The 144,179-nt window shown below is 46.1% G+C and overlaps 1 protein-coding gene across 1 annotated transcript; it reads right to left on the reverse strand.

Annotated features, from left to right (window-relative positions):
* Positions 1-25,004: 25,004 nt before the first annotated feature.
* On the reverse strand, positions 25,005-119,562 carry SLC30A2 (solute carrier family 30 member 2). The gene is made up of 8 exons (XM_069622803.1): positions 119,078-119,562; positions 111,943-112,157; positions 90,815-90,961; positions 81,467-81,620; positions 65,854-66,037; positions 64,549-64,654; positions 28,726-28,860; positions 25,005-25,489 (listed from the first exon to the last, which is right to left on the reverse strand). Exons 1-8 carry the CDS (start codon positions 119,119-119,121, stop codon positions 25,344-25,346), a joined length of 1,131 nt encoding a protein of 376 aa, XP_069478904.1. The 5' UTR covers positions 119,122-119,562; the 3' UTR covers positions 25,005-25,343.
* Between the last annotated feature and the right edge of the window lie 24,617 nt (positions 119,563-144,179).

The raw sequence follows: 144,179 nt of genomic DNA on the forward strand, positions 1-144,179 counted from the left end.
GTTAAGGAGATTTCGCCCTAGGCGAAGGGCTGGCTCCTGAGTGGAAATCGGTGCAGGAGGTCATAGACGCAGAGTACACCGGGCATCTCAGGTACTTGCCCCCGCACTGCTTGAACAACGGGGCAAGGAGTGCCTTTTTAACCCCGTTGTGATCTGTTTATTTTTATAAGCATTGAAATGGTTTCATTGCGGTGCCATGAAACTATTCAAACGCTTACTACAACAAATCGGATGGAGCACGGGGTGGCAGGTCTTTTGTTCCACTCCTGCTGGGTGCAGGCAGACTGAAGTGTTAGCAGGTATCTTACAAAATTAGCAAGTGCTGCTCACTTCAAAATAGGAAGCCCTCTTATGCATCACCTCAGCCTTCATTGTGGGGACAGTGGACATGCCATGCTCATTCTTTTGGCTATTTATAGCTTTGACATTTCGCATCTGGCTTGATTTCCATTTACTTTCCTGACTAGATTTTTCTTTCTGAATCTTTTTTCCAGCCATCACACCAGTCAACCGTCCCTTTTTCTTTGCGTCTTTAATCGGTCTCCCACCTCCCCCATGAATGTGCTGCTGTCTTTCGGTCTTCCCTCGCGTTCTCTCTTAAGCGGTAATTTGGCACCACTCGCTCCCAGCTTAAATGTCCATGGCTGTTTTAAACCAGAGGCCACTGATTCAAACTTCAAAAGTTAGCTCTCCATGTTAATGCACCTGATGAGGAATGATGCGAGCAACCAGAAAGCCCAGCTGCCTAACATTCTGCCACAGAGGAATGGAAGAGAGGCACATATGGAAAGGATCGGAGGCAAGGAGGGTAGATAAAGGCATGAAGAGGAAGGAAAAGAAAGTCGGGGAGTGTGCTAGAGATAGATACGTGGAGAGTGTCAGAGGGATGGTGTGGTTGTAGAGAGAGAACGCGTGGGTAACTGGATTTAGGAAGGGGTGAGCAAAGAGAGAATGATGGACGCATCAGGGATTCATGTGTGGAGAGAAAGGAGGAGGGATGGAGACTCAGGGAGTGTGAATCGTAGAGATGGAAGGAGCAATAGAAAACAAAATTAAGCATTTGCGGGTGGAGAGAGGGAGTGACAAATCTGAAAAGGGAGAGTTGGTGCAGAGTAGGCAGTGGAGGGATGTGGGAAAGATTAGTGAGAAGTGAAGGGTAAGTAATTGTGGCCTTCATTGTGCAGGTACTATGCCCTCAAACATGTACACACAGACACAAACCCGGAGAAAAAAAAAAGATGTACAACTGATGAAAATAATCCATACCTCTGCAGAGGCCACAAGGATCCAGGAAGGGATGTGCCACCCACCATCTGGTGTAGCAGAAACACAGGCCCTTGGAAACTCAAGCTCTCTCTGACCAGGCTGAGAAAACGCCAATCATTGTGTTGACCCCAGCTCCCGAACGACAGCCAAAGATTCTCGCCAGTCTCTCAGGGACAGGGTCAGTGCCTTTCCAGCTTTTCAGTTAAAATTGGCCCTGAGCATCTGGAGGCCCCCTGAGTAGCTGCCCCATGTTGACATACTTATGATGCAGCAACACGCTCCTTTAATTACTTTACAGGTTGCCTTTGCTGGTGCCTCCCAGGGCATTATGTAAATGGTCGTCTTCAGTTTTCCAAAAATGAAAAAGAATGATTTAGAAAGACCACTGTGAGAAAACTCAGAGAGGTCTTTCTAAATCTTAACTGTCATGCCCCTGCCGCACACGTGTGCGTGCAGGGGCTGATGGGCAGGGGAAGACGGGATAAAGATAAATGTTTTCGTGCTTGTGAGCATGATAGGGGACAGTGTTTGTAGTGGGGAGGGGGCTGGGGAAAAGGTACACGTCTGAGTGTGAGTATTGGTGTGGGAGGCAGTGTTGGGGCAGAGGTTGAAGGGTGGTTTGGGGGTAAAACCCCCAATTTCAAAGTGCGGGGGGTGATGTATTTTGGATATTAAAGGATACATCAAATCGGGCAAAGGAAAATCGGTCTTTTTTGTGTGTGGCCCTTTATATTCGAGATTGTCACATAGAACCGCCTTCAAGCCATCATCTCCCTCATGCCTCTTGCAGTATCCAGCAACCCTCTCATCACCGTATTGCATTTGTACTCCAGTTTCCTCTGCAATAGCACCCTGCTGTCAAAGAGTGATTAATAGCTTTTCAATGCAGAGGGGTGCGTAAGAGCAGGTGAGTGAGTAGAGCGGGTGCGTGAGTAGAGCGGGTGCGGGTGTAGAGCGTGCGAGGGCATAAAGCGGACGAGGGCCTTGAGCAGATGAGTGCCTAGAGTGGACGAGTGCATAGAGCAGACGAGTGCATAGAGCAGACGAGTGCATAGAGCAGACGAGTGCATAGAGCAGACGAGTGCGTAGAGCAGAAGAGTGCGTAGAGCAGATGAGTGCATAGGGCGGATGAGTGCGTAGAGCGGACGGAATGGGTGAAGTATATGGATGGAACGGTTGACGTATGAGGATGGAACGGATGAAGTATGTGGAAGTATGTAGAAGGTACTGGTGTAATATGTGAAAGGCACGGGGAAGTATGTAGATGATACGGGTGAAATACGTGGATGGAGTGCATAAAACAACTTCGGAATACACGGAACGGATCGGAGTACATGGAACAAATTCGAATGCACGGAACGGATTCAAGTGCATGAAACGGATTGGAGTGCGTGAAACGGATTGGAGTGCGTGGAGCAGACTGGAGTTCGTGGAGTGGACTGGAATGCGTGGAGCAGACTGGAATGCGTGGAGCAGACTGGAGTGCATGGAGCAGACTGGAGTGCATGGAGCAGACTGGAGTGCATGGAGCAGATTGGAGTACATGGAGCAGACTGGAGTGCATGGAGCGGACAGGAGTGCATGGAACGCATTGGAGCGGATAGAATTGCGCGACTTACATGGAATGGTTTGGAGAGCATGTAACCCATCATATCACATCACAACGCTTACTCTCTTCTTTACACCACCATTCAACTATGACACCATTCGGTATAGCTGTTCTCATACCAATATCTGCCTCATACTCCCCATCACTCTAACTAAACACTGCTGGTTACACACCCCCCAGCCAGGCGTTCTCCTCAGGCCTAAGGCAGCCACAATCGGTCTGGTTAAATCCTGCCAGAACGAACACATACTCTTGATCCCTCAACCACCATACCTACCACTAAGAAGCAGCTATTACACGAATGCCACGCTAGCTGCACACATATCCGGTGCTCACACGCATCTTTGACTCTCTCTACTGACTTGAACTTCAGTTCCCAAGGGTGTTCAACCTACCAGCGCCTTCAGACCATACCAATGGTACATAAGGCGCTATAAAAATGCAAAGTAACATAACATATTTAGGGCCTTATTTACAAAGCCATTTTCAATGGGATTGCATCATTGTAAAATGCTTCTGTAGATCAGGCCCTTAATGTTTCAGCTCCCCGCTGGCGCCCTGTCCACGATAATTTGCAACCATAAACCCCCCTCGCTGCATTCAGGCAAATGGTATGTGGCATTGGGAATGCCCCTCATTTTATAGCATCATATTACATTTGTTTCTGATCTTTTTTGTGTCGGCTAACTGTTTGTCTGCTTGTTCGGTCCTTAACTGCCTCTCCCCCCCCTCTGGCTTGTGTCATTGTGCTAGGCACAGCCAACAGGAGGGAGTGTTTGGGGGGCTTGCTTGTAGGCATGCAGTAGTTCCTGCTATTTGTGGAACCTGCGTAATTCTTTAGGCAGTGAGCTGTGAAATGTGGTTTAACATCCAACCCCTGAAATTGTTCTAGCATGCCTATTACAATATCCCGCAACCTATTCGTGTTGGTACGTTCACAAGGGAAAATGAAGCTGGGGCTTTGACCCAGGCCAGGACTTCTGTTATGGAGTTGGGGAGGGGGAACATCTGCAAGATGTTTATTACCTTGGAGGTCTTAATTTGGCTCTACAAGGGCCTGTTACCCCTTCTGCTACTGTCCGGGGCGATTCGTCTCTCTGATATCCTGGAGAGGAGTGTCAGGGTAAGGCAGTGACTACAGGCATCAAGAGGGGTAGATAGCGAGGCCATTGGCATCGATGAGGTAGATGAGCTGAAACCCAAAGGTTATAATGCTGTCATTTGCCAGGAGGATTCAGAGCAACCCAGGAGTGCACTATCAGGAGGGATCAATGGAGGCTCCTTAGATGTAATACATGCATCACCACCGCCTCTAAATAAAGAGGTGGGTATAGATCCTCCTAACTCCCCTTGCCCCCAAAGTTCTCTCAGAGTGCCCTGCTAACATAGGTTATGAGGGGCTGTGAAAGGACTTACCCAGCTAACTGGCAACTTGCCAACAATTGCATCTTAGCTAACTTAAATCAGTTCTGTAATTTAAATGAGTTCCATCAGTGGCTTGAATCTCTGGAGCAAGGAGTGATCAAAATTCAGCAGGGAACAGAGGATAAATACAGTCAAACGGTCCTGGAAGAAGATAGCAGTATCAAGACGGTTAGGGAAGAAAGTGTCCGATGGCCGGGTAACCCCACTGCCTCATTGTTCATGCCAGCACCAGTGACAGTTGTAGCAGAATCCTTTGGGGGTTCTATAGTGTCTCATCAATCTCCGTTTAGATCTGCAAATATGTCACACGGACCACCTGGACCCTCTACTATAAGGGATATTCGCTTGTTTAAAACGCAGATGCCTACTATTGCTGATGGTTTGTTTTGGATAAAAGAAACCTAATTATCACTAATGTGGAGAAACCTTTAAGAATTGAGCCAAGATTGGCTTTGACAAATAAATAAGGTGCTAGGTTGGCTACATCAGAAAGTAGGGCATGGAACTAGAAGCCTGCAGGAAATGAAAATCCTTCAAAGGGTAAAAATGGATGGATGGATGGGGCAACCTTAATAGAGACTGCCTAGTAGTGGGTTGTAGTACTGCCTAGTAGTGGGTGCTAGTATTGTAAAAGTGGGTAGTAGTACAGCCTAGTAGTGGGTTGTGGGGGAAGCAACCTTCCTTTTTTTGTAAGTTTATGCAAGAATCTGATGAAAGTTTCTTCAAACATGAATATTTTGCTTGATCGTTAAGGGGTTTAGTTATGTGGCAGAGCTTTGAACCCGCTTGCTGCGCCACATCATTGGGGTTGAAGTTAAAGGTTGGTTAGGCAATGAGTTCATTTCAGAGGCCACCATGGAATACCATTTACATTTTAATGAAGATCTGATATCACAGAACAGTATTTGTTTGCATATGTGGTGTGAATGAGGGGTGGGGGAATAAAGCTAGCTGGTTCAGGCAAACATGTGTCCACTCGTCGCCTGTGTGGGGACTCCCTGTTAAGCCACACCATGACCGCCCTCATTTAACAATGTCATTGAGCTCCCCAAACAGATAACTAGGATTATAGGTTAGGCTCTCATTTAATTGAGAACAAAAAACATATTTTCATTCTGAGCCACGGGGTCAACTTCCGAGGGTGCATTACAAAATTGAGTACTGTGCCCTTTGGGGGTGCAAGTAAGGCTTCAACCAGGTGTCTTTTTAGGGGATGAAATTTACAAAACCAACTTTAGTCAAATCACCAGAACCTGCGCTGGTAACCACCAGGTGCGCATGGTCAGCTGTTCTCAGAGACAATTGCAAGAATTTGAGGAATCAGAAAAGCAGTTCCCAGAGCCTTTTAGCTGATGCAAAGCAACGATTGAGAATACTTAGCAAGAAAAGAAATGAGTTTCAAAAGTTTACATTAAAGAAATAAGGTGTTACATTCCAGCAGCTTATAAACACATTTAGTAAAGAGGCAATGTAATTAGTATTTGGTGGCAGATATCATTTGTACGCCACAATTTAGCTTCGGAGGCAATCGAGGAGGCGGTGTTCGACCTCAGAATCAAAAGAGATGGGTAAACATCTTCCATGCATCTGTATGTAATTATGGAGAAGAATGCACCTCCCCCCCAATTTGAAATAAATAGGGGGGGATTTAATAACAAAACACAGAAAACATGTTTTGAAAGATGGTAACGCAGGAACGGTCAACAGAATCAAGGCTACACAAATCAATGTATGCCGGAAAAAATGACAACCCATCACAGGGGCTACTAGAGGAGGATTACAATTTTTAATCTTTTCAACCGATCACAGACTATGGTTCTGTGCTCTCTTCTAGTCTGGAGTATCATTCTTACACAAACGATTAACATTTCTGAAGCAGACAGGAGATTCTGAATTCCTGAGTCGTTCTGCCTTAAACTGTTCTTTACAACAGAATTGGACAACATAGAGTCCAATGTAGCTACTGCACCAGGGCTTCGAATGACATCAGGTTCATCCATTGCAAATCCAAACGAAGCGTGCCACAGGAAGTCCGTCTTAGAGAAGGGGACCCTCGGACATCCAGAGGCCTTCCAGTACTCGCTATCTCTATTCCAACCTTTGAGAGATTTCACTGCATGAATGAGAAAATGACAGAAAACCGTCATCATGAAATTCCTGCTCCTCAAGAACCAATATGATGAAATGGTATTTCACCTCAGGGAGAATGAGGAACACTACAAGGTGTTAAATCGAGGCACACTGACGGAAATTATACCTTTGACCGAAGGGGACAAGACTAGAGGCAAACCCTAAGAAACAAGCTATGTATGCACTTCCCAATATTCCTAAAGATGCCAACAATCCTGCAGACCGCCCAGTTGTGTCTTGGTTCAGCTAATTTCTAGAGCCACTATTAAAATATCAGTTCTCTTTTACTTGAAATTGCTACCGTTGAGACAAGCAGCCATGTTTCTTCAAAGTAAAAAAGAGGGTATTAACTTGGGATGGATGAGCAAACATCGGAATCATTTGATATAACCTCTCCATACAGGACTATGCCCCTCATGGCCCACCAATAGACGGAGATTGAAGGAATAACTATGGCTCTCAATACAAGACCTGTTCCATATATTGCTCCTACAACATTTATCCTCTACCTAATGACCTTTTCCATGCACAAGAACAACTTTCTGTAAAAGGACTCTTCAATGCCCAGATAGAAGTCATGGCAACAGACAAAATCCTTCGAGCCTAGTCTTGACAATATTTGTTATGCCAGATGGTCACATTTTTACAATAATCCATTCCCTAGAGAAATCAATTTCTGAGACAGGTATATTGAGAGTATCGTTATTTGGAATTGATAGGTTAACTGGTCTTGTACCGCGTGCGGATGCCACTTGCACGGTCTCTAGGTACTCTGGCAGATCGGAAATGGAAGGATGGTGGGAGAGGGGTAATGTTAGTGGGATATAGAGGGCAAAGTTCAGAGCTTTGATGTGCTCTTGGTAGCTTCACTTCGGAGAAACGGTCACTGTGTGCTGGTTTGTGGTCTTTGGATGGTACTTATCTTGTGGTTGGTATGGGCGTGTGTAGAGTTTGGGTCGTAGTTTTATTAAGTGAAGTCCCTAGTTCGATATGATCTAGTGTTTTCTTGCGTTAGAGGTATGGTGTATATAGTTTGTGTTGCAGGGTAAGCTGAGTAATTGAGGATTGTTAGTAGTTCATGGGTAGCTGTGCCACGTACATCTAGGTTTTGAACTTTGACTGCTCCGAAGTGCACTACCTTCCGGGTATTGCCATTTCCAAGATGCATCAGAGCGCAACCCCCTGTCCATCCTCTTATTAATTCCAGATTCAGTACATTGGCTTCCACTGTCTCAAGTCTAGGCTCTGTACGCTGCCCGCCCTCCACCACATTCAAAGTTAGCCCATCGATCTAGCCATAGCCCATCTATACTCTGCGCATCATCCATCCTTGAGTATATTCAGGTTGCTGTACCGGCCAACCATGATATAATCAGCGTTCTGCTACACATAGGCCACTGGCCCTTTCAGAGCAAAGAAGATTGGGTTGTTAAGATAATATTAGCCCTTTCATTTGGACTTGGTCCATTTTGGGTTTGTCACTGGTTTTTGGGGGGCTCCTTCCGTGCATCTTACTTGTTAAAGTGATCCTCAGTTGCATGTGTTTCCATTGGGAGGGAGTGCCAGAGTTTCACTGCTACACAGGAGAATGCCGATCCTCTCCTTTTTGTTTCGAGTATTGTTTTGGTTTGAAGTGGATATCGCTACTGAATCTAAGTGTACATGCTTATTTGTAGACAGTGATTTTCTCCTTTATGAATTCTGCATCTTGGCCGTGAATTGTTATGCAGAGTGTTTTGAAGGCGATTCGTTTTTTGACTGGGAGCCACTGTAGCATCCTCAGCGTTGGTGTGATGTGGTCTCTTCGGGAGAGTTAAAGGAGAAGTCTTACAGCTACATTATGTATTCAATGTGGTTTACTCAATGGATATTATGGCATTCCGAGGTAGATGCCGTTGGCGTAGTATATTCTTGACATGATGATGGCGAGTGTTCTGTGTGTGGAGAAAGGGTCAACTTCCAACACAGATGGAAGAAGCATTTCTTAATTATCGCATTGACTTGTGGTTCAAGTGTTAGCTCGTTGTCCATTAGGATTCAAAGATTGTTTTACCACTTTGGTTGGTTCTGGTGGGGTTCCCAATTCAGTGGCGTAAAGGAATCATGTAGCAAGACACAGACAACAGATTAAAAGTTCAAACAAAAATGATTTATTAACTCAAATATCAGGAAGGTTAAAGGCCTAACTTGCCCTATACAGAGGTGGGATTTCCCTACCTATAGAAACTCAGGATAGCCCGAGTCAGTAAGTTCAACTTAAAAATTCATCTATGTCCAAAACCTATTATTCCCCTCACAACTGAAGCTAAACATTGTGTAGGGATGTCAGCAATACAATAAATAGTGTTCCAAATAAGGTTCCAAGCCTCTTCCAGCTCCTGGCTTACTTTTCAGCTCCCCTTTCCCAAGTTCAAGACAGTTCCACAAAGTCTCTGGGTTCCCTTTCCCAAGTTCAAGACAGTCAACTTATATTTGTTCTTCAATCTTTCAATGCTCAACTATGCTCCTTCTGGCTTCTTAACAGTTCAGTCAGACTGCTTTCTCCCGTTTCTCTTCAGCAACCTCTTTGGCTTTCAAAAATAGGGTTTCCCTGGTCTAGGCCAAGTTTTTGGACCACTTGATCCACCCATTACAGGTCACCCAACCAGGAACCCTAAGCTCTTTCGCCCACATACATTCTTCTGTATCTGTACCTGTTTGATGGTTTACACTCACTTGGCTTTTCCTCGCCAGCCTCCTGGCTTTGCTACTCTGTGTTCTTTCCTTTGTCAGCCTCCTGGCTTTGCTACTCTGTGTTCTTTCCTTTGCCAGCCTCTTGGCTTTGCCCCACTGTGTTCTTTCCTTTGTCAGCCTCTTGGCTTTGCCCCACTGTGTTCTGGCATGCAGCTCACTTTGCGGTGTTGTTCCTTCACCACCTTGATTTCATACTTTGTCACCATGTTTCCTACTTGCTTTGCTCTGTATTTCACATGGTTCGTTCTTGGCTTTCAATATGCAGTATATGTATGTCACACAAGCTTATCATCTGCTCATAACTTTGCCAACAGTCTTAATTTAGTTTGGTATTCAATAACTTCAGTCTTTTACTCTCGCACTTACACTTCATATTTGCTTTATTTGCATTCCTTTTTTAATTATTACTCTCAACATGTTGCCTTGGGTTAATTTCATCTTGCGCATACTTTTTCATTCACTCAGCATCTAATTTGGCTATCGCAGAGACCCCAGGAGCGCACTTGTTCAAGCATTCTTCCCTTTTTACTCACCGGTTCATGGGGCATCCTCTGGGTGGCTGTTCTCTCAGCTCCTGCTCCACCAATGCTCCTTCTTCCGACTGCGAGCTCCACTCGCACTTCTCCTTTTCTCCATACACTATCGGCAGCTCAATTTACTCCCCGCATATGCGGTCAGTGACTTTGTTCCTTGCTTCTGTGTCCAGAGCTCCGGCAGCAGCCTTACGACCAATGAGGTTCCCCCCTTCTGTGGCCTTCTCGCGGCCCACTCCACCCTTGGCTCCACAGCTTTTTGGGGTTGTCTGCTGGCATCCCATCTCTCATGCAGTACCCACCTCGGTTGCCTCCTGGGATGCAGGATTTTCCCTCCTCACCCGCAATTGGCCTCAGCCCTTTCCTACTGGTCGCTCTTTCCCCACTTGTTAGCTCCACCTTTTATACACCTGCAGCCACTTGACAGGTTGCAGGTGAGAGTCCATAATTTCAATTGCTTGGTCGTATTCAGTGGAGCACTCGGGGCATGCCTGACATTTACAGCAGTCTGTAGGCCTCTTCCTCGTCTCAGTACTAGAGTGGTGAAATGACATGTTAGTGTTCACTACTCCTAGTTGCCTCTTCCTCGGCCCAGTACTATAGTAGTTTTAATGAGGGGGGGAAATGGATAGCAACAGCCCATAAAGGTAGCTGGAGGTTGGCCCTGATAAGGTAAAGGGGATACCATGTCTCACCTGTGGATATCCTCTCCCCATCCAGGTGATCCTCCCTCGCATCTCCACCCCCAGGGTCAGGATCCAAAGGTGATGGTCTTTCCCTGGCCACCTGAGGAGAGTATCCAAGGGGAGTAGGTGTAAGGACATCCTCATGTTTCTCACAATCAGCCATGGTATGTTATGGTTGTTAGCCTGGTCATTGGGTGTAATCATGATTTCAGTTTTGTCAGGATTGAGTTTAAGGTTGTTGGTGCTCATCCATTGGTTTAGTTCTTTGAGACCGTCGGTTAGCGCGGGGTTCTCCTCTTCACTGGCACAGATTTTGTAGAATATTTGGGTGTAGTCTGCATAGTTGTAGCAGGGGAGGCCATGCTTTTGATGAGGCTGATTAGGGGTATAATAGATGTTGAACAATAGCTGGGACAGCGATGAGCTGTGTTACCAATCCCTACGTCTTCTAGTGTTTTAATGAGGGGGTCATGGTGGACTGTGTCGAAGGCTGCAGAGAGATCGAGTAGTAACAATGCTGAGTTTGTGTTGGAGTCTGCGTTACTCTTTAGATCATACCATAGTATTGTAGTCTCTGTTTCGCTCATAGTTCTGAAGCTTACTTGTGCCTGATCTAGCAGCTGGTTGTTTTCAACCTATTCCAAAATGTGTTTGTATACATGGGTTTCTAGTAGCTTTGCCCGGTATGGAATATTTGACAGTCTGTGGTTGGGTAGGTCTTCCATGTTACCCAATGCATCTTTAAGGAGTTGTTTGATATAGCCGATTTGAATGCTTGTGTCACTGTTCCAATTGCTAATGAGAGGTTGAATAGGTTTAGTAGAAATTCTGCCTGCGTTCTCTGTGCTAGCATCAATTTTTAAATGTAACGGGGGGGGGGTCTGGGGACTGCTGGGGAACCTGCCCTGTTGCTTTTGTTCATCAGACTGTTGAATTTATCTCTTGAGATTTGAGGTAGGATGTTCAGTCTGGTATGTGAATCCGGCGTGGGTTGGTTGAGGTGGGCAGGAGGGAAGTTTAGTCTACGTTATATGACTTGCTGTAGGTTGTTGATTTTGCTCTTAATGTGGTCGGTGTGGTCATCACACAGTTTTTGTGTGGCGAACCAGTGCATTGTTGCACCCGGTCAGGTTTCTCATCTCTTTTATGACATTGAAAAATATTTGTTGAGTGTTGCCTTCTTTTGCAATCCATTCAATGTAGTGTTTCTTTTTGGATTTGAGGGTTTCTGCTTTGTATAATCTAATATGTCCTTGAGATGTGGTTCTTTTGTCTTGGTCAGAGTTTTTCCTCCATTGTTCTAGTATCCCCATTTATTTTGCAATGGGATTGGGTGTGGACCATCTTGCCACAGTTTTCTTTCATGATGGGTTGTAAGGTTTTTCTGGTGCAATGTTATTTGTTGTTTTCTGATCCAGTTTAGGAATGCGTCTGTTCTTTTTTCTAGGCCAGTTCTGTCTAGGGTGTCTAGTTTGTGGCTCCCAGTTTCACTTTGAGGTCCACACTGTTGTTGGTTCTCCAGTTTGTTTTCCAGATTGAAGGATGTTGTTTGGTGTTCTCAATGGTGTTAAGATCACAAAGGGTTTAATGAGGTGGTTGCTCCAGAGTATAGGGATTGGGGAAGGGCTGTTGTGATCATATTTGTGTTGGTGAAGTTTGCCAGCCAGAGAGTGGCCTGCTCTGTGCATTGCTCCTTTCACCATTTGTTGTCCTTGCATTGTCACCAATTGGTTGGTCAGTGTTTGGGTAAGTTTATGTTCTCTTCTTCCAACCAGATGTTGAAGTCACCCAGAACGATCAAGTGGTCATGTTGGTGACCGCTTCTACGAGAGTGTCTACGAAGGTTGCATTGTAGGTTGGTGGCCTATAGACTAGTAGAAATGTTAGATTTGTTTGGGGGTCTGAGGCTAGGTGTATGAGGAGTGAATCGCAGTTTTGAATGTTTAATGGTTGGGTTGCGGTTATTTTTATATGGTCCTTGTATGCTCCAGCAAGTCCTCATCTTTTTATTACTCTGTTGGTCTGCTGAAGTTAGAAAATGTCAGGGAGGCAGCTGTGCACTATGACTTTGTAGTTGTGTTAGCCAGGTCTGAGTGAGGAATAGGATGCCTATCTCTCCGATGCATTGTAGATCATAGTTTTCTTGTGTACCTAGACATCGATCTAGCATTGATTAAGTTTCAGTGTATCACTTTGTTTATTGTGGTCTATTCAGTCTTTGGTTGTGTCTTTTGGTGGTCTTGCTGATGGCTTTCATTATCATCAATGGATTGCATGTTTTGTTCTGTGGAGGCTGCTTGTTAATTATGATATGGCATTTATAACGTGCCTATACACAAGTGTTTAAAGGCACGACGAAGCAGGGAGTGGGAACAGAGACAATCCTACTAGGCCGAGTGTCATTCAGATCGCGCAAGTGCGGGGGAAGACGAAAAGTGTGGAGTGGGAGGTGGGAAAGGGACAATGCAGTACATGGGGAAAAAGAATAGATAACAGTAAGAGAAGAAGGGTCAGCTAGTGGCAAGCGTAAGTGCAAACATCATGAGGTGTCAAGTGCTGGTGGGAGACTGTAGGGATACAGAAAACAGTCCCAAGTGCAGGGGTTGAAGGGAGGCAGTGCTGGTGTGTGACTGGTGGGGGAGGGGACCCGAGCCCGAGATCAGAGGATGGCCAGGTAACCAGTACAGTATCGGCCATAATTTCAGCAGGATAGAGGAGGAGAGCAAGCAGAAGCAAAGAGGAAGGTTTTGAGGTGCTACTGGAGATGGTTCAGGGAGGCAGTTTCAGAGGGAGGCCCCAGCCGAGGAAAGAGATATACCACCAGCTCGTTGCTTAGAGAAGTGACTGACCCTGACAGAGTTGGAGGCAGATGAGTAAAGAGCTCGAGAGGGAAGATATTTAGGGAGAGAGAGTTCAAGGTATTGAGGCCCCAAGTCCCAGAAGGGCATGTGGACAATGCAGAGGGTTTTGAACTTAATCCTCTCAGCCACTGGGAGCCAGTGCAGTGATTTCACTCCTGGAGAGACACGATCCCTGGGCTTGAGGCCAAGGACAAGTCTCGCAGTCCTGTTCTGGATGAGTTGCGGAGAGTAGAAGTAGGCAGATTAAGAAGCAGGCTGTGGCAGTAGTCCAGCCTGGAGAGAACCAGAGCTCTGGATACCATGAGCTTCTGGGGGAATGAAGAATACCTCTAAGGAGGTGCAGATGGTAATGAAAATTCCCAGAGACGTCAGAGATGTGAGGAGAGAAGGAGAGTGTGGAGTCAAAGATGACCCTGAGGTTTTTAGCCTCACAGGTGGGAACAGGAGGGCGGCCAAGAGAGGCTGGCCAGAGAGAGACAGGAAATGAGGGAGTGGGTGTGCCAATGAGGAGAATCTAAGTTCACGGGCATTAAGGCAGAGGTCATTGGTGGCACACCACTCCTGTATAGCAGTCAGCGATGAAGGACAGAGAGGAGGTTGCCGAGGCTAGCATGAAAATGAGCTGAGTGTCATCCACGTAGCACTGAAAGTTGTGGCATAGAGCAGCAATGCGGTGGGCGAGAAGTGCCTGGTATTGGTCTAACAGTCAAGGAGAGAGGTTACACCCCTGGGGGACACCACAGGTAGATAAAAAGGTAGCGGAAAGGAAGGACCCAAGTTGGACCTGGCAGGGTCGGTCAGAAAGGAAAGAAGTCAGCCAAGCCAGGGCCTGACCAGTGATACCCAGGTTATCACGGAGACAGTTGAGCAGGATGGCATGGTTGACGGCGTCAAAGGCAGAAGAGAGATATAGCAAGATGAGGACACAGGGGGTGTTAGAGTCAAGGTTGGAGAGCAGGTCTTCACAGATGTTCACGAGAGCAGTTTCCATGCTTCTGGCAGCTCTGAAGCCAGACTGATGGTCATGGAGGCAGCCAACAGTTTCAGTGTGGAGATTGCGCTGGGAGATGGCCAGCTTTTCTAGGAGTCTGCCCGGGAGTGATGGTGATAGTTAGCAGAAGGGGTCGGCAGAGGGTTTCTTAAGAAGAGGATGCACAAGGAAGTGCTTAAGGGGGGGATAGGAAGACTCCAGTGGCAAAGGAGTGGTTGCAGAAGTCAGCCAGGGCAGGAGCCAGGGACTCTATGTGGTCCTTAATGGTTTTGGAGTAACAGGGATGCATCTGTTTGGACAAGACTTTCATAGATCGGAATTGTCTAGAAACCTCATCGGCAGAGAACAGGGGAAAGGCAGAGAAGGAGGGAGGAGGGGTGGTTGCAGAAGGGCCAGAGGAAGAGTAGGGAGTAGAGGGCGGGAGGGAGGTGAGGGGAGAGGAGGAAAGTGAGGACAAGGTGAGAGCAGGGCTAAGTCGAGGGTACACCTGGGGGGACAGAGTCCACTCACTTTTTTCAGAGGGTGGACTCAGTCCCCCCAGCTAATGAGAAACATTGAATGTTCTCTTTGAATTTATGCATTAAAGCCGGCCATAGTGCTCACACCACAGTCATTAGGTTTGTAGGCTGGCCACTTCAACACTGCACTATATAACCTGATGAAAAACAAACTAAGGTAAAATGTCCTATTGCGGTACTGCAAGTCCCACGGAAAACATTTGTATTGGTTCTTGGGAGTTTAAAACATGCACACCTTTTAAGGTTTTCAAAAACACTATAAGAAGAAAATATCCTCTCTGGGTTTTGTGTGCGTTATTTTTATGAAAGGCAAATGCCATTCGTCCTGTGCAATTTGGGTGGTTATGAGCCAATTTAATGAAAATGTGCATACTTCACCTTGATATGCGAATGTATGCTGACATTACATCCCATATGCTAATGTATGCTGACATCACATCCCATTGCATTTGTTGAGAAGTCCCCACTTTAATTTTTAGGACTTGACCCCTGGGTGAGAGTCAGCCAAAGAGGGATCAGGGGGTGAGAAAGTGGTGGCAAAAGCCTCGACTGACACACGCTTCTTGGGCCGGATGAACGAGAAGGTGGGTGGCAGCGAGGGAGGTGGCTTGGTCTGGTGGGTAGAGAGGGTGAGATGGGAGGAGAGGAGAAAGTGATCACTCCAGTAGAGAATTAAGTAGTTCGGTTAGGTTCTGTATTTTCTCCTTCTAATGTCACAGTTGATGGTGCCTTTGGTCGTGCCAGTTGTTTATAATGTATGGTTTAGAGGTGTTGTTTTGTTTGTGCATTTCACAACTTCCCCTTTGGAGTCCTGCTATCCTGATGATGCTTTTAATGTTCTTGATTGTCGGTTGCTGCCCTAATGGGTTGAGATGTAGGTTGTTGGATTGAGCGATTTTGGTCTGGTTCTTGTGGATGAGTTGATTTCAGTTTTGGATGTGCAGTCCCCTGTAGTGTTTATATTGCTGGTGTAGTAGCCCACAATTTTTCCATTTTCGCTGTACTGTTTTGAGTTTATTATAAGTGAGCCTTTCCCAGTGCGGCCTTTCCCTTTGTCGCAGTTTCTTCCTGCAGGTTTTCCGTCAGTCTGTAGTTGTGTTGGGTTCACAGTTACAAAGACCTTCCTGTGAATCTGTTCGGTCTTCTATTGTGGGAACATGTGGGTTGGCAGATTCTGTGGTAGTTGCAAGAGTCTTCCTGCGTTTGCTCCTTCCTTAAATGGACTAGTGGTGTTATAATAGTGTGTATTGCAACGTGGCCAAGACTCTTGCATTTGTTAGTGGTTTGGATTATCTCATTTGCATCCTGTGGGTTATTGGTTTGTCGGCTATTGTATTTGAATGGCTTTTAGCATTTGTGGGTGACTCATTTGGTTAGTTGTTTTCTGGCCGCCAGGTCCTGTGTGCCAGTCTTTTCTTTTGAAGTCCTTGGGTGGTTATCATTGTTTATAGTTCTGATTCACAGAGGCATCAGCCTTTCTGTGATGGCATGTCATTTTGAGTTCCTGTGTGGTTGTCTCCCTGTGGGCTCTGTTTTGTCGGAGGTCCTTTTTTTGAAAGGGGGTCATTTTCCTTTTGGTATCCCGTGTGTCTAGCTTTCCTCCTAGGCCCCTTGGTTGTGTCCGGTTTTGTATTCACAACAGCAGTAGCGTATCTGCGGAGTGAGTTGTTGGATTCCCTTGCTCGTTCCTGTATGGTTGCATCTCCTGGTGGCGGAATGAGGGTTGTATCTGTTTCACAGAGAGGTTAGGCTTCCTGTGGTGTCCAGATTCTTGTTGTTGACTTAGGTCAGAGGAGGCAGAGTTTGGTGTGGTGAAGATCCTTCTGTAGCCTTTATATTGATATTCTTATACGGTGGGATTATCCCTGGGTTAGCCGGTGTTGGGGGGATTGTCAGTGTTCACCTGGGTATGACAGTTTCTGCATATTAGTATTAAGATCACCTGGTTTCAGCCCTTCGACAATTACAAATTGAGCGTGCAGCAGTGTGCCACCCAATGTGTACATCAGATCATGCAAATCAAAGTATCACATGAATTAGGCGGTGCTTATATTGTGAGAGTTCACCAGGCTTCAACAGTGGCTGTGTTGCAAGTTACCTCAGGCAAGCAGAGAGGTTACACCTACATTCCAAGTGTACACTGTCGGGGTGGGGGGGTGGTATGGCAGGATTCAAAGCATACACTGTGTTGAATGAAACACTTAGATTCAAGCATATACTGTGTGGAGCATTACACCTAGAGTCAAAGCATGCACTGTTGTGGAGAAGACACCTAGGTTGAATGTAAACACTGTTGTGGGGAAGACGCCTAGATTCAAAGCATAAACTGTTGGGAGTATACCTAGATTCAAAGAATGCACTGTTGTGGAGAAATACACCTAAATTCAAAGCATACACTGTGTTGGCAGTACACCTACATTCAAAGCATACACTGCATTGGAGGTACACCTAGCTTCAAAGCATTCACTGTTGTGGAGAAATACACCTAGATTCAAAGCATACACTGTATTGGGTGTCCACCTAGATTCAAAGCATACACTGTTGTGGAGAAATACACCTAGATTCAAAGCACACGCTGTTGTGGAGAAATACACCTAGATTCAAAGCACACGCTGGTGGAGAAATACACCTAGATTCAAAGCACACGCTGTTGTGGAGAAATACACCTAGATTCAAACCATACACTGTATTGGGAGTCCACCTAGATTCAAAGCATACACTGTTGTGGAGAAATTACCTAGATTTAAAGCATACACTGTTGTGGAGAAACACACCTAGATCCAAAGCATACAATGTGTTGGGAGTACTCCTGGATCCAGAGCATACATTGTTGTGAAGAAATACACCTAGATTCAAAGTATACACTGTTGAGAATACACCTATAATTATATACATTTTATTTGTTAGGAGTACACCTATATCCAGATCAGAGCATATAATACTACGGAGAAATACACAGCGATTCAAAGGATATATTGTTACACCTTCATTCAAAGCATACACTGCTGAAGTGATGGCAGTAGCATAAAAGTGTCAGCACAGTTAATGGCTGTTTGCTCTGCAGGTACCACCTTACACGAGTTGTCGCTATAAAATGGTCCTTCATGCATCTTTGGGGTAAGAGGGTGGAACAGGGTAGAATGGACACAAGAGCTGCCTACAGAGGAGCTGCCCTTTGCCGGCTTCCCTGTGAAAGGCCGGAAATTTGAGTTCCTAGGTCACGTGTGAAGACACACAGACCAATGGGGTGCATGGAGGCAGGGAACAGGAAGCAAATGACAAAAAGACAACATTCCAGACGGGGAAAGGGACTTTTGGGACCCTGGTCAAAATCTATCAACCTGCTTAATGGGATGTGAACTTGAAGTCCACCATGTCACAGTGATAAGCATTTGGCATTTTTAGACATGTTCCTGAAAAACAGCAAATGTTAAACACACAGGAAAGAATTCTCCATTATGCCACCCCACACCAAGGAACATCATGGCGGTGGACCCTTATAACAATGTGTGGATTAGAGGCAACTATTCATGTACAAATGTCAGGTTACTTGGTCAAAATACTTGCACAGCTTATGGCACGTGGCTACCAAACACGCCGCCTTTGCCACTAACTCAAAAGAGGATGCCTTCAGGAAATGCCTTCAGGAAAAATGAACACCTTTGCAATCATCTTGTGCGCTCACTTAAAAGAACTCGGTGAAGGTACACTTGCTGATGAAATATGGGGGCTCCCATACTTTTAGGACATTGGGCTTGTGGGGAGAGTCTCTGCGGCGATGACAAAAACAGTGGTATTCAGGTATAATGGCTAACGGGGAAAATGTCAGTGCACTTGCCAATTGCCAAAGAGTATTATTCTTTGATCAAACGTGCCTGAAAGAAACTAAAAGTAGACAGTTGGAGTCGCTCTACACTAGCAATTAGGTGAGCATGGGATGTCATTTTTTGGAACACTGACACATGATTAAGATTTGTCATGGATGGTATGCATATCTTGAATATGAGGATTCCTAGCAGACCTCTTGCTAAACGACAATTTAAATGGATCCTTAGACGATGCACCCGTATAAATAGCCTCAGAGCTAATGGATTGGCACTAGTTGCTAATCCAAGATTATTGCGTTCATCAGGTTTTGTAAGCAGCATTATTAGTTCACTACACTCTGAGACACCGGACATGCACAACACAAATGGCCCACTTTCCATTTAGTTCCCCCTTCTAGAATGATACTTAAGAAAAGAGATAGGAATTTGCTGTCAAGTTGGACCTTGGTTGCCTTATGAGTTTATAGTGACAGTTTACTGCAGCCATATAGACGGGTTAAAGTGAGAACATCTACTGCCAACCCCTTAAATGCTGTTATACTGCTATTATAAAAGCACAGTGATCGGGGAATTATTCCATTGACACCAGTTGCTGATGCAGTTTTCAAAGTTTTTTTTTCACAATTTCAGCTTTTTGAACGAGTTCTAACCGTTTCATATAACAGGACAGCCAGTTTCACCCAAGAGACCCATTTTGTAATGTGTTCTAGAAGAGCAGCTGTGAAAGGCCAGATGACATATTGCAAGGAAGTTGGCTGCTCAATGTTAAGAGTAAAACGCATTTGTAAATGCCGCTCGTGGAGGCAAGTTCGGTTTTTTTGCAGAGGTTACTTCCCTGAGGGGGACCTAGACAGAAGCCCAATACAAGTTTATAAATGCATAGCCCTTTTATTTCCACCAGGATTCATTTTCAGACTTCATTTGGACTTTTTACCTAAAATGAATGCTAAAAATCCAAGCTTAGTAGGGTCACCTTAGTTTACAAAATAAGAATGCAAAGGTGATAAAAGGGTGCATCAAAAGTGTGCTAGTTTGTTATATAGTACAGCATTGTGTTTCTCCTCTTTTCTTTTCTCTTTCATGTTAAATTGATAAGTTACATATTTAGGGCAAAGGGAATCTGTAATTAATCTCATTGGTTTAGGGATCCCGGAAGACAAGCTTGTTCGGGTGAACAAAGTGAATTACTTGTTCTTATTCTCAGCTCAGCTCCGTGTTATAGTATGTTTGTAGGTTTAGTTAATTTGATTTTCTCCTTTGTTTTGCTTCTGGCACCATTTTTTGCTTATTTTCTTTCTATTTCAGTATTTAGTTTTGGTTCGAACAGGTACTATACTTTGACTATGGAAGGACCAAGTAATCAGATTGATTCTGTGCAGATTGTGTCTTGGAACATAAATGGCTTAAACAACCCTATAAAAAGGAAAAAAAGACACTTGGCAAATGTAGAGGCTCCTAAATTTGAGAAAGAGTGGGCTGGACAGATTTTTAATTCCACACATTCTTCAAGCTCAAGAGGAGGTGCGACATTGATTAAAAATAATTTCCAGGGTAGTATTGTTGGCTCTAAGGAAGATAAAGGGGGGTTGTTGGTTGACAGTTACACAGCCCAAGAGTTGGAGTTCACAATATGTAACATCTATGCTCCCAATATTAACAGTGGTGATTTTTTTAGTGGATTGGGCGGTTGCTTATTGGACATGGGTGGGAATAACTTGTTGGTGGAAGGGGACTTTAACCTGGTGGACGACGCAGTCGTGGATATAAACAGTCAGATGGTTAGATATGGCAGGAAAAAGGATAGAGGCCCTTTGAAGTTGTTAATGCAAGATTTTGGTTTGACAGATGTTTGGAGATTAGAACACCCTACAGGGAGGGAATATATTTTCCATTAGGGTGCCCAGCCAGAATACCTATTCATGTATAGACAACGTGTTGACATCAGGAACAGTGACAAAATATTATGAGCAGTGAGATTCAGGGCACTGTTGTCTCAGATCATGCACCCATTCAATTCGAACCTTCGCTCAGTTACTCATAGGGCGAGACAAGAGTTTGGAGATGAAATACCACAATTTTGAAAGAGGATGAATTGAGGAATATCCTAGTGGATGAGGCAGAGGATTACCTTAGAACTAACTTGAATGGGAAAGTGGGGATTGATCCTGTTTGGAAAGCTTTTAAAAGTGTGATGTGTGCTGTGGCTATGAAAGTGTCTGGAATTAGAAAAAGGAAGAGAGAGTAAGTGAAAGAACTTAATATCTCAATTAAGAATCTGGAAAAAGAACCAATGGGCTCTTCTGATAAAAGAAAAACTGAAGTTGATGAAATTAAAATAGGATCTAAAAAAAAAATTAGTGAAAAGGCAGAGTTTGCAATCTTCAGGTCGAAATGCAGATACTATAAAGGGGGAGAGAAATGTGGGAGGTTATTGGCTCACAGGCTGAGAATAAGAGAAGTGAATAGAACAATTGCTGCAATTAGAAGAGATCAAGGGGTGACTAGGGACCCGAATGAAATAAACAATTTTACATTCATTTTTACAGTACATCCACTAATGTAGGCCCAGATCAAATGGACCAGTTCTTAAACAACTTTGCATATTAAAAAAATGATAGAGGGAGAGAAGAGTTTTTCTAGATTCAGTAATATCTTTAGAAGAGGTCAAAAAAGCCATCTGGAGCTTGAGCCTGGGAAAATATCCAGGGCCAGATGATCTACCAACTGAGTTTTATCGTGCAATGCCAGAAAATGTTCTGATTCTTATGAGAGAAGTTTGCTTCAACATGGTCGCCCAGAACTAGAACCAGGAAGCCATAGACAATCAATTCAGACAGCAAAGTATTATCCAGAATTATCCAAAATCTTGGCCAACAACCCGGAGAAGGTACTCCCAAGGTTAATACATATCAACCAGGAGGGTTTCATTAAGGGTAGAGTTTCAGCTTTCAACATGCAGAAGTTGTTACTTACCTTGGAAGAGTGGCAAAAATTGTGAGTCAGTGGCCTTGTCCCTCGATGCTAAAAAGGCTTTTGATCGAGTGAGATAGCATTTCTTATTGAAAACTATGGCAAGGATGAATTTTGTATCTGAATACCCGAGTTGGATTAAATAACCTACTACAGAGATTAATACAAACGGGAAAATATCCAGAAAATTTGAACTGCAACGTGGGATGTGACAAGGTTGCCCTTTGTCCCCATTACTCTTTGTGATTTCGATGGAACCACTGGCGGAGACAATAAGAATAGATATAAGATTGTGGGAATTGACTACAATGGGGTTTGTCAAAAACTCTGGCTATATGCCGATCTGATGCTGGTTGTTCAGGATCTCTCATCGTGAATCTTGGAACTGATGTTGCTTGAGGAATTATGCCTGATATCAAATTATAAGATTAATTTGCCCAAATCAGAGACTCTACCCTGTACTCATTCAACAAACAATATGCTGATAAGGAACTTTGGCTTCAGATGGTGTCCATTTAAGATGAAATACTTGGGCACATGGATAACAAAGAATATGAGGGAAATGACGAGTCTAAATATGGACCTGACAATACAAAAAATGATATTGGAAAGAGCGATGGGAGCCGCTCAATCTGTCATTAGGAGGCAAAGTAAATGCTATAAAGATGTTTGAAAATAACCTATGTCCCGATTATGGTTCCCTTCCCGGTGAAGAAATCAATGTGGAGGAAGGTGGATAGCATACTCCAATTCTTTCTATGGAATAAAATTCCAACGTTACCATCAAGCATTCATGCTGCGACCTGTTATGCCATTCATAGGTGGAATAGAAGATGATTGGGCAACTGCGGAGGCAAGTGGTGCAGGACCATTGTACACTTGGGTGGTCCCATCAACTTCCAATATAGATCATGGAACTCGTTCTGCCTTTACAGAATTTCTGAGATCTACCCGGAGGGTTTATGAAGTTACATCGAAATTAAATCCAGGTAAACCCAACACTTCTTCAAGATGAAACCAGTAATTAAGATTAATAAAACCATATTCTGGATAAGCTGGTTCATTGCAGGTATCAGGAAAATCTAAGACTAATTTGAAGGAGCAAGGTGGAAATCATTCTGAGAGTTGAAAATAGAATACAAATTGGTTGACTGCACGTAGGGGGAATACAGGAGTCTGAAAAGGGCAGTGAACATGCCAACATTAGACAATTCAGAGTTAATCAATACTCTGAAGAAATTGGGCAATAATGAACACATGGCATCTAAGATGTACAACCTGTTAAGCGGATTCTCACAAAGGAATAAAAGAATCCTGGATACATGGTCGTAGTGCCGGAAGGATGAAACGGATGTGAAGACCTTTGTGGAAACATCAATGGAATGTCTGAACATACGAGAGAGGGCACAGTAAATTAAGATCCTGCACAGAGTGGTTTGGACACCGGTGCAAATGCATAAGCAAGGTTTAATGATGACAGGCATGGTCTTGATCGTGGAACGGTGGAAGACATGTTCTGGGAGTGTCACAAGTTGAGAGATTATTGGAGTGGAGTGGCTGGTATGATGAACAGAGTGTTGAAGCAGAATGTGGATTATGACTTTGAGGCATCGATCATGGGGGAAACCACATTATTGGAGGATTTGAACCAACATCAAATAACTTGCGTTTTAAAAGGGGCTTTGGGGGCAAAAAGATAATTTTGTGAAATTGGAAGTCAACAAGTTTTTTGTCATGGAACACTTGGATGGAAGAAAAGTACACTACTTACAACATTGAAAAGGTGGGATTATCAATGCAAAGGAAAGTCGCAGTTCCAAAGAATTTGGGGGCCTTCTTGAGTTTGGACCTGATATTTACATGTTTCCCAATGAGAAGTTTGACACTAAGATAAGTAATTCTTTCTGTTACTCCATATTTGTATAACTTGGTCGTGTAGGTTTACATGTAAAGTGAGTATTGATATTTGAATATCGTGAATTTGAACATGGAATTCTATTATACCTGTGGGTTCTTTTTTTTTTCTTCCATATTCCTTTGATGTTGGATATGGATTTATGTCGCAATTGGTTGATGGGGGTGGGTCTAAACACATAGTGCTTTACATTTTGGGGGTTTTGGGTACATATGTGCAAGTTGTTGATTTTCTACCCGTTTGTTGGAATTTTTGAATAAAATGGTTTTTAAAAAAAAGAGAAATCTAAACCATAGCAGTCTACGGAGACAGCAATGGTATTGTTTGCACAAAGTGTGCTGCTCTGCAGATCAGGGAGTCTAGGCCTGCGATTAAACATGCAAAATCAGAGCATCCGATAGCTTGCATGGTTCAGCCTTATGGTAACAAATGCAGAAACTTACTAGATAGCTTGTATAGCCAGGTTTCTCAAAGTAGGAGTCAATTTCACTACTTTAACGTATCCAGCAATGCTGCCAGCCATTCCAAAGGCACAGTGGAGATCCAGGTACTTCAAGGGTATGTTTTTTTGTCTGCTTTTGTGTACCTATGTCTCTCGCTCTGCTCTACTAGCCGAGAAGTTTATGCTTTCAAGATCTCTACACTTTATATACAGCAGAGTGTGTCATTTGGTCTCAAGCTTTAGAGAAGTCATCCATCTAGACTGGAGGATTAAATTGCACACAAGAAGAATAAGTTGCTCCCCTGCACAGTGTGCCCTTCCCCTACCCATCAGAGTAGCTGGGCACCGCCATTGCGGTTTTGATTGTTGGAGATATATATAAAGCAACCAGTACAGGAACGCGAGTTATACTAATTATCCAGGTTCATGTTTAAGGAGCCAGTTTAATACTAGGCTTGACACTCTATACCGTCTTTTGTCCTGAAGAAGGCAGGGCTGTTGAACAATATAGACGAACAGCCTGCAGAAGGTTTACCTCCTTAAATGGATTACCATCTGCCAAAGGCCTATTTACATTTAAATGAATTAGTATCAACTTGTGACCCACAAGAGGTGTTCATATTTGAAGAAGGTTTCAATGATGTGTGTCTGTATTGACTGCATTTCTAGGTAAGAATTGCAAGGGTTACATGTGTCCCATTTATAACTGACATGCGCCAAAACAAAAACATTTGTAGAAAGTTTGGCAAGTTTTCAGTGAATCTCTAAAAAGTCCAGAGATTTGTTAATGCATTTTTTAAGAAATATTTGCAAAGTAGGATTCTAATTTTGGCTCGTGCTAGCCGACACTTGGTTGAGCCTCGGGACGTCTTTTGACATTTTCTAAAGATCGAGGACCCTTAGACATTTTTGGTACATGAGTTCTCCCAGCTCCTCCTAGGGATTTCAAGGGGGACCCGCCTACCCAGGTTTCAGAATGTAGCATGTGCCTACATGGTATCGGGGATCCCATCGATTTGTGGTGTACTCTTATGTGAAGGTGTGTCTGGGAGCACAAAGCACACAATCCTTTTTGCGTATGAGGAGCAGACACAGAGGAAGGATTTAAGACTTTATGTCCACAATTTATTTATTTTCACGACATAAAAATTCAGCATCCTGCTCCAATCTGACCGTCAGGCAGTGAAAAGGTTAGTCAGGACACATCCCTCCAACCCCCGCCACCGCAAGCAGGTTCAGCAATGGCTTGAGCGGGCTATTTGGGGGAAGTGGATTTTTTTCCGGGGGAAGGAGGAGAGTAAAGCCACCCATAGGATGTAACTGCATGCTTCGGCTGACAGTCTAAACGCCAGCATGAATTCAACAAAATTCAGTCCGAAGGCCTCCCACACTTCTTGGGCCCCACAAATGTCCATAGAAAGGGAGCACCGAGAATCCTCAGTCCGAGGGGTCCCGGCATTCCGAGCAGTCCATCATATCATCGGAGTAGTTCTCGATCTGGATCGTTGTGGTGTGGAAGTTAAATTTCCCCTGCAACTGGCTGCTGGCCTCCTTCAGCAGCACCTGGGCATCGGCATTCTCCGCTAGATCAGGAGAGAAGACAGAGGAGAGTCAGAGGAAACGCAGCGTTATAGACTGCACACAGGGAGTGGGAGCAGATGAGTGACGTAGCACTAGCATACACTGGGGGAGGAGGAGTCAAATGAAAAGCATGCGCAGGTGAAGGAGTCCTGTGTGCACAGAACTCTAGTGTACCAAGAGGCTAGAAGGAGTCAAAGGATGAAGGAATGCCCAGAAGTAGAAGAGGGTATAGAGCTGTCTCACAAAGGCATGAAAAGGAGTCAAAGTTGAAAGCCATTCAATATACATGGGTGCATTCCCTTTAAAAAGCTGCAATTCCAACAAGTAAAAACAGAGGAACCTGTGAACACCCCACCTTCCCAGTTCATTGTCCTTCCGCCCACACCCTTTTTCCTCCATTGCTTCCTTCCCCACTATTCAAGCCGGTAAGATAGCTCAGCAGGTTGAGCGCCGGCTGCTGAAATCTGTGTGCGATCTGCAGGTGGCAGACACGAATTCCAGCAAGGCCAACTCAGCCGTTCATCCTTCCGAAGTTCAGGACTACCAACTTCGATTGGGTGATCTTGTATGTAAATATGTTCTCTGCATAGTGCTTTGGAGAAAGCGCTATATCAATAAATTATCAACAAGCCAGCTGCGCCGTTGGCCCATCATTGCACACCCATTCACTCCACCACACCCACTCTGGTCTTTTACATGCTCTATCCTGCCTCCTAGTACACCTACTGCAATAGCTACGGACCACTCCACCTACTGCGGCCAATCCTCCTGCACCCCGCTGAGCCCCCTGCCTTGTGACCTTCACCACAGCCTAGTTCACAAATATGGATTGTGGTATACTTGAAAACTCCAGTAATGGCACAAAAACCAACACCATAAAATCCCTCGAATACTGGACAGGGCATCGGTGCCTTCACACGAAAGGTTCATTTCAACTCGTCCATCTGCTAAAATTGACTCCCATTAGATTTTAGACTCAATGTGCACTTGTTCGTTTTTGCTACTACATTAGTGGTCCATAGCAGTCCACCCCAAGCCCTTCATTCCCTCTGCAATGATGTTCGCAAATGAGCAAGTCAGCAGATATTGGCGGTCACAAAAACTAACACCCTCCATCCCCCCTTGCATGCACATTGCAATGAATTGTACCTTGTAGAAGACTCTGCTTTAAGTTGGCCAACAAAACAGCCAAGGCCTTCTTCACCTAGTACCCCACCTACCAGTTACTTTCAACCGACCACAGCCATCCACTGTCTGAATAGGAACTGATCAAAAAATTAGCAAAAAAAAAATTTGCTCCAATAACTTTTTCCATTTGCATTTTTCACGCCTGCCATGTAAAACGGTCTTCCATCAAGATCGTTAGCTCTTCGAGCAGTAGTCAATACTGCTGATCACGGCACGCTTTCTATTTACTCCTCCACGGGTCTTTCTGGTTCTCCTCCCATTGCTCTAATCATTCATTCACGTTTCTTGTCCTTTTTCTTTTCATTATGGTGTTCCTCAGGGTTCTGTCCTTGGCCCGCATTTTCCCACACTTTACAATTCATCACCAACTTCCTGAATATTACACTTTGGGTTTCATGCTCATCTGTATGCCAGTGATCCAGATGTTGGTGTCATTTCACTCTTTAATGATTCTATCCTCAGTGTCTTCCTAATCTGCCATTAAATCGTAGATGTGTCCTTTACTCTCAATCCAAAAACAAAATCCAGAATTCTTTTTTCAACTACTTTTCCTAGGGTTTCTCCCTCTATACCATTTTTTCCACTTCCGCTATTTTTTTTTTCACACCAGGCTCGCAATTCTTTAAAAAAAAATGTAATTCTTTTTCACTGCAGGATCAGATCTCAGCTGTAGTCAAATCTTTTATTATTCCGATATTGAAAAGAAGAAAACGACATAATTTGCTACATTTTTTCCACTACTAAAACTTTGCTGCAAACTCTGGTCTTATCTGGTCTACTAGTGCTGTGCCCTGTATGCTGGTCTCCCAATCTAGGATCGCCTCCCTTTAAGTGCCAGACTCTTGCTTCCTCTCCTCATGTTCGGTCACCTTGGTATCCCTGTGCTTTAGTCTCGCCATCATTCTTCTAGAAATCTCCGCTCTGCATCGCTTTCCGTCTCTCGTCCTCGTTCCTCCTGTCATTTTTCCCTCTATTCACCGTCTTGCTCCCAAGCTCTGTAGCCATTTAGCTCTCGATTATTGTGCAGGTTATTCTCTTGCTCAGTTTAAAAGAAAATCTGAAAAATTGTTTACTACAATCTGTCTTTCCTGGAACATCCTGTGGCCCAAAACCTTGATCTTGCTGGCTTTCCAACTCCATGTACTCAATTTTATTGTACCGTGATGGTCGTTACTGTAAGGAGCTTTGGATAAAGTCACTATATAAGCATTACTAAAATACAGTTAAAAACATGTACATGGTGTATTTGGGGTAAGAACAAACAAAAACCCAAAAACAGAAATTCAACCAGATTTTTTTGATGCATCCTTGTGATCAGGCTTGCTCCATAGGTGGCGGGACACAGTATTGGAACAGAAGAGAACCCTCACTACGGATTGAGTGTTCCAATCTCATGCCCCCATTACAGATATGCCATGTTGCAACACTATATATAATATTTTATGATCAGAAGGGAAGCAATATTAGTTAAGTATTCCGACACAAAGCACAAGGTAAGGGAACAAATAAACAAAGGAATTGACAATGAAAATAGAAAATGGAAGCCGTCCTACTAGGCCTTGTGGCATTCAGAGCGTGCAAGTGAAATGAAACAAAAAGGAAAAAAGGGGAAGATGGGGTTGGGTTAAGTGCTGATGGGGTCCCCTGGGGGAGGAAGTGCCAGATGTGCCCTTTTGGGAGGCAGCAGGTAAGTGCATGGTGAAGAGGGAGGTTTACCACCCAACAGGTAAGTGCGGTGCCGAGCGGAAGCAAAGCGCACAACATGCGAGTGTGGGCCCAGGCGGCAGGGTAAGGGGGAGGTTTCTGGGGGCGATTAGGCAGAAGGCCAGGACCCAATTGGACTCTTGAAGGACCGGTCTGCCAATATGACTGGCAAAGGGAATGGTTAGCATGGGAGGGAAAGAGGAGAAGAGAAAGGTCTCGAGTGGTTTGCAGAACTGGAGGTTGGTCTGGATTGCTGAATTGCTTGCTTGAAACAGAAAAAAAAGAAAAAAAGCTCATGACCCACAGGATCAATAACCCCTTATCCAACAGCTTGCGGGGTACTCACTGATTGCGATGTGCACGGATAGCACAGGCTGTGAAACAGTCAGAGCCCAGATGTGGAGGCTGTGCAGCGCCTTCACCCCCTGGACCTGCAGCAGACACTCCTTCACAGCATTGAAGTCCACCCCTTTTGGGGTTCCTGAAAGACAAGCAATACAAGGTTAGGGGTGTTCAGGAAAGCGCATGTAGGGAGCGGGAGCTAATTTGTAGAAGGAGAGAAGAAAACATTAGGGACGAGAAAGTGGCGGAGGGGTCGTAAGGGCCACAATGTGGCGTGTTTTCCATATGAACACTCACTCGCGATTCTCAATAATGGTTTCATTTCTGTCATTTCAACTGAACCTTTAATGAAATGAAGGTATTTTCTGGTTTTCATTTGTGAACTTTACACTGAATTGAAAGCGAACAAAGCAGTTCTCCTCGTGCATTCACGTTTTCGTCTTTTATTCTAGTATGCATGTAAATCACGCGTGACTTGCTTTCACATATTCTCAAATCCGTTACCATGTTGTTTCCTATTCCATTTGCAATCTGTGCTCATTCTCCTGCCTAGCCCATTATTTTAGGTCCTACACGTTTCCCTCTCCTTCCGCCCCTCTTCCTGGCCCTGCGTCTTGCTTTCCCATTTTCTATCCCTTCGCTCAGTTTCTCTTGCAAGTCTCTCATATTTTGCCCTTTACTTCATTCTAACCACCACCCCTTGCCTCTTCAACACCAACTCTCCCTCAGCTTGCCTCTTCTCAGTCACTTTATCCTCCACGTTTTTTGGCCACTCGATCCTCTTCTGCCACTCTAGCCTCCTTAATCCAGACTCTTCACTCTATCCTCTGTCTTTTATTCTCCTCAACACTTGCTTCGTCTTGCCTCTGGGTCACTCTATCCCTCTTCCTTCACTCTAGCTTCCATCCTGCCTCGTGTCCACCCCTCTTCCATCTTTGTCACTCTCCTCCCTCTCCTCGTTCACTCCAGCCTCTTCTCTGTCACTATCCTCCATTAAGGTTTTAGCCATCACTCGACCCTCTAACTTGCCTCCAATCCTTCAGTCTTCTTTCTACGCCATCACTCCATCTTGCCTCTTTTCTGTCCTCTTCATTAAGGTTTTTTCCCTCACTCCATTTTCCCTAGTCTTGCCACTTCACCACTCTCTCCTCCCCATTCTTGCCTCTCCTCTTTCACTGTAGCCTTCATGCCTCTTCGCCATCCCTCTATCCTCCCCTCTTCTCAGTCACTCCATCTTCACCCTATCCTCCCCTAGTCTTGCAGTCTCTAGGTACAGCGGCATGTATGTACATGCATACAAATTAGTATGTGTTATACATAAATGAGACTATTGACTACCCCACGCATAGTCCAAACAGGCTAGGCTTGGCGGTATATGTTATCTACTTGTGATTGATGCCTTCCAGATTGGTACCACATTAACAATTTTCAAAAATTCATTTTTTGCAACAGTTAACAAATGCTGCATGCTATTGAGACAATACATAGAACCATATCGCTTACACACCCTCAGGAGTGAACACTAAAAATCATCAACCATAAATGAGTCCATATCAATTTATTATTAAGACACATTTAGAAAAGCTAAAAAAGAGAGGAAGCAGAACATACATATATATATGACACAAATCAATGCTGCATGATCGAAATCCTAAAAACAAAGTCAAAAAAACAATCTGAAAGGCATCAATCACAAAATAAGTAGATAACATATACCACCAAGCCTAGCCTGTTTGGACTATGAGTGGGGTAGTCAATAGTCTCATTTTTGTATAACGCTTTCAGCTTTGTTCTCCCGTTCCGAGACTTTGACCCCCCCCCCCGTAAACAAAAATTGAGGGAGATTACCCGTTTAGAGGTAAGCTACAAATTAGTATGTGCCAAATAGACCTCCCTCGTTTATATTTTGGCAATGTACGTGGAGCGGAGAAGATTGGTTGCGCCTTGGAGGGGCCCGCATGGACTCCCTAGAGGCCACACAGACAGGTGCAAGGAGATTCGCAGACCTGGAGGGAAATGTTATGGGTCTGAGTAGGAGGGCTAAAAGAGCCTAACCGCAGGCAGGTACACGTGGATTCGAGATCAAGAGCGAGGCCCCAGTATTGAATCCAACCACCTTCGGGGAATTCCAGCGCTCTGCACCACCCACCTATAGTGAGAAAATATACCCCAAACTCACGGTCTAAGATATGCTCCGTGTGTAAGAAGGCAAAGGTGCACAAGTGACAGAGGGTGGGTAGGAAGAGCTGGGGCCAGAGGTCCGCTTCTCTATACAGAGAAATGAACAGGTACCAAATGGCATTGGACCAAAGCAGTAGGTATGTAATTTAACCTACATACAGGATCACAAGCATGTTTTGAAAAGGTTTAAATATGCAAAGAAAACAGACTTCACACCAAGAGGTAACGGATCATTGGGAAAAAAAAGACGGAATCCCCCATCAGCCAAGAATACAGTACCTGTGCTTTCCTGGTCAAGCCCCATTGCTCTCAAACCAAAACTGGAGAACTTCAAGACATGTTCCTCAGCTGGTGTACGAGATCTCCATCCTTTACCAACTGGTTGAGGTCCTTCCGCCTATGGTGTCAGTTTCCCATAGACGGAATCTGGGTATTTTTTTTGCTTTTTTGTTGTTTCCTGTATATAGTGTGATTATGCTTTTATCTGTGCTTTTTTTAACTCTTCTTTCTGCGAGATAATTTATGTTGTTTAAATTGTCATTTGGCAGAGGTCTGTTGGAGAGGGCTTGTCCTTGCACCCATTTTACTTCTCTCGTTCGCTCGAGGCCATACTTGGTTTGTTGCTTGCCTTTGCAGCTCTTCTGCCAACAGTCTCAGTCTGGTGGGAAATGCTCCAATGATGCAAGCGCATCTCTGGCATCAAAATGCCAGGGTGTTAACTCTAAGCCTAAACCTTCCACAAGGGCACAAGAGGGCAAATGTCCAACTCCTCATGAATTGCCAGGTTCCATAGACTGGACGGCATGGAGGAACTACGGGTACTTGCTCACTGACTCAGATGGGAGCAAAGCCTTGGACCTGGGTTCTTCGGAGGTCTTCAGGCCAGTAAGGAACTCCATGGAGATGGCCAATGGGGTGTGGGAAGCAGGATTCCTCTTGGGCTGAGGATTGTATCTTCTGGGAGCAGAACTCACCCTAATGCACCCTTCCCAACCTGGGCAGGAGTTACCATGTCCACTTAAGAGGGCGGCAATAGAGGAATTTTAAGTCCAGGAGGGCTGAGGAGTCTGCCTTTCCTAAAAGTCCCTTTCCAAGTGTATTTGAATGCCTATTTGGGGTTTTTGTGTTGTGCTAACTGCCGCTTTGTGGCTCCTTCAAACTACGCATTGGCCTTTGTGAAGAGCAACATGAGGCTAAAGCAAAACACGCGGGGAAATATATAGGACGAAAACCAATATAACAACCCCAGCAGAATGCCCCATAAACCAAAATAGATAGAATATACAAGTTGAAGAGGGAAAAAAAATGTTTAAAAAGGAAAGGCTCTTAAAAATACAAAATGTGCTACATGATTGCAGTGGGAAAGAACATTAAAAAGGAAAGTAAACGGATGGAGCAGGGGCAGGTGCAGATTGGGGGGGGTCGATGTGGGCCGGCAGTCCAGGACCTATAGTGGAGTGCTGCAGGTCCCCCATTCTGGACAGGGCTGCCACAGGATGGTACTGCAAACGTGGGCCACGCGACCACACTTCTTGTCCATAGTAGCAGACAGATGTCATTCCAAACGCATCCCTCCGCAAAGCGGGAAGTCAATAGGATTAATTTAATTGGACTCTAGGGGGTGGACAAGCAACAGCATCTTCTCGGGTACAGAACGCCAGGAGCAGGGGTCGATTTTCCTTTCCTGGCCTCGGATGGTGGCGATTCCAACAATGAATGATGGGCCGTTCACTCAGCACAGCAGGGCCATTTCTTGCCATGCCAGCAATTTCGGATAATTTCTAGTCAAAAGTAATTTTTGGGCATTGTCCAAAAAGGCATCCTCATACAGGCACGCTTCCATTTATAGTATGGCTATTGTGACAGGAAAGATTGCATCATACAGGGGATTTTGGGAAAGTGAGAGAAGGCAAGTGAGAGGGAGTATACGGCAGCCATGATGGAGACCGCACTTTCATTTGAAACGTTCCTTCGGTTGGAAATGTGCCGACAAGGGAGAGACAGTCTACGGCAGACTTCCGGCGGTATTCAGGCCCCAGTCAGGTTAAGATTGAAGAGAAACGACTAACTGAAATACGTTTGCGTTTCTTTTTGAAGGCCGCTAGAGCTACCAGCCAGGTCTGCTCGATGAGGATATGTCAAACCCCTATGCATTGCGCAGTAACGTGGGAGGGACGGCACCCACTTCAAAATAGATTCAGTAGCTGTTACTGGCACGCCCAGCATTGTGTTGCCCTGGCCTCCGCGCACACAGGCCAGGGTGGACCAAGGCTGGGGGCACCAAGCCGACATGCTGGGTGCAACCAGGAGACCTGCCTTGACAGTGGGCACCCTGCCAGCCCATGAGCACAGGCTCTTCCATGGGTTGGGGGCACACAGGCCAACACTACAGACAGCGCAAGCATGGCCCAGGAGGGGCAACAACGCCAAACAAACAGCATTGCCCAGCAGGGGCTCTGCTGGGGCACATGAGTAGAGTTGCCCGGCTGGGGCTTACAAGCATGAGTGACAACCATTGCAGGCCCTCACCCAGCGACGCAGCGCCAGCATGGACCTGGTAATGACACCACACCGGAGTCAGTTAGTTCCAAGACTGACAAGCGGGTAACCACTCATTACTTATTACTTCAGTCACATTGTCACTGACACGTGACCTCAGCACGATCCCTGGGAGATACCATGCTCCCAGAAGGGGTGACACCACAAGCATGACCGACTTCACTTCAATACCAGCACTTACATCTCCTTATGTAGGGATCAAGTCGATAAAGGTTACTCCAGTGGTATTTCAAAATCATTTCATAACCTCTCTCTCGCTTTACAACTGTCCTCTCAATCTAATAAACCTGGTACTTCAGCTGCCACGACACCTACAATTTTGACTTTTGGTCGCACGAGCAAACTAAATCTCTTAATCAGCTAAAAGTGGTGTAGGGGGCGATCATGGACGTCGTCCATGATGCGGCATTAATAAAAAGGAAGCTCAAGAAGCACAGAGTGCTTCGAAGGGGGACAAAGATCAACCAGTTCGCAATCAAGGTGTGGAAACTCTGCTAAGTCCAATGAATATTCTGACTCAGCCAGAAACAGCAAATAGTTTGGAAGAGGGGTTAACTACTACGGCGCAAACCTTGCTCAAAGAAGGGCTGCAAGATCTTGAACGGGAGGCACAATGTACAATGGTACATGTGATTGGACTTCTTCAGAATCTACAGAATGAACAAGCACGTTCAGCAATTTGAGATTCCCCTTTCGGCTTCTCCGAAGTTATATCTGGATTCTTCATCCAGTTCCTTGGATTCTTTTTCTGATTCTATTGAGCATTCTACTCAACTACTCAAAGGAATTGTCCAACCAATGTGCCCAATCTCCGCTCAACTCAATGGAATTGTTCATCTAATGATCATAATTCTCAAATGTCGATTCCAACTCTCAATTTTGCTCTCAGGACTCCAGTTAATGCAAACCTTTTATGAGCAAGCCTACAGAATATCTAAACTCAACGTTCTTTTATTGAAGGCTTTATCACAGCTAGCAAGCAATATGTTAAATCTGGGGCCAAAAGCCAGCCAAAAAAGAACCGGATTGGTCAAGAGAGATATTACGTTGGATGGAAAGGTGGCTGACCCGCCTAAGTGATCAATTGATACTGGTAAAAGATTTGGGATCTCCGGATGCCATTCAATTGGATGTTGTTCAATTAGAACAATCTGCGTTGGCGGTTTCTCATAGTGAAGAGATATCAAATGAGGAGCAATCTCCTCAGGTTTCTTTTGGCCCGATTGACGAGGGAATTTTGACAGAGGATGTGGACCAAGCCAACCATCTTTTTTTTTTTAATTAAAGGAAAAGAAAAAAGGAAAAAAAAAATCACAGCAGAAAGGAACGAAGAAGGGGAGAAAGGCAAAGAACCAAAAGTCGGTTTCTAAGCAAAGTAACTGCAGATCTCACCAATTACTACATGCACTATGGAGTAGCCTCTGCAATTTCAAGCAAAGAAGAAAATGGAAAAAAGATTAGACCCACAGAGACTCGACTAATAAGGTTGTATCAAGAGGCAGGTCTGAGGCGGAGGCAATTTTGAGCTCGAACGATGAAAAGAACTGGAGTATCTAATGGAGTTGTCTCGGTATCCTTTGGTTCCGGTTGACACTTCGGCTGTCCTAGAGACATTTGACACTATAGTTAAAGTACCGAAAGATCCACCAGGTCTACCAGTCAGTTTGAAGACTTCCATTACAGAGAAAACAGAGAATGAGCCCCCTTCGGATGTTGACATTACATTTTTAACACTAGAGCATAAGAGAATCGGTTTGATTGGAGCGGAGCGGACTCGTGAATGTAATCCTGAGCCTCAGTCCTCATTCAAACAAGCATGTAAAGATACCTATAGTGTTTATTATTAGAAAGATTGCCAGTATCTGATGAGGCTACCCTCATAAATAATTCAAATGTGCTCAATCTAATTAATACTATCCTTCCTTTGCGTTGCATTTCTAGCAAGCGATATTGAGCAGGTAGATTTTGTTCAGAGTTTCAATTAGACCAAGTCTTTCTACATGTAGATTACAAGACGCCCAACTTTCTCTTGGAAGGGGCCCACTTGTGTTTGCCAATCGGCTAGGACATAAAGGAAGATGAGAGAAGGTGTCTCCAGAGGGTCTGATAGCTTTGGTTGAGGATGTCTGGACTCTTATTGCTCTCTAAAGGTGACAAGATTATTTGAATATGGGGAGGGTAGAAGGGTGCTGGAGTGTCTAGATAGTCCAATGATGCTAGAAGAGAAGATTCCAGGTCATGGTTACGCCAGAAAGGAGTGCGTAATTAACTAAATGGGGAAGGTTATCAGAGCAGGGGGAACAGTTGCATCATGGAACATTAAAAGATTTGTCAATTTATTTTTGCAAGCAATAGCTGCGATACTCCAAGACTATGGCCCCTGTCCGGCTGAGGCCACTGAGGAACCCCACTCCCTCTGCTTTCTATCACAACCACCTCTGGATCACCCATGAGGTGTTTCAGCCTGGAGGTAAGCTTGTGCGCTCCATTTTCCTCCTTTGCTGCTGGGTCTCCCCCATTTCCCCCTTAATGACGTTCCAGTTTGCCCACAGTTTTTGTGCCTCCTGCTTAGGGAGGACCCCACCACATTGCCACATTGTGCAGGTCTTTGTCAAACTACAAGTTTCTGTAGCAGCATGTTGCAAACTCCACCCTGCAGCGCTTACAGTTCTTAACCAATGCTAGCTTTCTTTTGAACTGCTCTCACCCAAGACCGTGCTGCGAGTTCACTCCCCCAAGTCTCCTTGTTGGATCCGTCTCCTCACTGTGTTTCCTGGCGTGCACTGAATTCCCTTCAAGCTCTACCTTGCCTTTCTATAATTATCTGTTCTTTTATAATGCGCTATATAGCAGAGAGGTTTCTTTGCACGAGACCGGGATTCAAACCTGTGTTGCTAGGAGTTGTCTTGCTTCCAGGACAAACGCGTTGCCCCTGAGCTATTCTCCCAGCTATCTAACTTTGCCTACTTCTTCTACTTACCATATATATCCTCTCACTCAACCTCAGCCTGTTCATTACTGAGGCATGCAAATCCGTTTGTGTCCGTTTTTCCAAAATTGCTTGCTTTTGTAATCTATGAGGCTTCTCCTCCCCCATTGACAGTCGCACTGCATCTACCTGCTGTATTTCAATTTTTATGACTTCCACCTTAATTTTGAAAGTTAAAATTGGAGGTTTTTAACTTTATTGGCTGTTTCTCAAATGTTATGCCCAATTTTTACCTGCATGGGAAAACTTGCATTCCTATGAATACTGATGTGCCCGATTGCTCGGCCTCTTTATTGCTACTTTGAATGTATATCCCCTTGAGGTTGGACCTACTTCTCATTTGATCATCTTACCCCGATTTACTACTAGGCCACCTCATAAGATCCTTGTGCACCCCACCCCCCCCCCCCCATTTCCCTCCTCTCCTCCCCTGCAATCGTGGTTCTCTCCATCTCTCTTATCTATTGTAATTGTTATGCTATCACCTACCCTACCTCGCTTTCAAAGCCTGGAGGGAAACATTTTTAAAAAAAGCACTCCTGCTCTCCAACCCAGGCCTGCCCATCGCAGACACCTACGTCAATGCACTCTCCAGGCAGACTATCACTGACATCGACTTTGTCATTCCCTCTCCGGACCTATGGATTCCCCATATGGTCACTAACCTTTCCCCTTTCCCGTGCTCAACCATGAATGGTGGATCTAGATGGGAAGGCACACTTGCCTTCCACTAGGTGCATCATAAAAGGAGTAGTTCACTCAAAATCAAACGTGTTTAAAATGAGTGCCCATGATAATATATATACACATTATGCTTTCAAAAAATTATGCTCAAAGTCCTGACTAAGCGGTATCCATTTTGAGAAATGAACAAGCCTCCTGCGTTCATGGTCTGCTCTTGTGGCAGTAATCAAGCTCCCTGCTGGGAGCTTTTGCTTATTGCTGCCAGAAAGCAGAGAATGTAGTTATGCTAGAGCCAGCTGGCGTTGTTTCCCAATTGCAGTTACTATTGCTTGAAGTTTTCAGGGAGCCCAGGAAACTTCAAGAGTCACAGCAATTTGCTGGTACTTTTGTTTCGCCTCACGTCGATTGAGGCGGGAGGTGTAGTATTTATAACTGCTATTGCTTTAGTTTTAAATTTCCTGGGATCCCCATCCCAGGAGAGCCCAGGATACTTAAAGCGAAAGTCACAGCAATTATGAATACTAAGCCTCACAACGATTTCTGCGGGAAGCATAGTATTTATAATTACTGGTACTTTTGTTTCTTGGGCTCCCCTGGCACGGGGAGCCCAGGAAAATTAAAACTAAAGTAGAGGCAATTATGAATACTCCACAGCAATTCTATATTCATGAACTCAGAGAATCAGAGTTAATGAATATATTATTGCGGCTTGCAGAGAAATTAAAAACAGAATTGAAGGGGTGGGGGCAGCACTCACCAGGAAAACGGGGACAAGAAAGGCAGGCAGGTGTTGTAGCCTCCAGCTGGAGCCTAACAGCATTCTCTGCTCTCTGACAGCAATAAGCAAAAGCTCCCAGGAGGGGGCTTTTGCTCAATTACTGCTGCGAGAGCAACGTTAACCTTAACACAGAAGGTTTGTTAATTGCACAAAATGGATGCCTCCTAGTGATTAAAAATCCTGACTTTTAGGCTCATTTGACGAATATTTTACATAGGAACTTTTTGTAAAAATATTATTTATCATGGGGAAACTAACATTTTTGGGCAAACTACCCCTTTAATGTCTATCAGAATGGCACCATCATGACCAGGGCTCCAGCCCAACTTCCTCCTTGACAGGTGTCTTACCTTCTCCCGTCCCTCCTACATCCGTCAGCCCCATGGCCCCTTCTCCACCTCCGATGGCAGTAAACACTCCCCCCGACATTGGTCGCCTGCTTGAAGACTTTTCCCTCGATGTTCTCGCACTCACTGAGACATGTTTCAGTGTCAGCTCTGTCACTGCTCTTGACACTCTTCTACTAAATGGCTACAAGATACTCTCCAAACCCAGGCCCAAACGGGCTGGAGGCAGAGTGGCCTTGATCTTCCCTGAATGGGTCCCTGCTACCATCATATCCATTCAATCCTACTCCTCTTTCAAATTTGTCATCTTTCGTCTTGGCATCGCTACCTTCTCACTTACTCTCGCAACTGGCCGCAACCCTCTCAATCTCTGAATGGGCCTACCCCACCTCTTCTCTCACGACTCTACCGCCAAGCTTCTCTTCCTCAGATTTCAATATTCATCTTGATTCCTGTGATGCGGCCACTGTACTCTTTGAACTCAGACTCCATTTCCCTCACCATTCTTTCCTCTGGCCCGACCCACTCAGCCGGTCACACCTTGGATGCACTCATCTCAACTGACATCCCAGTCTCTAACCCTCTCACCACACCTCTCTCCTGGTCTGACCACTCCCTCCCCTCCCCTCCTCTTGAGCTCTTAGGCCCCTGGCTGAACCTACACCTGCACTGCCAGTCTCCTTGTTCATTGGACCGATGAAGCGAGTGTAAGCTACAGTCTTTGACTCTCCAATTTAGCCCTCGCTAACCTTCACCTTTCCATCTCCAACATCCTTGATACCCTTACCCCTATCATGAGGATCCATATGAAGCCTGCCTCCAAATGCAACAGCTGGTACGATTCTGGCATAGCCGATCTGAAATGTAAAGTGCAGAGCTGCTGAACGGAAGTGGCAGGTATCAAACACATCCACTGACAAACTGGCCTGTCGCATTCTCCAAAGGCATTATGGTCTTTCCACCCACTCCAAGAAAAGGGCCCATATCCAAGCCCGACCTCTGGTGCCACCAACAACACTGCTTAACTTTCGAAATCTGTAAGGAACTCGCCAATCCTACTGCAGTCTCCACCGCTCCTCTTCCTTCCCAGGCCCACTGCACTGGCCTACCACTTTGCTACAAAAAGCCAGGACATCCTGTCCTCACTCTCCTCTACCTGCTCTCAAGCCTCCCTTGTCCCACTTTGCTCCCCCATACTCTCCTACTCGCCCATTGCAGCAGAAGTTTCTAAAGCTATCCGCTCTATGAAAGTCTCCTCAAAACAGGTGCTCCCTGCTCCTCCAGAATTATCAGCACATCTCCACTCTCGCTCCTGCCTTGTCTGATTTCTGTAACCATTCCTCTGCCATTGGTTCCTTTCCACTTTCCCACAAAAACTCTTGTGCACCCTCTCTTAAAAAAAGCTGTCCGCAGACCCCTCCAGCTCGGCTAACTACCGCCCTATTTCCACTACCCTCTTTCCTGGGAAAACTCTTGGAGAAGTTGTAATCTCTCAACTAACCCAACACACTGAAGCCAGACTGGTTGTCATGGAGGCAACCAATAGATCCAGTACTTCCAGAGTCACGGAAACTGCTCTCCTGAACACCTGTGAATTCCTGCTCTCAATCCTTGATGCTAACTCCACCTCTGTTCTAATTCTCTTGAACGCTCCTCTGCCTTTGACACAGTAAATCATGACACCCTTGGTATCAATGACCTTGCACTTGACTGGTTGACCTTCCTTTCTAATCGACCTTCCCGAGTAAACCTGTGCCCCTTCCTCTCCTCCACCTCTCGCTCTACCTGTGGTGTCCCTCTGGGCTCTATCCTATCATTGTGGCTCAAGTTTACCGTGCCCCTTTGGCCCACTTGATTTCATCCTTCTCTCCTCATTTCCAGTGTTATGCTGACGACACTCGTCCTCCCCATTCGCTTCGCACTTAGAGGCCCTTCACTACCCCCCCCTGCTCCCCCCCTAAGCACTTGTCTGACCCCTAGTTGGGGCATCCCCCTAAGCAGTAGACTGGCTCATGGGCTGGGCCCATTCACTGCCCTACACCCCTCCCACCCCCACTTCACCACTCCTCCATCCCTAGCACTTCCTCCTGCACTAGCACGATCTGAATGTTGCAAGGCCTAGTAGGACAGTACTGTTTTTTTTATCCCATGACTCTTCTCACCCCCCCCCGTTGCCTTGTGGCACCTAGAAACACTTTTTGATGTACAGTGCACCTTATAAATGCTCAATAAATAAAATAGAGACCTGGCTCAGGTCAAAGGCGCTTATTGATGCGTTTACATCTGTACTTTCTCCAGCTCATAAGGGTCGGAAGGGAAGACTCGTCTGGATTAATGGCATGAGAAATCGCACTGGGTTTACCCTTCAAGCATTGATGTTTCCGAATCCCTTTATTCAGGTAGCTTAGCTTATATGGCTGGGAAATAGTCAAATTTGGGTTTCCGCTCTAGTTAACGTATATTGGAACCCCTTTGCCATTGAAGATCATGGATATTTGTCTTCAAAGCGTAGAGATCTCTTACATTTTTATGCGAGTGGATTTTAACATTGCCTAAGCAGAATTGGATGTAGATTTACCAGGACAGATGGTTGGGGTCGGGGGGGGGCGAACTCAAGCAAGGATTAGGGGTCCTGAGCTGATCTCCTTGACAGAACCTAGAGATTTAGAGTGAACGGTCACATAGGAGATGTGCTAGCTAAAGCTACGTGGAGGAGAAATCATCAAGTTGCAAGTAATGATTCTTTTTGTTTCACGTAGCATATTTTCATACATTCTGGATAGGTCTGTCTTTTATCCCTGTGAGGGAACAGGCAGTTTAATGAACCAGCTGGTCAAGACATTCGCCTAGGTTGGAAAATTGATGTTGGCAGAAATCAAATGAAACTGGATGTTCCAGCAGTGGAGAAACGATATGGAAATTTGGCATGCACGCATAATAGGATAGGACCTAAAGGAATCTGGCAAGAAGGGAGGTATTCTGAAATTTTGCAGACCTTTGCAATGAAACAATCCTACTCCACTTGTATTGAATTTTGACATAAGCACATTTATGACCCAATTATTGTAGCAAAGAAAAAGTTCTTGAAGGTGCAAATAAAGAGACTTCTCATGGAAAAAATAGTTGTTCACTGAAACCACCAAGAGGATGAGAAAGACTATAAAAACGGGTTGAGCTTTGATCAAGCTAGGATAACAACAGATGCCGAGAGCATTCCTGCCACCTTGGCCTCTAAAAACCCATGAGAAATCTGGAGGTTGATTTTGCAGGGCGGCACCCTGCAGATGGCCCTGCAGGTAAATGAATTGTGGGTTGAAAGCGCCAGTGGTCTCTGAAGTTTGAGAGATATTTTAGAGTTATGAAAAAATGTATTTCAAGGGCCCCAGGTCTAGACCGTCATTCGAATGCTATGTTGACAGCTCATTCGATGCAATGGACAAAATGTGCTGGTGCAAATATTCAACCAGGTGCTTATGGCAAGAGATCGCTTCATCATGGAAGTCGGCAATTATTATCCTGATTTTTAAAGAGAGTTAGGACGACCCCGAGAATCTATTTTCCGATTGCCTTCTTGGACACTCCCGGCAAGATATTTGCATCATTGCTGTTGTCTAAATTGATTGACATATCAGGCAACTAGTAGCTCAATCTCCGACATTATTCAATAACGGTTCGTTAAAGTCATTGGAACAGTTTTATATCAAAATCTATTTAAGGAAAGAGTAGTTTCCATGAAAGCTCCTTCATAGATTGCGTTTATTGATTTTCAGTTAGCCTTCGATAGTGTGGACAGGCGGATACTATGGGAGAAACTTTCATTTTGGGGCTCCCAGAGATAAATCGAAGGTTTATAGTCAAACTTCTATAAGAATGTGCTTGAACTACCAAGTGGAGCAGTGTGATGCACTTATCAGGGATTGGCACGAGGATCCCCACTTGCTCCTGCACTTATCTATTGCCGATCTCCGTATTGATTTGGTGGAGGTTTGGGCATTCCCCCAGTGTTTGGGTAAGCATCCGGTGCAATGGCATCCGCCACCTCCTCGCAGACTCTAAAACAACATCAAAACCCTTCTCCTTTGGGACTTTAATCTAGGGTTTAACGACCAAAATAACCTGAATGCACTTTCCCTAGAAATTTCACTCCATGAACAAGGCTTCAACAAATGCATCCTCATCCACGCACTCCAAAGGCTGCTTACTCGATTGGCTGGCTGACTTGAACTGCAACACCATTACCACCAATGGAGAGATCACATTTCGTTTACACTTCCTAGCGTCTTCAGCCCTGCCACAATGGCCCCCCTCCACGCCCCTCCCACTAGGAACACACAAAGAAATAAGCAAAAGAAATCAGAAGTATCCTGCCACGGCTGAACGAGCTAACCCAGACATCCACTCACCCAAAGGAAAGCCAAACCCTGGCTATAACACAACTCATGGTTCTCGCCTGATCTAAAAACCCTCAGTCTCCAGAAACTGCAGGCAAACGCTAAATGGCAACACAACCCGACTGTAGAGAAAAAAAAACAACACTACTCCATCTCGGCTAATATCCATTACAAAAAAGCTATCTTTCTTGAGAAAAATGCCTACAACACAAGGATAGAGAAACCCAAATCCAGCTCTAGAGAGCTCTTCACCATCATGCCAGAGCTAGAAACGCCCACTTCCCTGCCATCTAACTGCATACCGAACAGCGCATGGTGTGCCAACATCCAAAAGGCCCCACTACACAAAAATGCCAAGCTTCAGAAAAAGATTACAAGCAAAAAAAGATTCATTGACTAATGAAGCACCTATTGCCGCCCATACTAGGCTCACAACAGCAGGTATGACATCTTTTCATCGCTGGATGTTTTTTCGCTGGTTTTTTTGCCATTCATTATTTTTTGAAAAAAAAACCCATCTAATTTTTTAGGGGGGGGGGGTTAGTAAATTATATATATATATATATATATATATATATATATATATATATATATATATATATATATATATATATATATATATATATATATATATATATATATATATACACACACACATATACACACACGCACACGCACACACACATATACATAGTGTTGGCGTTTGATAGTATTGGCGTTTGGAATGAATACAAATTAAAGAAAATGGGGGATTGAGAGGGAACCCATTTTTCACAATTTGATGTTTTTTTTATAAAAGAAAAAAAAATGTGGTAACAAACCCACAAAAAAACATCCCGCGATGAAATAACCTGGAAGCCAACAACAATGCTCAATTCCCCTTTGTTAGACTTTAAGCCCATCTCTGAGCTGGCGACAACCAATACCACAAAAGGTCTCAAACCTTCCTGCTGCCAGGGCAACATCTGCCCAAAAATGTCATTTTGGACTGTGCAGAACCACTGGCCCCCTTTCATCACCTCGTTCATCAACTCGTCCTCTGCCTCCTGCGACTTACCCTCCAGCCTAAAAGTTGGCTGGGTATTACCTCTACTAATAAAAAAATAAAAAAAGAACACAGTGGACCCCAATATACCTACCACTACCGCCCTTTCACAACTGTCCCCTTCTTACCATAAATATTGGATCGGGCATCCTACTTGCAGATCCACGTTTTCCTGGAACTGCACAATCTGCTAGGCATGCGCTAGTCGAGCTTGCACCCAGGTTATGGCACTGAATCTGCCATTTTAGACTTGAAGAATCAATTGGACAAGATCAAAGACGCTGGCAAATCAGCCCTCCTCCTGCTGCTCGATTTGTCTGCAGCCTCTGACTTGGTAGGCCACCAAATCCTTTGCCGACACCTGACCTCAGCTGCTCATTTCTCGTCCAACGCCGTCGCCTGGAAATCATTCTCTCAGAGAGAACCAAGAGAGTCTTCTCTCTGAGCACAGCTGCACCACCAGCTCGGTCCACAAGGATCACACATCTCCCAAACATTACAACATTTTTACTAAGTCACTATTTGACTCACTATACAAAGGCATCTCATACAAACACTACGCAAACGATACACAAATCTTACTCGCCCTAACGGGCAACTATGTCACTGACTCCTTGATCATATGCGCAGTGTACCACACCATCCAGGTCTGGATGGCCTTACACCAACTCTGTCTCAATAACGGTTACTAACGCTCTGCAGCCAGGCCCCCGCAGCCTCAGCCTCAGTGACTCAGCACCTTGAGACGAACCTGCTCGCTCGAGCGGCAGATGGCGTGCAAGTTCTGCAGCCGTACAGATTTTCCTAGCGAGGGCCTCATGTGAAAATAAGAGAAAAAAAGAAAAAATCCAACAGGCTGACAATATAGAGACACTGACCTCCATTGAGAGGACTAAATAGAGATCAGCCCCCGTGGCTAGTGGATCTCCAAAACAGTGCTTGTGGAATTAGTTTACCCACAGCACAGACATCATACTGTACAGCTTCCCATCTTGATGAAGGCCGTGTGCAAGATGAGGCACATCAAGCCCTCCTAAAACGGCTGAAACACCTTGGTGTAGACGCACTACCCCCTACCACAATGCACTGACACTGTTTTATACAAAGATTTTTTTTTGTCTTTTACATTTCTATGTGATGTTATAATGTTAAATTGTCTATGTGTATACTACAATATGCAAATTCCTTGACAAACCACGAGTGAGGTTGGTTTTGTCTTACACAGACAAATTGGCTGTTGTGCCAAAAAAATGTTGGCTCTGTGTGATGTAAATATTTTTGTCTGTATTTCCAGTTAAGCACCGTTTGATGTCTTATCTCTTAAATGTCCATTTTATGTTGACTTATACAACTTTAGATATATAAAAAGCGAGATTGGTTTCACAAACAGAGTATGAAAAAGTGACTTTCTTTATTTATGCAGAGGGTAACAAGGAGTAGGAGTATACTCTGAGCAAAATTTACCTTTGACCTATTCAACTGTAATTTTTGTTTCCTAAGCAACCCTCCTGGGTAGAATAGGCTCCAACAACCTGGAGCCCAATTGTTGAAATCAATAATAAGACAGAAATGATTAACAATCTTGGCCCCTCTGACAAATCCTTTATCATTGAGGGCATCAGCATACAAGTTGTCAATAATGTCAAAACCGTCGGACAAGTCATACGCGATCGCATTCTCTGCAGCCCACATGTCAAAACTAATTAAAGCATGCAGACGATTCCTGACCACATAAACTGCCTTACCATTATCAGAGCCCTCTTAGGATCGACTACTGCGATGCAATTTTTGCAGGAACTTTGTCATGCAACATCCGGAAGCTTCAAACCATTCTGAATAATGCCTCATGAGGAGCCCCTCAACATTCCAAAGTGCCAAAACATCTCTGCAGCGGTACATTGGCTTCTCATCCGGGAGTGCATTACCTTTAAAACCCTTGCCAACACACAAATGCCCATCAAACTCTGCTCCTAGATAAACATCTAAAAAATAATCTAAATCTCAATCCCCTAGGCCCACCCGCACTGCTTACTCACACCACCTGAGCATCCCTAGATTTAAATAAACTAAATGGGGAGGGTCCAGCTTCCCTGTACTTGCTGCTAAGTGCTGGAATGATCTACCCCTGCAACTAAGAGCTGAATAATCCTGCTGGGTATTCAAGAAACAGCTCAAAACCCTACTATTCTCCCGGAGTCTGCCTTGAGCATTACCTGCACGGACACTTATGTGCCTGCTAAATGACTGCACTGCTAATATGTAAAGCCTTTAAGTCATACTAGGTGTATTGTGCAACCAGCGCCTCGATGCCCCAGGTTTAGAGTGCTTTATAAATGAATAAATAAGATCTTCTGCTTTTAGATCAGACATGTATAGGATTGCAGAGGCAACTGGATGCTTTAAAACAGCATGTCATATGGGCTTGAGGTTAAAACTGCGAAATCCAACTAGCTAGAGTAAACCCTAGAAAAAGGAGTAAACGGGGGCAACAAGTTGTATTTGGTTGATAAGCTGATTGTATTGGTTAATGAGTATCAGTTCTTGGGGTTCCGTTTTAATACAATAAGAGATTTGCCCAATATTCGTAACCTAAAGTTAAAGATGGAGACCGTGGCAACACAAGGTTCCATTTTCAATCGAAGATTTGGGCGATTCTCTATATGTCCGGTATTGCTCTTTCATAAACAAAAAGGTTGCCCAGTCCTCACATACGGGGTTAAGACTTTAGTTGTGCAACCAGAGACAAATAGGCAGTATCCGTAGGAACGCATTTTGGCTGTACCCAAGAGTACACCTATGCCCATACTTAGATTTGAGCTGGGTCTATAGTCCCTTTCTGTTATGGCACATTGGATGAGGCGCTCCCTGATCAGGAAACGTTTCATGAAAGCCCCCCAGATCGTTGCTTCTCCCGGTTAAGCACGCGTTGAAACCGACTACTCATAGCACCCCAATGGGCTGGAAGCATAAGTGTATCGAGCTCCTGGCCAATGCGAGATTCAGCTAGATTTGATTTTTTTAAAACCCTTGAAGGCCAAGGAGAAGTTCTGGATTGGCGACTGGCTCTCCACTCAATCCATGTGCAAGAAATAAAATATGTTTGCCAATTCCAAGGATCTGATCTAGTCTATCACATAGGAACACGTTTAAGAATTAGACTGAATCTCATCCCGACAAGAGAAGTATTGGGAGTTCGGAGAATGCTGGGAAAATCTGATTTAAAAGGTAGGTTCTGCAATTCAGTCCTGGAAACGCTTCGGCGCGTGTGGACAGAGGGTGCACGTTTCAATGAGTTGTGATGTACGTATTTTAATCATTGCCCAGTATACAGGTCTATCGATTAACAATGGCTGGAGCGTCTATTTAGTGGACGATATGTAAACATATCTATTGCGGCTGGGAATTTTGTAAAATGTCATTTGTAAAGTTAAGATGCTATATTTAACCTTGCTATTTATTGTGTATGATGGTTTTATGTTTTTAGATAGGTAAAGGTTCATTTATTTGAACTATATACTTTAAATAAATAAAAAAAAAGAGGGGATTTCCCTAAAGAGGGCAGCCCCCTTACAGTCCCAACTGTCTTTAATTCAAGCCTACTGGATTTTCCCAGAAAGGTGCCAACTGTTGGTGAAAGATCGGAGAGCCTGTAAAACGCTGAAACACAATTATCAATCTTACTTTTGTGTTAATTGAGCTGCAGTTATAGAGTTTTGTTTGGGCAGTAGCTTTTTAGTCATTTACTTCCAATACATTTATGTGCAAAATTTTTTTTATAGTGAGATGTTTAAAGTACAAAAAAATGAAGCTCAATCCACTTTGAAAATGGGCGCCATTTTCTTAAAAATGCGTTCACTGCAGCAAAAGGCTGTTCCCGCCAATAGTAACCAAAAATTCATATGTTCTTAGAAAAAGTCATTCACCTTGACCAACGACTGCAATCTCAGAGCAGGGCGGGCAGCTAGAAAGCAATGGTAGCACCCATTAGGCAAAATGGAAATAGCCAAGGGGACATGGCTGGCGGAAATCCTGCCTTACAGCGGCCTCTTTGTGCCACATCAGCCAGCAAGAGGGGGCCAGGGGAGGTACGAAACCTACTGCACGACCATCCGCCAGGTTTTCAAATGTCACCATTATCCATTTGTTTTCTCTATATAAACCGTGCATAATTGTTGCATGCAGGTTCCACCGAACCCATTCGGCAGCTGTAAAGTCATAACTCCCTGCTATGGCATCACCGCAGTGAAATTTGAAATCCTTATTTCACTGCGGGGACATCACACACAGGATCACATATCTGCTGCTGTCTTCACTGGTCCAAAAGCCCCACAGGTCCCTCTTCATGGTGTTCCTTCCAGAACTTTACAGCAGCCCACAGCCTGCTTGCGACCTCCTCACCCACACAAACAGGAGGGGATAGTCCCTTAAGAGGAAAGGACCCTGCCTTCCTCTAAAACACCAGAATGAGTGAATAGACACCCATATACAACCTAAAACTTGACATGGCTGACCATCAACCAAGGGGAAATGTTCCACTCTGGGTTCAGAGTCACAGACAAATCTAGCTGTGCTCTAGTTTTCCATCAGATGACGCGACGCCAAAACGCCCTCAGTGGAATGTTTTGCCCAGTCGATTGTCGCGCATGTAGAATTCTTTATATAATGTATGTTAGATTAGGGTTATAATCTCTTCACAATCAGTGCTGATGAAGGTGGGGGAATTTACTACGTCTAAATGCTTACACTGTTGATAGGCTGTATGAATTTGTTATTGATACATTATATAAATAGTTTTAACTAAGCCTGGTCATTATTTGCCCATTATTCTTTTTATAAAGTCATTGCTTTGTTCTACCAAGAAACATGTGTTGCAAACTGTATCTATGGCCGATAACAAGCTGCATTTATGAGCAAAACAACTATTGGCATACGTTATCCTAGACAAGGCCCTACAAAGAAAGCAAATAGATTTTGTGTACGTTTTTTTCCGACCAAGTCGCAAAGAGCTTTTCTGAGTCACGTCTGAAGGACTGGTCTCCATAGCCAGGTGCGCCTAATGGCTCCAGGCTTAGGTAGCAGATCATAAAAGTAACTCTTGGAAAACACATTTTGACAATTTTAGATGTTGCTTAAGACCATGCACAAGGTCTCCTCGGATGTTCTACCTAGTGAAGTACACTTGCCCTCTGGTACAAGTACCGTGCTTGTGCTTAAGAACATAGTTAAACCAAGCTGCCGAACGTGTAAAAAACTAAAACCGGCCACATGAGACGGGTGGATGTATTTCAGGCAAAACGCGCCGAAAGCCCACCAGAATCAGGGCGCACACAAAGTCTACAGACAGAACATTAAACACAGGATAATGCAAACAGGAGGTGGACTGGGATCCAAAAGAGTGGAGAGGCCTACATGGAAATCGCTAGAGTTCCCTGTAGGCCAGTCCACCTCTGAATGCAAGGAAGAGAAACGCGTAGGATAAGATGATTATGCAAACGTTTAGGGAATTGGGGGTAAATCAAGTTCCTGCTGGAGAGGCAAAGGCAGGGCATTCTGTGCTTTCGAGGCCAGGGTCTTCCATTGTGCAACACGTGCCTGGAATTAGGACCCGCGAGCAGCCAGGTACCAGTGGATCTTACTGCCAGATTGTGTTGTGTGCCATTGTGCTTTTTCAGGTTAAAGAAAAGCCTCGATGCCCATCCCACCCTCTCCCGCCCCCATAGATATTGCTCTCCCGATCCTCGGCGTTACTTTGACATTTTATACAAAAGATATTGAAGGTAAGTTCCCTCTTCTGGTGTCTCACCTCTGAAACCTGCCTGCATTCTCTCCAATGCCCCCCCCTGCAGACACATGGCTCTGGCATAGGCAACCCCAAGATACGCAAAACGTGGGTGCAGGCAAGAGGAGACTACCTGGCCGATTCATGGAATTAATGTGCGCTGACATTTTCAGCGCAAGCGTGCAAATCGCAGTGCCAGTTTGAAAATCGGAATCGCAGTGCCAGTTTGAAAATCGCAGCGAAACCCGCGCACAGCGATTCATGGAAGTCTGTGCGCGTGGAAATCCATGGACGTGCGCTGAAATCCTCTTCGGCGCACGCTGGCGCACACGCCTTCAAACAGCGTGCGCTAAGCGCACAGCGAAAGCGCACATAGCGCGGCGCACACAACAAAAGTAGGCGTAACACGGGGTGTGACACGCGGAATGGGGAACAATGCCTGAAAATGTGGGCGTCATGGGGAAGTACAGGAGGCAAGGGCGCGGTACGCCCACACGCTCGCCTACAACAGGTATTCATGGAATCAAATAGTGCAAACCAGCACACGGGCAAAGACGCGCACAGGCCTAAACACGTCCGCCACACGAAGGCAGGCGGTAGCGTCCCTGTGCATGAAAAAAATGTGCGCTAACAAAAAGCTGGTACATACAGCTATGATGAATGTCCCATACTGTGTCCCTCTAGGACAAATGACGTGCAAAGGGGTACGCGACAAACACGGACACCCGCTGTGTGAAAAATAGCGTGTGCTTGTATTTCGGGGGTGCACAGGAAGTTTCACACGTGATAGGCCTTGGCCGAGCAGGGTACTTGTATAACTGGGGTTTGCGTGAAGTCTCACACGCAATTGGATCCGGGTACGTGTATTTCGGGGGTGCGCGGGAAATTTCACATGCGAAAGGGCCTGTGCGAATGGGGTACATGTGTATTTCTGGGGTACACGTGGAGTTTCACACGCGATAGGCCCTGTGCGAGTGGGGTACGTGTATTCCTGAGGTTCGTGGGAAGTCTCACATGCGATTTCAGCAGGGTACGTGTATTTCGGGGGTGCCGGGGAGTCCTACACGTGAATTGGCAGTGTGGGTCCTCCCAGGTGTTCCCTCTACACCCTCCACGGCCCCTGCAGGCAGCCCACACCAGAGGGGACTACCGTGCACCCCTGGTCATGTCCCGCAGGCAGCCCATCCACCATGGGCCTGCCCCCAGCCAAGCTACATGTTAGCTTGCACTACTGATCACCAACGCATGACCCCCTGCACCCCCACCCCCCAGCAGTACAGGGCACCTGCCAGCAGGCCCCCATACATGTCCCCCTGCACCCCCACCCCCCAGCAGTACAGGGCACCTGCCAGCAGGCCCCCATACATGTCCCCCAGCACCCCCACCCCCCAGCAGTGCAGGGCACCTGCCAGCAGGTCCCCACACATGTCCCCCAGCACCCCCACCCCTAGCAGTGCAGGGCAACTGCCAGCAGGCCCCCACTCATGTCCCACTCCTGTCCCCCAGCACCCCCAGCAGTCAGGGGCTCCTGCCAGCAGGCCCCCACTCATGTCCCACTCCTGTCCCCAGCACCCCCACCCCCCAGCAGTCAGGGGCACCTGCCAGCAGGCCCCTACACGTCCCCCAGCACCCCCACCCCACCAGCAGTGCAGGGCACCTGCCAGCAGGCCCCCACACATGTCCCCCAGCAGTGCAGGGCACCTGCCAGCAGGCCCCACTCATGTCCCACTCATGTCCCCCAGCACCCCCAGCCACCAGCAGTGCAGGGCACCTGCCAGCAGGCCCCTACACATGTCCCCCAGCAGCCCCACCCCCCAGCAGTGCAGGGCACCTGCCAGCAGGCCCCCACTCATGTCCCACTCATGTCCCCCAGCAGTCAGGGGCACCTGCCTGCCAGCAGGCCCCCCACACATGTCCCCCAGCACCCCAGCAGTGCAGGGCACCTGCCAGCAGACCCCCACACAAGTCCCCCAGCACCCCCACCCCCCCGCAGTCAGGGGCACCTGCCAGCAGGCCCCCACACATGTCCCCCAGGACCCCCACCCCCAGCAGTGCAGGTGCCTGTCAATGATGGGGGGTGGGGGCGCTGGGGGACATTTGTCGGGGCCTGCTGCCAGGTGCCTGTCAATGCTGGAGGGGCTGGGGGACATGAGTGGGGGCTGCTGGCAGGTGCCCCTCACTGCTGGGGGGTGGGGGTGCTGGGGGACATATGTCGGGCCTGCTGGCAGGTGCCCATCAATGATGGGGGGTGCTGGGGGACATGTGTCGGGGCCTGCTGGCAGGTGCCCCTCACTGCTGGGTGGTGGGGGTGCTGGGGGACATGTGTCGGGTCCTGCTGGCAGGTGCCGTCAATGATGGGTGGGTGGGGGACATGAGTGGGGGCCTGCTGGCAGGTGCCCCTCACTGCTGGGGGTGTACGGGTGCAGGGGGACATGAGTGGGGGCCTGCTGGCAGGTGCCCCTCACTGCTGGGGGGTGGGGGTGCTGGGGGACATGTGTCGGGGCCTGCTGGCAGGTACCCCTCATTGCTGGGTGGTGGGGGTGCTGGGGGACATGTGTTGGGGCCTGCTGGCAGGTGCCTGTCAATGATGGGGGGTGTGGGGCTGGGGGACATGAGTTGGTGATCATATTGCAACGTGACCTGTGGCTTGCCTGGGGGGCATGCCCATGGTGGATGGGCTGCCTGCGGGGCATGACCAGGGGTGTAGGGTAGTCCCCTGTGGTGTGGACTGCCTGCAGGGGCCGTGGAGGGGGTAGAGGGGACACCTGGGAGGACCCAAACTGCCAATTCACGTGTAGGACTCCCCGCGCACCCCCGAAATATGCGCTCCACGCTCTGACAGCAAAATCACATGTGAAACTTCCCGCGCACCCCTGAAATACACGTACCCAGGCCAATCGCGTGTGAAACTTCCCTCGCACCCCTGAAATACACATACCCAGGCCAATCGCGTGTGAAACTTCCCGCGCACCCCTGAAATACACGCACCCAGGCCAATCATGTGTGAAACTTCCCACGCACCCCTGAAATACACGTACCCAGGCCAATCGCGTGAGAAACTTCCTGCGCACCCCAGTAATACACGTACCTCACTCGCACAGGCCCTTTCGCGTGTGAAAGTTCCCGCGAACCCCATAATACATGTACCCTGCTGAAATCGCATGTGAAACTTCACACGCACCCCAGTAATACACGTTCCCCGCTTGGCGTTTGCTGTTTGGCAGCCCTGTAAACTGGTCCAGGGTTAGCGCAGCCCTTTGCGCTGAATTGGGAATTTTGATGGCTTTTCCTTGCACGAGGGCGTTCTTGGGGGCGTAACTGGCGCTGCTGCAGGGTCGCTCTGCAACGGCTGGTTTTAGAGGCTAAAATCCATGAATACGCTGTGCGCACAAATCAATTTTAGCGCACGCGGCTGGTGCAGACATTCGCACGCGCGCACTGTGCGCCAGCCGCGTGCGCCACTTTTGTGCGAAATTCTATGAATTACCCTGTACATCTTGGACGCAGCTGCGCTCTAATGGCCGACAAGGTTCACATAGAAGGGAACCAAGGAAGAAGGGTGTAACAGGGTGTGCCGAGGATTAGACATTTTGGTCATGTTGCGAAGCACGAACTAGAACGCTGCTTTACTGTTGCTACACAAAATCTTACTTCAGGCTCCCCAGCGCTTTGACACCCGTGTCAAGCACTATACAAGCTACCGGCGTAACATTCTGTTGGTTCCCTCACACTTTACTTCCTTGCTCCACCCACTCTAGCCCACCTCAGCACTGAGGCAGCCATGGAGCAGTACAAAACACTATACAGGCATGCAACATGGTCCATTCAAGCTCACCAAGCGGTAGTCATGACAGAGTCCCAGGCTTAACTCCCACAGGGTTTTGGAGGTTCACAAGGTACAAACGTATTCATTAGCACCAAATAAGTAAATATATATTTTTTGGACGGCAAAGAGTAAAACGCTACACTAACAGGAAGTAACATTTTATATTAATGTAGTAGCACTGTCTAAAAGCCGACTTGAAACCATGTGGATGGAGGGAGAAAGGCGGAAACATGCGAAGGGAGATCTGTCGCACTCAGACCAACGAGGGTCTGCAACACGTCACACAAAGGAATAGGGCTCCATGCAGAAGCCGGGGAGCCTATGGGATGACCACAGCGAACACATTAACCCTGGAGGAACTTGCGGGGCAGCGAGTGCTACACTCCAGAATGATCAACAGGGGAAGGGATATGAACTGCATTTAGTGAGGACAGCGGGGGCAGGGAATGTACTGCCACTTACAAACCGTACTAAACACTCAGCCTTCTGCACACAGCTCAAAATCCAGACACAACAGTACCACTAGAACACCACAAATCACACACATTTCACAACACCACAACAGTGAAATAAACCACACAATCTCGCCCAACCCCCACATGGCAGCCACCAACTGAAAATCACACACACGCTCAGTGAACGGTGTATCCGAACTGAAGCTGGCAACAGGACATCAAAACTCTCTTGCTCTTTCTCCCGCTCAAATCCTACTAACCACCTCCCCCTGTCCTGCCACCTTGCATTCCGGATCTGCAAGGGTGCCAAGAAACCACGCAATTGCCAACAGTGCACGGTATAAGAACCTTTAACATAACATAACTAGAGATGATGATCTAAATGCCGCCTGTCTAAACTCCTTCAGGGACTTCCCAACGGTCCCTACTCCATCCAATTGTTAGACATCTAATGGGATTTGGCATGGTTCCTTACAAATATTCTGGTCGATTCAGGCTTCCTCCAACACACTCACTCACTCTCAGTCCCCTTGTCCATTCCCCCTCACTCCTCACACCACACTTCCGTCCCTACCATGTTCTCACTCCTTCCAGGTTTTACCACCATGCTTTGATGCTCAGCTTCCTTCCACTAATACTTCTCCCCTCAACCACCACTACTTAAAACATGCTCCTTTCACTAGCATTTGTTTCACAATAACTCCTTACACTACCTGCTCTACCAGCTTGCCACACAAGTACGCATCCTCACACCGAAGAACCACCTTCACTCCTTAGCCAATACCCCACCTGCTACATAAATCGTCGCCAGACTCTGCCACTCCTTCCTTCCTTCTGCTAGTCTCCAGATAGTCCTCCACCTTTGACCTCACCCGAAAATCCCACAACTGTTCCCTGCTTATATACACCTCCCTGTGTGCCTGTATTTCAATCGCTATCCCTGTCCAATCTAGTAGTCTTTCCCACCCAGGCATATGCGTTTAGTGAAAAGTCGTGAGAGGGGGCTAAACCCTTCTCACTTTCTGCACACGGTTTGCCACATACCGAAGAGGGTGGACTGGGAAGGCTATTGCTCAAGTTCTAAGACCCGATTCTGTGGGACCTCTCGATAAGTCTTTCAGGGGAGGGCAGAACCTTCTCCCCAGTGGGCTATGGGGCTCTCAGGTTCACATATGGGAGTGATTGCACCGCCTCTCCGCCACAGCTTGCAGCACTGTGTCTGCGGCATAGTTTTCTTTTCACTTCCGGGTGAATCTTTCATGCTCGTATTGTATGTCCTGCTGGGCTTCCTGGTCTTATTCAGACGTGATATTTCTGAAGACGTAAGCAGAAGTCTGGCAAGCAATTCTGTCGAGGCATGGCATGAATATATGGGGGTCTGCACAGAAACAACTTGGAACGGAGGGCGGGGAACAGGCATTGGGGCGCTCTGCCAACACTGTCCATCTCAGGGGGTAGGATGTGCCCTGGATTCCTCCCTGGTAGTGCTAACATTCAACTACAAAGGGTACCTGGTAGCAATCCTGATCACCAAAAGGAGCTCAAAAGATACACAATTGATCAGAGTCCTGAGTTTGGATACACTAGGGTTTTGTACTGACAAAATATACCACCGAGACACAGACTTCACAAAATTAAATTATGTTTTTTATCAAGTGCAATCACTAAAACAAAATCCCATGTATAAAACACGAGGTCTCGCACCCTGTATGCCAGGATGCACAAATCATAAATATAGTTCCACTGTCAACAAAATATATACATAGGAACAAACGTAACCTATATACATTGATGAGTATGGATACAATGTATAATGTGAAAAGGTAAATGACCCAATACTAGACATTGAATTGTGGCTCTTCTTATTGTATGTCACAATAGCCATCCATTTTATGCATAGCTGACGCACTGTGTTCAGCTTTGAACAGGGCAGTTTATGTGCACCCAGTATGGTAGGCCTTCATCAGGACAATCAATAAGTAATTTAGAGGGCCAGATCCTCCGACAGTGGATCGCTATGGTATAAAAAATGATGAGATGATCGATGAGCGGGGGTGAGACATGACATGACTATCCAGACTTATTCATAGAAGCTAACTACGCACAGTGATTGGCGAGATTTACTGGTAAGATGAAATGGAAGAGCCCATATTAATAGTGCAATAGCCAACAGCACTGTTGTGATCGTGTCTGCCGCATAGTTGTCTTTTCACTTCCGGGTGAATCTTTCTCTCTCATTGCACATCCTGCTGGTCTTATTCAGATGTGATATTTCTAAAAATGTAAGCAGAAGACTAGCAAGCAATTTGTCGAGGCATGGCATGAAGGAGGCCTGCACAGAAATCTTGGAATTAGGGCGTGGTGCAGGAATTGGGGCTCCCCGACACCACTGTCAAAGGATAGGACAGGCCCCGGATTCCTCACCGGAAAGGCCTTCCGCCCCCCAGCTGAGAGGGATTCTTGTCAGGGACTTCATTTCACCAAAATGCCAGGAGTAGCAGAAGTGACATCACACGACCCTTGACCTCTGCCATCACAGGAAGTGACGTCATTTGACCCCACCCGTAAGTGACATCACGGGAAGCGATGAAACGCAATCTTTCACTACTTGACAAAATAGGAAGTGGCACCACATAGCATTGTTCCGAAGTACACTACAAAATATATGGTAACTATCACTAATGTGATATACATTTCATGCAAGAATGGACCACATTAATATCAGTGTGTATAGGTCCATATTACCAAATTATTGTGAATGCAAGCAGACGTCCAAGGTCAAATGACATTATCAAGCACTTCAGAGTTAAGCGCTTCATAAAGAACAAATAGACATAAATTAGTACCAACACAGGTTGGGTGATATTGTATCGACCTCAGAATGATGAAAGGCTGAGTTGGCCTTACTGGGATTTCAACCTGCAGATCACACACACAAATCAGCGAGGGCTCAACCCACAGAGCTATTTTACCGGCTATAGTAAAATGACCAATTACATGTCTGAATGCTCTCAAAGTCAGAGAGTAAATTACACTCTCTAGTGGATACCATTAAACTAGAAACGGATTTAACAGCAGGCCAGTTCATCTGCTGCCCTGGTGCAAAGTAGGCTACGTGTCAAGCCTGCGTGGATCTACTTTTCAGGCTTCAGCGGTTGACAAAATAGGGAAAGCAGTGCACGACATTCCATACTTGGGAACTAGTTACCTCATACATGCAAGCAAACATCCTGAACAGCATGCCAGGCAGATGGGAAAGACAGACATTACAACAAAGCATTAATTGTGACACAATGAAATCAATAGCCATTTAATGTGCCAATTATTGCTACACTGTACACAAGCTTTTAGGCACAAGGATTTTGTCAAGTGACCGAGGACACAGATGGCATTTCATGTGATGATCGTAACAGACAACGGCAGAAAAAAAACACTGCAACTTGCGAAAGGCAAAATACATAGTCCGAAATGGATGCTTATTCTACTATAAATGCTTTTTGGAAGTTTGTCTGCATTGTGAATTGTAGATGTTTAAGAACAGGCTAATTCAGTGACTCGCCCCCTGACGTGTGCCTGAAATAAACCTTTAATGAGTCTAGCAATTATTGTATAGAATTGCAGAAAGCCAAATTTGTTATTCCTATTTTCTTATTTAGGGTCACTGCAGTGTTGAACCCCATGTTTTTTAGAGGCCAGAACAAGAATGCCAGCTATTTCAGAAATAAAGCCAAATTCCGCAGGCCACAGTCCAGGGGCTCCTATTAAATAAAACAGTATTTTTTTATATGTTCCTTTAGTGACCCCCAAATGACATCCCTGATTCCGGTCCATTCTTGACAAGGCTAAATTACTAATTTAAAACAACAATTTATTTTTTTGAGTTAGTTAAAGTCTTTCTCGAAAAAGAAATGGCAGTAACAGGTATGTGAAATGTTTTGTCCAGTTTAGACAGGCAAGTTCACAAGAAACCAAGATTGACCAGTATTGTGGATAGTGGGAGAAGAGTCTTTGGAGGGAGAGTTTGACCTCAGTTCCAAAGTGCCCCCAAGGAACAGATCCTGGAGTTCTGCTGGACGGAGACCCTAATTTGTGCAGGAATAGGAGAAAAAACAAATTAAAAAAAAAAAAAAAAAAACACAAAAGGTCCAGTTATGAAGAAGAAAATTAAGAACATTCCCACCAGCAACACCGGAGGGTTGGGAGAGCTCAACCCTGGGGTTAAGCAGTTCTGCAGAATGTGGTTGGTGGTTTCAAGAGGTGGCTGCTACATGGGTTGGTCAGTGGCCATTATAGACTTGTGAGAAACCTGAAAGTGTCTCCCCAACTAGTCCCCAGGGATTTGTCATCTAGTTGGCCAGGACATGGCCATTGCTATTGGATACAGTCCTGGGGAAGGACAAGTGAAGGAGGATCTCTTGGATGGGGGATCCAGAGGGAGTGGAAGTTGGACACCGACGGGTGACACGTGGTATCCCCCTTCTTTCAACATCTTTTCCCCCATCCTACCACATAGGACATTCAGAAACACTGCAACCCTAACCCCTCTTTTCCAACACAAACACTTTTGCCCACCACGAAAGACAACAGACTAACAGCAGAGCCATTTACCTAACATGTCCCAATAGACTGGTCAGGCACAGTCAGGCAATTGACCTGAATCATGCACATCTGACGGCCCTTTCCCTTCCCCACAAAGATAAAAGTCATAGAGCACACTACAAGCAAGGCAGGACGCACCACGAGACAGTTATTCCAGTAGGGCAATTTAAGGAGGAGAAGAAAGGCAGCGAGAAACAAGGGGGCGACAAAGTGAGAAGCAAGTTTGCCCTTTTCGACCCAGACCATCATAACCTCCAGGAAAAATAGTAAGACCGCGCACAATAGTCAGCGTGTGTTGCTGCAGTTTCCAACGGTACATGGAGAATGCCTACGCTGATGAGCAGGACAGAGAGAGACACCTGCTACCATGATACCGTCCTTGACTCCAGATACAAGAAACACCAAGCAGTTCATCACAGCCGGAGAGTCGAAGGGATAGACGATAAGAAACCACACTGTGTTCAACAAAAGCCGCAAAGTAACAACTTAAGGAAGTTTAAAGAACTGTTAACAAAGGAAAAACCAGCTACAGAGAGGTCCGGCACTACGTGGTTGCTCACTCGAGACACTGGTCAATCCCACATTTGTTCAAACTACCGAAACCAGAAGGCCTTAGGAGTGCCACAAGGGAAGTGGGCATACAGGGGTCTAGCAAAATCCTCTGTACAGTTGAAAGCCTTTGACTGACAAACCATTGAAAGCTACAGGAGACTAATCCCTTTTTATGAGAAAAGAGAAGTAACTGTTCGGCAAGAGCGTACCCGACGGAGGAATGTCAACAGATCATCGTTTCAAAAGACAGTCAAACTTGTGATTACACAGGTGCAATTGACTTGAACAGAAGCCAACAGTCAAGCAGGGTCTGAGGCCGATAGAGGGGGATCCAGCCGTGAAAAGGAAACACCTACCAACACATGAAGATAACAAAGTTGTGACAATAAGCCATAGTGGACCCGTCGGATGGAGCTTGATATTCTAGAGGGGTCTGTGCCCGAAAGATGGGACCCAGGGGTGAAGAATAATCACCCTAAATACTATTGGAAAGGAACATTTTATATATACCAGATATACCAGATCCTCAAAGGCAAGAGACTTTTGGAAGAAAATACACTTGGGCATCGAGGCTCCCGATAGCGGAGAAGGGAATGGTTGTCTCGTGCTGTGAATGCTCGAGAGTGTGTTGTGCGCAAAGGTCCCACCTTGTTCCGTGCTGAAAACATGGGGAAGGGAGACCCTGGCTACTGGATCCTGAAATATTATTTGTGATCACTTCTTTCTTTCTTATGAATCCTATCCCGCACTCTTTGTATATAGTTGTAAGGTTTGGCAATAGTTTTCTTTAAAATAGGCCCTTTCTATTTGACAAGATGCCACAAGGACTGCCATTTTTTATTTGATGGTCGACGCTTGCCCCCCCGGTGCCCCCTAAGATTTAGGTTTAGATGAGTTGTTCTTCCCAACCTGCATATTCAGTTTAATAAACACCATTGAACTGTGATCACTTGCGTCAGTCTTTACTGTTGCAACCATGAGTTCTTTACAGACTCCTGTGATGGCACATTGAATCAGAATGGACCCTTGCGAAGGACCATTATTCTTGATTCGGAGATTCACAGGCCAGGAGTCCGAATCAGAGGTTTGACAATGGAGTCTGCAGCAGTCGTTTATTGCCAGCGATGCAAGAGTTCCCACATCATCCTTGGGCACAGGATCCAGCTTTTGAGGAGGGTTCTGCTTGTCAAGCCTCCGAGAAGAGGGAATATTGAAAAAAGTTGCAGAAGTGCAACAGAAAGGATCCAGCCACTGAAGAAGAAAGGTCTTGAAGAGTAGTTTGGTGGCGCGGTTGCAGATTTCGAGGAAGCACAGCATCTGGAGCTGCAGGTGAAGGAAGATGGAACCAAAGCCATTGCCTGGATTCCTGTGGTAATGTTTATTGGCTCCGTTCGGCTCAGAGAATCTTCATGGTCCTAGTAGTGAAGGGGCACACGCTTCTGGATCTTGCAATGCAGGCATTTGAGTAGGAGCTGCGACAGTTGCCCCCAACTGACCAGGGGCAAGTAGCACTCCAGTGGGTTCATTCTACTCTTCTTTGGAGAGGCAGAGCTTCGCGGTTTGATTTTTCCAGACATGAATTGCTAGTGCTGAGCTTCCTCGAGCAAAAGTCCTTCCAGAGTGCAGGTTTGGAGGTCCATTTTTAGACAAAGCAAGTGGGCAAACGGATCTGCTTTTATACCTCTCGGCAACCAGTGAGTGAACACAGCACTCAATTACACACCATGCATATAAACAGAGGAGTGGTCAGCCAATGGCAAACCATCCCTACAAGCACGCTCATGAATTCTGGACAAATATCACGGGATGTATGCACACTGCCTCAGACAGGCATCTTCTAAGTCAGAACTTGTCAGATTTACAGCAGCCCAAAGGCCTTCAGCCCACACACACCGAGTGACAGTCACCTTCTCTCACAAACACAAAGGAAGGCCGATAGATAGCATGACCCCCTCAGGCCTTTGAGCAAAAACGACAACCACCATTATGATTGGGGATGATGATCAAAAAGGGCCCATCCAGGTAAAATGTAGCCCACCCATTGCAGCCTTTTCACACATGTGAAAGAGCCACCAGCAGCTTAGCCATAGTCTCCCAGAGAGACTACCATCTCAGAGTTAAGAGGTGCCCCTGCTTTGGGAGTCTTAAGGCAGAGCACAAAAACACAGCGTCTCACTCAGGCTTGAGAATAAGCCTGGCTGGGAGAAAAATAAGACAACCACAGAGAAAAAGCCAATTTAAAGTACAGGGGGCGACCACACGTGGTAAAAAGAACTTGCTGACTAGCAGTCCAAAAAGTGAAAACATCTTTTTTTTTTATTAGGTTAATTTAGATAATATAGTCAACAAGTGACTATCATCTTACAGACCCAAAAACAGTTAAACAATCATACAAGATCACATAATCCAATGAGCATATTAAAGACCACAATAAGTAAAATAATAATTTACTTAAAAAGGAAGACAGCACAATACACTAGCCTCAAATGTATTAGGCAAGAAGCTAGTAGCCCATCAATTCATGAAGAGCATCCTCCACATATGGTCATGATTTAGTAACTTGGTAGCTACAAATTAAAATTATTTCCAGACCTGTAATGACCCCCAAGGAATTCTACACTTGCAGGAGTCGCTTCAATGGCACCATCGGCACTATCCACTTCACTGCGAACATCATGCACACCACCACAGCAGAGTAACAGATGCTGCAGGTCTCGAGTTAAATGAATGTCCTTCTTTTGAAGGAACTCATTCATGCAGTTTGATACAACGAAGGTAGGATGGGGTACCTAATAGGATAGTTATTCTACACTTTGAAAATAAACTACGGCATATAACGGTACAGCTATCAACTTCCAAGCCCCGAGCCTATAGCTTAGGTAGGAAAGGAAAAACATGTATCGAAATGGCAAACAAAGTAATTTAGGAAGGTAAACCAGGGGATCTCCAAGTTCAGTTCTAGAGAGTCCCACCGCACAAGTTTTTCAGGAAATCCATTTACCGTGTTTATGAAATCCATTAAGGCTCACTGTGCTCAAAAGTACCCTTTGTGTGGATAGTACAAGTTAGAGTAGATTTCACCCTTATGGACTAGGTTTGGAGACTATGGAAATCATAGTCTACAAGTTCTACATTCCTGATGGACAGAACAATTTCGAGTTTTCCAATGGTTATTCATCAGGACCCCATCGCCACCACTCCTCCTTGTGTGTTACTGATCCAACAGGTCTCAGCAGTACAGCTGACTGCTCTGTGCTGTAAAAGGGTACAGCAGTTGAACTGTATTTTAAGACTAGGTCCATCCAGTAATGTTTTTAGGATATCAGCAATGTGGATACATGAGCCAATAGACATATTATAAAATTCAATGGAGACAGTTTCCCTAGACTTTGTCCTTGGAGAAATAGCCTTTATTTTGGCTTTTGGTATGCCAACCAGCCCAACCCCTGGGTGATTTGTGATCAAGGTGCCACCCCAATTATTTTTCTCCAAGTGCAGAAATAGTTGCATTTCGTGCACACATTAAATTCCATGTGTGCAACTGACTAACGAGGTAAGCACTTAGCGAGCAATCATCTCCGAAGAGTTGGAAGGGAATTTCCCCATCCCAACCACTGCAATTCTATACAAATCAATTTTAAAAAGGTGCACCTTACAGCACTGTTTCCAACGACAGAAGCTGGAAAAATACATTTGTTTATGCGATTATAACAAGAGCTTATCAAGAAATTGAAGAGTTCACAATCTGCCACAGTACCTAGCAAAGGTTCTCCTGTAAAGAGGAAAAACGTGTATGCACAAGAACAAGCATTGTATGCTCATTATACACACCGGGTTCAGCTATTCGTTCACACTACTGCCCAGAGACTATGCAGGCAGTATTTTACACCACTGGGGAAAATAGAAAACTTTGCATTACACAAAACAAACGTTGCTCATCATAACTGAGGTGTGGCTGGCAACAAATTACACGTGACACAGTATTTCCAAATGGAACAATGAGACCAAAAAAAGTCAGTGTCAGAAGATCATGCAATAGGATTGTGTGCGCCATTTTAATGAAGTAGATCAAAGGCTAGCAGAACATGCGTCTCATAATTTGTGTAAGGATAATTGCATCAGTATAACTACACCAGAGAGTATGATAATCAGAATTCCTGTGCCTCAAAACCCACCTTACAGCTAAGAGGCATATACACCATCTAGGTTTATTCAAATGTGCCTAACATCAATGGGAATCAATGAAAAGATGGGATCCTACCTCCTATCCACAAGGCTCCACCAATGTGACCAGCAGACCAGTGGCATAGGAAAGAATATTACTGCCCTCATTACGGCCCATTCTCAAGAGGAATTTTAAGGGGAAAGAACATCTTTTAATATGCGTAAAGTATCCCTATTTGCAAAGCCAATGACTTTTTTGACTCCCTGAAAAATCATTTGATTTTAAGTAAGGAGTAAAATCTTAGAGCTCTGCTTGTAACCCTGACATAGGAAGTGAAATGATCCGACTCACAATACAGTCTATAGGCCGTTCCTCAGCACAGCCTAGACAAAATTCAACAAGAGCCTTACTGAGGTGTCTTATTGAGCCCAGTTGAAGGAAAGGACATTTGCATGTTAAGTTAATAGCAGCAATGTTCAGAGGTACAACAGATAGCGTGCCTTATGTAACTAGAGACCCTTGCTCTGCAAACCACGGTTATCAGTTAAGCAAGATGCATGGGGATGTTGGAGGCAATAAACATGGAACACTTGATTGAATTGGCTGCACCCAGAGTCACATTACGTAGGAGGACAGAGGAGAACAGAATGCATTCCAATCATTGCTGCAGGTGTGAGGCCAATTAAGTCACAATACCACCTCAAACGCCCTCATTCCCCATGGAGGGGCAGCCAAAGGACTTTGTGCATTTGGCAGAAGATATTGAAAAAATGAAAAGGGAAATCCATTTACTACGGAGTAGTTTTAGAAGTTAGCAGAAATGAGAGAGGCCAGAGCCTCAACCAAATCCAGAGAGGCTAGACACAGAAATCTCCAAGAGGTAATGGCGTGCCTGTACTACGAGTGTCTAGCAGAAACTGAACAGGCAGGTGATAAAATAGATCAGATTGGCAATAAATTCACTCACTGCCTGCCAATTCCACCCGAACCTGGTGCAATTTCCACCTCAAAATTCACAGACGTCCGAGATGCCACCACTAAACTTTCTCAAATGTGTACACACTCCCCAATGCCTGGAAGTCCTTGCCAACCTAAATACCACCAACCTGCCCCTCAGTGACCTGCTCAATCGAAGGCCATGGAGAATTCGAGCACAGTCAGTCACTACAAGACCATGGAGTCATCACGCACATTCAGCCACAATGAATAATTCAGACAGACTTGGTCACAGAAGGCGTCTTCCTTTGGAGGCTATTTTTTAACTGAATATATAATCATGTTTAGAATGCCTGCAATGTGCAATATGTGAATAATATGTGAATTTTTGCTCTGCAACCACGCCGTGATACCCAAGGGTCTGGCCGTGTAACAAATATAATGAATACATACATATTTGGGCCATATCCGTACCCCCACTCCTTTGTTCCACCAAACATTAAATATATTGGCTCCCTTTATCCCCTTCAAACATACTCACCCTCCATCAGCACCAGCAGGACATCACGGAGAATGGCTAGTGTAGTCCCCAGGACCAAGACAGAGAAGAGAAATGTACAGATCGGATCTATCATCTTATATTCCGGCTGAAAAAGAAATGGACAAGGCTTGATGCGCTTCCCGGTCACTGCCTGTCCAGTGGCACACAGGATGACCACCCACTTTCCCTACACACCATGCACCCATCTCACAAACGGAGCAAACTGGGTAACTGACAGGCACCTGCTACTGGCCTCCCCGGAGGTGTGCATCTAATCCACACTCCACTAACTCGACCCACCCCAGTGAGTGGCTACTTCCAATTAGCTCCCCTTTCTCACCAAAGTCTACTGAATGAACATCACCCTGGAACTCAAAACTTCCACACCACTGTCGGAGAGTACTCATTGAACCCTTTCCCACCGCATTTCACTACTCCGCTGTCTTCTACACGAATCACCTCCGCCACACTCCCACGCCACCCTTCACAGCAATGAGCGGCCCCTTCATGCGACTAGCCATCAAGGCTTCCACATCCCACACCACTTTTCCCTCCAGGGAGCGCCCTGTTCATGGATCCTTTTCACAAGGCTCCCACACTACTCCAGGGAGTGCCATCTTCAAAGACTCGGCATACAGGGAGCACAGATGTGGTCATGCCACGTCCAATACACAAACATTTCTCTTCACCGCCATTAAATGTCCTGCCCTCTGTCGCTCCTGCATCAACCCTTCCATTATGAAGACCTCCCAGGATAACGGCTGCATCAAAAATGGAACCAACCATTGTTGAAACCAGTGATGGCCAGCGCTGTTGAGCATAGTAGCAGTGCTTGGACCATTATTTGAGCGGGCCTCTGGAGGAAGCACCTTTTGAGATCCTGGAGCAGGATGCACGCCCACTATCCTCCTCTCGCAGTCCCTACACATACCACCTTCATTTGCCTACTAGAGCTGGACAGATCCGGCCTCAGGATACAATCACCTTACCATCATCACACTGAAGACTCACTCTGGTACTACTGCACCTACAATCTCCACCCACAGTGGAACACAGAAACAGCACACTCCGACAAGGTTGGTGCCGCTAAAGAACGATGTGATTGGGGCAGAGCCAATCACATGTCAGGCAGGATACAGTACCTCCACAACCCTTCTCCGGGTCCACCACTCCTTGCAGAAGAAACCACCCATAGGGGAGGCTCTGAATTTGCAAATCTTCCACCACCTCACTTCCCCCGCCAGAAGCCGATAACGGAACACCCTGTAAACTACTGCTTGGGCTCCCAAAGGAGCTATCCTGTACCTTGAAGTAGATGACGTAGGCGGCCACCAGGACCCCGACACTCTGCACCAGGTCCCCCACCACATGGATAAAAGCTGCTCTCACGCTGGTATTTTGCTCCTTGCCAGGACTGGCTTCGTGAGAGTGCGCATGCGATCCGCCATGACTGTGTCCGTGCCCTGTTTGGTGCAGGATGAATCCCATTCTACAGGAGAGAAAACAGCAGGTGGTGAAAAAGACCCCTCCAACAATAGAGAACCCCAAGATCCAACCACTTGAGCAGGAAAGAATTCTACCAATTCAAGCCGAGCACTGCAGTTAGGCATGTGGCCAGGCAAGCAGCGTACAATTGACGCGGAACCCTGCAGAGTATTGCATGAAACTGACTATTCCAGGGTCTGCTGGGATTGACATACATGCACTGTGTAACTAGCACATGCAACGTGCTCAGGTAAAGCATGTGCTCTACATGAATATTACACAAATTGTCTGCTCAGGGAGCCATTCTTAGTTACTCACTGTTACAGACTAACTTATTGGTGATTCCCCTCCACCCCCCAATCTAATATACCTAGATTGCGCTCATTCATAGCTCGGCCCTGGTACATGGGGTGACAGCAGTGTCATTATACAATGTCCAGAGCAAGTGCATTTTTGGATACAGATCACAAAGCTGGTCAGTTCATGGAATAGTAGGTACTTTCTCCCCGTTGCCCCAATCTGCCGGGTAATTGGAAAGTCTTGTCTTGGCGCAATCGGCCTGAAGTCTAATCACACAGCTGGTCATTAACTATGCAGAGTAGAGATCGGTTTGGTGCCGGTTCAGCTCTGCACAAGCAGTTTCTCTGCCGATAGGCTGCGGCCCATGATCTTGGAGATCAATGCAGTATATTGGGATCATTCAAACTGGGATCCTATGGGTATTTTCAAACTGGGAATATATCGATATTGATATTTTATTTCTATCGCGCTCGTACACAAGTGTTTCAGAGCGCGACAAGGCAAGGGAGGGGAACAGGGGAGAGAAACAGCGATCTTACTAGGCCCAGTGACATTGAGAACACGCAATTGCATGGGAGAGGGGGAGGGGAAAAGTGCATGGAAGGGGGGGGGAGCAGAAAGTGCAAAGCAGAGGAGAAAGAAAACAATAAATAAATAATAAAGACAACAAACAGTTTTAGTGCAGCCAGCAATTTGCAAGTGCTAGGTAGGAGACAGGGTAGGTCTGATAAGTGCAGGAAGAAAAAGGGGGGCTGTATGGGTACAGATACAGACCCCAGTGCAAGGGGTGGCCCGGAGGCAGTGTGGGAGGGTGGCAGGGTGAGCAGGTACCTGGGCCCGGAGGACCGAGGGTGGCCAGGTGCACGGTGCCAAAAGAGAACAGATCAGCAGGGGAGAGGGGGGAGCGAAGGCAGAAGAAAAGAGGAAGGTCTCGAGGTGCTATCGGAACCGGAGATGGTTCTCCTCAAGTTTTAGAGTGGCAGGGAGGCTGTTCCAGAGGGAGGCCCCAGCCGAAGACAGATCTACCCCCAGCTTGTTAGTTTCTTTGAAAAACGACTGACCCTGAGGGAGTTGGAGGTAGAGGAGTGAAGACCTCGAGAGGGGAGGTATTTGCAGAGGGATAGCTGAAGGTATTTTGGACCCAAGCCCCAGAAAGCCTTCTGGACAATGCAGAGGGTTTTGAATTTAATTCTTGCATCCACTGGGAGCCAATGGAGAGATTTCAGAGCTGGAGAGATATTATCCCAGGGCTTGAGGCCAAGGACAAGTCTTGCAGTCCTGTTCTGGATTAGTTGCAGAGGGCGGAGAGTAGAGGCAGGTAGATTTAGAAAGAGGCTGTTACAATAGTCCAAGCTAGAGAGAACCAGAGCTTGGGATACCATGAGCTTCTGGGGGAAGGACCTCTGAGGAGGTGCAGTCAGAAATTTGACTTTTTATAGACCTCAGAGATGTGGGCGGAGAAGAAAAGGGTGGAGTCAAAGATGACCCTGAGGTTCTTAGCCTCGCAGGTGGGGGTAAGAGGAGGGCCAAGGGAGGCCAGCCAGAGAGTGAGGGGAAAGGATGGTGAAGGCGTGTCGATGAGCAGGATTTCCGTCTTGCTGGCATTCAGACAAAGATCATTGGCGGCACACCAATCCTGAATGGCAGTTAGGCAGTTAAAGATGAGAGAGGGAGAGGAGATGGCAGAGGGCAGCCTGAAAATGAGTTGAGTGTCATCAGCGTAGCACTGGAAATCTGAGCAGAAAGTGGCATTGCAGTGGGCGAGAGTTGCCAGGTATTGGTTGAAAAGCCAGGGCGAGAGGTTAGACCCCTGGGGAACACCACAGGTAAAGAGAAAGATAGATGAAAGGAAAGACCCAAGTTGGACCTGGGAGGGTCGATCTGATAGGAAAGAGGTCAGCCAGGCCAGAGTCTGCTCAGTGATACCAAGGTTTTCACAGAGACAGTTGAGCAGGATGGTATGGTTGACCGTGTCGAAGGCAGAAGAGAGATCGAGGAGGATGAGGACAGAGGGAATGTTAGAGTCAAGGTTGGAGACCAGATCTTCATGGATGTTCAGGAGAGCAGTTTGTTCTTCTGGTAGCTCTGAAGCCAGACTGGTGGTCATGGAGACAACCAACAGAATTAGAATGAAGGTTAAGCTGAGAGATGGCCAACTTTTCCAGGAGTTTGCCAAGAAAGGGAGTAATGGAAATTGGGCGATAGTGAGCTGGACAAGAAGGATCAGCTGTGGGTTTCTTGAGAAGAGCACTGGGTTCCCTGGATTACCCCGCTGCGATTAAACTGGAATTGTGAATCTGAGGGTGCACCTGCGTTGATAAATCCGGGACTATCAATATGGGAGTGTGTTCAAATTGTCAATATGGGAATAAACTAGGAGTCTACAGGGAGCACATTGCACAGAAGAATGGAAATCTACTGGGTGGTGAAACTGGCAGCACACAGAGATTGTGCTGCTTGGACATATAGATAGAAGAGAAGGGAGAAGGAGGGAGCAGGGAGAAGAGTAAGGGAAAAGAAGTGTGCGTCCAATGTACTGGCGAGGATAGTCAACACTGGATTTAGAGCAACATCTAACACCAAATCATTTGCGTGCAATTGTGCGCAAGTAACTCTACTGGATCCAGTTATCCTTACATACATAAGACCCAATTTCAGATGGATAAAAAGTGGTTATAATTTCCATTTGCTGGGTCTCTACATTCGACACATAGCGTGTGCACGGTACCTCCTCTTTTTTGTTCTTCTTGCCTCATACTAATTATTAGAGTGGCTTGGTGTAGGGGCTGAGCAAGGTGTCGTCAAGGGGCCGGCTTTGTATCATGGCCCATTCTGGATTCAATTGTATATTTATGGATGTTCCTTTTAGTGAACTTTGGCCTACACACGGGTATGGAGGGTGCCTATGGTTTCACAAGAAAGGTTATGCAGGGTTAGGAAAGGTCTACTGGCAGAGGATGCATTCAATAGGACCAGTTGGGAAAGATTTAAAAAGGAATATTGCGGTATTGTAGATTTAGATCAGTGTTTTCTCAATCGGGCTTGTGCACAAGTGCGAGTACTGATCCGGTTGTTTATGCATTAGCAAGTGCGCCTGGGTCAAGATAGTTTGCAGGTGGTAATGGCCACCGCTTTAAAGGTGCCTGGGATTCAGGCACCTGGTTGACAAGGAGTTGAGAGGGTGACCGCAAGAGACAGTGTTTTTCAACCCACCCCAAACTCTGAAGAAAGTTAACCCCTGCTACCCTAGTCTGTCTAATCTCGACAGGGAAACCTAAAGGCTACAGCCTTTTCTGTCCATCTCCCTCCAGGAATTTAAGGGAAGCCTCTGGTTTGTTGGCCTTCCAATGTTTTCTTGCAGTCTCTCCCCTTCTCACTCTTAGACCCCATCTCTCTCTTGACTCCATTCCAGTCACTCCACAATCTTCCTAGTATCCCTCTACCTCTTATTTCATGCATCACTTCTCTCCTTCCCCCTCCATCTTCTCTCCTTCTCGGTTCCCCTCCTCGGTTCCCCTCACACTCCACCTCCCTCTACCTGCACCCCTTTCCCCCTCACCCCTCACCCTCAATAACCAATCTACTCCAGTCTCCTGATCTTAAACTTTCTACCGGTCTCTCCCTTCTACCTCCCTCCTCCTTTTCCCTCCCCACAACTCCTCCCATCACCTTCCATTCTCTCCCACACTCTCCCATCAACACTCTCCAGTCACTCACTCACTCACTCACTCTCGCACCGTATCCAAATCCACCCTACAGACATCTCCTGGTCCCTCACCTTTCCTTCACTCACATTTTACATGCCCCTCACTACACTGCTCAATTGGTACCCCTCTATACACAATTGCTTACCAGTACTCTTGCGGAACACTGCCACCATCTCATCAACACTCCACCCTCCTCCTGGTCTCTTGATCCACCACCACATCATCTGCTCTCCCCCCTAACACCTTTCAAACTCCTTGGTGCTGGTGCCCAGCCATGCCACCTTCCAGCACTCCTCCCAGCTCCCATTGCCACCCCTGGTCACATATGCTGCCCAACATTTATAATCGCCATTTGCAGGGTAGCAGCCACGTGCTCGGGTTGCTCAGGTTCCTTGTGGCCTACTTCATTTTTATTATTTGTTTACGCCCGGAAGCCTCGGGGCACACTGATGTGAAGGACATTTATTAGACTGGCCATTTATGTGGTAGTCTCAGGAGAACGCTAGGTGGTGCTAGTTAACCCCTTTAACAGTAACTGATGAGCTTGGTTTCCAATTTGGTTTGCAGAGGAGTCTCTCCTGGTCTCATGCATTTCTTCCTTTCTTTCAGTTAATTTTGTAGCGTTCCACCATTTGCCTGGAGTACATCTGGGCTTGTGCTCAGTAGGTTGGGTGTTGCGTGCCTCATCCAATTTTGGTCCAGTCCATACCATTTTTGTTGTGGATTTAATTCCCCTGGCTCCTGTCTGGGTTTTCTTGGTTGGGTCCATAGGCATTTTGGAAGCAACTGTATTGAAAAAGACAAGAGAGAACTCTGGCCAGATAAGAGACTGACTTGACTGGGATAGTGGAAGGGACATCGGTCTCAGCAGTCATCTACAATGCACACTAAAGGCAGTCAGGGACTGGAACCCCAACAGACACCTTCACTCCCCGTCTGGGGAAGGATTGGCTCTGGCATACACCCGTGTAGGGCAGCCTCCATTGGTCGGGAGGGGTCCCCGCTTTCCCCTGACAAGGTCATGATCCCGACCCCATCACAATTGCAAAATATAAAAAACAATGTTCGATTAGCTTAAACAAGGGGGTCCAAGTTCTCCAGGGCTGAGTCCCAGTAGAGTTTGAAAATTGCTCTGGAGCTAAAAGTCAATGAAAAGAGGAGTGGCAATACTGGTCATGCTAGATTGGAGCTTGCACTGACCCAGGTTGATAGATAGTTTTTTATGTAACTACAATTTTTTTTACAAATGTGGTCATGCAGGTATGAAAACTAAAGCACGTCTGTTAGGCCACTCTCCCAGTTACATAGGGGAATGAAGGGTCCTCGGCTATTTACAATTTAGTCCATGCAAACCTATTGTTTAATCATTTGTTAACCCCTGCCTCGATTTATTATATCACTTAAAGAAATGGTTAGAATTGTTAAAAAGGTTGAAAAAAACATGTTTGCTCGAAAATAAACAAGCCAAAATGATGCTCACATGCAACAAAAAATATGGTGAAAAATAAAATTAAAAAAACAATATCGGCAAGGGCAGATTTGTCCAACTCGAGGGCCAGATCCATGTCAGGTTTTCAGGATAACCCTCATTAATAGCCATGAGATAAATTTGCATACAATGTTTGTAAATGTATGCACATTTTTCCTCATAAATATTAATGAGGGGTATTGTGAAAAACAGTCAGGATCCTAGCACTCCAGGACTGGGCTAGGGGTTAACTAACTGCACTCATGATGTTTCCAACTTTCTCTGACGCTCAACATTCTTGTATCTTTCTACTGCTTTCAACACTCTCAACCTCTCCCCTCTACTTCTAGCTCTCCAGGACCTTGGATTTTGCAAATCTGCCATCACCTGAATCGTCTCCTACCTGGAAGTTAGATCCTTCCAAATATCCTAGCACTCACAAACCTCAGCCCTCCATGCCACCCCCCTGTCAGTGTCCCCAAAGGATCAGTCCTTGGACCTCGGTTCTTCACCCTCTGCCCTATGAAGACCGGTCGTTCCTTGGTTTTACCATCAACCCCTTTGATGAGGATACTGAAATCTTTTTCTCCCCCCCCCCCACTTCATCCCAGCCATCTTGCAACAGATCCCCATCGTCTCAATGCAAGATGGATCTCTTCAAAGCTCTGCTTAAACTTCTCAAGCTTGCAAAAGACGGAGCACCCTGGTCCTCTCCTCCATCCTGCCTACCGGACCCCAGCACTCCCGCCAGTCACGCTTAATGTAATTAATTATGTACATTTCGATACCACTCTTTAGTTAGAAGCACTTGCCCATTCTGTGAATACCTTTGTAAGTCACCCATTATTAATATATTCTTTTACTGCTGGTCTGGTTTTGTCTCCGGTCTATGTTCCACTTTGATGACACCTCATAAAATGGCGTACCACTTGCCATCTCATCTTTGTAAAACTGTACAGGCAGAATGCCTCTGCCATCTGTAAATGTGCTATTGTAAGTCATTTATGATAAAAATGGACACCCAGGTTCTTCAAATAAATACAAACAGGCAAATATGTCTGCATATTTGTCTATGAAACCAAATCAGGAAAACTCTGCATATTTTAGGGAAATAGGAGAGTTCAGAAATACATGATTTTGGGGAAATCCATTAAAAGTCTGCTCCAGTATACAGTGATGGAAGGAAACCTCAATGGTGTGAATTTGCGAGAAATGGGCATTGTGGCAAACCAGAAGGACAAGGGTGTTGGTAAATGAAAACCCCTATGCAAAGGGTTTTTAACTATTTCAACTCAGGTTTCTCTAGTCCCTGCAACCGTGTCGGCTTTCCTAGCCTTGATTTAAAGTGTTTGTCCTCTCAGTGGTAGTCTGTGGGAACGTTCACTTCCCTGTTGCTGCTGGTCTCTGCAGCTAATGTCCCTCTGGCGTAGAGCTTGGGGATCCGGGCTCTCCCCAGAGATGTGGTCTCGGCATCGGTTATGGGGCCCCAGGCCCACCATGGCACATCTGTGGTGGAGTAAATAGGGTTTACCGGCTCCGCCTCTTCCCCTAACCTTGGCTTATCGGTTGGACAGGACGCCAGCCTCCCGGCACCCAGCTAGTGTTTTGTTCACCCTCCATGCTACCGCAGGCTCTGCGGTCGAACGTGGCTCCATCCCTCCAGGTCGTCTCCTCTCCAGAGGCTCACCTCTGCGTAGGAGTCTTATCCATTTACAGTTCCTCCTGGGTTTAGGTTGGTCATCGCCCTTCTTGGTCTGTGGTCCTCAGATGAAATCCAGCATTGCCTGGAGCCAAAGAGATGGAAGGCATGCCACTGGTTGGTGTAGTCAAAACAGGAGAAAAAAATGTTTTCAAAGTCCCATGTAGGCAGACAATGGGCCTCATTCCGACCCAGGCGGGGTTGGCGGGGCGGTAAGTCCCCAATCCCCATTTACCCTTCCCCATTCCCATTTTTGCCCCATAGGGCATAATGGGAGTGGGGAAGGCGTTAATTACGCCACCGTAAATTACGGTGGCGTAATTAACAACAAGGTCCCTTAGCGCCATGGATTTTAACACCTGCTAAAAGCAGGTGTTAAATCCTCCATGGCGCTAAGGGACCTCGGAATCAGGCGGTAAGGGTCGGCGCTGTTTACGCTGCCGTAAACCCCTTACCGCCTGGGTCGGAATGAGGCCCAATGTATTCTGAGACTGGGAGTCCTTGTTCCCAAGGTTCCACCTGCCCACAGTCCTAGGGAGGGTCTTGTGGAGCGGGCTCACCTGCCTAGCCTCAGCAGCTCCCCTCTGGGGAGAAGGGACGAATTGGCCAGATTCGCCACAACAATTCGCGTCTGCGGCAGACAGTTTGTGGATGTGCTAATTGCAAAAGTACGAAAAGACCTGGAGTTCAGAAAATTGCAAACCATCTTGATTGGCCAAACATCAATGAGCTTCTTTAGGTCCAAGCACAGACGTTAGGACACTTGGACATAAATACCAGATGGGGTGAATCCCCAGTCTTGCTGTGAGGTTCTGCAATGCTGGTGGCAGCAGGTTTGCATCAACACTCCCAAGACATCACAGCATCAAAAAGAGTCTAAGCAATATGGAAAAACATGGACATGGCACAGGACTAGGAGTGGAAATATTGAACGCGGTAGGAAGAAAGGGAGCAGTGAAGCCAATCTGAAGCGGGAGAACAGAGCACAAAGGAACAGCTACAAAAAAAAGCCCAAATAAATAAACTGGTCAATTAGTCAGAGCCTGGCACGGAAATGGCTAATGGATTAATGCCAGAATGCCGATATCCGAGAGGTGATTCAAATAAACTACTATATAATAACCAACAAAGAGTTCAAATAAAATATCTACAGATACACTAGTCAAATAAAAAAAAATGTCGCCAAGGAGCGGCACCACTTACATTTATCAGAACGCAAACAAAGGTCGAGGAAAGAGGACTAAGAGGAAGATTGAACAGGGATGCAGGTGGGTGGTGAAAGGGAAAGACGGGACCAGCCAGTGATAAGACTGAGCCCATCGGATGGGGTCCCTCTGCCGAGGGTGGACTGGGGGGTCATAGGGGGCCAAATGGCCATTCTACAGTCCTTGCACCTCAGGATGCTGTAAACGAAATGCATGCTGGGAAGAGAGGGGCAGCAAGCAGCTGGCGGCTGCTGAAGAACTCACTCAAAAGGTGAATACATGACTCGTGGTGTGACACCACTTACAGGTAGAGTGGGAATATAAAGGAAATAAGCAGAAAGGCCAGTGTGCATTATGTCCCAGGAGGATAGCTCAGCAGCAGCGTGCTCGACTTGGAAACAAGATGACACGGAGCAACACAGGTTCGATCCCATGCTCTGCGCTTAGAAACCTCTGGGTTTTAAGCACGTTATAAAGAACCTATCATAACATGTGCTCAAAAGGGTTGCAGGCTTCACTCACTGTCACAGATCTGATATAAAACAATTGCGTTCATTTCTATGTTGCTAAAATGCGTTTTGATTTTACACACAGCACCAAGTCGTTTACATTGGTGTTATTTGCCCTCCCCCCCCCTTTTCCCGTGGGTTCTTTCTCCCAGGATTTCAGCAGGACCGGCTTTAGATGTCAGGAAAAGTAAACACCTGGAGGTGTTCAATCGGCATTTGCAAGAAAAGAAACCTGCGCCAAGAAAGGGGATTTCTAAATGCTGCAATTACACGTGGTACCAGGAACCAATTTGGAATAGTACTTTAGAGGTCAGGTATCCCTGCCGTGAAACGCAGGCTGGCCTTTTGGGTGGAGGCAAGCAATGGGGGCCGAGCTATCCATGATTCTACTTGGTGCAATCAACGAGGAGTTCAAACAGGGTCCCAAGGGGAGAGATAACCTGGAGGCTCTGGGGTCTCTGTAGCTGGTCAGGTCCACCAGCAGTAATAGGCGGTTGTCCTATACGTGCCTAGGTATTCCATTTATAAATTGCAGATTTACACCTCGCGTACAGAATGTAAGATTTCATGGACTTCAATTACACTCAACACATTCAATTCTCTAGCGGTCATAATAAGGATGATATACACATCACTTTATGACCCTTTCATCCCACTTCTAAGAGCTAAAATAATGGGTGCACTTATCTAATTTAAGGCCAGAGTTCAAACCACCACATTTCAAACTTGCTATGTGCCAGCCTGCCCCGTGTTGGAGCGGAGCGTTTTATCTGTGACCCATGTCCCCATAGCGAGAATAAAAACGAGGAGAATCTGAAGTCAAGGACCTAAACAACCAATGTGGCTTGACTATGGCCAGAACCCAGTTCCCCATGGCCATAAGTCTACCCTGTTCCGTTTTTTTCACCTCTTTGGATTCTGGGATCGAGACAAGGAAAAAATGGCTAATATGAAAAGAGGGTTGCAAACCAAAATATTATTTGCACAGATTAGTTCACCCATGTTGGAGTCAGAAGAAATATCAACACGAGGGAAATGCCATGGACCAATGAGAAACAAAGCCACTAGACTATTCCGCTCGAGACCAATCAAAGGGTTCAAGCAGGCCTAGGGTGCTTCTTAATAGTCCTTCACAAAAATCACATCTTTGGAATTGCTCAAGCGTGAATTCCCAACTACACTGAAGCCTTAAGGAATGCCAGCTATTTCATAAAACACTACATTGAATATACTTGCAGCCCTCGCCATGAATCCAATCTCTTCCCATTGCTCCCTTACACTGCCGTCAAGAGCAAAGTCTTAACTCTGCAAGCATTGTCCTGCGCAACTACACATTTGAATGAGTTATACATGTATTCTGTTCATTCAGTATGCCCCGTGTGCCCCCCCCCCCAGAGGCCCACCTGCCTCCCTCTGCCACCAGGACCCATGATTCCACTGCCATGAGGCTGCAACTGCAAAGATGGCTGCCACCACAACAAGAAACCTGGACATCCAGGATGCTCTGCTGAGCATAGCCCAACCTGATTGGTCAACAACCATTAAAGAGGAAGCAGCCCCACTGAGCTGGATGGTGAAGCTGGCCTACAATCAAGGCCAGTACTTAAGGCCAACATTGCTCTCATCTGCAACCCACCACACCCGAAGCCCTGCCTGATCTGTCCGTCCAAACCAACATCTCAAGGTATGAAGGTAAACCGAAACTACCTTCACACGTAGTTAGCACACTTGTACCTGTTGCCCGCAACTATGTTTGCCTATCTTGCAATAATGCAATCCTGCTGCCCACCCCCTACTTGCCCCCCCACGCCTCTGCAGAAATCCATCCGTACAGTATAGAACCCCATGACTCAGATGTGCCAGCTAAAGGTTTCCAGTTCGACCCAATCGGATGTGCTTACAGAACTGGACCAAGTCAATGTTAGAAGCCTGCAACACCCCACACGTAGCACCTAGAGCAGCATGTGTGCTGCCCCCTCCATTACCGCAATTGCACCTAGAGCACCATGTGCCCATGTCCATACTGTGCCCAAAGCGCCTTTTGATCATGCCCCGTCCCTGCAGCAAATAGTGTACCCTGTAAAAACCAGCCCCACCGAAGTGGAGCCAGTGGCAAGTACCACCAATTATCTTCTAGCAGCCTGCCCGACTAGCAAGCATGCCAACCAGAGCACTGCAAGATTCCCAGGCCAACCACCGCTTCACAAAGCTCTTTATATCATGCCAACCATCAGCCTAGCCCTGATCGGACCACCATATACTCCAATGACCACATCGCCCCTTGAGCACACCACTCGCGCTCGTCCCTCCATGACCCAAGCCACGACACGTAGCTCTCGTAATCTCACTAAGGAGAGCATGCCCCCCCCCTGCTGCAAGCACTCCAATCTCAACACCTGCTCTCCAATGACCTTTACACAAGAACCATCACCTCAGCTGTGGACGCAGAAGCCCCGCTAGCCCCTAGAAAATCTAACAGCCAAACACTCGTTCACAGCTGAACTCATGGAGCTCTGCAACACTAACGCCTGGCCGAAGCCAGTTGGAAGAAAGAAAAAAAAAAAAAAAAAAAAACTTTTAAAAGATAAAAAAACAGCAACATACCCCATGAAAATACCGTTTGCTGCAGCAGCCAAACACTATAGACAAGCTGTCATTGCAGCCAAATCTACCATTTACAATCACATAATTGCCAGTACTAAATCCAAAACCAGAGAGATTTTCACAATCATGAGGTAACTAGAAACCACAGCATCCCCCCGACCCGTCAGTCAAAGACGAGGCATGGTTGCCCAACTCCAAACAGCCATGCTCGAGAAGATTGAGATAGTACAGACAAAAGTCCTCAAGCTATCCCTTCTCAAATCCCACGTCCACCCACCGCCCAGTGACCACTCACGAGTCCAACCTACCCCCACTTTTTACTTTAGCCCCCATCTCCAAGACTGAAGCAGCCTTCATCCTAAAGGGCTTAAAACACTCTTGGTGCAAAGGAGACATCTGCCCCGCATTCATTATTGAGGACTATGCCGATGAACTGATCCCCTTTCATCACTAAATGCATTAATGCCTCGTTCTCCTGTGGCCTTGTCACAGCTAATCACAAAGAAGCCTGGGTTGTCCCTTTGATTACAAAGCCCTCACTCAATCCAGCAGCCCCCAACAACTACCGGCCCATCACCACTGTCCCCTTCCTCTTATAAATCGTGCACAGAGATATATATATATATATATATATATATATATATATATATATATATATATATATACACATATACACACACACACAGATCCAACAATTTCTGAAAACCTACCACATCTTAGGTGTTCGACAGTCCAGCTTCCGACCTGGCCATGGCACGGAATCTGCCCTAATTGTTCTAATGAACAGCTTAATGAGATCAGCGATCAGGGGAAATCTGCCGTGCACCTTCTCTTGGATGCCTCCGCTGCTTTCGATCTGGTCAACCATCAGATCCTCCGCATACACCTCACTGCCACAGCACATTTCTTGCCTCAAGCCACTGGCTAGGTGGCTTCATTCCTCCAAGAGAGATCCAAGAGAGTGTTTGTAGAGCACCACAGTGCCCCACCACCCCCATAACCTTCAGAGTCCCTCAAGGGTCTTGTGGATCCCTAACCCTTTGCAACATCTTCACCAGACCCCTCTGATTTACTGGACTCAAATCAGCATCTCCTACACAAACTTGTCTGGCAACTATATCGAAGACACCTTAGCTCTAAACAAGGTCTATGCCACTATTCAGGCCTAGATGGCTACTCACCACCTCAGTCATGACGAAAAGACATAGCTCATCCTGGGCGGGCCCACCAGCCAGGATATAGGATCTTAATCCCCAATACACATCCTTCTGCATTGATGGCATCCAAATTCCTGTCTCGTCATCAGTAAAAACCCTTGGTGTGTACCCTGACAGCACACTTCACTCACGTGCCAAGTGAACACCATTGCCTCGTCCTTGTCACACATTACTAAATGGATTAATTCAGCCAGGTACTTCCTCTCCCAGGAAAGCTGTCTCACTATTGCTCGTGCTATTACAGGATCAAGAATGAACTAATGCAATGCCCCATTTCCTTGCACCTCATCCCAGAACATTGCAAAGCTTTAGGTAATGCAGAACAATGCCATCTGTGCGGCCCTCACATGCCAAGACGCGAACATATGTCCACCACCAGGAAAAATGCCCACTGGTTCCCAAACAGAGAGCGCATGATCTTCAAGTATCTTTCCATCACGCACAGATGTCTATTCAACTCTGCACCCCCCACCGGACCCAGAAAATCACCAGAGATCAGTCTAACAGACCATGCAGAGCATCCCACAACAGGCTACTGCAACTGAGCTACCAACGAGCTAAAGCTGGGGTGCCAGCTTTCCAACCTTTTCAGCAAAACAGTGGAACTCACTCCCCTCTGTCCCCGAGAGCAGAGAAATCTTTCTAGACCATCAGGAGATCCCAAAAAACGTCCCTATTTGCATAACTACATATTTTGGGTGCATAATCTGCCCATGAACTTTCCTGATGATTGATTTGTGGATGTGTAATTGGTTTGTAACAGCGCCTTGATGCCTCTGGGTGTAAGGCGCTTTAAAGATGAAAAAAATATATTAAATCAGACATCCCCAACGGATGAAATTGCGGGATATCAGGCATTGTACAGATCTGAAGGGGCACCAGCAGGGTACCGATGCAGAATGACAAGGTGCTCAGGTGGAGCTCTCGGGTTAGCAACAAGTTAAACGGCCAGGCACAACCTTGTTCAGAAAGTAGTAACTGTCTGAAAAGTGGACGTTTAGGGAATGTACATCAACCAGGGAACTAAAGGGGGACACAAGAGGGAAGAAGTGAGCACACATGCATGGCTACGGGGTCAGAAAATGTTGCCAACCTTCCTGTGAAGAAGAACAAGAACATTGGGGCCTTGCTCACTTAACTAAATTCCATCCACCCTTTGGAACTCACTCGCATCATTTCTCTGCATGGACTACAGCAAACACCAAGACCCGGCGCAATCTACAGAAGCCCACGCTTGCGTAACTCACTTTGGCCAAGCACCACACAGCCAGTCTTGGGAGTCAGCCCGACAACCATCCCCAGCAAAAGTGAAGCATTCCACGGAAAATACATTGAAATCTGCCACAAGCAACTGCTCAGATGCTATCAATGCAACTCCTGGAGAGTTCCAGAGGACACAGCATTGAGGTTCACTTTGCCCGGTACCACTTTCCTGCACCATGGTGTGACGATTTGCATGAAGGGCTTTCAAAGGAAGGTTTGTGCCCTTTGTTGGGGCAAACCTTTAGGTGGGGTCGACATGCATCATACACCAAAAACCGGCCTTGTGGAATTATTTTGTCAACAGTGCCACAGGATCAACCATGTTTGAGCTGCATGCCTGTACCCCCTCCATCAATTGCCTTCCTTATCACCAGCTTGCGGTGAGCAAGTACGGTTGCATTTTTTTACTGTCTTGAGATGCAGCAGAAGATTTTTATTTTTACATTTCTACCATTGTGATAACCCTCATGTTGGGTTTTGAAGACATGCTGAATTATTTTGTTAACTTACTGACCAAACCACACATTTCTAAAGAGAAGCCTTATGCTCCGGCTACCACCATCCGGAGGAGCCTGAGAAACTCGGAGAGAAAAACCGCAGCGTTTTCAAACACAACGTTGTATTTATGTTTGCGGTCGCTTCAAAAGTGACCGCAAACATAAATACAATGTTTTTAAAGCTGCGGTTTTATTTCTAAGTTTTCCGGGCTCCTCCAGCCCGGAAAACTTAGAAAAAAAAAACGCAGCTAGTGCTTATTTTGTTTTTTTAAAATAAATAGCACTTACTGAGATTCAGCTGCAGCTTTCCTGCTCTGGTCTCCTGTCCCCGTCCTCTGCGTACAGCACCAATGAAGGAAAAGCCACCCTGCGGTAGCTTTTGTTTACTACAGCTGGCTGGCTTTTCCTTCATTAGTGCCGCAAAAGCCAGCACAGGCGGGCATCCATTTCACAAAATGGATGCGCCCATGTGCTTGCTTTTGCGGATTTTGAGCTTGAATAGCTCAAAATTTTACATAGGAAGTTTTAAAAAAAAAAAAAGTGCTAGTATTTTTTTTTTTAATGTTGCCCATCTATTTTTAAAATAACATTTTTTACTGGACTATCCCTTTAAGTCATTCCAATAAAAATCCTTTGTAATTACCAATTATTGAATCCATTTGTGTATTGACAGTCAGTCATTCATTACACCAGAACCATCCAGGCAGAGGCAAGTTTTACATGACATTTTTGTTTAAGTTACTGCGCACCCGTGTCACGACAGGGTTGCCTCGTGACTATTGTATTGTGCATATGAGATTTTCTCAGAGAAACACCAGTTTTTGGTGCCGCAAATATTGCGCAGAAATGTTTTTGGATCTCAAATCAAAGTGCTAAGAAACCATGAAAATGGCAGCGATGCGCTACATAAAACCCCATAGCATAAAATGGCAAGGCACCTCCAAGCTGGGAGCCAGACACTTACATGATGTTTACAGCCACAGCACAGGCAGAGGTGATCAGCATAACGCCCCCTTCAATCTCATAGTCGCCGGAGATCAGCCGCTCCACTGCCAGGTAAACCAAGACCCCAGTCACCACCCAGATGGACAGGACCGAGAGGAGGGCCCCCAGGATCTCTGGAAGAGAGAAGTCCCCCAGTGAGGACAGAACTTCATTAGGATGCTAAAAGGTCTACATGTAACTGGTGTGCCTGGGTACAGCACAGGTAATCCATTGCCCCCCCATCAAGCTATTCCTTTCAGCTGGCATGTGGAGTCCATTAGCACAACATAACTGCCCCACAATCTAGAACAGTCACGGAACAACAAACCTAGTACCACATGCAGGCATACTTTGGGAATTGCAACATATGTTCATTTAGTCCAGTAACATGCGCCTCCTCAAACGTTTGGAGTACAACTCTAATAATGCCTCAGCATTGATTATGCTGCCTTAGGCTGATGGGAGTTGTAGTTCTAAGGATAAAGACATCCAAATATTGCAGGCTTCTGATCGAGTCCCTCGAAGGCTGCCAACCAAACACAGAGACCACCAAGTTGCACCTCTGGAGTATGGTACCAAGCAGACACTGGAGATTCAGGGGCCATCCGACCTGCCGTACCCAGCTGGCTATTCACCATACAAACAGTGGAAATGTAGGAACCGCTCTGCAGGCACATACATGCTCCAATACAGAAATAAAGATCTAGAATAAGCAGCCTATCTCTCCAAGGAATTGTACAGATGCAGGACTGCCGCAGCTGCAGTTCCATGCACTCAAGGATAGGTGCAGTCTCTTTCCAGTTTGCGGTTCAGGCAGCAGGGAGTGCAGGACCGAAGCTGCATGTCCAGCACTGGGAAGTTACTATAGTGTGCAGGAACCACCCAGCATGTCTATCCCAGGTATGCTAAACAAAGTGTAGGGTGGAAGGCACAACTGTATCAAAAATGCAATTTACGATCATTAGGTTTGGGTTTGATCGTGATTCTACCTATATTTCATAGATTTCAGGTGCAGCAGGGAGAATCTCAAGGCCACTCGGGATTCATTTAAAAAGAAGCACCAGACACACACCAGCCGTTGCCAGCCGAAAGCCCTATGCTGCACTCTTTGACGGGACTCCGTCCCAAATATTATTTTTTAAAACCTCGTGAGTCCAATTCCACTCCACACTGGAGAGGTTTTGGGTCATAAGGGTCAACAATCTGAGTTTATTATAATGCAGTCAACCGTTTACTTAGTACAAAATTCATATAACCAACAAGGTGTATTGTGCCTCTGTCGTCCTACTCGTCTTCAGCAAGGCACCACAAAACTGAGACAAAACAGGGTTTGAACAGATAAAGGTTTTGTTTCTATAAATTGTACAAAAAAAACATTCAAGTTAGCATCCACACCATTACTAAATAGCGTGGGTAGTCCAAAAAGAAATAGTGCATTAACAGTTTAAGAAAAATGACAGTATTTGGAGCTAAATAACAGTCCCCACAATCACAAAAATGTACTCAAAAAATTACACAATATAACATTTTCAATTGAAGAAAGAATTCATATGTGGCTAAACACAGAGACCACATTGGTTTGATTAACCTGAGCAGTATAAGTCTATCTGCTCAGAACTTCCTGAACACACTCATATCAATCATGTGTGCCGACACGTTTCGGATTAGACAACAATCCTTCTTCAGGGCGGGGTGCGTTACAGTTTCAAAAGTGTTCATTAAATCCTTAATTGCTGCATGTGTAGTACAGAACCGACATTAACCAAGAAGGAAGGCAACTACCTCTCCCCGGGTGCAGTAATGGTGATCAGCTGTAATTTCCAGTAAGAGATGGCTACATAATTACTGATGCTTCCGCTGCGTCCCTGATAATGCATCTACTCGAATGAAAGCAGTACCAGTCGGCAGTCTCTTTCTTTGTACGGATGTGAGTTTACAGAAAGGCGTCACCCTCGCAATGAACAGCCATTTCGTGTTTCTCTTTTCTGGTTGCAGCTCAAACCAGGGTATGCTGCCAGACCGGATTCCAGACTTGAATGGTAGTGGATGCATCACAACACAGAACATGCTCTGTGCCAGGGCCGTTACTCCTAAAATGGCTTGCAGGGAGCTGCTGGAGGGGACACAATGGGGTCACAAATCACACCGGTTCTCATAGGCGGAGGGGGCGGAGTCACCCCAAAAGGTCACTTACGCTTTACTTGGGGCAACATTAGTCCCCACGCTCGCCTCATGGCGGCCATGGAATTCATGCCGCCCACAGGTTCCACCAACAATACAGAGGAGTCCACGGGTCACGGCGGCGGGAACCTGTGTGGAAAGAGTAGAAAGAGCCCAGGGCAAACCGTATCCAAAGAGGCGGCCGGAGAGGTCATGCGTCACTCAGTTCATTGGACAGGAGTGACTCAACGGCTCTAAATGGGGGGAGGCTCAGGTTGTAAGAGGTGGTTTTATGGCATTTTTAGTGTTAAGGTAGGCATTATTACTCGGGGTCATGGCAGGAGGTCCCACCCACACTAAATAACAGTCAGCATCCCCGATAATATATTTTTTTTTTATAAAAACAAACGAAACAAAAAAACTGTCTAGACGGAGATATGGTGGCTCTCGCTGGCTGGGAGTGGCCGCAGCATCTAGTGGCCTTTTACTTGGATGCCTTCGGGGAGTCCTGGGTGTGTCCGCCCGGTACTAAAGCCAAAGCGCCCGTTCTTGAAGAGGAGCAACACATCCTCAAAGCACTCCCAACCGCCGAACAGGACAAACGGGTCTCCCAGGCGAGACCTGAACTAATGCAGTGTAAAGTATCGGTTAGAATAACGGGCTCCTTGCTTTACTGTGTGGCGTTAATAAGCAAAACAGACCGCCCCGTGCATGCAGTGCACCGGCCAGTAACAGGGCCAGGACCCCATTGTCATTTAGTAGGGCTGGAGAAAAAGCTAATCCCAAAAACCGAATATGTTGCCCCTTTTTTTTAACAGTCAATAGATGGGGATTGGGGCGAGCAAGGGGGCAGGGTTTGATCTCTCCCCCGGCATCAAAAAAATGTAAAGTACAATCCCAAAAAATAAATAAAAAATAAAAACACACACTATTTCCCGAAATTTGAACAAATACATTTTTTTATTTTTGTCTTTGATTTTTTTTCGGTATTTCAATGTAAAACCGGAGAAACATACAGGACGTGTTAGGAACAGGTTTTGCTGCGTCAAGGGGACCACCAGCCTAGCTGCTGCTTTCTGACAGTAACCTGAGTTTTTGGAGGAAAGTCTGTATAAGCTCAGCTCATTTGGTTTTGGGACACTGGTCAGCAATCACGACCACCAGTGTATGGGGATATTATACCCCGTTTAAGTCTAGGGTAGCACTACTACTGCCCCCGGAGAGAAGTGCAGGGAAACCTCGTTCTCCCCATCCCTTTGCAATATGGTTGGTTTTCCAATAGCAAAAGGAAGCACAAGGAGGATGGTGGCGTGCTATCTTCGTTTTAACATTTTTTGGGTGCACTGCACATTTTATTTTTGCCCGCCTGGATGGAACCTTTGTGTGCATTACAGTGCTCAAAATCACCGATCACTTTGCTTAAGCACCGTCTTTGTTCTCCACTGTCCTTTCCGCCATTTTACTCCAGAGCAGGAGTCCCTTACATGGACACACCCAGTGGGGCAGGAGCAGGATGGGCTCTCCATGCGCACGGGTCTGGTTCAGGCTGTACATGCGGTTACAGGCAGCCCCAATACACCTGCAGGACCCCCTGCGAGGTCACAGCTGTAACGAAGCTGGTCGGCCATGATTGGACTGCTGCCCGAGGTTTGAATGCTTCGGGTCCCCCAATAGGTGGGCCGAGGGGCCCCTAGCCCAGGATCGCGTATACATTTAGAAAGGGTGTAGAGCCATTATTCACTCTAGCACTGGAGGCCAAAGATACGGAGCATGAGATGCTGCAGGGGGACCCTGGAGCACGAGAGGCTGCAGGGGGACCCTGGAGCACGAAGCATGAGAGGCTGCAGGGGGACTCTGGAGCACGAAGCATGAGAGGCTGCAGGGGGACCCTGGAGCGCGAAGCATGAGAGGCTGCAGGGGGACCGTGGAGCACGAAGCATTTGTATTTGTATTTTGTTTATTTATAACGCGCACCATCCAGCCCACGGGCATCCGGGCGCAACTTGTGCAGATATACATAATATCTTATATACATACAAAGTTATATACACGAATAGTATGCAGGCATAGATATATGCATGAATTACAAAGACGTTCGCAGGTGAGGCATGAGAAAGAGTGTACAGTGAGCATGATTTCGTTTTCAACTTCAAGGTGTTAAGAGTCTTCGGATCTGATGGTGACCAAGAGGGAGTTCCACAGTTTGGAGGCTAGAACAGGGAAGCTCGTGCCCCCCCACCCCCATTTTTTGGAGTTTGAACCTAGGAATAGATAGGCTATGGGTCTGGGCCGTTCTTTGAGGTCGAGTGGAGGAATGGAGGGAAAGCCGGTTGCAGAGGTAGGGGGTAGCCTTGTTGGCAACGCATTTGTGCGTGAGGGTAAGTGTTTTCAAAGAAATTCTCTGCTTGACAGATAACCAGTGTAGGTTAGTTCTAGATTCAGAAATGTGGTGGTTTCTTGGAATGTTTAGGGCTGCCCTAATGGCATTGTTCTGGGTGATTTGTCGTTTATTCAGATTCCCTTGGCTAGTCCCTAAGGAGAGGGCACTACAATAGTCAATTTTAGACATAATGAGCGTTCTATCTAAAGTGACGCTGTTCGGAGTGGTCAGAAACAGTCTAGCAGCTGCGATAAGTTTACATGTGTAAGCAGAGGCTGATCTGACTGCATTTGTTTGCCGAGACAAGGATAGGGTGGCGTCAAGGTTGTCACCTAATATTTTTGTATCTTTAGAGACTTTGATGGTATTTCCATCGATGGTAAGTGACTGGTAGGACGGATCTAGTTTGCTGAGACGTTGCGAGGAGCCCAATAAGAGGAGCTCCTTCTTATCGTCATCGAGGCATAGTTCGTGTTGGGCCATCCAGGCCTGGATGACCAGATAAACGTTGTTCAAGGCCTTGGTGTCAACTAAAGAGTCGCCAGTGATGGGAATGAGTATCTGGGTGTCGTCAGCATAGTTGGTGTAGGAGACACCCAGATAATCAAGTACATCAAAGAGTGGTTTAGTAAAAATGATAGAGTGTGGGTGACACACAAGATCCTTGGGGCACTCGCAGGCATGAGAGGCTGCAGGGGGACCCTGAAGCATGAAGCACGAAAGGCTGCGGAGGGACCCTGGAGCACGAAGCACGAGAGGCTGCGGAGGAACCCTGGAGCACGAGAGGCTGCAGAGGGACCCTGGAGCACGAGAGGCTGCAGAGGGACCCTGGAGCACGAGAGGCTGCAGAGGGACCCTGGAGCACGAGAGGCTGCAGAGGGACCCCGGACCACGAGAGGCTGCAGAGGGACCCCGGACCACGAGAGGCTGCAGAGGGACACTGCAAGACTGCTACTGGGGCAACCGCAATCCAAGTCAACTACGGTAAGGCAAAGCTCTGCCCTTCTAGAGTCGGGGGAGCACCCTGCACAGTGCCTCCCTTGTACTGGTGGTGGGTCTAACCAGTTCAGAGTCCTGCATCAACAAGGTCATCCTCCTGGGTCTTGATGGGCTGTACAGAAGTAGCCGGAATCCACCATCTGAATAGGCGACTTGCTTTGTCCAGATCTTGCTCAGTCTGGTGCTGTGCACCTCACAGTGCACCCTCATCTGGGGCCCGGACCAGGGCCTAGGGAGGATAGGCCAGTAGGAAGACACTCGTCTTGCTGAGATGAAATGTTTGATACCCGGTCCTGCCCTTAGAGGCCGTAATCCAGCATGAAGCGCGACAAGCAATTCATAAAGTCCGGGGTGATCATGCCTGAAGACCCCGTGTGCAGCGTCACTTAAATCGTTCACTGCATCTGTAGCCTCATGGCAGGGGGCTAGATAGAGAGGTGGGGGCAGTGCTCCAATGTCATGAGAGTAAAAGCAGATGTTCTTCCTTCTGAGCTAAGTCTGGAGATCTCCATAACTGCTACGTCACCAACAGATCGGAGCCACAAAATCCAGACTAACATTTGAACATTCTGCACCTGTAACACTTGGATCTCAACTCCTGAACCTAGAGCGAGAGCAGTGGTCCCCAGTGGACTTTTACTTGTGATTATTGTTGGTTTTGTTCGAGGTACGATGGGCTGGATTGCAGAGAATGCCAAGACACTATCTTGCAAGTCCCTGAACATGGGTGCACACTTGTGGGATTTCTTTTCTGGAAGGTCTCAACGAGGCACCCATTATCGAAAGACCCAATTCTGCAGATGTCCCTGGTTGAGGGACTGGGGGAACCATCTGCTAAGATTACAACACCTGACCAAGGACAAATCCCAAAGGGGACACAGGCCGCAAAACTCTGTATTGCTATATCGCCAGCAATGCACTGGCTCCCCACACAGGGAGCGCTCCGCTGCTTTCGAGCTAGGTCCGTGTTTTAAACAAAATTAAATCCTGCCTTATCTGCACCAAATGTACTTCACTACTGACAAGACCGCTAAAGCAGGTTTGACCAGTACTACACTCCTCATTCAAGAGAGGACTGTGCATGTTTTTGCTGCTACAGATAGTTTCTTTGTTCAGATTGACCTCTTAATCTGGGAATCCTTTAGCACTTTAAAGAGTACTTCTTGGATTTTATTTTTGCATTTGTAACAGTTTGTGTTCATTGATCCGAATGTTGTTCTCTCCATTCTGCTGAGGCGAAGCCTAGCCAGCTCCCATGTAACCAAACAGGCTGCTTGATATTCCATTGCTCCACTGGCACCTACCCAGAGCCACTGCAACCAAACCTTGAATTTCCATTGCTCCACTGGCATCTACCCAGAGCCACTGCAACCAAACCTTGAATTTCCCTGCGGGCCACGGACATCGGCACAGGTGAGGACCAAGAGGAGAGGGGCCCCAGAAGGGTGGGTTGCGAGCAGTCCCAATGAGCTGGAAGAATAGGGGCGCAGTGACAAAAAAAAGGGAGAGATATGTTGTGTGTGCACAAGGACACGGGTCAAGGTGAGGTGTGGGCAGAGGTGGAGTTTTGACAGATGGCACAAGAGGTGGCGAGATATGTACGGAAGGGAACAGATGGTATGAAAGAAAAGACCAGACACACAGAACTACAACTATAGATCACCATCTACTTTAGGAAAACCAGTCAGACTTGCCCTGCCACTATTTTGTATTGGAATCTGAGCGATCTAGGGGATGAAGTCAGCAGGGAATGAGCTCCACGACATTTCCCAACTATTTGCACGTGTGTATTTTCAATATTTAACACACACCTTGTATATTTTACCACTCGGCATAAGTTACTGCTCAACTGAAACCTGTTTGACTGTACATTCACAAAGCCTTCATGACATCAAGGTCTGCATGGATTTTAGCTGGTTTTAATTTAGTTCGGGAAGGATGGAGGTGGTCCTGTTAACACCAAGATATCCTTCAGGATCATCTCCTTCCCCCTCTCAACACTTCCTGCCTTACCCCTTGCCCCCCCTGTTCTCCTTTTTCTCCTTCACCCCTTCCTCCTCTGTCAAATTCTGGCACTACCCCAATTGCTGTTAGGCATAGTAAGCCATGGCTGCCTGTTTTTGCAGCCTTCTGCCCATCCCCCCCTCTTCTTTTTTCGCTCAGAACTTACTTTTATTGTCTGTCCTTTTGACCATTGCTAATAACCCGTCTATCTCCCCCCGTACTATCTTGAACACTCGTCAACCTTTTCTAGATGGTCACTTGTTTTTCCCTAACCTTATCCCTTCCTTTCCGAAACCCCTACTCCCTCCCCCCTCGCTCTCATCACTCTTGCACTGCAACAATTGTCGTCAGGCATAGTAATGCTACTGCTAGTATTGTCCTCCTTTTTTCCTCCCCTGCCTCTCCCTTATGGTTTCCATGCACTTGTACTGTTATGTTTGATATTTTATTTTTTCACATTCTGATCTGTTGTGAGGACTTGTTTAGAATGTTTTTCTTTTCTCCCATGTTCCCTCCCTCCTTGAAGCGCTTTGAAACACTATGTATAGGCGCTAAACAAATAAACAATCAATTCAATGCTCCAGCTGCATCTCCCCAGAGCCACTGCAACCAAACCTTGAATTTCCAATGCTCCAGCTACATCTGCCCAGAGCCACTGCAAACCAAACCATGAATTTCCAATGCTCCAGCTACATCTGCCCAGAGCCACTGCAACCAAACCATGAATTTCCAATGCTCCAGCTACATCTGCCCAGAGCCACTGCAAACCAAACCATGAATTTCCAATGCTCCAGCTGCATCTGCCCAGAGCCACTGCAACAAACCTTGATTTGCCAATGCTCCAGTTGCACCTGCCCAGAGCCACTGCAACCAAACCATGAATTTCCAATGCTCCAGCTGCATCTGCCCAGAGCCACTGCAACCAAACCTTGATTTGTCAATGCTCCAGCTGCATCTGCCCAGAGCCACTGCAAACCAAACCTTGAATTGCCAATGCCCCAGCTTCATCTGCTGAGAATCACTGAACCAAGACCTTGACTTGCCAGTGATCCGGCTTGGTCTACCGAGAACAACTGCAACAAAACTTTCCAATACTTCCACGTTGATCCACCAAGAACCACTGGCACCAAAGTTTGGGTTTAGAATCTGTAGGCTGTGTCATGACCAACTTCCAGACATTTAGTCATATCAAAGAAGGTGCCCAATCTCCTTTAATGAAACAGGGACTTTTAATTTATTAATGGGTTAAAATGCTTCTCCACTCCAGTCCAAGCACAATGCAGTGAACACCCGCCTTAATGATCTTAAGCTGCTACATTCCAAGGCACTCAACTTCAACATCCGAATACATAAACGTCATGTCATTCCCTTCCCCACCACAAAGGTGACACACGGCCCTTTTACTAGCACACACGGGAAATCTGCTATTGCAAGATTTTTTTTTCGAATTCCAAAACATTGCATTTTTCTGCAATCTAATGTGGGGGGAGACCCCCCACACACTTCCGCCCCACCTTATTACCCGAAACAAAGCCCCCTCTCTTGCCCCCAACCTATATTGTGGTGAAATGAGTTTTAAAAAATCCCATGTTATGGGATTCGAAATTATGGTATTCGATGTTTTGGTAGGATAGCTGTACACGTCTTGACCACCACACACACGCGCACACACACACCCTTGCCAAGTACACACAACCCTGCCTATGAACCTGTACATGACACCCACCGTCCTGCTGATCCTACAGCATGAGGGGGGGCTGCACAGATTACACACATGGATCTCACCTGCTCGGTGCCAGCCGAAGTTCATAGTCTTGGTTGCCGGCCGCGAGGACACCCAGAGCGCGAAGAGACTGATCATCATGCTGGCAAAGTCCGTAAGCAGGTGAGCCGCATCCGTCATAATCGCCAAACTGTGAGCTAGATAACCTCCTGAGGAAAATTAAAACAGAAGTGAGGGTGCAGCAGGGCTCAAGTCTAGGGTACATTGATATGCTAATTTCTGGTGACACCACATTCAATTCGTATGTTCGAGTCTCCACCACTTTGTTTTTCGGACTGGATCTTGCGTTAGAGGACTCTAGCCCCAACCCCCTCCCCACCAGTCTGTCCTTGAAGAACCCTCAGAGGTATTCTTCCTTTCCTCTCCTTCCCCCAGAAGCTCACCGTCTCCAGAGCTCTGCTTCTCTCTAGGCTAGACTATTGCAACAGCCTCTTTCTAAATTTGCCTGTAATTACTCTCCATCCTTTGCAGCTCATCCAGAACAGGACTGCGAGACTTGTCCTTGGTCTCAATCCCTGGGATCGCATCTCTCCAGCCCTGAAATCTCTTCATTGGCTCCCAGTGGCTGCAAGGATTAAATTCAAGTGCCTTTGCATTGTCCACAAGGCTTTCTGGCACCTGGTCCACAATACCTTCAACTCTCCCTCTGTAAATACATTCCTACTGGAGCTCTTTGCTCCTTCACCTCCAACTCCCTCACAATCAGTAGCTTCTCCAAGCAACGCGTTGGGGGGGGGGGGGAGGGGTAGATCCCTTTCCTCAGCTGGGGCCTCCCTCTGGAACAGCCTCTCTGAAACTTGAGAACCATCTTCGGTTCCGGAAGCACCTCAAGACCTTCGTCTTTGCCTCTGCCTCCGCTCTTCCTCTGCCTCTGCTCTTCCTCTCCCCTGCTAATCGGTCTGCTTTGGCACCGGGCACCTGTCTACATTCAGATTTTGGTTTCAGATCCTTGTCCTACCCACACTGCCTCCTCACAACCCCAGCACTTGGGTCTGTATCTGCAACCCTACAGTCGCCTTCCAGCACTTTCACCGGACATCTGTTGTCTACACCTTATTCGGCACTATCACCTGCCGGCCGCGCTACCCGTTATCCTATCACGTGTTCAGCACTTCCCAATCCCCCTCCTTCCCCTTGCACTTTCCCCCTTCCCTCTCCCCTGCACTTGCAGTCTCAATGACACTGGGCCTAGTAAGATCATTGATTTGTTCTCCCTAGTTTCCCCTCCCTTGCCTCGTCGCGCTCTGAAACCCTGGTGTATGGGTGCGAAGGAATCGGTGGAGCCGCCTCTGGCGGATAAACCCAGTTATCAGAGGGCATAGCAGCCCCAAGAGGTGGAGGTTTCCCGTGCCCATACCCACCGAGCACACATTCTCTGATCTGCAGCATCCGACAAACTACTTCGACTCTTGTCACTGTCAGAATCCCCTACGCACGAGAGGGAAAGGCTCAAAAGGAATCACTCAGATGCTGACAGGCAGGGCTGGACTGGCCATTAGGGAACTCTGGAGATTTCCCAGTAGGCCTCTGCACCCTAGGCCTCTTCTGTGTGGTATTTCCAAACGTTCTCATAGGGAAAGGGCCTCTTGGTTCCTAGTCCACCCCTGCCGACAAGAGGATAAATAAGACTCCATACCCATACAAAGGCTGTAGTAGAGGATGCAACAGTGTAAGCTTGTTTCACCTTAACAAAAACTATGAGCGTGCAGCTTTTCAAACCTCCCTACACACGGAAGAGGTACAGCATAGGTAGTAGCGGGGCTGGCTCTAGGATTTCCAAGGCCCTCGACAGGGCTGGTCCTAGTATATGCTGGGCCCCTTAACATAAAGAAATGCCCCTTATCCCAATTTGCATATGTAGTGACATTAAATTAGGTCACAGGATGAGTGATACTTGAGGGGGGGGGTCATGGGAAGGGACATTAAAAGATGTAGCAAGCTAAAGGGCCAACTTTGGGATTCCCAATATATGAACAGGCACTGCTGTATATGGGGCAACATCATGAAGGAGACTTTTTGAACAGGGGACAGTGTGAGCTGAATCGCTTGAGGAGACTTCTAATTTTGCCAGTTATGGCATAGTAAAATAAAATAATTCGCCCAAGAGCACACATTTTTTCTTAAGGGGTGAAGCTAAGATTGGAACAAGTCTGCAATTTAGGCACTCAAGCACATCTTCCTGCTGTAGTGGCAATATTTTTTGCTGCAAGTCCCTTTTCAAATTGGTTTGCAAACACCAGCTGACTTTGGAATTCAAAGCAGAAAAAACATTTTGTGGGGTAGTTTTAGCCCCAAGACAAAAGGAAACTGCATTTGGCTGACTGAGAAGTACATAACATTGCACACTCACAGTGTGGGCCGTCAGAGAAAACAGCAGCATGTACGTTTCAACACTGCCACATACCCAAACAGTGTTGTCAGAAGATAAAAAATTATAAATGAGCCCTGTGCTGAAATGATAAGGCCAAAAACCAGAGGCTTTTTTTCCATTACATGTGACTGATGCCTAAAGTGTGACTTTGCAAAAGCCGAAACAATTACCATGGGAAGGTGTGCATTTTGCAGCTTAGGACAATGAACACGTGGAAAAAAAGTTCCATCAGGCACGGCTCTAGGAATTTTCTTCTGTGAGAGCCAGTTTTGTAACCAGGGGGCCCCAATCTTCATCTGGAGGGTGTAGGAGCACCCTAAACACATCGAGCCAGATTTACCATATCCATGCTACAGCAGATTTGTTTTTCCCCAGATCTGGAAAAATGCATTCGCAACAATCAACTGGTTTAGTCTGGTGGTCTGCTCTAAAAGGTGCAGATTCCTGGATTCAAACCCAGGTTGTTAGGACCAGGGACGAGGTTGCTAGGTCTGGAAAAGATCCAGGGTTTTGCTAAGGTCGGGACACTGGGATAGCTAGCCTTGTGTTTGTAGCCCTATCCAGGGCTACAACTAAAAGGCTTGGCAGGGAATGGGGGCGAAACAGGTGGGGAGGTAGCACAGCACCCTCCCTAGCAACGCCTCTGCTCACCCCCAAGACTACTTGAATGTATGATCAGGACGCTTGTCAGGATTGCACGCAGTTATGTTTAAGGCAAAGGGCTTCATTGCCAAAATTGACTGAGGGCCCTTCGTAGGCTAGGCATGGGGGTGGAGCTTAGGGTGGTAGTTCATGGCTGTTACAAGTGCATCAAATGTTCTGTGTTTAAGTGTTTTTCGCTGACAAAATGACTTGCCCAGGATTACTCGATTTGTTAAACTGGGAATCTGTTCTCCCCCTCCATCTGCTGCTCATCCATTCCATAAACACATGCTCTCCAGTAGCCCTAAAAAAAAAAAAAAAGTCTTCTGCTCCCCTCTTCCATCCGCTCCATTGTTGCCCTCCATAAACTCCCACAGTACGTTGATCTTCCATTCCCTATTCACTGCAGCGTCCATCTACACCCCCTTCTCCATAAGGAAGGCTTTTCCCAGGCAGACCCCCCCTGAACAACAGCCCGAGGGGTAAGTCCCAGTTAATTATGCCCTAAGAACAGTATCTTTGTTCAGCATAATGCTATAAAAGGAGCTATAAAAACAGTATAGAGAGAAAGAGAAGCAAGCAAAATAGTATGGCAACATCAATTTTCCCCTTATCTTCCCATCTGCTCTCCCATTTCTATTCCATTCACTGCTCCTTCACACTTCACCTTCCATCAGCTCCCGCTAACCACCATTCCCAACTACCACCACTCCCACCTACCCCTACCATGCCTTCTTGGCCTGGCTGAGGTGAACCGAGGAAAATGCCTTGTCCTCCTCTGAGGGGTGAGCAACGAGGCTTCCAGTCCTCAGATGATGTACATACAACAATGCCTCCTTGAACTCTGTGGCTACTCCAGCAGGCAATGGAGGAGGCGATAGTGATCCTGCCAACTTGTGAAAGTTATCCCCTGCCCCTCCAGAATAATGACGCAAGGAATAGGACATTTTATTTCTCACAAAATTACATTTTGAATCACAAAATTGTATTTTTTTGTTGCATTTTAGCAGCACAATTTGGGTTTAGGGTGTGAGGCAGTGCTAGCATGCAAATGAGAGCTAGGGTAGGTGGGGCAGGATCAGGGGGCAAATGGTGAAGAATAAGGGGTTTCCAGACTCCAGGTCTTGCTCCAGGTGGGGCAGGTCATGGAGGAGGCGGCCATTGTCTGGTACATACGGTTAATACAAAATGGTCCAGGACGTCATGTTTGCTTTGATTTGCTGTTGAATGTCACATTTTGTTTAATAAATACAGCTTATGTTTTCCAAGACGGGGGGGGGGTGTGTGCGTGTGTGTCTCTCCTTGGCAGACCCTGCCCATCTATTAAATCATGTGGGAGACTGTTTTTTTAATAGGTTGTACGCGGGCGTTCCTCATTTTGGCAGGTACTGCAGTGAGATTAAATGATTTACCCAGGATCATAAACTTTGGTTAAGTAGCAAAGCCAGAATTTGAGCATAGCCTTAAAGTTTGGTACTTTATCACACTTCTCTGCTCAAGTTGTACAAATACGTGTTGAAGTTTGGTTTTGAATACATTTTAAAACACTATATTTTATACATATTACTTTAAAAATGTACAAGTGACATGATAAATCAACTTGACAATGTATACATCCCTAAAGAAACATGTAGATGAAAAAGAGCAAAGGTGTCATTTTGAGTCCTATATTTCACAAAGGGGATAACTCTTTGCACATGTCTGCAAAAAGGCCCCTGCAAAGCAATATAAAATGTTCCCACCAGGCACTGGAACCGTAAAACGGAGGCAAAATGGCCTTTGCTCTTCACATTTCTATTACATGTTTGGAAAAGTGAATCCCTCCTCCGATTAACAATTGTGGGGAGCCATGTACAATTAATTCCTTTGGAATCTGCATGCTTTTACCAGGCGTAACGATCAGGTGGTTTTCACAGAAATCCATTGGTTTTCCACCAGCATAAAAATAAATGATGGTAGAAAACAAAATTGGATTTGACAGGGGGACCTTTAAGATCAGGCAAACATTTAAAGTCTGCTCTGCTCTCCAACTTTGACTAACAAAATCATACAAAATCCTGCAACAGAAAAAGTGTCAGTAAATGCTTTTAATGCCACTTATTCCACTCGGCTGGACTTGAACAAATGGAAAGGAAGCCTACAAGTACCAGCATGCAAATTACACACAAAAAAAATAAATACACAAAGTGAAATGAAAAACACGACAAGGTCATTGTTCTGTAGCCCACAATCTGTAATTACTCAATTAACAGTATACTTTTAAGAAAAACATGCCACAGCAATGGTCACTGACAGCTACCTTACCACCCACCCCATCTCTAATCACTTCCCGTTCTAAGGAATCTGCTGCTGCGACATATTAAACGATAAGCCCTCACTGGGAGGGCCTGTGCAACCCTGGCTGTTTTGTCATTCAGGGTAGAGAGGCAGAGTAGTGGGGCCACATGGGCATGTGTCCCTTGTCCAACTGTTAAATCTGCACTTTTTCCAGGTAATCTGTAAACACCGCTTTTTAGTTTTGAAGATCTGCCCCTTTTATACTTCACCAGCACCACTGAAGGAAACGCTCCTATGTTAATTTACTAGGTATTCATGATTAATCTTTGAGAGGAAAGTGTTTATTGGGGGATGGGAACACATTCTAGTCCTGCTCCCTGGCCCCATGTAACTGGTGGAATCTCATAATACATCATTTTCGTTTCTAGCACTGTCTAAACAGCCAGAACCCAGCAGATAATACCTTATAACACGGCCCACGATAAACATGATCTTGTCTGTTTGCATACTAACTCTGTTAATAGATACCCACTGTATGAGGTTATCCAGTCAGTACTTCTCAGTTTGAATCCTAAAGGTTTCTGGCAGGACAGGTGTGATGCTGGAAATGCATCGGAGGGACAGGGCCTCCATATCCTTGTCCTTTACTGCTTTTTATCGTGTGTTCCGTCGTGTTTTCCACGCAGGAGTTCATGTGGGACTCCTGGCGGTGCAGCTCTCTTGGTTTGGTGAACAGACCCATGGGATACCCTTATGGCACCCATGGGTAGGGGTGCAACCCTGTGCCCCTAGTGTATGTTTTTGGGTACCTGCGTACGACCCACAGAGCAGGGTACAGGCTGGTGGCAGCTACGTGCTGAATTGACTGGTTCACTGAGCGTCCTCCATTTTGGGATGCCCAGGCCCTGTCATTGGAAGATTCCTGATGGAGACAAAATGGCACCCATGGCCTCTTGCCTTCCATCGCCCGTTACCTTGATCTTCCCGAAGTCCCGGGAAGCCCTGATTCTGTCCCTTGCCCCCGACTGGCTGTTGGGTGGAAGTTCCATATACGGTAGTGTGGAGAAGTTCTGACCAGACTGGCTGGAGCCTTCCCAACGACCGTATGTTGTGGCTACGCCTGTAGGTGGGGACCTGGGTGAATGAAGTGTGTGACGAATACGCATTCTGTGTTGTGGGTGTCTAGTATCTGATGTTTGACACAATGACAGACAGCCCTGCCCGAAACCGGTATGAATGCAGTTTGGGGTGTTGAATTGCTTGTTACTTGTCCCAATACACATAACTTGTGAGTGTCTGGAGAGAAGTGAATGGCCTGAATGCACCTTGTGCCCGATTGGCTGCCTGAATGCCCTTAGTCGTGATTGGATGCTTGAGATCAACAGTATATCTGGGGACCTCTCACTGCTAGGAATTGTGTTCAGAAGCTGAAGTCCACTAGGACGAGTTAACTGGAGTAACTGAAGCTTGACGTTGAAGCCCTGCTGGACGAGAAGAATTGCTGTTGCTCTCCTTCACAATCTGAAAGCTGCTGTGCCTCCAAGGACTGACCCAGAGAGGAGCTGGTAAGGCGCCCTCTTCCCGAGCTACGAGGGACCATCGTGCACCAGCAGATCTTTGCCAAAGCTCCCTGGTAGACAGACCTTTGACAGGCTGCTGACCCGAGACGGGGACCGCCGCAGAATTACAAGGAGAAGCGCCCGGACTGTTGTCCGCCACTGTCGATGACCGCCGTCGCCGACTGGAGCTGCTGTGCTCCCATTTGCCCAAGAACTTAATTCGAATCCAAGGACGCTAGTCCGCATCGTCGCTGCTGTATCCTGCTGGAGAAGGCCTGACAGTCGACGCACCGAGGAGCATCAGCCAGTGGGTTTCCCGCCACCTAAAGACCACAGAGACGCCGACAAATTGACGCCCTTGCTGGGCCACAGTTCTTCAAACTCTTTGCGGTCCAGAACCATCGACACCAAGGTGCCCCGCAAGCCTCTTCCTTGCAGGACGTTTACGCTTCCCCCGTCAACGAGCACCGCTACTAACAAAGCGGCCACTTCACCGTCGTAGCTCAACCTGTTCTCCGTCAGACGTTCGACGACCAGTGACTACTGCCTTAAAGGGAGGACATTCAAGTAGGGCTGTTGATCCCCCGACGAGGAACGCTACAACACCAGGTACTTTGGGGTTGCAGAACTATTGGGAAGTCTAGTGTGAACAATTTATTGACTGGGCTTTATCTTTATTCTACAGGCTGCCCAGGTTGGGGGTGGGGATCTCTACACAGAGCTGTGTTTAACGGTAGTGACCAGTATTCTGCCAATTGTTCAACCATCTTGCTTTCCTTCCTCTCTACTGCTGGTTTCCCTTTTATTGATCTGGGTGACATTTTGACCGTATAGTTGATACACTTTAATGAGATCCAATAATCGTTGTGGTACCACTTTAGAACTGTATATATTTACCATTGTTGATTTTCTGGAGCACAAAGTGAGTTATCGTGATATTGTATATACCTTTGAATATTAATTATATAAAGACTGTTTTAACCGATACAGTGTGTGGACATTCCTTTGTGGGTGCGTGGAAACTACACTGTACTTAAGAACCAGCTCACATCACCTCCTGAGAAGCTAGGCCTTGATTGCTCGACCATAGCTACCACATAGAGTATCTTGGCTGGGGCCCTCTGTGCCTCTCCTCTTCCAAATAGAGAGCAGAAGTACAGGCACCCCCCTCCAATCTTTACAACAGGTTAGGCTTCCACCAACACACAAAGACGCATTATATTATGATTGAACCCCACTGGTAAGTTTGTTTTGTAAGAAGATCTGAAAGTGGCTTATATGCATCATCCTAGCCTGGACAGGTTCAGGTAGGGCCTTGTTGGGCTAACAGGGCAGAGCAGCTTGATTCCATAGGCGTAACCAGCAAATTACTCACATCTGGGCATGTACACTTTCAATTACTGAAACATACAGGTATTGGCAAAGCCAGCAGCGTGGGCTTTTGAGTAGGCATGGGAAAGTCATTTGCCAGGCACTGCCTTAAGTGTACCACCTGACCATGAGATGGGAACAGCTGGAAATAGGTGGGCGTACCTGGGCATATGATGCAATTGCCTGGCAAATGTCTGTCTAATACCTACACACAAGCCAAAACTGTAGTCTGTGTGATAGCTTGTTTTAGAGAGGGCTCCAGGGCAAGGAACAGATGCATGACACACATATTGCTTAAGGTTAAAATATTTGAAGGCCTACAACAATTCCTGTGACCTTGAAAATGTGAATGTTTTATGGGAAAAAATGATAAAAGGAAATTATGCTAACCTAATGTTCCATGCAATGTATGTTTATGAACATTGTCTGCATACGCTGAAACAGTTGTCTGACCGTGTTTTTTACTAATAGCCCTTTTAGCTGTTTTGTTGTAATTTAAGGGTGTGTTTTTACTATGTATGATACTTCTTAATTGGACACTTATGCTGTTGTATTGCTTTATATGTGAAGCCTTTGTTGGCTGAATGCATATTATCAAATACATAAATAAATATTGCTGGATTTCATTGAATTTGCTTAGTGTTAGACCGCTGCTGCCATATGTGTTATTTGTATTCTTTTTCTAATTGATTTTAGCAAGCTTAGAAAATCTACTTTACTTTTTTATACCTTTTAGACTGTTAGAAATATCTGTGTAACTCACTCCTCTGCTATAGTGCGGTTTATACTTAGTTTGTAGTAAGCACTTGCATTCTGCTGGGCTTCCATGCTAATCTACTGTTCGCGAACTACATTACCCAGAATCATTGTAGTTTCGCGCCAGTACATAATTCCGCGTCAGGCTAACTCTACTTTCTATTATCTGTTTTTGAGCTGTACATAATATCTTTTTAGAAGACCCATCATGTATACATATGGATCCACTCACTGTGACCTTGTATCCTCAATACAGAGAAATCGTAGAACACGTTTACGACTTCTAGCAGATGAAGCTAAATATGCTAACCAAGACTGTGATCCAGCCTTAGTTACAATTCAGGATAAGCCAGACTCTCCTCTATTGTATACTATACAGGAGGAAAATGCAAATATTGCACTCCCCAAAGTCGAAATTAGTATACCACTACCAAATTGTGGAAAAAATGTCTTGACAATACAAAATATATTAATACCATCTAATAAGGAAACCACTGTTAAATCTGGTCTCCTGAACACACGCTCTATGGTAATGCACGCAGTGGAGATTAGTGATAGTATTGTGGAAAATAATTCTGATCTCCTTATACTAACCGATACCTGGCTTCATGATACAGCACTACATGCCATAGCACTCGCTACACGCAAAGGCTATAAATGCCTACACTCGGACCGCAAATCAGACATGGTGGAGGAGTTGCAATGATTTTTAGAACTTCATTTGATTTCTATGTGTCAACACCTTCTCAATTGGACTTATGCGAAGCAATACAACAAACTCAATGTTGATGCAATGCACTCACGGAGTATAATAATTATATACAGGCCACCACGAGACACCCCTCTCTTTGAGGAACAGTTACTGGCACTCATTGGAGGCTCATTTAAAAATAACAGGGCTACTGTTATGTTAGGAGATTTTAACCTCTGGGCTAAGAACCAGCAAGATATTGAGGTACAATCTCTTCTACAAACACTATCCTCCCTAGGTCTTTCACAAATAGTGGATAAACCAATCCACAAGGCAGGAAATCCGCTTGATTGGGTATTCACTAAGGATATTAATTCCTCTCTGAAGAATGTAGAACTATGTCCATGGTCAGATCATTCTCCAATACATTTTGACATATCATTAGAACTTGACAAGGCTCTTAACAAAACAAATGCCACCAGTGAAATGCGCAATATAAAAATAATACAGCCAAGGCCTTCCAAACAACTATTCAACCTCTAATACCACCATTGTCATTGGAAGAATTGCTTTTGACATTCTTGCACCCTCTCGGCCGGTCAAAAAAAAAAAAACACAAAGCATATATTGTTTTTCTCATGAGCTAATTTCCGTGAAGAAAAACAAAAGAAATGTGAACGCCAGGGGCGTAACCACCCCTCTCCTATCACTCTAGCAGCCAATAAAGCAGCTGATAAGAAATAAGGATTCTACACTAGAAGCTAAACAACTATTTCTTTATAAGAGAACTGAAAATGCTTCCATTAAATCCAAAGAACTTTTCTCAGTTCTAAAGGAACTTAAAGGCCTTGTTATAGAATCTAGAATAAATATTAGGTGTCAGGATATACTTGATAGTTTTTGTAAAAAAAAAACCAGCTTCACCAAGCGCCATCAAGGAATAAAATGGCATCACAATCTCTAGCTGAAGATGTAATGACCCCAACTTTGAGAGAAAATAGACAATGGACCTAGATATACGTGAGGCTAGAGGCAATGCTTCCACAATTACAGAAACAATTCTTGTAATAGAAAAATATATATTTTTTTAATGTATTTTTAACTCCTATTAATGTTCTTAAATCAGACCATATCCCCGGCGTCCTGCTCCCATGTGTCACTGATACTGAAATCCACACACGCATGGTCTCCGACCACTCCCCGATATCTGTAAACCTAGCCATCTCAGGCCAGAAATCCCCCCTCAAAAGGTACTGGAAACTGAACGAAGCACTCCTTCTAGATATCGGCATAAGAGCCGAAGTTGAGGACGCACTGATAAATTACTTTGAAGAGAACACCACACAATCATCCCATATCAGTACAATCTGGGACGCAATGAAAGCGGTGGTCAGGGGGGGTTCTAATAGGAGCCGGAGCTGAACAGCGAAGGATCTCAAACATTGCCTACTCCAAACTAGAAAAAGAAGTATCCCTCCACGAATCACAGCTAAAAACTCAATACTCAAGAAAAACCGAACGGGCCCTGAGAAAGGCGAAAACTGCCTTGGAAATGCACTGTGCCGACCGGACAGCCAAATCCCTGGCGTACACAAAACAATTTTACTACGCCAAAGGAAACAAAGCAAACAGGATTTTGGCACAAAAGCTGAGGGCACTCCGTAACCGGAACAACATACTTAAACTGCGAGGGGAAAACGGAAATCTCCTCTTCTCCCAAACGGAGAAAATTAACGAACTCCTGAGATACCACACATCTATAATGTCCAGTGACCCACTAACACTAAATGAGCTACCAGAATACCTGAGCGCACTTCCGCCCCGCAACCCCACACAGCTGGAACACCTGGAGGCTCCCATTGAAATAGAAGAAATTATTGAAGCCATCAAAGCCCTCAAACCCTCCGCCCCAGGCCCAGATGGGCTAACCGCAGCCTTCTATAAAAAATTCGCCAGAGTTCTGGCCCCACAATTATCCGCATTATTCAACTCCTTCCTATCCACGAAAACCGTCACTAAATCCATGGCCGAATCAATTACAATCCTGCTACATAAACCCGGAAAAGACCCCGAACTCCCAGATTCCTACCGGCCCATCTCACTCCTAAACAATGACGGGAAGATCTTTGCCAAGGTACTAGCCAGAAGACTGAGCCCAACTCTTCCTAGCCTAATCGACCGGGACCAAACAGGATTTATCCCTGGCAGAGGGACACATGACAACATTCGGCGAGTACTAAACCTAATTGAAGGCGCTCACAAATCCAAAACAAAAATGGCGGTAATCTCATTAGACGCGCACAAAGCCTTTGATCGAGTGGACTGGGGATACATCCATGAGGTCCTTCAACGCTTCGGCCCCAACTTCACAGCATGGGTCATGGCTAATTATCAAATTCCCACCACACAACTCTGTGTTAATGGCACAAGGTCCGAACATATCCACATCACAAGAGGCACCAGACAAGGCTGCCCGCTCTCGCCCCCGATCTTTGCTCTATCCATGGAGCCTTTTGCCGCTAGAATCAGACGAAAGGAAACCATAAAAGGAATCCAAGCGGGCAACCACGAGTATAAAAATCGCACTCTATGCCGACGACGTGCCGTTAACCATCACAGACCTGGCGGCCTCTCTAGGGACACTTTGGAAAGAAATAGGAGTTTGGCACCATGTCAGGATTTAAAGTCAACTTAACCAAATCCTCAGCATTACCCGTTAATCTGACCCACCTGGACGAGGCCGCCCTCTCACCGCTCTCACCAATTCCCTGGGCCAAAGACGCCATAGGATACCTCGGAGTCCAGATCACCGAAAACCCAAGGCGACTATATTCAAAGAACATCCCACAATTACTCAGCTCCCTGCACAATGATCTCAAAAGGTGGAAACAACAAGAAATCTCATGGTTCGGACGAATTTCAGCTGTAAAAATGAACCTAATCCCCAGATGGATATACCATTGCGCAGCCCTACCACTACAAATCCCACCCCCAGCCATACGGGCACTACAGAAGAATCTACTGGAATTTGTCTGGGGAGGGAAGAGGCCCAGGATCAACAAACGAATCATGACGAAAGGCAAACCTCTAGGAGGAATGGGTGTCCCTGACCTAGCCAGATACTCGCTAGCAGCTCATCTATCACACGCATTCGCTTGGGTGCAGGAAGCAGACCCCCCGCTATGGCGCCAAATTGAGGAATCCTGGTGCCCGGTCCCCCTACATGATCTCCCACACCCAAATACTAAAAGCCCAAGCCAACTCCGGGCCACTATCGGCCACGACCAACACAACCCAATGCTGGAAATCCGCAGCTCGGAAATGGGGACATTGCAGCCCCCTAGGACCATGTCACCCATCTGGAACAACCCGGAGTTTACCCCCGGAAACCCACCCCGAGATTTTCACGCCTGGATAGCGGGGGGCCTCGCAAAAACTAGCGATTTTATTGAAGAAGGCCTGCCCATCACCTTCGAGAGATGCAAATCAAAATTTGGAGTGGGGGAACGGGAAAGATTCCGATACTCACAAATTAGACACTGGATCTCACACAGAAGAACCCGGGACAAATGCTCGAGAGAACCATCAGCCCTGGAGCTCACATTAACATCCCCGACCAACAAGGGGAAAATATCCACCATATACCGGCTCCTGGAAAGAACGGACCCAGCAAAGAAATAAAAATATATGACGGATTGGGAAAAGGATATCGGCCGGGAGATAACAGCGGAGAGCTGGGAGCAAATCTGGTCCAGACTGCATAAAAGCTCACAATGCGTCACGAACAAGGAAGGAGGCTATAAGCTATGCTACAGATATTACATCACCCCCACCCAAATCCACAAAGCCAACCCGGACTTTCCCGCCACATGCTGGCGAGGATGCCAAACCCCCGGATCTCTCTATCACCTAGTCTGGAGTTGCCCAAAGGCAAAAACATACTGGATGGAAGTCCTGAAACAATTAAAGAAATCTCTGGCCTCTCCATCCCCTGGGACCCAGGAATTGTTCTTCTGGGCGAATCCGGCGATGGAGCTTTCCCAATCTCAGGCCACATCTCCAGTCTTTGCAACCACCTGCTACTAGCTGCAAAGATAGCTATGGCTCGATTATGGAAAGACAAAAATGGCCCCTCGATCGCCCTATGGTGGGCCAAATGCTGGGAGATTGCAGTAGCAGAAAAGATCTCGGCAATCCGCTCGGACTCCCTAAACAGAACCCTGAATATATGGGACCCATTCTTGGACTATGCGGCCAAATACCCAACCCTCACCAGGAGACCTCCACTTACTAGATGGCTCCAATGCAGCCCTCTCTACTAATTCCCGACCACTCCCCGAACATACCGGAACTGAGGGAACAGGTTCCCAGAACTCTCCCACTCTAGAGCCACATCCAGAATCTGCCCACCATTTCCTCCATCCTCCAACCCACATCGGACTACAAAGGCACTAATTAAATGTTTAAGATGTGATATATTACATTGTTGCATGTAACACTTTATCCTGCAAGACCAATAAATGTTGTTATGAAAAGAAAAAAAAAAAATCAGAACATATTTCCACAGCTCAAATTCTATGACATCAACATCTCTTCTTTCATACAACCATTCATACACTAAAACAACTCAATAGAAACAAAGACTTTTTTTTTTTACAAAGAAATTATGACATCTATTCTCACAAAAGAACAAACAATCCTGTTCATATCACTGTTTCTTGTATCTAAATACACTTTCCAATGTTCATAGAGTGGGTTTTACTCCCTCTCTCTGGGATCTATATGTTTCGGTCAATCTTGGACCCGCCTGGGTCCTCTAATTAATCCGACCTTCTTCAGGATCTAGCAACCTCTCTTCAGGATTCCTCATACAACTGGAAAAATGATGTCTTCTGTGGAATAGTTCCCTAACCATGAAAGTGTGTCAGTGGTAGTGCTGATACTGGAAATCAATCCCGAGGGGCATGCAGGAAATCGTGTACATTTGAAACAGAGCCGACACTGGAGTATCGGCTCCGTTTCAAAGTTATCCGACTCGGAAACTGAGGAGAATTTCTGCATCTCATTCTGAGGGAAACTGTACAGCATTGGAAGAGATACCGAAGGACATATTGTGTATGTACACAATTTCCTGCATCCCAATAGAAGGGTGACAGTAAGGTCATAGACTGCGAAGAAATGACCCATATGAACTCCGCCAATTTTTAGCTCCACTGAATGAGACGGTCCATTATAACAAGATTATGAACATACATGTGTATGTAAATGATCTTCATGCCCCTCAGGATTGATTTCCAGTATCAGCACTGACACGCTTCCAGCAACGTGACGCTCACCGTGTCCAGCTTTCCCACGAGCCTGGTGAATCCCGGACCTGCAGAAAAACCAAGAACATTGTTAGCAGCAGAATCTTACCTGCATTCATCACCCTTCACTGCTGAGCAGCTCTGTTGGTGGAGTTCCCGTCCGGATCGAAGGACCCGAGAAAAGGAGGAAGACATCATTAAAGGAGGTAGTGGAGACATTACAACCACAAAGCGCTTAAAGACTTACCTGGTTGGTTGCTTTTCGGCCGGCATAGCTCCAGAACTCCATCTGCGCTGGGAACCCACTGTGACCTACGAAAAGAGAAAAGCACAGGGCAGTGAGGACAAGACATGGCTGCGCTACGCAAAGCGCTTCCTTACCGCATCATAGCACTATAGTGCGCTATCATCTCCTGGTGAGAACCAGCATATCCAGTTCTCTAAGCGGACACTCCGCGCTCCTAGAGAGATAAAAAAAAAAAAAGAGACATTTAGAACAGAAAAGGCATGCAAGAATTATGACGCCATCAATCGCAATAAGACCTACCTGAAAGACACTACAAGGGCAGCAGTCAGTGAAGTAACTGGACCACCCGCGCCCACAAAAGACAACGCGCCCCTGCCCAGAGAGCAGGACGGAGAGCCCACCGATTCCGACAACCAGGTGAGAAGAGAACCTGGAAGGGCTGGAAACACAAGGGAGGTGGGGGAAAACGTACCTTGGTCGCCCAGTCCTAATATAGTCTTGGGAACAGTACCAACAACCAACTGGCCGGGTGGCATCCCTGTGGATACCAGGTGAGCGTAACAAACTATCTGAGGTCTATAAAGATCATCCTGCAACTATTAATAGAATCTATGAGGCAATCCAGAAATGGATGGCATTAAACTCTCTTGCTCTTAATGATAAGAAAACTGAGTTACTGATTATGAGCACACCTCATAGGCTGAAAATCTAGATGACTCTTATAAAGACCTTTGAGATAGATGGCAATAATATTGCATTATCTGAATATGTAAAAACCCTTCGAGTGTTTTTTGATGCACATCTGACCTTTCAAAAGCACGTGGCCCATCTTAAATCATCTTGTGCCTTTCCTACAAAACTTCTTTGGCAAATACGCCCCTATCTATCAGAAGCTAATAGATCATCAACCGCAGCGGCGATTGTAAATACTAAACTAGACTACAATGGTCTCTTTATTGGCATCACCAAATCTAACATCAGGAGCCTTCAAACACTCCAAAATGGAGCAGTTCGGACTGTTTGTGGATTGAGTCGTCATTCGCACATTACAGAACATCGCAAAAGACTACATTGGCTCTCCATTGAGCAACAACTGACCTTTAAGGGGAAAGCCATAGTCTTTAAATGATTATTACGTAGTGCTCCAGAATATCTCAAAGCTAGACTAAAAATGGTAACACCTAAACGTAGCTTACGTACTAATAATCAGATGGTACTGACCCAACCACGCACGATCACGAAAAAACTAGGCAGAGAGTTTTGCAGCCTGGGGCCCATGAAATTAGAATGCAATGCCAATTGATCTAAAACAATGTGCAATGCTGCAGCAGTTCAGGAAGCGGTTGAAGACGTTTCTGTTTGAAGGCTAATAAAACCTGACTTCTGCTCCTAAATATCTTCCTCTCTTTATGACATTGCTTGTCATTTGATTAATAATGACCTCTGAATCCCCTACCTGCATTTATGTTTTGTTTCTTGTTGTTTTTGTCTGTGTGAGCGCCTTGAGACCTTTGGGTGAGAGTTGCGCTATATAAGAAACTATTTAGTTAGTTAGTAATTAATGAACAGGCTACAGACATTGTTAGGAGACATTACACCAGGAGCTCATTTACAGAGGCATTTAAGTCATCAAAAACTCTACAAAATGCATAGATATAACACTGGCAAGCCATATACAGCAATAATGATGGTGTTAGATTGTGGTAGAGCTTCCTCAAAGAGCTTCCAGGAGGGTACATTTCATCAGGGATGGGAAGGTAGTTGGTGGGATGAACATGGAAATGAGTAAATGACCAAACATATATAGGCTGTGGGTCCCATCTCACATCCATCTTCATCCCATCTGTGTTACAATGCAAGAGTTGTGGCTTACAACCAACAGCCAACACTAAAAAGTATGGATACAAGTCTCTTTATCAATCAAAACCCTCAGCATTGCTTTGGTCGGCCTGGCATGTTTGCACATCAACCTTAGCCCTGCCACGAATGTGAGCAGCCCTGCCCAAACTGCAAGTTCTAAAGATGCCTGGGGTTGCTTGTGTTCCAGTGCAGAGGAGACATTGCCTAGCAACTGAGATTCAAATGCAACATGTGGTGGCAAAGCCAAGACTTATTTGCCAATTGCTTGTTCACTTCTGTAATGGCACAGACAAAAGGATTATGGCATGGAAGGCTTCCCTGAGCAATGATTGCTGTCATGTTTAATTCAAGGCATTGCTTCTATCACTTCGATTTTACTACTCTCCCCTCCAGAATTAAATATTTGTTATTACCAACCTTCGTTTTTTTACATATACTCAATTAGTAAATTCAGCAGAATAGACACCTTGAATATAAGTCTTAAGGACCCTCAGTCAGTAGATGCTCCTTCTGCACAGGTCTGCGTGCAAGCAACATCACCAGTCATTTATTGTTTGATACAGTTAACCATTTTATTAATCAGGATGGGAATAAATCAATGTGTGATTTTAAGTTTGAAAAAAAAGGCTACTTTGTATCTGAGATGTTGGAAATGTAGGTAAGATGAACAGTGCAGTTAAAACTCATGCTAGAAATATTGTAGGCAGCCTTCTTGAGCAATTGTGCTACCACACCTAAAGTGGGAATTGTCCTCCAATTCCCTGGTCATTTGTGATGTCATGGCTGCGGAGCAAAAATTGTCCAGTCAAGAAATAGCATTTTGCCCAGGCCTCCTGCAGTGCAGCCCCTCAGACGTTGCTGCTGCATGTAGAGTGTAAACACAAAAAAGTGATGGGTGGAAGGTTTTGAATGAATCTAAATCACTGGCATTGCTCTGGGCAGAGTGAACTCCCCCTTGCCCGCCCCGACTCCTCCCACTCCACCTTCCCAGTTTAGCACACTGGCAAGGACAGGTTTCTATGGGGTGGTCTTCAGGGGTGGTGGGGGGCTGGCCCCCTTGCGGGAACCAGGCCCGAGCTCCATTGCCAGAGTAATGTGAATATATATCAGGATGTAAAGATTAACATTGATGGCATGGAGCAGGAGAAAAATCTATAGATGATTTGAGGCGAATATTAAAGTAGGTCACGTGTAACTGGAATTGCAACATTTACAAACACCAGTTTATGTGCATGAAGAAATGATGTGCTAGCCCAAAAGGACTTCATGAGATTCGAATGCCTAGGCACTGCACACCTTCCCCCATATACTTATCTGAAAGAAAATCTTTTTGAAGCTCCCAGAGCCAAGACAGGGTGCAAGGTTTGCGCTGGACAAAAGGGTTGATGCAGCAAAAAGGACCCTTTAGATAAACAGAAGACTCATTTGTGGAAGTAAAACATTAGAGTAGATTCAGGGTGTAGTTCAGGACTTGACTGACAAGTGACATGTTAAAGACACCACCACATGCCTCTCTGCTCTCAAAGACAAGCGAACAGATGGTCCATTAGCAAGGGAGAAAGAATGTAAATGACTAAGGCAGGCTTGGGTCAACAAAGGCCAAGCCTGGATGCAGATCTTGGTAACAGAATACATTGACATCATACACATGATGATTACCATAGGTGCTTTGGGGGAATAAGGATAGTAATTTCTTAGGAATAGTAACACCTGCAGAAAATAATCTCACTAAGGCTTATGAAAAGACCTATAGGTTGATACAACTCTTCGACCTTTGGAACAAGAGTCACAATCTGAAATGTGATTAGGACTTCCCAGAAAACGTGACGAAGCAGAGATTTTGGGAGATAGTAGTTTAAGGAATTATTTAACTGCATGTAAAACGGTGACACCGACTTATTTGAGTAATTCATGAAAAACTCAATTGAACCAGCAACCTTGTGCCGGCATGGGACTCATTTTATTAAGTCTGACATGATCACACCAACTCAAGTTTATGGATATTTTTAGGTTTAGTTAGAAATTAATAGAAATTCGCCATGTTTTTTTAAGAGCAAAACTGAAGTGTGTGAAAATACTATTCCAAATGGGAGGAGCCATGAATTCATTGGGATGAAGCCGAGTCAATAAACAGGCACATGCTAATTTTAATAATTTGTGGTGCGAATATGGATTCATAAGGTGGACGAACAATGGAAATGGGGGGGGGGGTAAGCGGTCTGATGTCATCAGAGTTGGAACTGCTGAACAAATTGCTGGAGGAAACCAGGGAAAGACAAAGCTTGCTGGGAGCCAAACCAGGAGGGGAAATTCAAAGGGGATTGATGCTGGAAACACGTCCAACCAAACCAAGTCTTCCGGGCATCTGTTTGCAAACCCAAAAGTCCCTAAAGGAAAGGGGTATACTTAAAACGAAATTGCTAACTGTTCAACATTCCTCAGACCCTGCCTTAAAGCAGCATAGTCCTAAATGTAAACTGAATATCTGGGTTTTTGCTGGGGCAGAAAAGTGTCTTGTCAAAATTAAATAAAGTGAAGTCCCTGATTGAAAAATATACTCTGCCGAGAGCCGGAAAGTGACTCCTGGGAGAAGATAGATTCTGCATGTCATTGTGGTCAAGGAAGACGGGTGCTATATAAAGTGTTTTGCTATAAAAGTCTGTTTTGCTCCAACACTGGTAGCATTGTCTAGTTTGCAGAGGGATTAAAAATACAGAGCGCTGCATGTGTGAAATAGTTTTTGCAAATACACAAATGTTGCCCATTATTTAAATTAAACTTCATGTGAAGTATGGTGCCAAGCTTATGATCTTGTCATGTTTTAAGGTGCTGAATCATTGCTGGCATTAAGGGATTTCAGTGCCTGTTAGAAGTATTGAACTGTTCATTTGACCTGTGCTTTATTTACATGAGACCCAAAAGTGAAACGCACATGCAGTATAATCTTAGATCTTTTCTTAGTGTCCATTCCCAAAAAGTGAGTTCTTGGTGTTAAATCTTTGCTTTGTGCCACAGAGAAAGTGGCCTCTCGTGCGATGTGTAAATATAAATTTTCCGGAATAAATATATATTCTTTCTATACGCCGGCCTGGTTCTTGGTTTACCTATTCCTACATGGCGAGGGATCTACATGGTTCTACATTAATCACAGACAGGACAAGATTACATAAAAGGAATATTGGTGTTGTGCTTTTTATTGGGGGTGGGTGGGGGAATTCCCTGTATTGATGGTTGCAGCATAAATATCTCCAACAGTTTTGCTAACTGAATTTAACTGTTTTCGTGCAGCGTTTGATGTGCATAGTTGGCCATTTTGTCCAAACTAGTGATATGCTTTTAATTTCGGAACCCAGAGAGGAGGATTATTTTGACTGTCAAAAGAAATTAATTCCCTCATAAGCAGAGGGCCCTGGGCAATGCCGCAGAATGCCCATGCCTAGGGCCAGGCCCTGGGTAGTAGCAGTGAAAGCTTCCCCGGACACTGAAGAGACATAGCACAAGTTGCTATTGTGCACATTTCGCTCTCACACAACCCCTTTAAAAGCAGAGGTGTTCGGTGTAAACGTCCAAACAGACAGTACATAAATTGCATAATAGTTCTCACTTAATCAAGAAGTTCAGAACAGCTATTGCCATGCAATCAGTAGTGCACGGTTGCATATCAAACACAAACATGGGAAGCAGCAGTGCAAGCCTCTCCCAGGAGAGGAGAGAAAGCCTTGGCACAAACTACCCACAAAACACTCAACAGATGCTGCATAAACAGTAAAAGTGTGAGCTTAGCACCTTACAAACCAGAACAGCGTAGTAAGCACCCCAATACTAACACACAATTTCGGAGCTCCAGAAAGCAATGCCCACAACAAGAACATTCATTGGCCCACTCTCAGTGAAAGACAGGTGCTACACCTAGGCAGCCAGCTGTGGCTGTACTGAACTATGGTGCTTAAAGTTACGTACACTGAAGCTCGGTGTGGAGCACACCCTTGCCAAAGCTTATATCTTATACTTCTAGTGAATTTGGGCACGCATCCAATGGGGATTTCTTACCCACAATCTCTCCAATCATGAAGAGGAGGCACACCACTGATGCCACATAGAGCTTCCTGCGAGCATGCTCCCTCTCCGAGTCGACGCCGTTCCGCCCGGACCGGTTGGAGTGGCAGTGTCGGTTCTCCTGGAATCCGAGCTCGATCTCGTTTGGGTCAGACACATAGGTGAACATCTGGCTGTGGAACTCCTTCACCGGAATTCCTGTGTAAGAACTGGGACAAGAGACCAGGATGTCCATGGTGAACGATGTCAACTACAGAAGTCAAGGGAGAGGTGTAATCAAGCAAGTAAATGGAGCATCCAAGAAAAAAGTGTAAAGAAAGAAAAGATTGAGGCATATCTAAGAGCAGAGACCTGGGAAGGAACAGAGGTCATTTATGATCACAAAAGGTGGTGAGCAGATACAAATTAGGGTCATCAATAACAGGGGAATGTGAAAAGGAACAAACAAAACACGCAGCATCAAAGATCAGGGTGGGTGAAGAAGCAAAACAAGGATCATTCATGACCAAAGAGGCAAAGAGTGGACAGTTGGCAACGTCGGAATGAAGTGAAGTTGGGGGGGGGCACCAATATCTCCAAATTCGTCTCTTTTTCTTTTATTCATTCAGAATGTGTATTTTTGGCCTGGTGCTGCCAGATAATAAGATCCTACGACACACGGATCTAAATAAATCACACAAGAAAAAAAAAATGGGGTGAAAACACCCCATTATATCTGGCGCTCTCAGTTGGCTCTACACGAGCGTAGTATATTATATACTCTTGTATGAGATTCTTTTTCGTATATCAATCTATTTTCATCATCACTTTGTTAAAGAATACTGTCCAAAGACATATATAGTCATCCCAGAAAAATAAGCAAGAGTCCCTGTATAAAATCCAGGAGATGTTTATTCACATTCCCGATATTTCAATTCAGGCAGTCATTTGACCAAAAGAAGGTCTGTAATTCTAATACACAAAGCCAATGCATTGTGGTGTGCATCACACCATCTTCAGAGCTAGAATGACCTTTCTCTGATTTACTCTGATTACTTTAGACTGCCAAATATATCTTTAGATTGCGTTATATGTATACCAAAGGTTCGTGCCTTTGTATGCGAGGATTTATAGTCATTTTTTCGAATGCAAAAAGTAAGTCATTTTTTCAAAAAATAATGTCGAAAAAAAAAAAGTTGAATTTTTTTAAATACGTTTTTATTCGAAATGGGGGGGGGGGGGGGGGGGGGAGTTCCCCCCAAACCCCTTTTTTTTGTTTTACCCATTTTTTTTTACTCCCCCGGACCCCAAAATAAATATATAATTTTAAAAAACGGAATTCGACTTTTTTTTTCGACATTTTTTTGTTGTTGAAAAAAGGACTGACCACCATATGAGAGCAGTGAAGCAGCATACGAAGGCACGAACCTTTGGTATACATATAACGCGATCTAAAGATATTTGGCAGTCTAAAGTAACGTTCAAATCATGGAAAGGTCATTATCCCGTCTAGCACCTATTAATATTACGGCATGAGGCGCTGGGTGTGAATTCTCTTCACCAACGGCAGGTAAAAAGAGGCTGCTCTCACAATAGGATGCGTTTGTGGGGCGTGCTGCCCGGTGCTGCGATCAGAAAGATATCTGCTGCATGCTTTTGGTTGGATGCTTTTACTTTCAAGTTGGTCGATTGGTTGGAGAGCCAAGTCTTGAGCAGCTTCCTGAATTTCAGGTGGTCCACTTCTAGGCAGAGATGTTGCAGTGTTTCGTGGCCAGAAAGGAGAAGGAGGTTTCACCCTTGACATGTTTTACTGAAGTTAGGGACTAGAGCAGCGTTGCTGGAGCCTAATGTTCTGGTAGGAGTGTACAGCTGGATCTTCCTTCTAAAGTAGGGTTGTCCAGCGCCTGGCTTTGGGGGCTGCGTTCTCAATGGGTTTAATATTCATGAGGAAAACGCGCTTACATTTAGAATCATTGTATGCTAATGAATCCCATGAATATTGAGGGTATCCTGAAAACCCGACATGGATCCAGCCCTCGAGTTGGACAACCCTGTTCTAAAGGATAGGGTGCCCCTCGCACGGTAGGAGCAGTGTGTGATCACTAGGATATGAAGTGAATCCTTTTCTTGATGGGCAGCCAGTGCAGAATACATAGTGCTTATGTGATATCATTGAAACTCTTCATTCTGAGGAGTAATCACACTGCTGATACTTGTCTTTTGTTTCATTAGGCAATCCAGGAGTTTGAGATAGAGGCTGTTACCATAGTCTAGTCTAGATGGTACTAATGAAATCATGGACAGGTTCTGTAGGTGAATTTTAAGTATGATAAGCTGCGCGTAGAGTGCAGAGTTAGAAAAAGTTGTTTCCGACTAGGCTTTTCACCTGCAGCACAAGCCCATTGTTGTTCCAAGACTCCTTATTGTGGTGGTTGGAGAAATTGCTGGATTACAGAGCATCCATTCTGTTTTAGCATGGTTGAGTTTTCACCCATGTGTCCACAAATGCAGGCAAGTTTTAATATCTGGAGTGTTTATTGACAGATTGTTCTCATGTTTGTAGGCCATATCCGTTGAGGTCAAGTAGAGGTGGCATGCAGATGTTCAACAGACATGGCTAGAGTGTGGATCCTTTGGGTCCTGCGCAGCTTAGTAGGTGAGGCTGGGATTCGGAGGGGCCCAGTATAGTGTTTGTTTGCTTATTTATATAGCGCACCAGACCCTGAGGTATCAGGGCACATTACATAGTTGCAAGAGATACAAAATCACATAAAGGAGGTACAGTAGTGGCTTTTCGTTCCACTTGGGGAGAAAGGAAGTAGAGCCATTTCTTTGAATCCAATATCTTCTAGTCTTTTTAGAAAGGTCCTGTTGCCGATTTCAAAAGCAGAGAAGATGTCCAGAAGGAGGAGTGTGCACTCTGAGTTTCAATCTGCATTGTTTTAAGTGCATCCAACATTAAGCACAGAGGCGATTCTGTACCCCTGGATAGTAGGACTCCATGCTGTTCCTCATCCCGGACATTGTTTCGATAAAGTCCCAGAGTAGACCATGTATTTATTCGTTTCAGTAGTTTCCTCAATGAGGAGTGTTTTGCATTGGGTGGTATCTAGCTGGTTCAGCTGTGGGCTTTTTGAGCAGAGGTCCGATGTGTGCAGATTTCAACAAAGCAGGGACACTTCTTGTGCTGATAGAAATACATTAGATCTAAATATTTCATAATGGATTTGTAAACATTGGTGGGACCTTGTAGAGAAATGGTGAAAAAGAAGAGGATGAGGTAGAGGAAGTAAGTAGTGGTTTATCATTGGTGACGTAGGAGTGGGAGCATTCCTTATTGTCAATGTGTTCCTGGATGTGGAAGATCTTTTTGTTGAAATCTGAGCCGAGATTATTCGAGATGGATTAGGAGTTTCGTTGCAGGCTGTTTTTGTGGATGATTTTATACATTTCCCTTTGGTTGCATTTTGCAATTCAATGCGTTTTAAGTTGTGTGCTTTCTTTGCTTTGACAACTTCTTCCGTAGTTGGCGAGTATAGGCAAATTTGCTAGTTTGAGGTCCCCCCCCTCCCCAATCAGTTCTCCAGTTTATGATTTTCCCCTTCTCAAGCAGTTTAGTTTTGGGGTCAATCATTTATCTAGGTTCTTCTTTTGTGGGGTTTTGAAAGGTTTTTAGGGGTGGTAATGTCTAAGGCATCAGTGATCCAGTTATTGCATGGTTGTTGATTCATCTGTGGGGAGGGTACAGTTGTTTGCTGCTAGTCTTTCTAGGGTCCAGTCATTGCCGGCGACTCTTGATGGTTCTGCAAGGGGTGGTGTCTCTGTGAAAGGTCCGGCTAGGTGGTCTTCCAAGGGATTGTGTACTGAGAGCAGACTGGGACTATATTTACATTTCAGAAAATGCCATTCACAGTGCGACCGGCTATGTGAGGGAGAACATTAACCACTTATTTGATATGGAATGTGGCAAGACTTTCACCGAGGGACTATGTGACAGAGCGGTCTTCTTTCTCGAGCCAGATGTTGAAATCTCCAAGTATAGCTAGAAGTTGGAGAACCATGGGACGGGTTGGCGATGGCATCAATGAGTTGGCCTGCAATGTGTAGGCTTCAGGACGGAGGTCTGTATATTAAGAGGAAGCTTAACGAAGAGATGGGAAAAATGTAGCAAAGTCACAATATGACCACACGTAATGTTGGAGAGACAAGGCAGTTCAGGAGTACCAAAGTGTCTGCAATTCAACTTTAGCTTCTACATCCACTTCATGCCTCTGGCAATACCTCCATTTGACCATATGGCCATCAACCACCTGGCTGGGCTCATGCTGTCCTATGCAGTTTTCTTTCCTCCAGTACCATTCCTAGAGTGGCCAGTTCTGTTCATCAGCTGGCGATAGAGATGATGCATAGGTAAGCGATATAGCCGCCAATGTCGGCGGCATTGGTTGGCCTGGACTCTTATGTTAACTTCCAGCCTCAAACACTGCTCCTCAAGGGTCCTCATCCATCGCACACACTGATGACGAAATACGTGATGTGTGTGCAGCTTGCGAGTGGAAGGAGACGCTGGCCGGATACATGCTACACAATACTGGCGTTGGCGCACCACTTGGTTTCCAACATCGTATGTCGATGTTCTGGATCCAGCACGGTCTGCTGCCAAGTTTTCACAAGTCATTCAGTTTAGGACTAGCTCTGGCACCACAAAGGTTCAATCATCTGTGCTAAACTCCCAGTCTCAGATTGTATTTTTCAGCTCTTGACTAGCCCAGGGTCTGGGCGGTGCAAAATATTGAAAACAAACAGCTGCAGGCCCCACCAAAGAGGGCAGGGTTTCGGTAAAATTGAACCAAGACCTGGAAAGGAATGGTCAGTTAAACCCATGGAACCAAGTGTTGTGTGTCACTCCTTCCTGGGAGCATGGTATCTCCCAAGGCTCGTGCGATGGTCACATGGTACTGACCATGTTACTAATATGATAGGGACGAGTCAGTGCCGGCTCATCACTTGATACCATGGAGCCCTGCCTGCTGTGTGTGTCATTGCAGCCGCGCGATGGGCCTACTGCTGCCGGACTATCCACCTGGACACTGCCCCTACTGGGCAACGCTGTCCCCGATGTTCTTCCACTATGTCTGTAGAGCCCCCACCGGCCTATGTGCTGCTGGAGAGCACCTGCTGGGCATCCCTGCAGATAGGGCACCGTGCCCTGCTGGGCAATGCCGGCGCTGTCCTGTGCGTTAGCATGGGTGCCCCGAGGCCAATGTCTGGGCCCGTGTGATCACTGCCCATTAGGGTGATCCCTGCGACAAAGTACGGTGGGTGCCCCCACCGCCCCACAAGCTGGCTCAAACCTGCAACAATAATGCCACAGTGTGTGCTGGGTGCCCCCAGGGACGGACTGATTGGCCTGCGCGACTGCATATCCAGTCATAACAAGGGCCAGATGGATAACGCGTCCCAGTAGTGCTAGCTCTGCCCATTAAAAGTCCAGAAAGATAAAATATGAAAAGCGTCATAATCGGCTCGGGAAGTCAGAAAAATCTATATTTTGCAGTGTTTAATTTAACTGCCTTCTGCATGTTCAGCCATTTTCACATGGAATTCTGTTTTTCTTGCACATCGCCCCACACCCCGCCCACCGTTCCATTTGGCCAGGCTAGTACTTTTGCTCATCAAATTGCTACTTCCTCGTCCACTCCATGCCAAACCCTGAAAAACAGGAGGCCGCGGGATTATTGCTGCAACAATCGTTTTTGTGTCACGGAAGTTAGTTACTCCCAAAAACATCTAAAGACTTTGAAATGTTAAGATTGCCTTGCCCAAAGGGTTGTAGCAATGGGTGGGGGTGCACTAGGGAAGCCAGAAGAACAGGAAACCTAGAGGCTCCGGTGCAAGCTGGGGCGCAGATGCACACAAGGACGCTGATTAAATGCACTTCAAGAAGCCGAGATGTGCTGAGGAGTGCCACAGTGCAGACATCAAAGAGATCACAGCACCAGAGAGAGACTGGAGGCACGCATGAGGGGAGAAGAGAAGTAGGGAGAAAGGATTGAGAGCACAGTGGTAGTGATTAAGGCGATGGCGGTCAAGCGTGGAAGAGGGCAGACCGATGGATCCTAGGAGTTGAGGAGGTAAGGGCCATGGTTTAAGATGGAAGCCCCTTAATCAATGGCCAGAACTCGAGGCGGGATCTTTGAGGGAATAGGGGGATTGAGATGATGGTGTGACCAGGCATGTGGAGAAAGTGTGGGGGTGGTCTGTAGATGGGAATCTGGATGGTGATGATGAGGGGGGGCGGTGGAAGTGGGGCAGAGAACGTAGAGTGGGGAAAGTCAGGGCTTACGAGTGGGTTGGGAATGTGGAAATGGTGGGAAAACAGCGCAACTGGGGCGCGCGGGGGTGTAGGTGGCCGTGGAAGGGGAGGGAGTGCGGAAGGCCATAGAAGGGGAGAGAGATGGGGGGCAGGGAGAGCATAAGGTCAGGGACCAGGAGAATATGGAAGGTTAGGAATTGGGGGATCGGGAGAGCAGAGCGAGAGAGCAGTGGAGGTTAGGGATCAAGAGGTCAGGGACTAGGAGGGGCGGGGGGGGAGAAGAAGTGAGTGGCACCCAGGAACTGAAACAATACGGGGGCAGCAAGCAAGGCAATGGTGGGATTCAGAGATAAACTGTCGGACACACTGGTGATGGGTGTCAATGATAGCTGTGGAAAGAAAATAAAAAATGGAGACACTCCCAGCCCAGTGCAATGCACAGGCGAAACCCCAACCCGTTAAGAGTGCCAAGAGGGGGAAGCAGGAGGGAGGTATGCGCATCGGGATCCCCATGGATTGCAAAGGGGTTGAGCATGTTTTGGAGGATCAATAAGGTTTGCTGGATGGGTGGCTCCAATGGGGGGGGGGGGGGGGGGTCACAGGACGCGATAAGCAAGGCCATAAGTCCAGGGAGTGTGGGGGCAGGACATGAAGGACGGGGCGCGTTGGGTCGTTCAGTTTGGACTACAGGTATAATATGATGGGTCCCTCGTTGACATTATTAAAGGATCGCCCGCTAACAGGTAGGAGTAGTGCTGAGGTGATTGGGCGGGTGGTTGGAAGTAGCGACCATCTTCTATGAAAGAGGGAGGTGTGGGGGGAGGGGGCACTCACTGGCTCCTGGGCTGCAGCAGTCTCCGCTTCTCGTCGTCCTCCATGGCCGGCTCGCGTTCGGGGGGCGCTCTTTATGTCCGGCCCGGCGCACTGGCTCCCGTTTCTGCCCCGCTCGGGTCCGGCTCAAAGTCTGCTCTTGGTCCGGTTCGAGTCTGTCCGCACTCTCCTTCGGCCCCGCTCTGGCGACTCTCTTGTCCCGGAGTGGGTGATGTCCAGTCCGGCGTGTGCAAAGGGGGCGAGGGGCTGGCAGGGGAATGGGTGCAAAACTCCTGCACCGGCTGCAAACTTCCCTCCTCCTTCGCTGACCCTTCCTCCTCCCACTCCTCCTCACAAGCCCTCCCCCTCCTAGTCCAGCACGGACCTTTCCGGCTGACCCGTCTCCCCCTCCCTGCTGCTACTATCTGAATAAACCGCGCCCCCGCACTTTTCTCCCATCTCCCTCCGTGCCCCACTGTAACCCTGTGCACAGCCACGTGCCCTAGTACAAGGCCACCTGCCGGACGGCCCCCACAATCTCTCCTTGAGAGTCCCACCTGTACCCACTCGCCACTCAACGCTGCACCTCCCATCGTACACGCCCCCACACACCTGTGCCTCTTCTGCACGCAGCGGCACGACCGGCTACTCGCGTGCTCCTGAAATTACGTTAATGCGCCCTCAAATTGTAGTACCACCCCCCTCCTAACTACTGCTATCCCCCACCTAACCCCTAATACGTGCTTACACCGCCCAGGCGGCCCCGACGCCCCAGGACAGCTTTGACTCTACGTCCCCCATACGGCTCCATCATGGTACATGCCACCCGTCCCGTTCCTGCACTTCCACCCACACTTTTTCTTCATTCCCGTGAGTTCCCTCTTGAACACCGATTGGTCACTCTTGCGTGCATTATCCTGCTTCACCAGAGCCAGCGTCAGGGACTTTCAAGGTTTTCAAACGAAAGCGGCCTCGATTCTGGGGGGTGGGGGGAGAGAGAGACCCAGAAACTGCCCCCACTTTTCCAGTCAGCGGTTTTATAACGACAATGTATTCCTTTATGTATTACAATGTGCGCTTTGCCGCGCTCGCTTTACAAGCTGCCTTTGCTGGAGCCCACCCTGCCTGCCATCCCTAGTAAAAAAGAAATCCACTTTTTGGATTGTTTGGGGATTGCTTCTGGCTTGTTTTCAAGCTGAGGATTTTTTTTGCATTTATTTTGGATTGTTTGGGGATTTTTCCAAGCAAGGATTTATTTGACTTGGGTTAGAGGATTTATTTTGGATTTTTACTGACTTGTTTTTCAGTAAAAACAATCCACTGACACTAATTGGCAGGCACACATTTTTACAGGATTTATTTTGGATTTTTACTGACTTGTTTCTCAGTAAAAACAATCCACTAACACTAATTGGCAGGCACGCATTTTTACAGGATTTATTTTGGATTTTTTGACAAGCAAGGATTGTTTGGTCTTAAGTGGAGGATTTCTTTTGGATTTTCTCCGACTTGTTTCTCAATAAAACCAATCCAGCAACATAGTCACACATTTTTACTGCATTTATATGTTGGTAAAATAATGTCAAACTAGTTTCAATGTTGGTTGCAGTTATTTAGCATTTTAAACTGGCTAAACATTCCACAGAGTTTAGGTTCGATTATTTTGCATTTTATTTGTCCAGCGGCACTTGACTAATTCTCCAGTAAATAATGCCTAGTCGCTAACATTCTGGGTATACGAATTTGCAGCAATGGGTAGAAGAAATGGCTAACACTTCGGCCACCCCTTCTCCCATCGCGCCACCTGACTAGCTAGACGGTGGCCGCCTGTCTCCTGCCTGCCACCTGGTACAGCTGTGCCCCTCCTCTGTGCCCCTCTGTATACCAGTGATCAAAGTGAGGGAGAGCGGGTGTTAACGGTGCTCCTCTACCTTTTTTTTTCCACTGTTACCATTCCTATATTTTTATTTTAAAAAGAAACCGCTCCGGTGCGGTTCTTTTTAAAATAAAATTATAGGGTTTTAGGACGAGAAGTCAATCAGCAGCACTGCACTCTCTGACTGAGAGATACAGGCTGCAGCAGACTGGATCACACTTGCATAGCCTTGGCCCACGCCTGCGCATTGAGCAGTGACATTGTGTAATTTCCTCACATGCCCACACTATGCGCAAGCGTGGGCCAAGGCAGCGGTCAAGCCTAAACACTGTTGCTGGCAATACCTCACTTGATGCAGCCGCGGAGCCGCCAGCTGAGCCCCGACAGTCGAGGTCGGAGTTGCATTGCTGGTAGGGAATGGTGGAGGAGGCAGAGGCCAGTGTACTACTGGGTCGGGCGAGAGGGACGGTTCAGTGGACTTCATTGAACACTGTCAGTGAAGTCCACTGTACCTGGTGAACAGCCCCTCTCTCCCGACTATATTCCTATTTCAGGTGAGACGGGACTGTCACCTTCAGCCTGCCTCATTGCTCTGCAGAGGCAGGCATAGCCATAATCTTCCCATTTGGAACCAGTAACGTAGGCATGTCTTCCGCACTAAAATATTGGAAATATTTTAGTGCGGAACACAGGCCTTGCCTCGTTATTGGCACCAAATACATGTTCTATTGTTCATTTTGAGTTTGTATTCAGCTGGAAAACTCTGTCAAGTTGGCAGCATTTCCCGGCTGAATACAAAGTCAAAATAACAATAACACGGGACCCACCTTATTAGCCTGCATTTCCTTGCTGTGCAGAGTGTTGTTGAGGCATTATTTATTAAAAACGAGTTGTTAATTGTATGACCTTCTGCAATTCCTTATAAAAAACAAGTGCTATATTTATAAAAATGTGTTTAGGTTAGGCTGCTGGTCGCTTGCTTATATTCAGGGCGGAGGTGGAAGTACTTCTGCCCCTGTAGTGGAAATCAAAAGTTGGCACCCATGAACCCACAGTTTAATTTCGTAATAACTGCTCTCAGCACAACAGAAGCATTTATTTGTGATTAATCAGTTTACAACAGAAAGGTTTCTAAGCAGCAGCACTTGGTTACTGAACACAGTGTGTGAGGTGGCTATCTGCCACAGTGATTCTGTACACGTCTTCGTGTAACTTGACTCAGATGCATCATATCATCATTATTTTGCATATTTCACCAGCTATGTGTTTTTTAAATCTTTTAATCACGTTTTATCTTCATGTAATACCAGTTGAGTGATTGGATTGCAAAGTAACAGGCAGCGCTAAAGGGTTCAGGATGTTTGCATGTATGAGGTAACGAGTGCCCAGATTACGGGATGTCATGTGAGTGCACTGCTTTCCCTATTTTGCCAACCACTGAAGCCTGAAAAGTAGCTCCACGCAGGCTTGACATGTGGCCAGCTTTGCACCACACCTGTAGATGAAATGGCCTGCTGTTTAGCTGTTTAATCAGTTATCAGTTGAATGGTATCCACTACAGAGTGCAATTTGCTTTCTCACTTTGAGAACATTCAGACATATAATTACTAATTTTGCTATAGCCGGTAAGATAGCTCAGTGGGTTAAGCACTGGCTGTAGCGATGTGTGTGATATTGTATGTATATTCGTTCTATATAATGCGCTTAAGGATAAGTGCTTAACACATCATTATCATTTGGCCTTGGACATCTACTTGAATTCACAGCGATTTGACAATATGGGCCTATACACACTGATATTAATGATACATATGGTTATCCATTCTTGCATGAAATGTATATCATATTATGGTGATAGTGTAACCATATTTTTCGTATTGTATTTAGGAACAATGCTATGTGATGTCACTTCTGTTTTGTCAAGAGGTGAAAGGTTGCGTTTCATCGCTTCCCGTGACACAACAGTGTACAGCATTGTTGGTAGAAATGTTATTATGATAATAATCAGGTGTTATATAGAATTAAGCAGTATTATAAACATAGCATCCTTAACTCAAATATGCCACAAAAGAGAGCTGAACATAAATGCAGGGACAAATATGTAAATCATACACATTGCAATCTCTCTGAAGTTCCATGGTAGTGCGAAGTGAGTTTGGAGTGTGTGCGAGATGTGGGTAGAAAGCCATTTTGTGACTGTTTTCGCATATGCAATACTAGAGACTGATCTTGCTGGTGCACACATTGTTTTGTAATTGATCTCTTTGGGCCCCCCTCTTCTCTCCTCTCCTCCCTCTCCCCCGTCACACCTGATGAGGTCTCTAGACAAGTCCTGGTACCTGTCACCCACCCAAAACTGCCTGCCGGCCACCCCTTGCACTGGGGTACCATACAGTTGCCCCCCCCCTTTTTCTTCATGCACTTATCAGGCATAACCTGTCTGCTCCCCTAACCCAGCACTTGCCTTAACCCAGCACTTGCCACTTGCTGGCTGCACTGCCACTGTTTGTTGCCTTTTTATTATTTATTTTCTATAATGTATCTGTTTCTACTCTGCTCCACACTTCTCGCCCCCTCAATGCACTTTTCCCCTTTCCCTCTCCCATGCACTTGCGCGTTCTCAATGTCACTGGGCCTAGTAAGATTGTTGTTTTTGTTCCCCCCTTGCTCAAATAGCATGCATTACTAGTTGCTATTTTTCATAAAGTTTATATCAGAGAATAGTTGAAATTTTTTTTTTTTTTTTTTTTTTTATTATTGAATATAGTTGTATTACAACAACTTTTTCAATTTTATACATGTTACAAAAATCCATTCTTGCTTAAGTAAAAACATTAAATCAATAAAACAAACGTTTACAATTACAACCATCTTCCACATCAAGTTTTCACAATTTAAAAGTGTTGGTTAACATGGTGTATATCAATCATTCCAGGTTTAGAGATTTTAAAAAATTGATAGTAGCAATCCTTATACCCATACATTCAGTTGCAGCCAGAGCGACCCATCTATTACTTGGGTCTATTTGTGAAAAATACACAAAATATTTAGCAAAGTGCATATTTCTTAAACTCAGAAGTTTAGGGGCTGTGCACTCCAATAGTAAATGTTGCAAGGTTTCAACAATTGTTGTGTTTCGACAAAACCTGCACCAATTAAAGTCTGATGTGATTTGTCTCCTTCTTACTTTGACTTCCCTAGTTGAAATTAAATATCTGTTTTAAAATTTAGAAAACTATTTTGTGCCTTGCATTGGGTATTTAACATTTGGGTGTCTTTCAGACCACCGATACCATTCAGTGCTTGGGAAGAGAGGATTTGCAGTTTATTACTGACGACTTGCGTGGCAATGATTCGTGCCTTTTTTGATACTGTAGAACTGGACCACGACGGAAAAGATGCGATTATGAAAAAGGATTACTCTGTAACAATTGTATTATCGGGTGGTAAGTTGTTGTGAGTCACTAGTTGATACTATGCCGGCCATCTGAATCTCTCGTAGCTTCTCAAGGTGTATTTCAATAATGCAAGGGGTATTTGTTAAGAATCATATAGGAATGTTTATGATGAGTTGATTTGTGTAGCGCACCACCACCATTATTACAGTCCCCCGGTGCTCACATGCCCCAGGACATAGCCCATTGTGAAGAAGACATGAGCAGTGTCTTGAGGGGGGAGCATGGAATCGTCATTTGGAGATTATGGACCAGGGACAACAGAAGGTTGATTGGCCCCCGATAGACAAAGATGACAATATGGTGGAAAGCTTAACCGGTATGCGCTTTGAAAAACTGCATTGTATTAGAATGTGTAATATTATTTGTGCTATTATTTCAGCATACTGGGACACAGTGGATTCCCGTCAGCAGGTAGCATTTGTGCACTGCTTGGAACTGGCCCTTCAGTGGATAAAGAGGCGGAGGCGGGAGCCACAGAAAGTTTTCCCCAATCCAAATTCCAACCCTGGTCCATCAAAAGCATCAGAGGTAAGTAAGTGCCATTAGAGTTAAACAAAAGTTGATTTGTGCCCCTATGAAATAAATGTTTCTCTATTCTAACTTCATCCTATTCTAACTTCATCATAGACAACAATAACATTACAGTAGCCAAGGAAGTTAAAACTAAAAAAACAAGTAAACTCCATGGCCTCCGCTACTACTTACACCTGCAAGCTAATTAGAGCAGCTAGGCCTTTCCTTACACCCAATAACTGCATCATACTAGCAAGAGCCCTGGTAATATCCAAATTGGACTATTGTATTGCCCTATATGTAGGGTGTAACAAATATATCACCAACAAAATTCAGATCTACAAAATAATGCTTTGAGAGAGCATTCCTAAAAAAGCCCACATATCTGACCTCAGAAGATCCAATAACTGGCTCTCCACTAAAGATAAAATCTTCCTCAAATCAGCTTCCCTGGCTCATAAATGTTTACACATGGCCACCCCACAGTACCTCACCACTAGATTCCTGGGACAATCTACCAACCACCCCTCCAGAACAGCCACTGCCAACCTACTTCGAGTGCCCAGATTCAAACGTATGAAGACAGGTGGTAATAGCTTCCTGGTCAAAGCAGCCCAAAATTGGAATTCTCTCCCACCAAGACATGTCTTGGATTAAGGAACATGACATCTGACTTCCTACCACTACTACTACTGTATATAATTGTCTGATGCCTCCTGCCACCATTTGCTTACTTGTATGATATCTGCCAGCACTGTTTATCATGTATTGTACTGTAACACACAGCAATGTAACCTAAGCTGAACAGCCCTCTTTTGCTTTTTGTGCCCTAATACCGTTGGGTCTGGTGCACTTTATCCCTGACCAGAACCTTCCCTGACCAGAACCTTGACGGACCAGAATCCTGACGGTTCCATTTAAAAACATTTCTAGTGAGTATCTATAGAAAGAACTGTCTCACTAGCATATGTACCTTGCTTAGTTAATCCCCATTTTAAACCCATCCTTTCTTGTCTTCAGAACCTGTGTTGTTAGGAGTATTTTTGAATTGTCTGAACTCTCTATCCAATCCATCCATCGAAGCATACTCCACCTGGGTGAGATTGGGGGGGGGGTGCATACTCCACCTGGGTGAGATTGGGGGATGCATACTCCACCTGGGTGAGATTGGAGGGAGAAGCATACTCCACCTGGGTGAGATTGGGGGGGTGCATACTCCACCTGGTGAGATGGGGGATGCATACTCCACTTGGGTGAGATTGGGGGGGGAAGCATACTCCACCTGGGTGAGATTGGGCAGTGAGTGGACAATGTACTTACAGCTAAACACTGTTGCCCTGAACATCCCAACCTGAACATGACACATCAATGGCATACATAAGACAAATGCTGCACATCAATGACAACATGCCAGATGCACAAGTAGGCCACCATGGGTATGTCAAGTGATGGATGACTAAACATGATTACACCTGTGGCAATGCTGCTAGTGGGAATACGTACAGAGTACCATACACCGCAAATATGGGTGGCAAGACATTGTTCCACATCCACAGTACATCTGCATCAGCATGCAAGTGAACACCCTGCATCAACTGTACAATGCAATCCACACCAGCAGACCATAGTACAGTACACAATGCATCAAATGAACCTGTGTGCATACATCCAGGGACATGTGTATGTCAACACCAACTAGCTGCAGCCATGGCAGTGATTCCTAAAGGTGTCAGGTCAGATATTGACTCACACATACCTCATTGTGCTCCCATGCAGGTGATGGTGGCTATCCCTTGAAGCCGTGGCTATTTACCCCTGTACAGAACCCGCAGAGCAGGCACGAAGAGGAGTACAGTCGGGTTCATACCCGTACCCGTGTTGTGATTGAGCAGACCTTTGGCCTGTTGAAGGCATGGTTCCGCTGCCTCAGCAGGTCTGCTGGAGCACTCCTTTATGGGCCTGAGAAGGTGGCAAAGATCACCATGGTCTGTGTCATGCTGCACAACATGCGCATCCGGAGGAACGTACCACTGCCACCTGACATTGACCTGCATGCACCGGATGAGGATGATGATTGAGGATAAGCAGCACCCCTGGCAGTTTGTAATGCACAAGATGGCCGTGCTGTGCGCCAATCACTGATTGACGATTACTTCTGAACCACAGGGATGTTGATGGTTATGTGTTAGTACTACACTGAGCACTTGGATCGTGTGGACATGGACGCAGAGTGTGTGGGAAGTTGGGCACTGTGCGCTGTCATGAATTGAATAAACACACACAAAATTAAATGAACAATGTTCAGTCATGAAATGAATTTGAACACAACAGATGTATTAGGAAAAATTACAATATAGTGCTTCCTCCCTCCACCTCTCACACACCTTCCCCCATACCCCCAAAACTCCCAAATGCCACATACCCCCCAAACACCCCATATCCCCCAATAAACACCAACAACACCCCCAAACACCACCAACACCACCTCCCACTCACCCATTGTCATCCCACACACGATGTGGGTAGACTGGCTATTTCTGGCCTCTTTTTGTGTCTGGGGGCAGCATGTCTGTGTGCCTTGCGCTGCGTCTCATCATCCGCACAGGGCTTGAGGGAGTCGAGCTGGCAGGTGTGGTGGATGGGGTGGAGGTGGATGGATTTGGCACTGCCGGTGCAGGTTGTTGCTGCTGCATATGTTCCAGCATCCTGCTAAGGACCCTAAACTGTCACAAATGACTATGGCGCTTGAGTTGATGGCCATTATGGTTGTGGCATTTGCCTCCCGTATTTCACGGCGTGTCTGTTCCCCCTCGGCCACATACTGGCGGACCAGTTCTATCATTGAATCCTGGCTGGCCTCTACCCTCGACTGGCGTGCCTCCATGTCAGTGGGGGCTGTGGAGGTAGACGGTGCTGTGGCTGGGTGGACCATTGCAGGACTGCCCTCTGACGTGGTGGTCAGATGCGGACTTCCCAGTAGAATCGCATGTACCTCCATGGGGCATGCTGGTTTGCCCTGTGTGGAGTGCTGGGGGGTGTACTGGGGGCTTGGAGTATGGGGACATTCTACAAGGATGTTGTCGTACATGTCCTGTTATTCTTCGGCGTGGACGTCCACGTCGCTGCGGGGGGCTGTGGCTGCTGCCTCACCTACAGAACTGGTGGCAGCGCACTGCGTACCATCAGCCTCTGGCTCTGCAATTGTTGCCGACTCTGTATTGGCAGTATCGTCGGCTGCTGTATTATCCTTCTCAGCTGGCCTGGACTGTTTTGGTGCCCTGGGTTGCACTCTGGGCGATGGTGCTGCCCTGGAGGTGGAAGGCCCAGTGTCTTCTGGTGTGGCCCTGAATACCTTAGTGTGTGTTGATGACCTTGGGGCAGGGTCCTGCCCTTCACTTTCTGCGTCAGTGCCTGTGGGGGAACAAGAGATGCAGGGCATCAGTGATGGTGTTACATGCAAGATGCATGATTTGGTGCTGTACAGTATTTCATTTTTCATGCAATGCATTCTTGTAGGTGTGACACACAGGGTACTTTCAAGGGGGGGTGGAGGCCATATTGGCATACGCCGTAGCTTCTCCATGCTGTACTGATGTGTACCAGGTGGCATACCGTTGTATTGCGGTTGCGTGATGCGTCACATGTGAATGATCCCTGTGTGTTGGGCGTCTGTTGGTAATGGGATTGCCACGCAGCATGCATTTCATTGTGCCAGGGTTTGGGCCACCATCAGGACATGGATCTGTATACATGTGTATGATGGGCCATGCATGGGCTTGGTTCACTTTCTCATCTGTTGTACTACGTCATGCTTTGGTTTGCGGGGTCACTCACCTCCATCTCCCGATGTTGCCACACCCGTCTCCATTTCACTGAAGCCCTCAACCGACTCCATATTTACAGTTGTGCTGCAGGTCCCCTCACATTGCATCAATTTGATGGGTGAGTGCCCCCCCCCCCCCCCGTCTGTAGCCATGGCCTCCCTGCGATTTGATGATAGGATGTTTCGCACACGGAGATGTAGGTCATCCCATCTCTTATTGCAGTCTTTCACCGTGCGGGGGGTGGTGCCAACCGCTGTCACCTTCCGCGCCACCTCCTCCCATATTTGTTTTTTTCGGAGTTGCACTTCCCTTTTCAGGTTGTTGGCGAACATCTCATCCGCATGGGCTGCCAACGTATCCTCGTCGGAGAAGCGCTTCTTGTGCAAGTGGGGGGTGGTCTTGCGGGTTGCCTTAGACATGATGGATAGTATGGCCCTGCTCTCCACTCTGTAGCACTGCTGTGTTGAGAGGATTGCAATGGATTGTGTTTTTTAAGATGGCCGCCGGCGCATTTCCCATTCCAGAGCGATGATGTTACTTCCAGGTCTGGTATTACGGACCCGGTATTGGCATGATGGTATTGCCGGGTCCGTTATTAAAGGGTAGCTCCTAGGCGGAGGCGGTATCAGTGGGTCCGGTGATGGCGCTATCGGGGGGTTGGCGGGCCTTTAGCGGGTTGGCGGTGCAGCCATTACCGGCATGGGGGTTCACGCGTGCTCACGCTCTCCTAATCACCCACTATTAGCGGCGTCGAGGGTGCACGGACGCGCTAATACCGCCATGCTGGTAATGACTGCGTTTTTACCTCCATGCTCGTAATGAGGCCCTGTGTGTAATAGTCAATATTTGTACTAAAAACATTAAAAACAACAAATAACAACATTAATCTTAATAGAAATGTATCGATCAACACAATGCTAAAATACAAAAACTAAAATCCTGGACCTAACATGATAGCAGCAGTATAAAAAGAATCCTTATTGCTATTATGGAAGTTGCCCATTACTACTCAACACAATCCTGCTTCCAAGCCCTGCTCTATGAAAATACCTAGCAATGCGGTGTAGCGTGTTGGGGGCATCACATCTTCTGCAAAATTCCAAAGCCTCCGACACCCGACTGAGGCCTTTTTTGTGCATAAAGGCACTATCATATCCCAACTAAATATGGCAGGGAGGACGGCGTCTGTAGGTGGTGTCCACCCAGAGTCAGAGCCGTCCTTAGGGTGGGCTGGGCAACCGCCCAGGGAGCCATGCCCCCCCAGGGCACCATTAGCCCCCACCATGCCAGTTTAAGGGCTCCCTGGGCTGCCACAGTGGGAGAAGGTGCGGCAGGCGCTCTTATTTTATTAAATGAGCCCGCGACGGCGGGGTGCACTTAATACCAATAGGGTGCTGATAGCACCCTATTCACATGATGATTACCTCCCTGCTCCGACGCGGGAGCCAGGAGGTTTTCATTGGAATAGGACGCTCATGTGTTAGCATACATGAGTGTCCCATTCCAGTGATTAACCCCCCTGCAAGGTGCCGGAGCAGGGAAGGACAAAACAAATTACGCACTCCTGACCCCGCCCCCAAACCCCTTCTTCCCATGTTGGCCAGGGGCGCGGGAGGCGCCAGTTCGCCTAGGGCGCTGCTGTCTCTAAGGACGGACCTGTCCAGGGTCTATGTGTATGTCGTGCAATGAGCATAGGGAAATGTGTGCGGATTAGCCCAACACATTGCCTGGAGGTTCATCTACCATCATTCCATTTCTTTTCAAGTTTAAAAATTCCCAGGCAAGCACGCACACCCACCATGCGCATGGTCGAATTCCTCACAGACGGGTTTTTTGAAAGTGGTGGGGGGCACTAAATATAAATTACCCGAGGGCGCTGCCTGGTCAAAGGATGACCCTCAGGCCGGCTGAAGATGTGTGGGGGCCCATTTCAACATGATGGTTGCCCTTTCCTTGCTTAGAGCAGATAATAGTCCGAGGTATCCGTGGGGTGCATACATTATAATGGAGCCGGGCATTAATAGCCATTAATTATGACAAGTTGAAACGTCAAATGCCCTCTGAAAAGACCCATCTTTGTCAGCAAGTGGTCGCTGTGGAGGAACGGGTGTTAAAAGGCAACGAGTGGATAAGAACGCGTGTGTATATTCCCCCAGGGTAGTGATCCCTACCAAAAAAATCTGGATTGAAAGTGGATTGCTACTGGATTTTCCCAAACATTTAAATCCTCTTTAAATCCTCTTTAACTCCAGAAACTCCCATTGTACTCAGTGGATTGCTTTTGGCTTCCTTTTGGCTTCATGCACCCTGAAATATGTTAATTAGCAATCCTCAGTGGAATGCAATCCCAAAACAATCCAAGTAATCCAATCCCCAAACAATCCACTAAAAATCCAAAAGCAATCCAATCCCCAAACAATCCACTACAAATCCAAAAGCAATCCAATCCCCAAACAATCCACAAGCAATCCAATCCACTAAAAATCCAATCCTCAAACAATCCAACAAAAATCCCAAAACAATGCAATCCCCAAATAGTCCTATAAAAATCCAAAAGCAACGGATTACATCTGGCTTCCGTTTGGCTTAATGCACCCGAATCCCTCCTCGTAGAGATCCAAAAGCAATGCAACGCAATCCCCAAATAAACCTTTTGAAATCCAAAAGCAATTAATGTAGTCACCAAATAATACTTTACACATCAAAAAAACAAAGCAATCCCCAAAATATATAGGCATGGTTTTGGTTTATGAGCTGGAAATAAATTTAGGAGTTAACAAAAATAAGGTTTACTATAACCCTGAAAAGAAATGCTTAGAAAACACATTTCGTGCACCTTGTTGAATTGGGCTTTAAAAGCATCACTGTGGCTTAATTGCTGCCCATTTCAGAGAGTTGCATTTTGAATAGCTTTTAGAACAATAGTGATGACTTATTAGGTCAGTCATTTAGGTAAAATGGCCATGTAATGGCATATTAACTATATTTAAAAAGAAGCAACACATTTTTTCCCCCACTATATTTATTAAAAAGAGGCAGAAGTTCAGTTGGACACTGTGTACATAGCACAAAAACACAACTGTAGCAATCCCAAACACGGGTGCTTTACAATTTAAAAATAAAGGGTGAGAGGGGCCCCAGAACCAGTCTGGTGGGGTCCAGCCCAGGGAGCAAGGGTGAGAGGGGACACGGAACCAGTCCAGGAGGCTTGGGGGGGGTCACACGAGTATACAGGCCCAGCCCAGGGAGCAAGCAAGTCCGGTGGGGTCCAGCCCAGGAAGCAAGGGTGAAGGGACCCAGAACCAGTCCAGAAAGTCACACGAGTATCCAGGCAGTAAGCAAATCCGGTGGGGTCCAGCCCAGGGAGCAAGGGTGAGAGGGGACACAGAACCAGTCCAGACAAGTATCCAGGGCGAAGCCAAAGAGCAGGGGAATGCAGAACTACATGTGTGTAGAAAAGACGAGGTTTGGCTCCTTCATCCGGTAGTTCCCAATTTTATTTTGGGGGGCTTTTCTGTACTCTGATGCAGAGAGTACCGGAATGCCAATTTCCCTGGCTTTAACATGGATAAATTCTGAAATGCAAAAAAGATGTATAAAAAGTTTGAAAAGAGCAATCAAAGTACTTTTTGTTTGTTTATTTATAAAGTGCACCAGACCCAACGGTATTAGGGCACAAAAAGCAAAAGAGGGCTGTTCAGCTTAGGTTACATTGCTGTGTGTTACAGTACAATACATGATAAACAGTGCTGGCAGATATCATACAAGTAAGCAAATGATGGCAGGAGGCATCAGAAAATTATATACAGTAGTAGTAGTGGTAGGAAGTCAGATGTCATGTTCCTTAATCCAAGACATGTCTTGGTGGGAGAGAATTCCAATTTTGGGCTGCTTTGACCAGGAAGCTATTACCACCTGTCTTCATACGTTTGAATCTGGGCACTCGAAGTAGGTTGGCAGTGGCTGTTCTGGAGGGGTTGGCAGTGGCTGTTCTCTGGTTCTAGTTCAGACACCTTGGCACATCTGATTGGGTCTGCAATCAGCAAGGCGCTTTGGTCACAGCACGGCACAGGACTGGACTGGATCTGCAATGGCTCTGGTCACAGCATGGCACAGAACTGGATTGGATCTGCCCTTCTTGGTTCTGATGATAATTCTTTCAGCAGGCAAGCAGTACAGCGCAGTCCAGCTGTATTTTGATGCTTCCCCTTAGGTTTGTGGGATTCTGGTTCTGGAGTTTGAGGCCAAGCTGAAAATGGTTCAGCTATGCAATGGATTTCTGCTTTGCCAAGTTTCTGGAGTCTGGAGCAAGGAATATATAAAGTTCATTAGCAGGGTGCTCCGCCATCATCGGGATAGTGAGTGAATCTGTCTGTTCTTTTGAGTGGTGAGCTGTCTCTATTTATGCTATGATAAAGGGGTGTGTGGGCTGGTTTATCCTAAGCTCGCCCCCTTGGCAGGTGATTGGGTCAGAGTCTCCTCTCTGCCTTGATAGGAGGAGCGAAACAGGGTCTCACCTTTATGGTGTGATTTTATGAGGCTGAGGATCCACTCCTGGCCCTATGAACACAAAATCTACTTTTGGCACCATACATATTTACACACGTGCAACCTCATCACATATACAGATTACATATTTTATATACCAGCTATCCCTCCAAACCCCATAGCGGTGGGATCTTGTCTCAGCTTTTCAAAGAATTTTGCCCTTTTCATCAGGAACACAATGTTCAATTTAAAAGCAAATTTCTACAAGTGTGTGCCTTTAACATGGGCAAAAGTGTATAAAGTTTCATACTTCTAGCAGCAATACATTTTGAGTAAAATCACACTGACATTTCTTTCCAGAACATGTCACACGATTTTTCCACCTCTTGAAACGTGCAGCCAAAATTTAGATTCACAAATCTGTTACTGCTATATTTTACACAATTTTCACTGGCAAATTATAAGTCTTTAAAAAAGTGTTCTTTCTGAAGGTTCAGCCACATATGATTGTTTGTCTCCGCCTCCTTCTGTCTCCCTGCAGTTCAGAAGCAGTCCCCTCCCTGTTTACTCTTGGCAGAGACCATTTACGACTGTCCTCACACCCCGCATTTCCTTAGTGGCAGCTGTTAATTGTTCCCTTTTTCCTCTGTAGACCAGGTTCTTTCCAAACCCTATAATTATCAATTTGGTGTGATTTCCTGGTGGGGGGAAAGGCCATCCTTCTGTGGAGAAACATGATATTCCAGTTTTGTAGCTTTTAGCCAGGCTTGATTTAATTGTTCATTCTGTTGCATTTTCCCTTAGCTTAAAATAAACTTGTAATTTCAAAATGGCAGCTAGAATACTTATTCAAGGTTTTAAACTATGGGATCAAAACAAATACATAGGTTACTCTCAGTAACAGGCCTCTTAGATTGCAAACATTTGATTTCAGTTTACCCATGTCAGGCAGGCTCTTGACAGCTGTCATTCAGTGGACCAGGGTACTGCACCCAGATTTTTGACAGATCCACAGACAGGCCACATTTGCTGTGGAATTTTCTTTATGCTCTCAGCTTTTCGGGACCTTGCAAGTTCACAATTATTTCTTAAACTAAGTGAATTGTAGCACCTAGCAATAATTTTGGGTGTTTGAGGGTGTTTTGCACCGGCAGTTTCAGTAACAAAGAAAAAAGGATTTAAAGCAAGATTTTGGGGTTTCATTTAGCAACACTGCTTTTTTCTTCTGTACTCCATTTCTACTTGTTGTGGAGCCCAGTGACATACCCTAGGTGTGAGATCTCTGTTCCACCACTGACAACATGCGTGGCAGATTGGGCAGCCATCTTTTTGTGCTTTGCAAAGCACAACTTCCAGAGGTTTGGCGTGCACAAGGGTTTGGCAGCCATTTTGATGTTTCTGGCACCAAAACAACACAGTGATGACGCATAGCAGAGCAGAAGTGGGTTAAAACATCCCACAGAGCCCCCCCTCATGAATTGCGTTTGACCGCCCGTCAAGGGGAAGTCGGGAGATTGGGATGTTCTTTCTTTCTTTACTCCAGGTGGAGAAAGTCGTCTGCTTCTCCCATCAATGCTGGATCGACCTTCTCTCCTCGTCCGTTCTGGATAGGAGTATGGAGCGATATTCTGGGCTCCCTGGGTCTTTCCGACCGGTCCCCTCATTGGTCCTCCTTGGTAATTGGAAATTCTTGATTCCAATGCTGTGAGACAGAACAGAGCATGATTATGGAAATTTCCCCACTACTACTCATGTAGTGGGGCAGATGCATACATTGAAATACAATTACAATATTCCCCGTCTGTATTTACTAAGGGTTTTAACAGGTGGATTCTTCTAGGTATCCGGAATGTGCCCCCCTTGCTCCTCTATTTGCTGCAAAGTCTGCCTGGGATGGCAACTCTTCAGCTGGTTGATGTGGACCCACTTTTCTTCCCTCTCTGCTAAACTGCCCTTGGGGATGTGGATTTTGTAGGCGACTGATGAGATTCTGTCTACAATTTCAAAAGGACCCCGCCAAGCTGGGAGGAATTTGCACTGCTTGGCTTGGTTCCTTTGGAAGTATTGGTTGAGGTCCTGCTCCATGTGTGGCCAGTATACAACCTCTCGCAAGATTTCTTGTGTCGTGTGAAACCTCCGATGACCGGCTGTGGCCGCATCGTGGGCATGACTTAGCATCAGGCTTCGGAATGAGGTAGGGACCACCCACTGGTCATTGCCAGCTATGGATCTCCTTACCAGCAAACCGTCTTGGATTCAGAACATTTTTGGACATGTCATCAATATTCTGAGGTCCTCTTTCCCAATGTAATCGGTATCCGTCAGGGGAAAGTTCTCAGGGTCCTCAATGTGTTGATAAAACTTACCAATTATTGGATCCCCTTTTTGAGCCGTAATCAAATCAGCATCTGGGGTCTCCTTACTCTATTATGCAGTTGAGAGTTCATTGTGAGCATTTGTCTGGGACCTAGTGATAGCAGTGACCTGGATTTCCCCCAACAGGGACTCGATCTCAAGTAGATTCCCTTGGATGGCTCCGATGATTATGACCAGTTCGTGGAGTTGGTGTTGGACAGCAGTGAGGATGGCTTGATGCACAGCCATCAGCTCAGGCACTTGACTACTTCGGAGATCGATTTTGTACCCTGCGGAAGATTCTGGGGCATCATTCACCCATGCATTCCCTACGTCATCCACCAGTTCCTTTTCCCCGTAATTGTCAACATGGTAGGAGCACCCATCCACATAGACAGTGGGAATTCCCTCACACTGGTCTTCCTAATAGAATTTGTGTGGGGAATTGAGGTAGGCTTCCACGTTGTCCTTGATTTTAAGACATTTAGTTTTCTCTGGCACAATCATGCAAGTCAGCCAGACCTTGCGCCAGGGGACTCTTCTTGTTTTTGCCATATCTGACCTCCACAGGAAAGCCTTGCATTGACAGAATCCAGGAAGTAATTTGGGAATTACTCACATTTCCGGCCCGGATTCTGTCACTTTGAAGATATTGCAAAGGTTGGTGTGGAGTCTCCACTATGATGTGTTCCCCCTGGATAAACGGGCGGTAATTCTTCAATGCTCACACAGTTGCCAGGAGTGCCTTCTCACAATTGTTGAATTTTTCCTCCACAGAGGATAAACTCTTACTCGCATAGGAGATTACTTTATTGACCTTGTCATGCTTTTGATATAATACTGCAGTCAAGCATGTATTTGAGAACCCTGGCCCTCATTAGGACCCAGGCGTTAAGGGGTTTACGGCGCCGTAAACGGCGCCGACCCTTAACGCCTGATTCCAAGGTCCCTTTGGGGGATGGTGATTTTAACGCCTGCTTTTTGCAGGCATTAAAACCCATGCCGCAAAGGGACCTTGGTGCTAATTACGCCACTGTAATTTACGGTGGCGTAATTAGCGCCTTTCCCCATTCCCATTATGCCCTATGGGGCAAAAATGGGATTGGGGAAGGGTAAAATGGGAAATGGGGATTTACCGCCCCACTCACCTTGGAATGGGGCGGTAAATCCGCCAACCACCATGGCGTAAACATAGTTTACGCCATGGTGGTAAGGGTACGACCCAGGCGGTAACTTACCGCCTGGGTCGTAATGAGGGCCCCTGTCTCCAAGAACAACTCCTTGTTTTTGACAGGGTAAGCTAGGCAAGGCGCTTGTGAAAGGCTTCTTTTGAGTTGTCTTACTGCCTCGGCTTGTTCTGGACCCCACTCCGACTTGACCCCCCCCCTTCAACAGATGGATCGGGGTCTCGTGATCTCTGCATAGTCCTCAATGAACTTCCTGCTGTAATTAGTTAGTCCAAGGAGGCTCCCTAGTTCCTGCAGAGTTGTGGGGTCTTTTATTTTCTGGAGGGCTTCTACTTTCCTTTCCTGGGGACAGAGACCCTGAGGAGTTATCTCGTGCCCCAAGAAACTGACACGGGTTCTGCACCACTGGGCCTTTTGAAAGGAGAGTTTTGCTCCGGCAGCCCTCAACTGTCAGAAAATAACAGATCTCCGCTATGTGTTCCTCCACAGTTGAGCTTTTCACTAGAACATCATCTACGTAGGCCAGGTTACCCCTTTCACCGAAGTCGGACATGGCCTTGTGTATAAAGATGTTAAATTAATTGCCGGAGTTGATGTATCCGAAGGGAGTCCGGGTCCAAGTGTATTGCTGTACCCGAAGGTAAAGGCCAGCTTGTATTGGTCCTCCCTACTGACAGGTACAGTCCAGTACCATTGGTCAGGTCGATGGCAGTGAATACCTTCAACCCCTGGATCTCGGCCAGCCCTTGGTCAATGTAGGGAAGAGGCCATCGGGAAGTATGGACCTGTTTGTTGAGCTCCCTCAGGTCAGCACAGAGTCTCCACTGGCCGTTTGGTTTCAAAATACCCAGCACCGGATTATTGAAGGTGCTGTGGACTGGGCGAATTATCCCACAGACTCAAGGTTCTTAATTATTTCAGTAAGGGACTCCATTGATGTGAGAGGCAATCGGTATTGCTTCACAAACACTGGAGTCATACCAGGGTCCGTGGGAATTGTTGTTGTGTGGATATCAGTGCGGCCACAGTCATATGAGTCCACTGCAAAGAGATCTTGAAATTCTAAGAAAACTTGTTTACATTTTTGCTTTTGCTCCAGAGTCTCATAGGCATCAGCTAGGTTGACTCTCTCTTCAACCATCTGCCTGAAGCCTGGAAAGACTTCCGGTTTGGCTATCTCACCGGCCTCCTCCAGCTGGGGGGAAAAGTCCCTGGTCAAAGTGCTGATTTGGACTGATGGCTTCAGGTGGGAAAGGCAGTCCTTGTGGACTTGAAAGATCACCTCATCCCTCCTGAAGTCACAGATCACATCTTCCTTACCATAAGGACAGGAAGAGTACACCAGGAAATTCCCTCCATGCCGGGTGAAGATCATGTCTGGTGTTGTGTCATCATTGCTATCACTGTCAAAACAGTCATTGGGGATTGGTCCTAACAGTTCGTTACCTAAATCTATGGAAAAATGTCGGTCATCAACCGCTATTCCAATAATGGTGCCTGCGCCCAGAGTAATACTCTTTAGGTCACTGTTATCCACCTCTTTTGGAATGGTGTCATGTTCTATGTTGACTAGTGGTGTTGGGTTTACCCCCAACCCTTGCTGTTGGGAATGAGCATTAAGATGGACATAGGCATCTGGATTTTTCAGTTTCTGTCCTCCTTTTAAGTTTTACTTCCAGTGAGAATTGTCAGGTCCGTTCTCAGATGGTGACTTCCTCTCCAATCTGAATTTCAACTGCATATGCAGCAGTTGAGCTGACCGAAATTCTTTCTCTGGGTCATCAAAGTCCATGGGATTACCCGCTAATCGGGACCAAGCTTTGAAGTTGATTAGGTCCAAACTAATGGCAAAGCGATTGAGAATGTCACTGCCTAAATAAAATGCAGCCGGGACATCTCACACAACCCAACAATTATGGACTATTCTCTTGTTGCCTATGGAAATTTTGAGCATACACCTGCTAGGCAGGAGATGTTTGGAATTGGGTGTTTCCAGGTCCTCAATAATCACCAATGGGGTGATGTAACACTGAATGATCTCTTTAATACACCAGGAGTAATATTAATCAAAACAATTCAGCACAGAAATAATACTTTGTGTGTGTGTTCAGATCGAATAGCACTGTGGTTATAGGTTCCCCCTGCACACCCCTCAACCCCCAATAGGCAAAGTAAAGATATAGGGGGAGAGAGCAGGTATTCAGGAATGGCAGAATTCACACAAAATATCAATCCCACTTTCCCCCAGCAAACACAAGAGAAAAACAGAATTGACTGTCAAGCTGTAAGAATGGCTTTTAAAGTTATCTTAGAATGGACTGGGCAAAAACACTAATATGGCCAAATTGTTGAAATTGTTATAAATTCTTATGGGAGCCACTTTGGATGGTTGCACACAAACACAAGCAATGATTTAATACCAAGAAACAATATGAAATCTTAAAATTCAAGTCGGGAGCAATCAAAATCTGTGTTACACATGTCAGAATTTCCCAAAAACGAAATTTGCGGCAAACTTTTCACTGTGCCATAATCTCCTGCCTGTCTGCTCTTAGCAGAGGCCTTTTACGACTGTCCTCACACCCCGCATTTCCTTAGTGGCAGCTATTCATTGTTCCCTTTTTCCTCTGTAGACCAGGTTCTTGCCAAACCCTATAATTATCACTTTGGTGTGATTTCCTGGTGTGGGGAAAGACTATCATTCTGTGGAGAAACCTGATATTCCAGTTTGGTAGCTTTTAGCCAGGCTTGATTTAATTGTTTATTCTGTTGCATTTTCCCTTAGTTTAAAACAAACTTGTGATTTCAAAATAGCAGCTAGAATACTTATTCAAGGTTTTAAACCATGGGATTAAAACAGTTACATAGATTACTCTCAGTAACAGGCTTCTTAGATTGCAAACATTTGATTTCAGTTTATCCATGTTTAAAGTTTAATCAGGCAGGCTCTTGACAGCTGTCATTCAGGTGGCCCAGGGTACTGCACCCAGATTTATGACAGATCCACAGACAGGCCACATTTGCTATGGAATTTTCTTTATGCTCTCAGCTTTTCAGGACCTTGCAAGGTCACAATGATTTCTTAAACTAAGTCAATTGCAGCACCCAGCAAGAATTGTAGATGTTTGAGGGTGTTTTGCACGGGCATTCTGCAGTTTCAGTAACAAAGAAAAAATGATTTAAAGCAAGATTTTGGGGTTTCATTTAGCAACACTGATTTTTCCTTCTGTACTCCATTTTTACTTTGTGGAGCCCAGTGACATATTTCAGGAGTGAGATTTCTGTTCCACCACTGACAACATGCATGGCAGATTGGGCAGCCATCTTTTTGTGCTTTGCAAAGCGCGATTTCCAGAGGTTTTGGCGCGCACAAGGGTTTGGCAGCCATTTTGATATTTCTTGCATCAACACAACACAGTGATGTTGCATAGCAGAGCAGAAGTGGGTTAAAACATCCCACATCTTGTCTGATAATCTAGGTACAATGCTGCTTTTATGCTTCTTTACACCAAAATAAAGCTGATAAGTAGATATGACAGCCAAGAGTACATCAAGGCATCTCAGAAGGGGGAGGGCAAAAAATTCATCCTGCCATGGCCAGCCTAATTAACTAACAAAGGTTCTATGTATCTGCCCTGCCCTTTCTTAGTTCTGCTGGTGGCAGCTTTGCATACTAATCAAAGTTAATTCAAACAGAACCTGGTCGTAGGACTAACAAAAGAGACCGGAAACCCCAACAACCTTTGATATGCACTGTGTCAACCTGAAGCCAACTCCCGCCTTTCAGCTTCAAGGGCAGTGAACTGTCATGCCTGGGACAGCTAGTTACAGTTGTCATCCCCGCAGAGGGACCCCCATTCAGAAGGTACGATTATATGTTTTGGCAGTGACCGAAAGTCTGGTCTTGCCGCTGCTTGAAGGGAGACCTGCCGCTTTAATCAGTTACCACAGAGACCTCAATTAAGCAGAAAGAGCCTTTGATCCACAACCAACAGGAAGATGGGTCGAACATCACCATTTTACTTTTCTGCTGCAAAGCACTCTGGTTATGACCTCATACATACAGGCATTCAGGAGATTGTTGGTGGGGACCCAGGATTGGTTCATTAAGGTAGGCTTAGCATACGCCAATCAATGTGGCCCTTTTGGCTTTAAATGAGGGCTGAGCTCCTCTTGTGGGCATATCATCTGAAGACTTCACAAGGAGTAGCAAGAAGAACTCTGCATTGGACCCTGGCTGAAGGTACAATCTGCCTTACATCTTCCACCAGCGAAGGAAGGGCAGGATTTCCCAAAGAGAAGCAAGATCCCTCTCCTTAACATCTCCCAGGGAACAGAGGGAGATACTGAATCCAGAAGAACCTCCAGCAGCTCCAGAACCGGTACCCAGCCAGCACACAGCGTGCCCTACTAGGTTATGCAGCAAGCTTCCTACGTGGGAAGAGCCAAAGAGTCTCTGAACCAAACTAAGGATATGTTAGCTGCCTGCAATACTCTCCTCAGATTTGGACCGTTTGCCTTAAAGGACGACACAAGCCCAGTGAAGAAGCTAGGGAGAGTACATTGACAAGCGTCTACCGATGTCCGCCTTAAAGGACATTGTTGAGCCCCTCGAGCTGCAACGGACTGCACTGCTGATTTTTGTAACGCCACAGTCGCTAACACAGTCCTCGACCAGTGCTTCAGACCCAAAGACTAGCAGTGAGACAATGATACCTGATTTAGAGTCGCCGTGTAGGCCAGCCTGCAGCCGTCCATTCAGCCTCGCTCGCCGAACTGCCTGCCGCCTGATATCCGCAGCTGGCTCCTGTCTTGAACTCTGTTGCAGAAGCTGCAAGTCGCTCTGAAACCAACTTGACCCTGTCGAGTACCAAGAACATCTACAGCACAAGGCACATTGTGGTTCTGTCCCCTGTGGTCTTTCTCTGAAGGCCTTTAGTGACATTTTATGACTCGTTGCTCCCTTTGTGTTCAAACCAAATATCCTTAACTATTGTGATTAATTACTTTATTGATTATCCTCCTGTCAGTATTCAGAGTCATCCGTTTTCCTTCTATGAAATTGTCTGTCCTCTGCATTCCTGAACAGGGTGGGTTGGTTTTTTGTAGTGTGCTAGAACTGTCTGTGGTATAATAATAAAGTATTTTTATAAGTCCCTTTTTAACATTGGTTAATGATTGTATTTTCGCAGTGTTGCATTTAACCAACTATCCATGACTATGTGCAGCTAAGCCTGCCGCTCCGTCCACGATACAAAAATTGGACAAGGAGGTTTATAATTTACTTGTGTTTCCAATCTGTTCGGACCCCTTCTGGTGTACTGGAGGTGTGGGGCTGATTGATGGTTTAGAAACCGATATTAATCCCTGGACCACTGGTGTCCTGGAAGTTGATTCTCCAGGCCATCTCAACACCTGTACACATCTATATGCAACACTTAATGCCAGCAACACAAACCACTTAAGCGCGTTTGCCTGTCTATGCTGATTTCATGCACAAAAGAACTGGGAGACTCGTCTTAATTTTACAGACCACAAGCAAGAATGATTGATTAATACCTGTACAAAACTGCAAAAATGTTCACAAACTACACCTAGGTAATGTTCATGGAAAGAGCAATTATGAGTGTAAGTATGACTGTTAAATATTGCACAACATTATTTTCGATAGACTTTTGAACATCTCCTGTACTGCCATTTTCTAGTGGTGATATTTATTCATCCTTGTGCATTGCACCTCCCTCCGCCTTCCTGTCCATGCAACTGCAGACAGTGCCAGGAAAGCTGCACTCCTTTCCTCGCTAGTCACCACCCTCTTGTACGCCATTCTTCACACCTTTCTTTCCCCTGCCACCCCTTTGCCTTATTCCGCCTGCCTATACCAAAGCAGAAACTGTTGGCTGATTTGTTTTTATGTTGCAATTCTTAAGGTGGTCACTGTTTTATGCACTACCCTTTTTGACTGAGGCACAGGGAGTGGAGAGAGACCAGGATAGTGTAGTTATTAGAATGGTTGTGGTAGGTCAGAATCAGGAGACAGACAGGGAGGCATGATGAGTAACAATGTTATTCTCTCTTCAAAGCAAAAACACCGAATGTTTTATGTAACTCTTTTATACTAAGCCCCATTCTGTCCAAAAACAAGTTCAAAAGGGTGCTCGTCAGGGTGGCAAGATGACTAAATATAAATAAAGTCCTCTGTCCAAAATCCTTTTTTTCTTTCCCTACTACTCAAAGGAAAACGCAAAGCAAACAGTAAACACGTTTGTGCCTTGCTCAAGGGAAAGGTTAGGCTGCTGGCTTCTAACCGCCACCCCTGTCTCCTTACCATAAGCCCCTGCCTATGTTCACAGTCCTAAATGTATAATTCAGGCACTGCTGGAGAGCCGTCCTGGGGTCCAACCAGGTCTCTCTGGTTCTTTGCATAATTGAGTTTCTCAGTCTTTCTCCCTGCAGGGAGACTTTACACTGTTTGGCTCCCAGCCCCATTGGGGTCCTTTAAATCTTGTTCTCCCCACTCTGAGTATTCTTGGTTTTCTCCTCACTCCAGAACCCATCCTTGTCTCGCTCCCCACTCTGGGGCATCTCAGATCTTTCCCCGCTCTGGGGCTGGTCTCCATCTGTCTTGTTGTGCTGCCAAACTCCCCTTCTGCTGGAGCCACCACATACCTCCTTGTGACGAGCGGTGCTCCATGGGAGGGCTCTGCAGTCTTTCCGGCATTCTCCTCTTTGCGGAGCTGCTTACACGACTCGTCATCTTCCGGTTACTCATCCAGGAGGTCTTGCTGCACTCGCCAAGTAGGACGCATCGTCTGGCGTCCTCTCTTTCTCCTGCCGGCCACAGTTTGTGTGCACGCGGCTATGTATTTGAACTCTGTGGACTGCACTGATACCATTTCCTGATTGGTTCCTCAGACAACGTACCTACAGGAGGCTATTATTTTAGCCTTTCTGCTGATTCCAATACAGACTGAGTAAAGTTTGGGTCAGAAGCACAGGCAGCCATTAAAGGAGTCATAGGGTTATTATAACCCTTAGCTCCTACATACCCCATAAAGGTGTTTGTGTCTAGGGGGAGGCATAGTGACTGAAGTCGCTCTGGCACGTCCCCGAAGGGATCGTCACCTCCAGAAGGATCCTGCTTACACTGTCCCCTATGGGGTGTTAGGCAGAGTGGGCTCACCTCCCTAGTCCCAAAGTAAGAGGCACCCCCTTGGGGAGAGGTGACAAATTGCTTAGATTCGTCACAATGGGTTATTCGGAAGGTTAGGCTGGGGTCAGATAGTAGCCAGCGGCGTGAGAGTGGGAGGCACCCATTGGCTGGCTAACATTTGGAGCTTTAGTCTGGTTTCAAACAATTGCACCGGTTGGCTAGTTTCTAAGTCAACGGGAGGGTATTCCAGCGGAGCGAGGCAAATAGAAAGG

The sequence above is a fragment of the Ambystoma mexicanum genome, chromosome 11, assembly GCF_040938575.1.
Source record: "Ambystoma mexicanum isolate Mex_15411 chromosome 11, UKY_AmexF1_1, whole genome shotgun sequence".
Lineage (NCBI taxonomy): Eukaryota > Metazoa > Chordata > Amphibia > Caudata > Ambystomatidae > Ambystoma > Ambystoma mexicanum.

Bases quoted from the DNA above. Each gene is read 5' to 3' on its own strand.
- SLC30A2 (XM_069622803.1), bottom strand. From the start codon at position 119,121: ATGGAGGACGACGAGAAGCGGAGACTGCTGCAGCCCAGGAGCCA. The intron at 28,861-64,548 runs GTGAGTATGTTT...CTTGTCTTTCAG, and splicing joins CCTGCTGGTGCTGATGGAGG to GAACCCCAAAAGGGGTGGAC. The intron at 25,490-28,725 runs GTGAGTACCCCG...CTCCTGATCTAG, and splicing joins ATCCGTGCACATCGCAATCA to CGGAGAATGCCGATGCCCAG.